Below are 121,896 nucleotides of genomic sequence, written 5' to 3'. Positions count from 1 at the left end.
TAATTTATTTTAAAACAATTTTTTTCATAAATTTGATAAAATTTATGAAAAAAAATTCAGATTAAATAGGTTTACTTGGATTTTTAGTGAAACCGATATGTTCTGCATTCTGTATATAACTTTATATGGATGGCCTAATACAACCTAGTTATTCAATTCATTATCACACAGATCACTACCATTTCAATTTTTACTGCCTTAGTTATTGTAGAGAAGACACATATTGATGCATACAAAAATGAAAACCAAGTACCTTCAAATGTTAAAATTTTTATTGAATACCTCACACAAAATTATACATCATTTATCTACCATTCCTTGTTCCTTCGTCTAAATTAATGCCAATAAATTCTGTAGTCAATATAATTTACTGAAAAATGACTTGTAAGTACATTTTAAGATGATAAATTCATTCTTTTAATAAAGAAAAGAAATAAACAACTACGAATAACATCAGTAAATTCAGTATTCATGACAATACTTTAAAAGTGTGCTTTCAAACTGTAATCAACAATAAATTTTAAAACATTGGAAGTATTTGTGGTAGTAACTCTTTGTTTAGAATTTTTTAACTGGAGATAATACTAAATGTATACATAAAAATATACTCTCAACAGTAAGAGGGTGTTAAGTTTACAAAGTTTACCATACTACAAACTTATAATTCTAATGATTCTTATTACTTGACTAATATATTGTAGTGACGGTCATCTTCTGCAATAACTGTTATTTCCGGCAAGCATTTTGTATTCTCCTCAGGAAAGAAGCAAATAAAGTCTTCTGTACCAAATGCTGAAGGTCGAACAACCCTAAGGGTGACATTAAGTGTATACCCTAAAAGATACATTTCCACCTGAAAATATCAATTATCAAAATTTACGTTATTAATATGCACAGCAATGACTGTCTGTAAATAGTCTACGTTTAAAAATTAATCTGCTCCTTACACTCTGGAATTTACAATTACAAACATTTCTTTTTAATAAGTGAAGTGTATGACAACAAAATGTGATATAAAATTTCAAAATAGAAATCTAAAAATCACATTCTACAATTGAGGATGTGCTTTAAAATCTTTTCTGATCTTTACCTGCATCAGAGGTGTTATTAAATGTAATTTTGAGGGCATCTAGTGATGAAAGTGTACATCTGATTTCTGTAATGTTTATATGCCCACACATTAGTGATATTTTAAAACATTTGCCTTCATCATTAATCTAAACTATCTCAAGTAGGTTATATGGAGTGGATCAAAACAAGATGTTTCATTCTGAATGCGTAAGTTTGAAGGGAGTGGGTGGGCGCTTCTAGAGTGCATTGGTAGAGATGTCAGGAGTGAGAAGACTAGGTGGTGTCTGGTTCAGACCAATTTGGCAGTAGCGATTGTGATGTAAGAGCAACAGATTCATCCTTCTACTGTGCAATGCATTATCACTAAATTTCTTGCTCATGAAGGCATAAAACCAGTGGAAATTTTGCGAAGATTGACTGCACAGTTTGGGGATTAAACATTGTCAAGGACTCGTGTGTTTGCCTGATATAAGGAATTTAGGAAGGATCTCAATGGGTTGAAAATGAGGAACATGATTGCCGTCCTCGAACTAGCATTACGGAGAATATTCACACGATTCGTGACCTTATTGAAGGCGATCAGTTTCCAAAATTGCATCACAGGTTGGAATAAGTTATGGAAGCTGTCAAACAATCATGACAAAAGGTCTAGGATTTTGTAAAGAGTGTGCCAGGTGGGTATCTCATCTTTTGACAGCAGAACACAAGGTGAGATGTTTGCAAGTCTGTCAGGGGCTTTCAGCACAGTTCGCAGAAGAAGGGAGGAATTTTTGAATCAAATCATCACCTGCAACAAAACTTGGGTCCATCATTAGACGCCTGAATCCAAACAAGCTACATGAAGTGGCAAAGGAAGGGAGAGGCAGCCAGCCCCTGTGAAAGCCAAGACTCAGCTTTCAGCTGGCAAGGTGCTTGCAACTGTTTTTTTTGACCAGCGAGTCATTTTACACATTGATTTCTTGCATGAGCGTTGCACAATAAATGCTGCTTATTACCGTGAGCTTTTGAATGAGGTAAAGGTTGCTTATTGTTACAAAAGACGTGACCAACCGATTCGAGATATTATTCTCCTCCATGACAATGTTCAGGCCTGTACTGCAGCTCTAACTTGCAGAAAATTAAAGGAAATGAAATGGACTCCACTTGACCATTCTCCCTATAGCACTGATCTACAGCCCAGTGATTTTCATCTCTTTGGGCTGCTTAAAGAAGCACTAGGAGGACAATGATTCCAAAATGATGCAGCAGTGGAGGACTTTGTGCACAATTGGCTACTGACACAACCCTCTTTATTTTATGATGTCGGGATAAAAAACCTCCCATATGCTGGGAAAAATGCATTTCTAAAGCAGATTATGTTGAAAAATGGTGTATGCATGGCTATTTGATTACACCAAATAAAACTGTTTAAAAAAAAGTCTCATTTACATTTGATATGCCCTTGTGTATATATATATATATATATATATATATATATATATATATATGATCAGAAAACTGTGTTTTTAGTTTTTCAAAGTTGCATACCTGTAAATTTATTCTAATTATAGCACTGTTATTTAACAGTTGGCAACACAAACTATCATTGATGGTTGCTATGGCAATAAAGTAATATATGTATAATGTTACATACATAAATACTTAATTTATATATGAGTTAACTTCTAAGTTTCTGAAAGAGGTGCCATCTTGTTACAATAGCACTTTCATAAATTGGAAAGATTCTAGAAATTACAATAGGAAGTCAGCATTGTATTTTTGCTTCCTATGCAATTGTTGGACTCATTCTGCTGTCAGGTAGGTAGCTTTCAGCTCAATCTTGTTTAAGACTTGTAATGTCTGTAGGATTTGTTTAAGAGTGGCATTCACATCGGTGGCATCCTGACTGAGGCAAGATGAAATATATCTTGAGACCTTAAAGATAACTTCTAGTAAAGCCCCTAAGAGCTACGTACAGAGGCAGAGGGAGTGGTGTGGTGATTGGATCTGTCACGAGGTGGGTGTCTTCTCCTTTGGGGTCCGGATGTTGAGAATAGACAGCATCAGAAATTTAAATACCAAGGGGAAGTTGCCACAGTACACTCCAAAATTATCTGAAAGTGCATTATGTTTCTTAAGACCTTGTCTCAAATATGTCATAAGTAAATCAGAAAGAAACACATAATAGTGTCAGGAGATCTTATCATAATGGCTGATTAACATAAACACTTTTTTGAATAATATAATTAATTATCAGAGACAGTTTTTTTTATACAATTCACACACACACACAATTTCAGTTTACCAAAATTAAAACCTATTATTTCCTCAAATTCAGAAATTTTGTTTGGACAAAAACAAAACAAAAGTTATGATGGAATTTTGATTTTATGAGTAATCATGAATTTATTCCAGACAGCTAAACAGTGTACAGTGAAGTGACTTTCACTATCTACAGAAAGCAGTCAAAAGAAAATGTCCAGAGAAATAGAAACCAAACAATCAGGTTCTTTTACATGACAATGTGACTGCATGTCAATCAATGCTGATCAAACAGTAGCTTGCACAATACAATGTGTGGTCTCTGGAGCAGCAATGATATTTTCCTGACTTTGCACCAACTAATCTTTGATTGTAGCTTTGTTTTAAACTGACTCTGAAAGAAAAGTGATACAAAAATGCCAAAATGGGAAGTAGTTGAAGCAGGTTCTAAAAATCGGTTCCAGAAATGTTCAAAATACTTTATGAATGTTGGGAAAAGTTTGTAGCAGCTGAAGGAAATTACTTAAAAGGCAAATGATCTAAAACTTTTCACTGTATATAATTTTTGTAAAATAAATGTTTTCTAGGAAGTTTTTGAAACTACTCTGTACATAAACACATACGAAGTGTGACTGGAAAGTTTTAAGACAGGTGTTGCCATTGCTCAAAAACATTGCAACATCTTTGTTCAGTAGAGAGTGGTATCCTGGTGAATGAAGTCATGTGTTTGGTTCTCAGTGGATTGCTGATTTTCCAAAATGGAAGAAAAAATGGATCAACAAATTTGTGTAAAATTTTGTTTGAAAACCAGGAAATCAGCTTCGGAGATTTATGAACTCTTAAAAACAGATTTCAGGGATAAATGTCTGAGCTGGTCAAATATTTTTATCTGGTTCAACAAATCAGTCGAAGATGACCACCGATCCGGCTGGCCTTTCACTTAAAAAACCTATGAAAACACTGTGAAAGTTCACGATTTAGTATGCTTTGACCATAGAATTACAATTAGGGAGATGGCTGATGAACTGAATTTAAGTTTCTACATGGTTCAGTTAATTTTAACTGAAGATTTGAACATGCATTTAGTGTCTGTGAAACTCATTCCAAAATTTCTGTCAGATTACCAGAAATAAAATTGACTTTAAGTGTCTCAAGTACTGATTAATTGGGCCAAAACTGTCACAAATTTGTTAAATAGGGTAATTGCAGTTGATGAATCATGAGTTTATGGGTATGACTTAAAAACAAAGGCACAATCATTGCAGTAGAAGGGTTCAAATTTGCCACAACCAAAAAAAGTGTGACACAGTAGGTTAAATGTGAAGACAAGGTGGTTTTCTTCAATTCTATGGGTATTGTGCATCATGAATTTGCCCCTAAGGGACAGAAAGTCAACCAGGAATACTATAAAAGTGTCCTCAGCATTGGGGCAAAAATGTGTGGAAGAAAAGGCCTGCACTCTGGCAAGACAAGAATTTGTTCCTCTAACATGTCAATGCACTGGTTCAGTGTCCATTCTTGACTGAAATTTTTGGCCAAATTCCAAATTTCTGTGCTTTCACAACCCTCCTATTCCCCAAATTTAGCTCCTGCCAACTTATTCCTGTTTCCTAAATTGAAATTTTTGCTAAATGGGAACCGATTTGACTAAACTGAAGACATCCAGGTAAATTTTGAGAAGGTTCTTAAGACCCTTAAGAAAGAAAATTTGCAGGAAATGCTTCTACAAGTGGAAACACTGTTGGGAGTCAAGTTCAGTCAGAAGGGGATTACTCTGAAGGAGATTCATCACAATAGCCTGTAAGTACTGCCATTTTGAAATTACAAGTCCTGCCTTAAAAACTTTCCAATCACATCTTGTACTTTATAAGCAATTTTATACTTGTAACATAAAATTACATACTTTCTCAAGCAATTTAATTTTCTTAAGACAGTAAGCTTAGTCTTCTAGTTCTTTGTTTTTCTCACATCTACCCATAAGGGTGTTAGATTTAATCTGAAGTGATGCAAATATTTTTCTTTCTGAATCATTTACCACTATAATAGGAAATCTCCTCAATATCATAATATCATGGATGTGACATAGAAGGGCCTGCCACCATTATGATTCCTAACTACTTCAATTAAGAAAGTTATGTAACTACCCAGATTTATGGATTCAAGAATCTATTAAAACCAGGATATAAAGAACTTAAAACCAAGATTTAGGAATCTTTTCTCTGGGTAAAAGAAAAAAAATGTTAAAGACATCTTTTTTTACCTAGTTTTTTAAAGTGAATTCATTAGTACCACATAATGTTTCTGTCTACAATAAATACATTATGAAAATGTAGTATGTAATCTTTGTAAGTAAAATAAAAACTGCCATCAATATTGACCACTGAGTTGCCAGTCCCAGCACTCTTAAATTGAGACCCCCTGAAGTTTTAGTTACCTAACCTTGCTCATAATAACAAAGGTTAACCCAATTTAAAATAATCAAAGGTACATGGTGTACTAAAAAGTGGTTTACGTTTACAACAATTTTGTAATAAGCTAAATTCATTATACTTAAATTTGACTGTGCACGTTAATTTTATACTTATGACTATAAACTATGTAATAAAACATAATAAATGTAATTTACATAAGTTACACAGAAGGTACAACATACCATTTCAAGTCCGCCAGTGTCACCAACTCTGCAAAGGTGATTGTTCATAAAATCACAAATGGTTACACAAGTGTCTCTAGCGAACAAAAGAACTGCAAATAATGGAACATTCTGGCCAATATTCATTGAATCAAATAGATGTATTGTCCGCTCTAACATCAACAGCTTCACTGCTTCATTCAGTTGCAAGTCAAGTACAGGATCAGCATTCAACCAGTTTTGAAGTGCTGATGGTTTATCTTCTACATCAGCCATTGCAGCCTGAAATTATTAAATAAAATTTCAGACTAAAAATTAAATCAAGAACATTTGATAAATTTGAAAAAAATACAGGTAAATGTAAAATAAAACATCCTGAAAACAATATATCATAAAATATAAAATATTGTTTTATTTTCTCCTTCTGAGATTCAATAACAGAATAGTTAATGATGGGTTCCAGCACCAGTTTTTCCATTTGTCTTCAACATCAATTTTCAGCATTTATCCTCAGCTATTTACTCAAAAGGTATCTTTCATTAATAATTGCTACTGGTATTTTTTGTAGAACTAAGAGATATATATTATGCTCTCTTTTGTTTCAAATAAGAGAAAAAGATAAACATTAAACAGAATGGTAAATAATCAGCAAGTTTGATTTCCTTCCAAAAAATTTCAACTGATTTAGGATGTTAAGTTGTATTAGTTATTTGTAAACAGAATTGGTTGGTGATGCCCATGTCTTTAAATGGAGCTGATTTGAAGCTTTTCTATCCATGTAGTCTGTAGTAGTGCTTTTAATTTTAAGAACATGTAATGCAAGTGATTTACAACATAAAAATTGCCCCATATAATCTTGCATATTTTTTTAATATGTCAGCACAGCCAGTGAATCTGGCAGGAATTTCAGGTGTCATTGCAGTTAAAAAAAGTTACTTTTGTTCCTGAAATATTTGAAGAGTTTAAACCTTATACTAATAAGGGAAAAAATAAAATTAACTATCCTTGTAATTTTTTCCATAATCAGTGAATTTTGAGAAGAGTGATGCGGACTGTACACTCATTTTTAGAAAAAAGGAGTGGGAAAAGAGTATTCAGCATATTGATAAACAATTTTTTAGTATTATTTAATACTTATGCACAAGAAAGAATTAATTTCTTAAAACTTTTCAAAAAAGCCAAACGATTAATTATCTATATAAATGATAAAGGTTCAACTTACCTATAGTTGGTAAGTTGAACTTTTATTATTTATATAAAATAGTAACGGTACCGTGCTAAGAAAATTTAATTAATTATCTTATTTCATGCAATTAAAGGCCTTTACTATGTATATTTACTTATATTATTGTACTGTTAACAATGTCACAGAAAAAAAGCTCAACACAATTATTTTGACTTTAAAAATATAAATAAGTAAGAAAAATTTCAGCATGTTTTAATTAGCACGAAAAACTGTTTTATCTCAGCATTGGCTATGAACCATTTAAACTGAACATACTATATGAATGTAATCCTGAATCAGTACGATAAAAACCTGTTGTTAAATCTACTTCTCCCTTTCTTTCACCCAGTTACAAGAGATTCTTTATACGCACTAAAATATATTCTACTTTTTCTTACTTACTTACTTACATCTTTATTAATAAAATAACTGTTAACATTGTCAAATAATATGCTGCCTTGGTTCAATACCTTGGTTAGGTTTAATTATTCTAAATATTTTATTATTCGCTGGTTCATTTAAATAAATAAAAGTCTTTATTTTGTTTGTAATATAGATTATTTCAGTTATACTTCGAAATTGTAAGTCATATAAATATCATTATTATATCAATTAAATATACATTCATTACAAACGCAAGTTCAGTCTTTGAAGGATAAAACTAGACTTACTAAAAACAGAGCATTGAACCAATTCATTTAATAAGAGTAACACAAAAAAGAAGAATTTATAATGAGTAAGAAAAAAGTGAAAATTTCTATTTTTACAAATAAAAAAGAAGGAAATGAAACCTGAGTCTTAACATAACTGCCCACCAAAAATCATACAATTTTTTTTTTGATTTTTGCAATTACAATAAGTTACATACATGACACAATCTATAATGTTGCATTTCAACAGAATAACAAAGTTTAATTATGAATAAATGAATAATAATAAATTCTTAATATTTATGTTTAGTTGCAATGGTATTTACATTCATTTGTGATATAATACAGGGTTATCATACAAGAATGGTGCGGTTTCAGTAATTCATAGGAAGATTGTAGGGAAATTTCTAGATGTTATATCGGTATCCCTGAAAGCCTCCAACCCAAAAGTTTGTTTATCAGCAGTTGTAACCACAACGTCAGTTCTTGTATTGTTGTTGTGGTGAGTTTAGCGAGTTACTATGTTCTTGGATAAAGACAAAGCAAAGTGTGTTTTATTGATGGCTGAATTAAAATCCGTAATTTTAGTTCAACATGCGTTTCGACGTGAATTCGGAAGAGATCCACCACACAAAAATAACATAACACGTTGGTTCAAACGATTCGAAGAAACCGGATCGGTTAAGAAACAGAAATCAACTGGCAGACCAAGTGTACCGACGAAACGGTTGAACTAATTAGACGATCGGCAATTAGAAGTCCTAGGAAGTCTATCCCCCGGCAAAGCGTCGAATTAGGTATTCCAAAATCAACAGTTCATAAAGTTTTACGTAAAAAACTGAAATTACACGCTTATAAAATCCAGATACTGCAGGAATTGAAACTCGGATGGAGTCGTGTATCTTGACATGTTAACCAATTATTGCTTTCCTCAGCCGGATGAACTCGAAAATATTCATCGACTTCATTTCCAACAAGACGGTGCTCCCCCGCACTTCAATGCATCGGCCACGGACGCTTTGAACGAAAAATTTGGAGATCGATGGATAGGCCGGCAAGGACCCATACTTTGGCCTCCAAGGAGTCCAGACCTGACACCTTGCGATTTTTTCTTGTAAGGGTACATCAAAAGCCTTGTTTATACACAAAAAATTCGCGACCTAAACCGCTTAAAAAAACAGGATTAATGAAGTAATGACAACCATTAACGAAGAAATGTTAACTAATGTTTGAAGAGAAGTTGAGTATCGTTTGGACATTTGTCGAGCGACTAAGGGCGCACATATTGAAATTTATTAATTATGTAAAAAAATGTTTGAGACGACAAATTTGAAAAATAAAAAACATAAACTGTAAGTAATTCTGTTTTTATTTAAACCATGTGCAAAACCGCACCATTCTTTTATGATAACCCTGTATTAATAGTTCTCATATAAATGTATAATAAATTAATTAAAAAGCTCTTAATAGTATTTTGAATAATAATAGTCAGCATATTGATTAAATAAATAATAATACAATTGAACATTTTAACTTATAATAGTTTGAAATGACATTCACATTAATCTTAAATAATAAATAAATCTAGGGAACCCTAATCCTCAACATCAATAAATTATTACTGGTGTCTTATTGCACCTAATATATAAATCAATACATAATCGTATAATGTATAATATAGATGTGAAATAATAATTAAATTAGTACAAATAGGTAAATTGGGTTATAAAAATTAATACAATATTTATGAGCATGTAAATAGTCATATTATAAGAAATCATTATATTATAAGAATCAAATGAAATTACAAGAACAACAGTATGAAAATAATTAAATCAATAAAAAATATCATTTAAATCAATCATTTGAGATTGGTAATAGGCATAATTTATGCACAGGTCTTCTTAATCGACCACTAACTATATGTAAATCAACAATCCTTACCAACTTGTCAGAGCCTGAGTAATCCTGGATGACAATTCCACGTGTCCAATGCATGGGTGAAGAATTTTTGTTAGTAACTAATACTAAATCTCTAGAATTAAATGAAAATGTCATTTATTGCATTGCTGTAAATAATGGAAATAGTACTTAGACAATCATCTCCAGAATGACTATAAATTTTTGGAATAATTGCCAATGGCCTAAGTGATTAATTTTAATTTTTTAGTAATTGGGTTCAGGCAAGGAAGTGAGTGGACATCCTATGAGAAAGTGTCCTGGAGATAAAGGTTCTAGATCTCTATGATCAGTTGAAGCAAAGATAGGATGGAAATTGAGACGGGCTTCAATTTGTGTTAAAACTGTATATAATTCCTCAAAATTAAGGATCGTTTGTCCAATTATATGACGCATATGAAATTCAACACTTTTGATTGTGCTTTCCCATAAACCACCAAAATGGGGTGAAGAGGGAGGAATAAATACCTTGGGAGGGAGGTTATACCTTGTGTAGTTGTGAATGCTTGATTTTAGTTTTTCTCAATTTAAAAATTGATACAAATTATAAAGTATATTTTTGACATAACAGAAATTGGAACCATTATCAGAAAAGACTTGAGTAGGAATACCCCTACATGATGTGAATCATTTAAATGCTGCAATAAATGACTGACGTCAGATCATAAACTAATTCTAAATGAATAGCTTTAGTAGTGAGACATATGAAAAGTGCTATGTAAGTTCTACTTAAGGTCTTAGACCTCTGCCCACCATGATGAAACATAATTGGACCGCCGTAGTCTACTGTGCATGTAGAGAGTAGTCGGGAAGGAATAACTCTGGAAGATGGTAACTGACCAACTTGCTATACTTGGCTTTTTGCATTATATTGAAAGCATATCGTATATTTACGAATGGTAGAAGAAATAATTTTCTTACCTTTATAATCCAATATTTCTGATGTAAAGAATGATGTGTTAATTGAACACTTGAATGCAAAAGATGCAAATACTCAGCATTAATAAATAGTTTGTAATATTTGCATTTAGATCTAAAATAAGAGGATGTTTACATGGTAATGTAATACAGAATATTGTAATCTGCCTCCTACATGAAGTAAGCCTAAATTATCCATAAATGGATGAAATAAGTCTGCTATGATTAGAAATAGCTTGATTGCTTTAAGATTATTTATTTTGTTACTAAATGCATGTGTTGTGATTGTTGAATAAAAAAATTAAGAGTATGATTTAATTCCTTTGTACTTATGGAACCAATGATTAATTTCACTTTAATTGATTTAGCATTATGAAAAAATCTAAAACAGAAACTAAATGTGCGAATTAAAGTGTGTAGTGAAGAAAATTGTTTTGTATAATCTCATACACAGTGGTTGTTACAACAAATGATGTAACTATATTTTTGTGTTTTTCTATTAACATACAGAATTCATATTATAGTTATTAAAAATAATATTATTATCTTTTGGCCAATGGAAAGAAGATTGTGAAAGCCATTGAGAATCATGCCACCAAAGTGACATGTCAAGTAATTTACTTGGTGTATAACCTGTAGAAGATACATCTGCTGGATTGTTAGAGGATTTGACATAATGCCAATTAGCATCTGAAGTATTTTTCTGAATCTCAGAAATTCTATTGCTGAAAAATACTTTTCAATTAGATGGTTGTCCATGAATGTAGTGCTATTGCAGAATCTGTCCATAAGTGTCTCATCAAAATGTATGTTTAAGGTAGTAACTACCTTTAATAATAAGTGACTTAGTGGTAAACAACCACAAAGTCCAAGTCTTGGTAGTGTAATTGGTTTTAAGGGTGCTAATTTTGATTTAGAACAAAGTAAATTAGAAGAAGTTGTACAGTTGGTATATACAGTTCACATGTAAATGCAACAGCCATAGCCTTTTATAGAGACATTGAAGAATCCATGTATTTGAATAGAATTAATTCTAGTATCAATGTTAGGATTGATGGAACTATTTATTTTAACTGATTCAATCAAATGCAACTGGTTGTAAAAATTGAGCCATTTTATTAATAACATGTTGGGTAATATTTCATCCCAATTAATTTTAAGTTGCCACAATAACATAAAATGTTTGTGAGAAAACTATAGGACCAATGAGTCCTAAAGGATGAAACACACCTGCTATAATGGACAAAATATTTGTTAGTGTTTTTTTGAATTATTAGAATGAGTAACTTGGAAAAGTAGCATGTCTGAAGAATTATTCCAAAGAGCTCCTTAAGTATGTAAATTCTGTTCTTGATTTGAAGGAATGGAAGAATTGTGTTCAGAAGAAGAAATGATACTATTATTGGAAAACCATTTATGGAGTGGAAAACCATATTGTTGTAATAATTTAGAAGTATCAATTTTCAACTGAATAACTTCATTTAAGTTATCTGAACCTGTTATGAGATCATCAACATAAAAATCATTTCGAATGGCCTTAGGGGCTTGTGGAAAATCATTCTCATTTTCATTAGCAATTTGAATTGGACATCTAGTGGTTAGATATGGTGCACAAGTGGTCCCATACATTATAGTTTGTAATGCAAAGTGTTTTATTTCTTGATCTGTAGAATCATGCCAAAGAATATGTTGTAAATTGGAATCATTACATTTAACTAATACCTGAATTATGAATTCTGAATCTAAGCAATATGGAAAATAGGTCTTGTACTACAGGTCTGTCTAATAAAAGTATCATTAAGGGATAGGCCATTACTGGTTTTGGCAGAATCATCAAAGACAACTCAAATTTTATTAGTTAGACTAGAAGGCTTGAATACTGGATGGTGAGTAAATAGGCATTGTTGATTAGTTTTCTTTCTAAAGATAAGAATCTAAGTTTAGCATTAACAAAAGAATTGCCTAATTGAATGTTATGATCTTTGCGTGGTAACGACACAACAAATTTGCCTTGATATTTTGAGCAGTGTTGGATTGAAAATGTTTTTCACATGTAGAGGTTTCATTAACTGAAGCATCAGTATTAATTTCTTCAATTTTCCAGATTTTATTGAGTACAGTTGAGAGGTTTTTGTGAGTGTTACGAGCAAGAAAAGATGCGACAGTATTGTTGCCCTTAATGTTATTAGGAAGGCGACCACTAAGTATATATCGTAATTTAGTTTTTGCTGAATAGTTGGATATCTGGGATTTCAAATGAATTTCCCAAGCAAGATAAGACTCTAATAGAATTGTTCTCCAATCAGTATGTTATCACTGTTATTTGTTATGTTGAATTTGGGATCTGCTAGAAATATATTACGAGAAAGATTAAGATTACAAATGTCAAATGTGGTTGATGGAAAGCTATCTGATACATCAGATAAAACAGCACATTGCACTTTGAATGAAAAGTTCTTATATCGACAGTGTAATGTAAATGTAACACTTTGGATTGAGATAATGAGTTATTTATGCCTGAAATGGGGATATCATTTTTAATAAGTTTTAAGTATTCATTTTTGGGCAAATTTATGAGAGGTTATCTCTAAAGTAAAGACCGTTTCATCGTAAAAAAATGTATTCTGAAAACTTTATAAATACAATTTATTTCTCTTAAACTATATACCTTATACTACAGGGTGAGCAACATAAAACTGAACCCATAACAGTTAACAGCTGTTGATTATTAAATGAATAATAGGTATTACCTTCAGGCTTAGTGCCAACTAAATTAGAATGATTAATTTAGTCCATATGAACGAATGTATTATGTTTTTTAGTACAAAACATATATAATTTTTTTGAGTAACCCTCATTAATAGAATGACCTTTATTTAAACAAATAAAAACAACAATTATTATGCCTCAAAAAGTCTCTGAATTCATCGATCAACAAATTAAAAAAATCTTTACATGTTGTAAATGATGGTTTGAATTACAAAATAAACAATGCTTAGACTTAAATTTTTAATAAAAACTGACATTATTTCCTCTAAATTGCTTGTTATAATTCAAGGTAAAGCGTTTGTTAAAAGCTTTGGTTGAATTGTTATGACGCTGTCCTTTTGTTTTGTTTTCTGTTTTCACTTTCGTGTTTAAGTGAATGCATTAATATTTTCAAGAAGTTGTCATCAAGCATCAATGAATTTGATAGTCTTTAAAGGTGGGAAACTTTTCATTTGACAACTTTTCCTTCCATAATCTTGAGGTATTGTAGTCCAATTTTGATGTTAGAAATTGGACAAAAATAAATTCATATGTGTTTACAGGAAGTGTATTATAGCTTTAAGCAAATTCACATATGAAGAAATTTCATTAATAAATTTGGATAAAGTATCTACAGATTCTCTTTTTATAGAATCTGACCTTAAAATGTGCTCAGCATTATAAAATACAATTATATATTTGTTATCAAGTTGTGTTTTTAGTAATTCTAGAGCAATAACAAAATTTTCATTTGTTATTGGCAGATTTATAATGATAGCTAAGGCTTCATCCTTCACAGAGGAATGTAAATACTGTAATTTTTAAATATCAGATAAATCATCTCTATTATGTACTAAATCAATAAATATATTGAAATAGTGCTGCCACTCTAACACATTACCTCTAAATAAAGGTATAATAATGGGTTTTAGTTGTGTTTGTTTAAATGTTGTATTTGAACTAAATTCCTGATTAGATGATTTTTTACTATTATTCATTAAATGCTGCAATTTGGACTCTGTAGTACACAAGTTGTAAGCTTCAGTTCTGTTATCTTTTATTAAATTGTAAACCTTTTAAAAAACATCAAATTTAATAATGCACAAAAAATTTATTACATGAAAAATATTACTAACAGCGATGAATGATACATATTACTTATAAAAATAAAGTAAATAATAATAAACACATTTGACTCAAAAGTCCCATAACTTGTCTACTTAGGTTTGTTTGTAGAACCGCTATTGCATAACTACTTGTACACATCAAAAATTAACAAAATATCTTACTAATAATATGATACTAAAGAATCGGTCAATCCAGGATTAGTTTTAATTATAATTTTACACATAATTTTGCTTTCTGATGGTGTCACAGGTCTAACCCCACCACTATTTCTCTGAATTGTCCAAGTCTGTGTGAGTATGTGTAATCATACAAACGTAACTCTCTTTGTATAGAAAACGTTAGTACATTTTTCCAGCATGATGTCATTTTTCATAAAATTTATTTTAAGAAGGAATTTAATAACAAATGAATCATGCTGCTATTAATTTAACTTTTATATTTTAACAAATATATCATCCATCGACGTATAAAAAATCCATATAACGAAATAGTTTAATATAAAATAAAATACAAATGAATTCACAAATTTACATAACCCAATTTAATTTAATTTTAAATTTAGGTCAGAATTTATAATCGTTACAAAGTCTTCTTAGACTTGTATACAATCTCAAGCCAAAACTTCATCAAAATATGCCGATTCAATTTCTGGTTGAATGGTGTCATATTTGCTTCGGAATTCAAGAAGATTACTTATCTTAATTTGTAAGGTGGGAATATCACCTTGTGAAGGATCATAATTCTGATTAAATGTGCCTATCCTTCTTCTTCTTTTTCCTGTTTAGCCTCCGGTAACTACCGTTTAGATAATTCTTCAGAGGATGAATGAGGATGATATGTATGAGTGTAAATGAAGTGTTAGTCTTGTACATTCTCAGTTCGACCATTCCTGAGATGTGTGGTTAATTGAAACCGAACCACCAAAGAACACCGGTATCCACGATCTAGTATTCAAATCCATGTAAAAATATCTGGCTTTACTAGGACTTGAACGCTGTAACTTTCGACTTCCAAATCAGCTGATTTGGGAAGACGCGTTAACCACTAGACCAACCCGGTGGGTTGAATGTGCCTATCCTGGTTATAGCAGCCTTTACTAACCTCTTTATCTAATTAATTGTTCCCTCTCCATAATAATAGTAATAACTTAAATTAACAATGTGAATTATTAATTAAGTTAATTAAATATGAAATTAATCAAATGTTATTACATAAATGATGAGTCAATGTAAATTAAATGTAATAATAAATTAAGAAAGATATTACATAAATGATGTAGATAAAATTGCTGTGAGCCCTTCTATTGTAGTAATTTGTTGAAATTTTGAACATTTCTTGAAAATTTTAGATTATATCAGTGATTCTAGAAGATCAAGATGATGATTCTTTAAAATTTTAGATTTTATCTGTAGTTCTGGAAGACCAAAAATTATGATTCTTCAAACTTTCAGATTTTATCCGCGGCCGGATGACCAAAAATGTTGAATAATATACCGCCTTAGTTCAATATCTCAGTTAGGTTTAATTATTCAAAATATTTTATTAGTCACTGGTTCATTCAAATAAATAAAAGTCTTTATTTCATTTATAATATAAATTATTTTTATTATAATCTTTGAGCTTGTAATTCATATAAATAACATTATTGTATTAATTAATTATACATTCATAATAAACACATGTTAAGTCTTTGAGGGATAGAAAAAGGCTGACTAACAACAGAGAATTAGACAAATCCATTTAATAAGAGTAAGAAAAAAGGGAGAATTTATAAAGAGTAAGAAAAAAGGGAGAATTTATAAAGAGTAAGAAAAAAGTGAAAATTTTTATTTTTACAAATAAAAAATGAGGAAATGAAACCAGAGTCTTAACAAACATAACATAATGGTGTTCTGGATACAGAAAATTGTTTTATTTTTAAACTACTATAACTCTTGAAGCCCTTGGAGTCAAGGTAGGAATTTTACATAATGGAAGTTTTTAATATTGGAATTTAAACAGATTATAAATTCTCAGAAATGACCTACCAGAAAAATGGACTAATGATTGGTTACTTTTTTTTTTATTACCAGTTATTAAATATTTTAATAACTTTTATAAAAAATATTTTACAATAATCTAATCAGAAAAGAACATGCATTAAATCAAGTCACGAATAAGATTTTTATAAATTTACAGTAATGAACTGCAAGATTCTAAAACTATGTTTCATTTTATAGTGTTGTAATTTTTTTTTACAGTAACAAAAGAGCTAGTTCTAAAAAAAAAATCATAAATAGAAATTTTATAAATAAGAGTAAAAAATCAAAAAAAATCACTAACACCGGAGAGTTAATTGCACTAACAATAGCCTTGGTGTGGATAGGTGGTAGAAAGCAGTGATAACCTCTTATGAGTAATTCAAAATGTTTCTAAGCAACATACAAATGTTCTGAAGTCATAAATATCAAAGGTTTTAAGTAGTACCAATCTATCCCCTGTTTATTTATTAATATGAATTGAGTAGTTTTCAATCACTTGTAAATACCATAAATGTTGTTTCACAGTTATTTTGGTTATTTGGCATGTTTTTTTATAAAATTTATAAGATTTTAGATTTAAACATAGACTAAATGTTAAACTTACAGTCTAAATAGTCACATATATTTTTATATATGTACATAAAAGAAAATAATTACCACTAGTTGATCAAATGCAACAAGACACATTCGAACACCTTCATTAATGTTATTTGAATAAGGTAGTCGAGAAAACTGCCAGGATTTCATGAGATGCTGAGAAGATCCCTGACACAAGATGTTATAGACTTGTTCAGCACTGGGGACTGCTATTCCATGAGTTAAGATTTGAAAAAGAGTTGCACGAATAGCACAGTAATTATCTCCTCGAACTCTGTGTAGATGTTTCAACCCAAGAGAATTTACAACTTCACTGTAACCCTATGAAAAATATTAATAAAAATAAATATAACAATTTAATCTATTTTACATGAAATAAAGTCACAACTAAACATACAACAAAATAAATATACAGTACAATATACTTGTCATACTGTGAAAGTCACAATGAATTTTTTTATAAGAAGAAAACTATATTATTTATAGTTATCTAAGTATAGCTAACTAAATTTCTATGGCATTCATCAGTGTAAATAATAAAGAATGAGGAAAGGGAAAGAAAGAGCATTACAGAGTAACTGTACTTATTGGGGTAAATTTTCTATACACAGTATGTTTTTATATTCGGTAAAAATTACTACTCAGCAATCCAACTGTAAATGTTAATAAACATTATTAACTTTTATGTAATAAACAATCTATTATTGCTGTTAATATTCTTTTGTTTTTTTAAATTTAACACTAATGAATAAAAAAATTACATTTATGAATAAAAAGTGGCTAATACGATTAGGTTCATCTAAACAAAGGATATAAGACAATTATTGACCAGTTCCTATGTGCATTGGAACCCTTTCTAGAAATTCATACAATACAATTATTTTTAGGGGTTTTTCTTTACGTTCATTAGGAAATTACACACAATTTTCTCTCATAAATCATTCATTATTATGATTATCAAATGCCCAGATCATTCAGTTCAATTTCAGCCAGCTTATAGCACATTAAATTATATTGCTGCATAGTGTAATGAATTCATTTATTGTGTAAAACTAAAAATATTAAAAATAATTTACAATTATTCTACTTCTGGAAATTTGAGTAAAATTATTCAGGGCAGTGAAAAATGTTTGTCATAATGGTATTTAAAGAATAATACAACTTGATAAAAACTAAAATTCAATAAATAAATAAAAAATAATAACAGTATAGAACAATTAAAAATATTTTAAACACAAATAAGATTTTAACAATATATTTGAATTTTTTTATTCTGCTGAAATATTAAAAAAGCCCAATCAAAAGTGACAATTATTATAATTTTTAGTATATAATACAGGATTATAAAATTCATAACTTATAATATTTGATACACATCTACAAATTTTTCCTATACTGAAAACTTTTAAATACAATTTTTTTCCTTACTCCCTTACGCCGGACCTGCAATTAAGCATAGAACAGTGTAGGGGGTGTCCTTTCTATTCTAAGAGCCCTTCCCAACTATCAGCAGTATGTCCGGCACGGCAGGTTGGGCTGCCGGTCGGATTTTTATTTTATATTATATTAGTAAGTAACCCATTTGAGTACTCCACTTTCTGTGTAGTTTTTTAGTAGTGATCCTATATGAAGCTATCCAGCTTCCAGTTGTCATTATTCAAAAACTACCACAAGGGTAGTATTATTATGTTATGTATAATGCGTCTTATCCATTCTCCCGTAGAAGCATTCCAGACTTCCTGCCAATCTCTCAAAAGGATTTGTCAAGTCTCGACTTTAGGCATTTTGTTATACACCCTGTACAGCACTTGAGCCCTCAGCAGAACAGGAGGGATGCCTGAAACCACTTCAGCAGCATTATGGGAAACAGTCCTGTATGCCACAATAATTTTGATGGCAATTCGCCGCCGAATAGACAACAGCCTATCAATGTTCCTTTTATTGGTAAATGCATCCATCCAGGCAGGGGCCGCATAGAAAATTATGGATAAAGCCACCTGCAGGATAAGTCGCCTCTTGGATGTCAGCGGTCCTTTATGGCTTCCCATAAGTTGACCTAACTTGGCAACAACATTCTCGGCAAGTTTGAATGTTCTTATCAGATGTATGTTGAAGAGCCGATTCTTCTCGATCAATACTCTGAGGTATTTAGCGCACCCAGACGTGTTAACTTCAACATCTCCAATAGTTACTCTCCTCTCTCGTATTCACCTCCTCCAGCGAGTGCAATGGCCTTGGAATTATGGGGGCCAATCTAAGACTTCTCAAATGTAGCCATTCACTGACTTTTTGCAGAGCGACATTCACCATATCCTCAACCTCTGCTTCAGTATAGCCGGCGACCAGGAGGGCCCCGGCATAGGCAACCAGTTTGACATCTCCATCAAATTCAAGATGCAACAGCTTGTCGAAGGCAAGGTTCCACAAGAGCAGGCCCAAGACCAACCCCTGTGGAACCCCACCAAACATATCAAAGGAGATCTCTCCATTCTCAGTCAGAGTCATCACCTTCTTTCGCCCAATCGAGGACATGCCTAATAGTATCCGTAGTCGACCACCCCCTAACAAAACTATACTGATTAGGGGAGAGGCCGCCTGATTCCTCCACCATCTTTCAAAGCCTGTCGACTATTAACCATTCCATTAGCTTGCAAATCGTGTTTTAACAGCGAAATGGGACGATAGGCAACGCTACCATCTTCCGTTACAGCTTTCTTAGGGGTTAAGACCAGCAGCGTCTCTTTCCACTGTGCAGGGAAACAGCAAGCTTGTAGTGCACAGTTTAACACGTCAAGGACTACCCAAGGGTGCCTTGAGACAAGCATCTTAATAATGGATCCCGGTACCATGTCCGGGCCCAGGTTCTTATCTGGATGTAGCCGCAAAGCGGCTCCTCGCATCTCATCAATGGTGAATCGGTGAGTATGGACCACACAAATCTGTCTCCAAGGCAACTTAACGACTGAAAAAAGATCAGAAATTGTATGGAGAGCGACATCTCTACTTAGTGAGGAAACAGGTTTCCAAACCTGCTCATAACAATTTTATATGCCCCACCCCACGGATTGATATCGAGGTCAGCCAACAATTTTAGCCAGGCCTCCTTTATGGCTGCATTCAAGGCACTTCTTGCATGCCGGTAATCCTGAAGGAGTTCCTCGACTATCCAGCCAACATGTCTATTGGCCCTCTGTAATTAACTCCTGGCCGTAAATGCAGCAGTCTGTTTCTCTGCAATGTTACGGGACCACTAATAAACTCATTGTCTACGAGAACCATCACATTGAAATTCTTCAATAACAGATTCCAATAGGCTCTCAGGTATAATTGGGTTGTTTGTTTGAAACTTTGCAGCAATCCTATTGATAACACAGGCGGCCCGAAGTTCATTAGGTTTCCAATGCTGAGGATGCACCATACATTCAGGCAACTCAGTTTGGAACTCTAAGATAATCGCTAGATGGTCTCTTGCAATTTCATCAGAAAGAAGTTTCCAGTCTCAAATCCTAGGTGCTATCTGCTTGGAGGTCGCCGAAGTTCCACAACCAACCCACTCCCCCTACCAACATAAGTAGGTAAAAAACGCTCATTATGAACAACAATCCCAAGTGCTGAGAACAATGCTGCCAGAATGTATCCTCTTGGGCTGGCAATCATTCCCCCAAGCTCCAGACATTGTGAGTTAAAATCACCAGATAATATAACTAGGTTTTCTGCATGTCGGATACAATCCTTCAGATCACCAAGAAAAGCTTGATACCGTTCATCACTGGGATTAGGTGAAACATACACAGATATAAAAGTGCAATCAGTAAGATCCACCGATACATATCCATCAGCTCTTGATACCTGGGAGACAGCATACCGACTCAAAACACTCGTTATGGCAGCATTGAGCAACAACCCAGGAGTGTGTGGCCACCCTTCTTCTGTTAGGTTCCGCAACAACCAGGAAATCGACATCATGCTCAATCACAACATGCCAGATGAGATCATGTCCTATGAAACACCTATTAGCATTAGCTTGCATTATTCGCATTACAAAGCCTGCTTACAGTCCTTGGACCCAGCCCAATGTCCAGCACCTCCACAAGCAGAGTAACTTGCAGGTTCCTGAGAATTTGCCATAAAGTGACTGTCCACCACACCTGAAGCAGCACTTCGACCGATCTGGGCTCCTACAGAATGTAGCCAAATGGCTGGTCTCCCAACACCAGTAACAGCAATCATCAGGCTCCCGAATGCTCACGCAACAGAGAATCCAACCAATGTGTATTTGCTGTTCTATCAGCTTCTTAGTCACCCGATAGCTACTGATTACTGTGGCTATCCTAGTGTCTCCAAAGGCGGACTGAACTGAGGACAATTTAAAATCCTCATTCTCACCAACAGCCTACTGCAATGCATCAGTAATCTCTTTCTCGGTTGTCTCCTGAAATATCCTTAATATTGACCACTGTCCAGTGACTTTCTCTTGATTTAAGGTCTGCCCGCAGTCCAACAACATTCGAACACAAAACGTTTCAAAATCTTTTAGCAGCTATTGCTCCTTCGACTCTAACATGAAGATCTTTGTTGGTTCCTTTCCTCGTGGAAAGTATTTCACCGACCTCGCTGAAGGGTACCGACTCCTTCATGGTCCTCAACAGATTTGCATAAATACGTCAATGTGCCTTAACTACAACTGTCCAACTATCAGAGATAGCAGGGGTAGTTCATACAAATGTCCTGCCTTCAACAGGTGCCGTATCACCAGAAATCAAATAAACCCTGATCTAACATCTCATGCTCAGTACAAATAAATCAGTAAATTCTGTACGTACTCACCAAGCTTACCATCAGGTAAAACAAACACCAGCAAGGACACCCGAAACACCTTCTTGATGGAACCCAAAATAGTTGTCAAGGCTCAGTCATCATCCAAAGATGAAATTGTAGTGCACCATAAAATACGCCATTTGAGTGGATGAATCATCTTCATCCAACACCATCGAGACCTCCTTCCTAACCTCACCAGCTCTAGCACTCGGCTGTCGAGCCATTTGGTCCGATCTACCTAGCACTGCCAACATACTTAAAGTAACATAAATCTCCTTCAGTTGGGAGAAATGTCAACATTTCAGCCTCCTGCATTATATCAGCAGGCCATCTTTTCTCGACTAATTTACATAATTCTTCATCCAAAATGGGTTCTACGAGAATATCAACTACATTACGTAAACTGTGTTCTCACGGTCTTTCTGTCTGTGTAGATGCCTCTGTAGAGGAGCCCAGCAGTGGAAAGGACATCTCATAAAGAGAGGTCACTACAGTCTCTAAGTTCAAGGCTTTCTCTAGTGCCCTGGTAGCACTCTCTTTAATTTCCTTCTTAGTATTGATGTTCTGCTGAATAAGCTTCTCCAGGACACGCAACTCCTCCAGTAGGTGATCCATCAGTAATGTTGCCATCACTACTGTCTGAGATAAGCTCAGCTTTTCTCTTAGTGATTCACGACCTTGCAAGTTGAGGTTTCGACAGTCTCCACAATCATCGTGTCTTTTGTATCACTAGAAGCACCAGGTACCAACAAACTAGGATGTCTGTGCTGCGGTCCCACCTGTGTACAGCGGGGCTTTTCCTCATGAGGATTCCTTTGGGCCATTTTGCACCAAAGAAGTACAATTAACTATACAAATCAATAGCTTAATGAGTAAAGCTATCGAAGAATAAATTGTAATTGATTAAATTCCAATACACTAATATAGTAGCTTTAGATATGAAGCTACAAGTCTATCAGAAACAAAAATAAAAATTAAATAAATATTTACCTCCATCACTAACACAGACACACAACAGTAGTCAAGGCTATTCACACAAAACAAAGTTTCTCCAATGTTATCAAGCATTGATAACTACAGCGACTATTGTTTATATGAAAAATAATTATTAGATAATCAATAAATCATTTCTATGCTTACAACAAGAGGCCTTCCAAATGAGCACAACAAGCAATAATAGCCCTTATTATTATGTAAAACAATAAAGCTATATAAAATATCAATCCATTAACCAAACTCATAAAAAATATTGTAATCCAATCCATAATCCAAACATCAATGTCCATATAACAGTCTGTATGTAAAACCAATAAAAACAATCCAAAAAAAGCACTAACAAGCAGGAGCAAAACTAGCACGACCGTACTTGATAAATCCACCAACTTGACTAAATACATTCTTCTTGAACTTAACAAAAAATACCTTTTAAGTTATTCTGTTTTAACCATAAAGCCATGTGTAAATAAATGTACAGTATAATCTTTTTAACTATTGCACACAAAATGATCATTTACTGACGGTTGCTGCTAATTTTTTTAAATTTCGCCATACATTTCAACTCCTGTGTATGTTTAGAAGCAAGTCATTATATGTAAGAAGCCTATTTGGAAAGTAACTTCGGATTCGTTATTACAGAAACACCAACTGATAAATAAACAATTTATTATACACATCTTATAGCTATTTTTCTACATATTTGCCATCCAAATTAAGGCATTTGTCAAATCTATAAATAAGTTCTTGAATACCCTTGTCATAAAACTCTGTCACTCGTGAATTAAGCTAGGTAGTAACACTGTTTTTCAACTCCTCATCATTTTCATAATGCTCAAAATTTGTGGAAGCCAAACCTTTGTTACTTATCAGTTATGATTTCAATCAGCACTATTCACAATATGCGAGGAAAGAATTTTGATAATTCTGATATTGCAAATTGACAATATTATCTAATTTTCACACTAACACTTGCAACAAGTTCATTTATGCCAATTAAGGTTGACCACTTCTTTCACTGTCGTGAGTGTTTGTTCGACCTTCCAGAAATATACTGCATCATAGTTTTACCAAATTGTCACTGTGATATTCCCTCCACATACTGCACAAAGTTCATGATGAATCTCAGCTGCTGACAAGTTTTTTACATGAAGGAAACTGATGACGGCATGCACTTCACAGTTGGCGGCATTTTCTATGACAGCAGCCATTTTGAACGAGAGTTTTACAGGAACAAACGAGCGATATTTCCATTAACACTACTAGAATTGCACTGAAATAGGCTATTCAGCTGTGCACAGGTAGGATTGCTATCCCCACTCCTTTATGCAATACCAAGGACCAGAAGTTAATTTCTGAATAGCCCTCATATTACATTGGAAATGGTAAAGATTTATAATTTGATTCATTTTTTATAAGAACAGATTTATCCTATCATCTTCTGGAAGTATTTTGAACTAATTTCTGAATGAACCTACTTACTTTTCTGTTCAAAATAATTTTTTAGAGATTCTTATGGGTCCTATTGAACAAATTGGTTGTGTAAATTTTTTTTATAATTTGTTATTAAAACCAATACTTGCAATTGTTTTCATTATCTTGCATAATTAATTGGAGCTAATGATCATTATTAATTCATTTTTTGGTTTGATTATTTTATTATAAAGGATTTTATGTGATTGTGTGTTAGATTTACTTAATCTTTTTCTTGTAAAATGAATTAATTACATTCACTACCTGCAACTGATAAAGTTTATTAGTCTGTTTTCATAAAAAAAATTTTCAGATCTAAAAAAATCCAAAATCTAGTGACTTTTTCTCTACGCTGAATTAAAACTGTCATCAAAAACACTAAACCATTTTCTGTCAAATATAAATTATAGTCAAACCACCCAAACTACAAATCTGATATTTAATGTGGATGTAGAAATACTTGCTACATATACAGGAAAATGTTGTGTTACAGCATTTCTGTGCTTTAAAGAAATAAAAATAAATAAAATATATATATATATATATATATATTGCACATTGTTTTTCTTTTTTTTGCTAAATGTTGTTTCTTGCAATATCTATACTGCTATAATTAAAAACTTAAAAATTCTATTTCTCTATCCTTTTTTTTAATAATTTCCCTTAAAAATTAAAATGCTTAACATTTTATTTACCTAAAAATAATAGTATTCAAGAAGAATTTCTAATTATAAAAGGTAAACACTAACAATTTGTTTTTACTTTTAATTTATCAGTAAAGCTCTTTATTGTGTGATTATTTGCACTTAACATTTATATAGAACGAATATATACAGTATGTTTTTTTTTTAAAAAGCCTACATAAGAATTTTATGTAATCTTCATACTTAACTGAAACAGTAATTAACACAGTACATACATTAATATAACTGCAGAGGATTTAATATAGTACCTTGTTCATGTAGAAGGTTTTTCTAGTTATTCAAAATTCAATCACTGAAACAAAATAACTAAAACAGTAAAACAGCAGATCACTTTTTGTAACCAGCTGCATCTAAATAATAATAAAATACAAGTATTTACTCTGCGAATAGTTTCTGCCCTTTTTGATGTTCCTTTCCATTCATGAGCAGCATACATCATGACATCTACTTTAGGTCCGATATTAACAATTTCATTATCAGTTGATGACACCTCACTTATACTGTAACTACTCCAGTTTCCACTCTCATAGCTAGGTGAACTGAAACATAATGAAACGTTTTATATATTGATTTATGTTGCTATTCATCCTCACAAACTCTAATTAAGGATAGGTCAAATTATACAAATATTTAGAGCTAATAAGATTTAACAATAGAAATACAATAATACTGTTGGGAATAGTAATACTGTTTCAATAGTGATCTATGAATTCTTTAACTGAATAAAATTGTTGCTTAATCTGGTAGAAATGCAGGTCTATTTAAACTTATTAAGATATCAGTCAATATGTTAATGTCCCTAGGTCAGTTGGAGATTAGTCTGGTACCCGTTTACATTAAGTTCTTTTCATAGTCAACCGATGCAACTCAGCACAGTCTGAAGTGCCATCAATTCTGATAACCATGAGATTTATCTTCTAAAGCAGTTATTTTAGTCCCTTTATCTCATGTCACTGATTTAATTATGGACAAGCTCAGAAATCTTAAAAAGCTTTTTCAATGAATCTGCCTTCACAATTCTTTCCCAGCTGAAATTAAGGATGTAGTATAATATTTTCTTTTGAATTACAAATATTTATTCCAGCTTACTGCTATGGCCATCCTAAAAATCATACATGGCAATAAAAGAGTATGAACAATTCAAGTGCCTATCTTTTGATTTAAAGAAATTAAAAATTTTATTAACAATAATAAACATGCTTTTTGACAACTCTTAATTTTCATTTCAAGAAATTTATATGTTTTTCAGGGAACTAGTTTAAAATCAATAGACACTGCAATAAAATGGGTCCATTTCATATTTCTTATATGTAGACCAAAACTACACTAATTTTACAGTAAATGAAGAAATCTAACCTCATTTCACTAGAGGCAAACCTCTGAGTGGCAAACCAATAAAACAGATACAAATCATTAAAAAAAGAAACCGTGTTATTTTAACTGATAAATCTAAGAAAATATAACTACAGGAAAAGGAAAGTGAAAATCTACAATAAATAGAACTGTCAAAAAAGAAAAAAAGAGGAAAACTTAAAAAAGAGGAAATGCAATTATTGCACTAGTGAAGCTAGCAAATATACAGATTGCTTGCTTGTTTTTTTTTTGTTTGACAACAATTTTTCATGTGGTGAAGTGTAATATCAGCAACAAATTGCAAAACTGCTCAAATGAGGTCTGACCTAAGAGTAGTCAAGTGTCACAAGTCATAACTGAAAATAATTTACAATTTTATGATTTTTGAATGAAAAACAAAATTATTTCTTATTATATTTATTTTTGTTCAAAAAATAAACGATGCACAAGTAAACATAAGTTTCTGGTTTGAATGCCATAGACAATTCATTTTCAATTGTTACATATTCTCGTACCAAATTCCCTGTAGTAGGTAGAAATTGGGAAAAATGTAATATAATTTAAAGATAAATTTAGAATATATTTTTGATAAATATTATTAATTATATTTATATAATTAAAGAAATTTTAATTGTAATAAATTTTCTTCAGTAGTGAAAAATATACAATATGCCTATCCATTTCCAGTCTCCCACAAATTAAAACTTTTTTTTATAAATTTAAAAGTAAATAACTATCTTTAAAGTATTTGGCAAATAGTTTCCAGATCTTTTTTATTATCATGAAAATCAAGCACCGTTTTTCCACCTGCAAAGCTAAATGTATACTTATTATAAATTGCACATTTTTTGTCTACATTCCATAAATATATTAAAAATAAGGAGGGGTCTACATACGTAAAATGTATAATCAGATAAATTTTTATAATTTAACTTCGTCTTCAGATTTTATAATCACTCAGTAAAAGGGGAAAAAATCAGAATATTAAAACAAACATAGGTCCTAGATAAGATGTTAAATTGTACCTTTCCAACCAGATGGTTTCACAACACGCGGATTGTCTCAGGAATATCACAGCCTGGAGATTGATGGTTTTAAAGTACAGATAAAATTAAAACAGCTGAATCCAAGTTAAATAAATGTTTAGCAGTTCTCATAAAACATCAATTTTAAAGTATGCTGAATGAAATTTTCATACATGTTATCCACAATAACAAATAATACTTATGTTAGTTATTGTTAATGGATAACCATGGCAGACAACCTCACAAATAAAAGTAAAACCCGTAGACTTGTAACTGTGTATACAAGGAGTGTACACAAAGTAAAATTTGTAAATAACGAATAAAAATCAAAAAGTATAATTCATTTTGCTTAAAGTCTACCAAATCCATTTGCATCACTGAGTGCACAAAAATTGAATTATGTAAATTTGTTCATATTTATATTAACTTATTTTTCATTATGGTTTAATGAACTCACTTTGCTTAAATGTTATGATTTGACTGGTCAATGAATTCAACTGATATCTATGTATACATAATAGATCAGATAGAGACGTTTCATAACACCTAAATGATCAACATATGATTATGAGCTTCTATCTATGATTCTATCATGAACATCTGGCTCCTGATACTGAACTGAACTTAACTTATAAACATGGCAGTGCTCAGTTCTGCTGGAACCACCCATTCGAGACTGGCTCTGTTTAAATGTAATTTAATGACACATAGGACTGGCCTATGTTGTTCATAGACCAGACACATACTGAATTTCTTTACAAATTCTTTAGGGGAAAAATGGAAGTGGAAAATACAGTAGGATTAGTTAGAATGAAGTAAGGATTACTGGAGAAATTAAACATCAAAATGGTGATAATAGCATACTTTTTTCTTCTCTTTTAATGTTGACTACAGATAAAAGCCCTGGACAGATCTTGAGATATTTACCATTTTATGTGCCTTCATGACAGGCAAGCACTTTTTGAAAATAAAATAAAAATCTGGTCATCTTCAAATAAAAAATAAGACTGCATCATCATCTGCCTATTTATGGCTGATTTGCCTTTGCAACAACTTTAGTCTCAAGTCCATTTAGATGTTCTTCAGACCCTAACAGGATCCCAGAAATTTACAAAAGGTAAATATTTGTCAGTTAATGAGTTTCATTTGTGATAATTTTATTTTACATAATTTCTTGCTGAAAAGAAGGATTCACTAAGTTTAGTAGCAATAGCTAGCTGAAAAGTTCTACAATCATGCCATCTTCACTCTAAATAATAAACAGCACTTCTTTCTAATCTGATTGCTTTAATACAATTGAACATATAAGTAAGTTGGATTTTATGGAGTAAGTGAAGAGCAAATGCAAAATGCCAACTGCAAATCTTTTGTTTCTATAGAGTGGTCTCAATATATCAATGAATTTATGACATAATGGTGCAGTTTCACCCTAATATAGACACTTATATACTGTGAATGTACAGCACATGGCAAAAGTAGGCCTTGTTCCATTAATCTCACAGTGCAAGAATTGATTGTTTTTTGTGATTAGCTATGTACAAAAGCAATGCTGTCAACTTTTTAACATGAATATTACTGCTTCAAAATTTACTTATGAGTTAATAAATTGTTTCAAAAGAGTATATTGTTCCTCTATTTTCTCCATGTTTATAAGTCTTTTGTCACCTCACAGCTGAGTTCATGAATATCAATTTACAAAAAATGTATATATAACCTATACAACCTATATATAATGTATATACAACCTATATATAACGTATACAAAAAATGTATAACTATCAAACCTGTGCTGTCATATGATTATAGTACTTCATTTGCTTCTTTTTTTTTTCAGTCACATTATAATTTTAACTGATTTTTTTTAATCATATTCTTTCAATTCCATCTACAAACAAATTCTTACGCTGAAAGACTGCTAATTCTTATACTGAAAGGTTTTTTGCTTAGTTTATTTTATTAGTTAATTGCTTTAATATTTTTCTGCTAACACTGCAGTGCTTGCATAGGTATAAATTTCATGCTCATGATGTTGACAGGAATAATTTGGTAGCGAGTATTTGAACCAAGGAGAGTGCCATCATTTCTAATTATCCTTTTAAATAGATGGGTATACTAAAGCAGTTTCTTAGTCCATCCAGAGTATTTGGCAATTACTTGTCCTTGTTTTTACTGAGAATCCTCACTCCACATGTTCTTTTGTTACTTTTTGTGCCCCTTGCTATTTTACTATTATTTTTTTTATGAGAGCACCTCTTTCTTATTGATAGAACATTTTTGCAGCAGAAGATGAAAAATTGCAGTCACACAAAGAATACTTTTATGATAAGAGAGAATTGTCACACCATATATATAGTCAATATATCTAACAGTTTTCAGATGATGAACTTGTATGGTAGTTTTGGCTCATTTAGAAAATAGTATTTTAGAACAAATCTGTGAGTCTTTCCATAATGATAAAAATACAATTGATAGGCCTCTCTTACATAGGTAGAGATGAAATAATATTATTTCTTTTTTTTTGGACGATGTAAAATTTTTTTGGTTTCATTTTAGATTCATATATGAAAATGTTGTTAAATGTTTGTCGAATAAACTGGGCATGAAGATATAATTACAAAGCTTCTTGAGCCTAAGAAAAGGCTAGAAATCTGATAACTGGAGAAGAAACCTTTAAAAAAAATTTTTTTGTAGGGCATGATTTGAAAAGAATCAAATGAACGTTTAAAATTTGAAATTTGTTGAAAAATTATGCTTTTAAGTCTACAAATGTTTGTGAAATAAATATTATGAAAATAAATGCTTTTACATGTTTGATCTTTATTGGTGAAAAAATCACTTAAATTGGCAAAATGTGTAAGTATAGAGGGATGAGGGGAAAGGGACAACTAAACAATATTGTAGTCATTAAAAAACTTGCATATACAGCAGAACTGTAGTAAAACTTTTGTTTTAAATTATATTTCATTTGATTAATTTATTAATAAAATAATGGTATTTGTTCTGTAACTTTTTCTAAAATATTAACTAGTGAAAAAATAAATATATCTATTATTAGCATAAGGCCTCACCATAGATAGGATTTATTTGCAACGGTGTAAAAACACAATATTTTACGTTACTGTATTTGTTTATTTTTAAATATTGTTACCATCCTCCTGTTTACTGAAATCACATTATATCAGCAATCAAAGTTAATCTTTGTAAATTAGTATAAAAAAATTATGATGTACTTGCTTAGTATATTTTTATTACTTTTAGTTTTGAATTATTAAGACTAACTTTACATATATTAAGGGAATTTTCACTTACCATAATTAATTGGATATTAAGTATAGTTACTGTAATGTTATATAAATGCAACTGAAAATAATATATTATAATACACAATGTTATATATAAAATAGAACCCTTCCACACCTAAGAAGTTCGTGCACTTTTAATTTGGTAGGTTAAATTTGCTTAACCCACCGGGTTGGTCTAGTGGTGAACACGTTTTTGCAAATCAGCTGATTTGGAAATTGAGAGTTCCAGCATTCAAGTCCTAATAAAGTCAGATATTTTCATACAAATTTGAATACTAGATTGTGGATACCGGTGTTCTTCGGTGATTGGGTTTCAATTAACCACACATCTCAGGAATGGTCAAACTGAGACTGTAAAAGACTACACTTCATTTACACTCATACATATCATTCTCATTCATCCTCTGAAGTATTACCTGAATGGTAATTCCCGGAGGCTGAACAGGAAAAGAAAGAAAAGGTTAAATTTGCTGTTTTGTGGAATGATAAATTGTAAATCTTGGGACATCTACAAATAATGTTGCATTTTGTAAAGAATACTCTTTTATTTTAATTAATAGTAATAAAACTGGAAATGTATTTGAATATCCGTCTACTAGTTCCTATTTCAGTAATTTCAAGTGTCATAATTTAGATAAACAATTCTTCATATTAGACTGTATTTTAATATATAACAAATGTGGAGTGATTACACTGGTCAACATGATATTTGTCTCAAGAGTACCAGTAGGGCACTTAATGCAGTTTTTTATCCTGCTTTCAAATATGTATTTAAAATTTTTCCATCTCCTACAGTTTTTTTTTGTTATTTTAATTTTTTTTAATATTTTAACTCCCTCTGTCAATCATGAGACCTTACTGATGGTGAAGGGGCTTGAGTGCTCAATGATACAGAATAGCTGGACTGAAGGTGCAACCATATCGAAGAGGTATCTGTTGAGAGCCAAACTAAGGAATGATTCCTGAAGGAGAGCAGCAGCTCTTTCAGTAGTTGTTAAGGGCATACGTCAGGAGGACTTAAACGACCATATCAAGATCACTCAATCTTCTGAGTACTTTGCATCTGAAAGCAATGGAAAACTACAGATACTTTTTTTCCAAGAAAATGTAACTCTCTGTAGTAACAAAGATGGAGGCGCCTTCCTTGGTAAAATATTCCGGAGGTAAACTACTCCCCTGTTAACATCTCTGGGTGGGAACTACTAAGGAAGGGGTCAACAGAAAATTAAAAAATAACATTCTACGAGTTGGAGCGTGGAATGCTATAAATCTTAAAAAGGTTGATAGGTTAGAAATTTAAAGAGGGAAATGGATAGATTGAATGTAGATGTAGTAAGAATTAGCCAGGTTCAGTGGGAAGAGGAAAACAACATTTGGTTAGGTGATTTTAGAATAATTAACTCAGCTTCAAATAAAGGGCAGGCAGGAGTAGGTTTCAAAATGAACAAGAAGATAGGGAAGAGAGTAGGTTATCTCAAACTGCATAGTGACAGAATCATTGTAATAAGGATAAAATCAAAACCTAAGCCAACAACAATTGTTAACGTCTATATCCCTACAAGTGCCCATGATTATGACGAGGAGGTAGAGTAAGTATACAAAGAAATTGACAAAGCAATTAAACACATAAAAGGGGATGAAAATTTAATGATAGTTGGCGATTGGAAAGCAAGCATTGGAAAAGGCAAGGAAGGAAATATTGTGGGTGAATATGGGCCGGGCATAAGGAATGAAAGAGGACTTTAGAGTCTGACTTATAGAGTTTTGCATGAAATATAATTTAGTAAATAGAAAAATAAACACATGGAAAAAACCAGGTGATACTGCAAGGTATCAGATAGATTATGTCATAACCCATCAGGTTGGTCTAGTGGTCTTCCCAAATCAGCTGATTTGGAAGTTGAGAGTTCCAGCATTCAAGTCCTAGTAAAGTCAGTTATTTTTACACGGATTTGAATACTAGATCATGGATACCGATGTTCTTTGGTGATTGGGTTTCAATTAACCACACATCTCAGGAATGGTCAAACTGAGACTGTAAAAGACTACACTTCATTTACACTCATACATATCATTCTCATTCATCCTCTGAAGTATTACCTGAATGGTAATTACTGGAGGCTAAACAGGAAAAAAGAAAAGATAGATTGTATCATGGTTAAGCAAAGATTTAGAAATCAACTCTTCGATTGCAAAGCTTACCCTGGAGCAGACATTGATAGTGACCATAATTTAGTGATAATGAAATGTAGAATGGGGTTTAAAAACCTGAAGGAAAGGTGTCAGATGAATTGGTGGAATTTAGAAAAGCTTGAGGAAGACGAGGTAAAGTAGATTTTTGAGGAGGACATCACAAGAGGTCTGAGTAAAAAAGATAAGGTAGAAATGTAGAAGAAGATGTGAGAATGTTAAAAAGGAAATTCTTAAATGAGCAGAAGCGAACTTAGGCGGAACAAAGGAAACTGGTAGGAAAACTTGGTTGTCAGAGGATATATTGCAGCTGATGGATGAATGTAGAAAATGTATGAATGCTAGGGATGAAGAAAGCAAAATGAACTATCAATAATTAAGATATACTATAAACAGAAAGTGCAAACTAGCAAATCAAGACTGGATTAAAGAAAAGTATCCAGAAGTGGAAAGAGAAACGATCACTGGTAAAATAGATGAAGCATACAGGAAAGTTAAGAAAAATTTTGTGGTACATAAATTAAAATCTAATAATGTGTTAAACAAAGATGGTACACCGATTTATAATATGAAAGGAAAGGTCGATAGGTGGGTGGAATATATTGAAGTTATATGGAGAAAATGAATTAGAAAATGGTGTTATAACGGAAGAAGAGGATGAAAGGGGAGAAACAATACCGAGATATGAATTTAGGAGAGGATTAAAAGATTTGAATGGCTGAAAGGCTCCTGGAATAGATAGAACACCTGCAGAATTCCTGTGCAGTACAGATGAGGAAGCAATAGATAGATTATACAAACCGGTGTGTAATATTTACGAAAAAGGGAAGTTCCGTCAGACTTCAAAAAGAGTGTTATAGTCATGATACCAAAGAAAGCAGGAGCAGATATATGTGAAGAATACAGAACAATTAGCTTAACTAGCCATGCATAAAAAACTAGAATTCTGTACAGAAGAATTGAGAGGAGAGTGGAAGAAGTGTTAGGAGAAGACCAGTTTGGTTTCAGAAAAAGTATAGGCATAAGGGAAGCAATTTTAGGTGACAGATTAATAGTAGAAGGAAGATTAAAGAAAAACAAAACAACATACTTGGCATTTATAGACCTAGAAAAGGCATTCGATAACGTAGACCGGAATTAAATGTTTAGCATTTTTACAAAAATAGGGTTGAAATACAGAGATAGAAGAATGATTGCTAACATTTATAGGAACCAAACAGCAACAGTGATAATTGAAGAACATAAGAAAGAAGCCGTAATAAGAAACGGAGTCCGACAAGGAAGTTCCCTATCCCCGTTAATTTTTAATCTTTATATAGAAATAGCAGTTAATGATGTTAAAGAACAATTTGCATACGGAGTAACAGTACAAGGTGAAAAGATAAAGATGCTACGATTTGCTGATGATATAGTAATTCTAGCAGAGAGTAAAAAGAATTTAGAAGGAACAATGAACGGCATGGATGAAGTCCTACACAAGAACCAACGCATGATAATAAACAAGAACAAAACGAAAGTAATGAAATGTAGTAGAAATAACGAAGATAAACAACTGAATATAAAAATAGGAAGAGAAAAGATTATGGAGGTAGAAGAATTTTGTTATTTGGGAAGTAGAATTACTAAAGATGGATGAAGCAGGAGCGATATAAAATGCCGAATAGCATAGGCAAAATGAGCCTTCATTCAGAAATATAATTTGTTTACATCAAAAATTAATTTAAACGTCAGGAAAAGATTTTTGAAAGTATATGTTTGGAGTATAGCTTTATATGGAAGTGAATGTTGGATGATCGAAGTACCCGAGAAGAAAAGATTAGAATCTTTTGAAATGTGGTGCTACAGGAGAATGTTAAAAATCAGATGGGTGGATAAAGTGACAAATAAAGATGTGTTGCAGCAAATTCATGAAGAAAGAAGCATTTGAAAAAATATAGTTAAAAGAAGTGAAAGACTTATAGGCCACATACTAAGGCATCCTGGAATAGTCGCTTTAATATTGGAGGGACAGGCAGAAGGAAAAAATTGTGCAGGCAGACAACTTTTGGAATATGTAAAACAAATTGTTAGGATGTAGGATGTAAGGGGGTATACCGAAATGAAATGACTAGCACTAGATAGGAAATCTTGGAGAGCTGCATCAAACCAATCAAATGACTGAAGAAAAAAAAAAAATATTTTAAAACATTTTTTGTCCATTTGTCAATTGTCAAGTAAATGCTCCTACAGCATTGTAAATATGATGGAACCAAATGAGCTAACTCAAAGAGTAGGATTGCTACTGTTGAGCAGGTTGATGTGTATAGACATGTACAAACGTGATCCAGTATAGCACACATTCATGAGAACAATGCCAGTTGTGAGACAGTAGTGAACTAGTAAATACGTCATTGTGAGTGCTTTGTGTGTCTGAATTATTGGGTATTACATATTTACAACTTTATTTCTTTTAATTAGTTGTTAGTTACAAAATGCTTAGAGTTTGTTTAGATCATCCTAACAATTTTTGTTATGTATGTGGTGCAGTGACGCTCAAGTCCCAAAGGCAAATCTTACTCCCTTAGTAAAAAAGTGTTATGAACTTTATTTTGGGAGCAAAGTCAAGGACCAAACAAGGGCCTGGGCCCCACATATCTGTTGTTTATCATGTTCTAGGCTTCTCACTGCATGGAAAAATGGCACACGCCACATGCCATTTGCTATCCCTGTGATTTGGAGGGAACCCAAAGATCACTGTGATTTGGAGGGAACCCAAAGATCACTCTTCTGACTGTTATTTCTGCTTAACAAACATTAAAGGGATTACATCAAAATCAAAACATACAGTGGTGTACCCTAACTTGCAATCTGCAATGAGACCAGTTCCACACTGCGAAGAATTGCCCATACCAAAGCCTCCAGAGCATGTGACATTAGATGAAGTGAGCTCAGAGTCTGATGGAAGTAAGGAAGAAAAAGAAACAGATTCTGGTGATACAACTTTTAAACAAAGCAGTTCATCTGAGCCTCATTTAGTGACTCAAAAAAATCTTAATGATCTTATATTACATTTAAATTTATCCATAAAACAGCCTGAAATGCTTGCTTCCCGGCTAAAAGGACGGAACGTTCTTCAAAAGAATACAAAGATATGTACTTATCATAATCGTCATTCTGAATTTAAAGACCATTTTTCTGAAGAAAATGGCTTAGTGTTTTGTAATGACATTTCTTCTGTTTCAGAGGCACTTTGTAATGAACATAACCCAACAGAATGGTGCTTGCTTATTTACTGTTGTTTTTTGTGTGAATGGGATAGTAGGAACAGAAAAGACCATTTCATTAGAAAAAATGGCCTAAATGCGAATCACTCATTCCTGAACAGAGAAATGTGAAACATGACCTATTGTGTAATAATAAAAATGTGTACCTACTTCCATTACATATCAAACTAGGATTAATGAAGAATTTCATCAAGGCCATGGACAATACTCCTGGTTTCATGCACTTAAAACAGAAGTTTCCTAAAATTAGTGATACAAAAATTAAAGAAGGAATATTTGTGGATCCACAAATATGATCACTAATGTATATGAAACGTTTGAGGAACTATTCAATCCACTGAAGAAAGCGGCTTGGCAAGCATTCAAAAATGTTACTCAGAGTTTTTTGGGAAATTGAAAGGCGGTGATATTGCCAACAATCTTATAACATCTTATAAAAATTTGCGTTGTAACATGTCCTTAAAAGTAAATTTCCTGCACTTGCAGCTAGATTTCTTCCCAGAAAATCTTGGCACAGTGAGAGATGATCACAAGAAGCACATCAGGAGATTTCAGCTATGGAAAAGAGGTATCAAGGCAAATGGAATCCTAATATGCTGACCGATTATTGTTGGACCATCAAGAGGGATGCTCCACAGATGAAATATAGCAGAAAATCGTCATTTCTTACTTTCTAGATGAATCAAATGTTTGAATATTGTGTAGTTAAGTATGCAGAAAGTATTAAAATGTTTGAAGTTATAAATATCTGTCTCTCAAAAACCTTGCGTGATGGGGAAAAACTGATATCATATTGAATTCAGGAGAAACAATACTATTAGAATCACATATTTTTCTTCCTGAGAAAAAAAACTCTTTTTGTTCCCCAGTGTTATTTACAATTTAGTCAAGAGAATATTCATCAATAATACATTATGTATACCTTTTTTTCTTTTACTTAAAAAATCTCTTTTTTCAGTTTACTACACAAAAATATAGGTAGAAATAATCTAGATTATACTATTATAAAGAGCAAAATATTCTAAAGAAAATAATACATTCCAATGTAAGTCAAATACAAATATAAATAAAAAATGTAATAAGTAGAATAATTAAGACTGCAAGATAAGCTAAGTTAAGCAATTTATTACTGACCTATCAACACACATTTCATCTTTAATAAAATCTGAACAACTCCAGCTTTCAGTCATCATTTGACTAGATTGTAGACTATCACAGTCCATTGTGGTTACACTACCACAGTTCATTCGATGAGAATTTAGCTTGATGTTTCTGTACAAAATAAAAATTACAAATCATAAAGAAAATAATAGTTGGAATTACATTATTTTTTTCAAAATCAATATTACTGTTACAAAAAATGAAACAATACAAAAATTATAGCAAATATTTTTTTGTCAGTCGGTTGCCTGATGTAATTTTTTTAAACTGTACCCTGCGAGTACTTTTCATTCTCTACACTTCCAAATGAAACCAAATTCTTTTTGTTTATGAGGTACTGTCATAAATTTTGAAATTTAATAACCCATTTATGAGGCACAGTTCAAAAGTACGGGCCAATCTGTAACAAAATGAGAACAGTTGAAAAAATGAAAAATTTATAAATGGTTTAAAATATGTACATATTTACTTTATTTTTTTACATAATCACCATTTCATTCCACTTTTGATCTTGTGAAACAAGCTCCTTCAAACCCATTGCATAAAATTCCGCTGCCTGGGGTTGTATCCACTTTTTCACTGATTTTTTTCAACTCTTCACTTTCCTTGAATCGTTGAGAAACAAGCCGGTTTTTGAAGTGTAGGAAGAGATGGTAGTCACTGGGTACAATATTAGGACTGTAAGGGGAATGATAAAAAAATCTCCCATTGAAATTTTTGAATTGTTTCTGTTGTGTATGCAGATGTGTGTTATTGTGAAGAACAATTCCTGATCTCGGCATTCCCCATTGTCAGTTTTTAATGACACGATGCAGTTTATAAAGTGTTTCACAATATACTTGTAATGTGATGTACGTTACAGTTTCCAAAAATCAATCAATAGCGCACCCTTTTAGTCCCAGAATACATTGGCCATGATTTTCCTTTGAGACTGCACTTGTTTGAATTTTTTTGGTTAGGTGAACCAGAATGACGCCACTGCATAGATTGTTGTTTCATCTGATGAATGAAATTCACGTTTTATTACAGTGACAACATTGGAAAAAATGCATCTCCCTTATGGTTAAAGCAATCGAGAAAAGCACGTGCAGATGTCATTCTGAGATATTTGTGAGCACTTGTTAACATTTTCGGTATCCACTGTACTCATAGTTTGACAGCTTAGAGTGACAGTCACAATTCTCAACAATTTTGTCTTTGAAACTTCTGGAAATTTTACTAATCGTAAAGTGACAATGTTCTATCACTTTTGCATTCATATATTCAACAAGATCGTCAGTCCAGACACTTCTCTGTTTGTTGTGAACATTTGAATGGCCTTCCTTAAACTCACAATAGCATTGCCTCATTTTTCCCTTCATGTACTGTGGTAGGCCCATATGTTTCACACAACTGATGGTGAATTTCAGCAGAATTATGTTCTCTTAGGTTTAGAAATCTAATCAATGACCAAACTTCACAACTGGCAGGATTTGTTATCACTGCACTCATTTTCCCCAACACACTGTCTCACAAAGGTAAACAACAATGAACTGATGGCAATGTGGTGGTTACCATGCCTTGTAATATTCTATATTCTCTTTCTTTAACATCAAATTTCAAAAGGCTTTCTTATCTGGCTTTCCTATCTGGCAAAGCAGTTACTTTGTGAAAATTTATTTCAGAAACATGAAACTGATCCTAAATAGTGCAAAGGTAAATATTGAAGGAATATTAATATTTTTATCTTTTTTTAAAATAAACTATTTGAAGCAAGTTCCATCTTTTGTATATATTTATAAATATAGCAAATATAAATTTAAGAGCTAGAAAGAAATTGTTAAAAATGGAGTGTAGCATCTCACAGATGTGAAACAAGGACAGTAAGAAAAGCCAGAAAAATCAATGAATTGATGGTAAAGAAGAATGCTGGAAATTAGATGAAAAGATAAATAGTTTGAGAAGAGGTTTTAAGAAAATTTGGAAAAGAGAAAAATCTCAAGAATCAAATAAAAAGAACAATGGTAGTAGGCCATGTAAGGCATACAAATAATTATCTAGTTGTAGAAGTGTTCAGGGTAAAAGAGTAAAACAAGAGAGAAATATTACAACATACAATAAGATTAAATATATATATATATGTATGTGTGTATATATTATATATATATATATATATATATATATATATATATATATATATATATATGTGTGTGTGTGTGTGTGTGAAAACTGACTCCCATTAACTAATCAAGAACAAATTTACTTGTTAAATATGGTTTCCCGGTTCATTTTTGTCTTTAACATGAATTTAAATTCAATCTCAGTTTATATAAAATATTAATATCAATTGATTATTTTACTACATTATAAATCATCTAGGAGAGATTCTTTTTGCCTTTTTCTTAATATTTCTTCTTAGAAAAAATCCACATAAAGACAAACCTGGGAAATATGGCAGAAGTTTGCTTTACTTACTGTGCTCCTGCAAATGCTTTTTGATTACAGAAAAACTGTATATGAAAACCAGGCACATAGTACATAGGAGTGAAGTTGAAAATAATAAAATGTACTTCCAACATCAGTCTGTTGAGACAAATTCTTGATAAGATTTTTAGAGCTTAACGTAATTTTCTGTTAAGTATCTGTAACCACTCTTATAATCAGATTAGAAGGCATGATGATGATTAGATAGTGAAAAAACACTTGGTTATCATTTTTAAATAAAATTCTGAATAGTACACTAGGCAAATATACTTAAATTGGGGAACTCATGAAAAATTAAATAAGCCTGCAACGGTTGTGTATTTTAGTTTTTGATAATTGATTCTTATGTATTTTTTAGTGTTGAATCCAAATAACCTCATTTTTTCCATCATGTCAGGATTTTTTGCAAATCACAAATTTCAAAATTTGTAAGAAGTTGAAAAATTGCAAAAATATGTACAATAAAACTGATATAAAAAGATTTTTTTAATAATAAATTAATATATTCAGTTTTTTGCTTATACTACGCATTCTTATAGCTATCCTAGCTGTTAGGCATTCTTATAGTTGAGTAGTCTGAAGAAGATGGTGGGGGGGGGGTCACTGACCCCTTAATTTCTAATGAAAATTGCCACAAAATAAGCCTAATTTCTATTATAGTGCATTTTTAAATTAATTTATTTTTTATATTTAATTAATTTTTATGAGGTACATCATGCCTTTGGAAACCACTCCTCTTCACCAACTCTTAATGACAAAGTATGTAAAATACTTACAATTTTATTCCATGTGTTGAAGTTTCTTTGGACAGCTCATACTCTGCTTCCTGCTTTTCCTATGTTCTCTATAGGGTTCATCTTGGTGTAACATCCAGCAATAGTCTGCCATCATCATAGTAATCCATTCTCTTTGATATCTCCTTTGGTTTCTTTCATGTCCTGTTGAAATTTCTCACCCATCTCTTTGCTAATGGCAACTAGATTTTTTCCAGGAAACTAGTCCACATGTGAATTTAGGAAGAGAACTTTCAAGTTCACAGAACAGCCTAAATTTTTGTACTTTTGCAGCATGTTCTCAATGATTGATTTGAAATTCAGATCCTTCTTATTGCTCAGAAACTTGGTTACTACTTCTTTAAACATTCCCTAGGCTTATTTTTCTGCAACTTCAATTTGTTTTTCAAAATATCATCTTTGAGAAGTCTTCTAATGTCAGGACCAGTAAACACCCTTTTTTAGTTTGGCAATCGGTAAGACTGGAAATCTGTCACAAATGTATTAAAAACATTTACCTTCTTTTGGTAAGGCTTTGACAAATTGCTTCATCAAGCCTAACTTGATATGCAGAGGTGGAAGGAGAACTTTATTTGGATCTATGAGAGCTTTTCGAAGCACATTTTTGGTACCAGGTTCTACTGAAGATCTTTTTGGCTAATCTTTCCTTATCCAATGATTTACTCCGTCTCTGCTATTCCATTCACACAAAAAACAAGGAAATTTTGTGTATCCTCCTTGCTGTCCTAGGAGCATCAATATTATTTTGAGATCGCTGCATGTAATCCAATCATCATTGTTGTATTTAATTTTATCAAGAAAGATTTACAAATTATTATAACCCTCTTTTAAATGGTCAGAATGTCTGATGGGTATTGATGGATACATATTCCTACTGTGAAGAAGGACAATGCTGAGGATTCTTTTGGACGAATCTATGAACAGTTTCCAATTGGTACTTTTGTATGGAATGTTAAATCGAGTCAAAAGTACCCGTACATCAGTGCAGAAGACTAATTCTCCTTCTTCCAAAAAATATGGAAGAAAATCCTTTTCTCTGTAACTGAATTAGGAAAATGAGGTGCCAGCTGCTAGCAGGTTCTTCTCCTTAAGCATCAAACCAAGCAATTCTGAATTTCCTTTGGTCAGATGTAAGTCTCGAACCAAATCATTTAGTTCAGACTGTGAATAAAGCTTTGGTGCACAGCTATCTGCAGGTTCAAACTCTTCGATGTTATCTGCACTTAAATCACTTGTGGACTGTCTATTTCAGGTAAATTTTCTGGTGGAATTGGCATTGGTATGTCTGGACCACGAGGAATCGGACATAAAGTGGATTTTTCCTGTTTAGCCTCCGGGAATTACTGTTCAGGTATTACTTCAGAGGATGAATGAGGATTATATGTATGAGTGTAAATGAAGTGTAGTTTTGTACAGTCTCAATTCGACCATTCCTGAGATGTGTGGTTAATTGAAACCTAACCACCAAAGAACGATACTGTATTCAAATCCATATAAAAGTAACTGCCTTTTACTAGGACTTGAACGCTGGAACTCTCAACTTCCAAATCAGCTGATTTGGGAAGATGTGTTCACCACTAGACCAACCTGGTGGGTTGGATGGCATATTTGGATAGAATATTCTTTTTTTATTCTTCAAATTGAAACTGAGAACACCAGTTGAACAAGAATCATTAGTGTGATATGTGGCTCTTGCCACACTATTGGAACTCCAAATTTGAGTGCTTTTTGCTCACCTTTGACTACCGTTTAAGTCCTTCTACATATGTGTAGCAAACGTTTTTGGGTGCCCAAGTTTTGTCTTAATCTCCTATTTTCACTCTAAGATACATGAAGTACACTTATTAAACAAAACTTGTTATATTTCTTATTTTGCCTTTCCATCATTAACTCACCACAAATATAACAAAAAGAATCTGCAGAATTTTTGCATCCTCTTGAAGCCATTTTGAAAATGGAAAGTTTGCTTTACGGACTGAAAATATATTTTCCACTGACAAAAATGTGTTTGATCACTGACGATGGAAAAAAACTTGATTTATGCATGCTGATGGTTGAAACAGCACTGATATTAGTTGCACGGTCCATGAGTGATGTAGATAGCTGTCAATAAACATGTTACATCTTGTTACAACCTGTCAGCCAAGCTCTGCCACTGTTTCGTCATCTTCAACCCAAACCCCCCTGCCTTCCTCTTCAGACCACTCAACTGTTTAGCTATAAGAATGAAAAGTATAAGTAAAAAAAGTGAATATATATATATATATATAAATTTATTATTAAAAAAAACGTTTTATGTCTATTTTATAGTATCACATTTTAACATTTTTTTTAAACTTTTTACAAATTTTGAAATTTGCAATAAATCATGATGTGATGGAAAAAACAAAGGTTATTTTCAAATTCAGCGCTAAAAAGTACATAGGAAACAATTATTAAAAGTTAAAAAACATTCCACAACCCAAATTTTTCAGGCTTGTGTAATGGATATTTCTCAAAATGAAAACAATATGAATAAGTGTTTTAACTAGTCCCCCTTTCATTAATAAAATAAAAAATTTTTGAACATTCAAGAAACACAATACATATATAGAATCAGCTGATAATTTACACTGCACTGATTAAATACTGTACACTGAGTTAAATTTATTCAAGGACAGCGCTACTGTTAACTGAAAATCTTAGCATAATTTGGATGGAAACTGAACCATTATTAGAATTAGTGCATTTTTATAAACATCATAATATAAACAACTGATATTTGAGGATAAAGATGTAGTTAATATGTTGATGTTAAAAAAATCAATGAAAAAAAAAACAAAATAGAATGCATAAAAATTAAATAAATGACTTGTGATAAAATGTTAATTTGTGCTAATGATATAAGGTATAGGTTTATATTATCGTAAATGGTTATTCACTAGCAAAGTGACCAGAATGTCAGTCTCTAAATAAAGAATTCAAGATTCTATTCCCAAGTATCAATCATAGTATCATCATAAAAAAAAATAAAATTTACTGTAACTGGATATCAGCTAGTAGCGACAGAATTAAACAATTAAAATTAAAATTATTTCTGAGTGTGTGAAGTATAAATGGTATAAATATCGTTACGAAAGATAAACATTAATTGGTAAAATTTAAGAAGCGATTAAAAAATTCTAAAGCTATATAAGCCAATAAAAAATGAATTAATTTTCTGTACCTGAAAGGTCTCTTAATAGGATATCTGCTTTTTTAAATCACGATTAATTAATACTTGTTAGAATCCAGTGTTTAATCTTCTCTCCATAAATTAAATGCAAAAATCATTGTAGGGAAGTCATCTCAGTCATACATTTTTTATATGGATTGATAATATAGTTACCATTAATATATAATTTATAGCAATGCATTTACTTAGCGCTTTACTACATTATTTGTCATTAGTTCATCGTATACTGTAATCCTTAGCCACAAATTTAACTAGTGCTAATATTTTAATGCAGTTGGTTATTCATTCTGCATCAAAGTTATTAAATGAATCACAATCTTAACCAATTACTCCACTAGAAAAACTGGACTTATTGTCACACAAGTCTATATGATACAAGTTGACATGTCTACATAGACTTGTGCTACAACAGGTCGGCAACCTGTTCAACCATAATCTGGATTTCTACATAAAGAATGAATTTTTTACTAATAAGGTAAGTCCCTTTAAAATTAAAAATTTATTTCCCAAGGACTACTACAAAATCTTATTTTCAGAATGATCCTCTGGAATTAAATTTCAATTGCATTACATAAATCCTAAATAATTTTTTTTGTACACTTACTTATAGAATTAATAAAATCAGAGAAAATTTCTTTTAACTAGTTTAAGAATTCCTAGTGAAATAAAAGATTTCACCTGTCTGAGGTGTCTTCCAGTTCATCCCACTCTAGGCTTGGTAAGTTTTCTTCTTCGGCAGATTGTGCTATTTTGTTGCAATCCTTTGACTCTTCAGTAGGTGTTGTTTGATAGTTTGCTAGTTCCAGAGAAATACTTTGGTTGATTGTTGTTAAACTGTACAATCCTAAAACAAGTGACATCGATACTAACAGTAATAGTTACACGAAGTTGGACAAAATCAAAATATTTCCTGTGCGCAGAAATTTATCAAAATGTAAAATAAAATTATAGAATATTTTTAGGAAACCATATGGTGTGATTTAACTTGGAATGTATTCAATATTGCCTAATGAAAATGAATAACAGTCAAAAAGGTTTCTAGTCTGATGCTTTAATATTATGTTATAATCTCAATTACCTACTCAACAAATTTACTACATTAGTATCTAACTCAATTTATTACCTTATTAAAGTTTTTCTTTTCGTTTAAGAAAACAAATAAAATGACACATATATAAAAATGTATTTAAAATAATAAATATACTACTATAGTAATGTATTTACGTGATATAATATAATATAGGTGTACATATAAATTTGACAACAACATATAATGAGATCTACCTACACCAGTAGTGTTACTTATTCCCATCAGGTAACATTTTCAGAGATTTCTGGTCATCAGAAATACCGAACTACTACAGATTAACCTAAGGTTTTAAAATTTAATTGTCCTTGTACAGAGATGATCTCCTCAACTTGCAATAAATGCTATTTCTGGTACAGTAAATGACAATTTTTTTTAATAAGGTCAAGAAGGTAAATCTGTAAAATATGAATGGATAGTCCCTTTAAGATTCTCAGGTAGTCCTCTCTTAATAAGTAATTTAGTTAAAGAACACTGACCTACGCTACACTCTAGAAATTTTTTTAACTAATATAAATTTTTAATAAGTAATTACAACTATCAAATAAAGCAAAATGTTTAAATTATAATCTCCATGCTCCTGTTGAGAGTTTGTTGTATTAGGTAGTATTCTGTTAACAGTGATTATCATTTTGTCATAACAGCTTATAATAAAATAGGAGAAAGAAACAATAAAATGATCTGAATACAAAACATTTAATATACTTCAAGAAAATGATTGCGATCCTTTGGTGAGGAAGGGAACTTCTTTTCTGATAGCCGATAGATACAGTAATTTATTTTTTAAAGAAAATAAAAAAAAGAGCAGTAGTAGTTAAAGACAAAAGATTTCAAAAAAATATGCAGACTAGTTAAAGAAGCCATGGAAGGTAAGAAAGAACAAAGATTTGAGGTATGGACACAAAGATATGAATATCTTTACTGAAATTAAGATTATACTAGTACAATTACACTGCGTGGAACACATCACAAGAAAAGATGGAAGCAGACAGAAGGAAGTTTGGAATGAAATAATATAGAAGATCAGTCTGTGTGGTAGACATAAAGCTTAAATGAGAAAAGAGGTACAAAAGGATATCAGGATGATGGGAGTACAGAAGGAATTAGTGGAAGATAGAAAAAGCTGTAATGGTTATAAGGACTGGATTTGGTTTGCCTAGCCACAACCATATGTAGTTTCTTTTTTTTTGATGTAAATATTGTATTTTTATTACATATAATCTTAAAATATTTATTAAAAATACAATTATAAAAACAGAACTTAATTAATATCATTACATTAAACAGTAAAGATCATTTTCATAATTTGTATAAAAAATTTTTACATTATTTAACAGACATATTTTGTTTTTTAAAAATGCATCTACAGTGTAAAGAATCATAAATTAAACAAAAAAAAAAAAAAAAACACTTTCCCAGTTTTACAAGAATTCTGAAGTAATCTGATTATGACTAACATGACAAAAATGTTCACATCACATGTATCTTTCTCCTATGTACACATGTACACATGTCCTATGTCCTATGTACACATGTATGTTTCTTTCTCCTATTTTATTATAAGCTGTTATGACAAAATGATAATCACTGTTAACAGAATACTACCTAATACAACAAACTCTCAACAGGAGCATGGAGATTATAATTTAAACATTTTGCTTTATTTGATAGTTGTAATTACTTATTAAAAATTTATATTAGTTAAAAAAATTTCTAGAGTGTAGCGTAGGTCAGTGTTCTTTAACTAAATTACTTATTAAGAGAGGACTACCTGAGTTTTTCACTAAAGAAGTTTTTTAAAAAGCCAAACATATCTGTGAGGTTGATGTTTATAAAAATACAGGTAACAACATAATTTAAAATATTTGTATTGTTTAATTTAATCTGAATTAATTTAAAGAATATAGTGTTTGGATAAAATTATTTAAAATTAAATAGTAAAAAAAAGTTAGTGAACAACCAGCTCAAATAATAGAGGTACGAGGATCATTCAAATTTAGACCAGAATTTTGCCGCATGGACTAAGGAAGAACAGTGAATGTGGTGCGGGCTGCAGGTAGTTAGTTGGATAAATGAAGAGGAGCAACTGGCCAGCCACGCCACTAGGTCACGTTCCTACGTCAGTAGCAGAATGTCAGAGCAGGAAGTACTATCGTCCATTGCACAACGAATTATAATCAAATTTGTTGCCAATGAAGGTGTCAAATCCTCTAAAATTTTGATGTGACTCCAGGCCACAATTTGGATATGCTACTCTGTCAAAAACTCAAGTGTTTGATTGGGCCAAAAAAATTTTAATTGGCTGTGATGCAGTGGAGAATGAAACTCATGAACATTATCCATAGACCACCATCAATAATGACAAAATTCAGGCTGTTCATGACCTTGTGGAAGGTGACCCCTGAATAACTATTGATGAAATTGCATCAGAGGAGGCACAATTGTTGGGAGTGTGCATACAATGTTGTCAGACACGTTTTGATATAGCTAAGTGTCGGTGAGGTGGTTCCACGTCTTCTTACTGAGGCACAGAGAAATGTCTGGAAAGTCATTTGTCAGTGGCTTCTGAATTGCTTTGAGGAAGGAGAGGCATTTTTGAACTGTACTGTGATCTGTGATGAAACATGGTTCCTCCACCCACCACTATACCTCAGAAGGAAAGAAAACAAGTATGAAGTGGTGGAAAAGTTTTGAGGGGGCACCAATCAAGGACAAGAAACAATTGTCAGCTGGAAAAGTTCTGGCAACTGTCATTCTGGGACTCAAAAAGTGTACTTCTAACTGATTTCCTGCATGAAGAAAAGTAAATGCAGCATAATAATAGTTGTTGTTGGATGACATCAGGGCTGCTTATCACAACAAATGATGTCAGCAACCAATTCATAACATCCTCCTTTCTACAACAATGCACAGCTACATACAGCAGCTCAAACTCCCGATAAACTCGCTAAAATTCATTGGGCACCTCATCAATACCTACCAGACTTATTACCATGTGATTTCCGTATGTTTGGTTTGTTAAAAGAAGCTTTAGGAAGGGAAAGATTTAAAGACAATGCTGCAGTCAAGCATTATGTGTGCAATTATTTGCTGTGGCAGCCATCTTGTTTTTTTTAAAGAGGGGATCAAGAAGTTACCTATGTGGCAGAGAAAATGTATTTCTGTTGAAGGAAACTATATAGAAACATAAGGTAATTTATTTATAATTTTATCTAATATCAATAAAGTTACTTAAACGAATTTCAGTATTTGAATCACCCTCATAGTAGTTAATAATTATTAAACAAATCAGTGTAATGTAGAACTAAAATTTAACTATTGGTATATCAAGAAGTATACCATTTGGAAAACTGAATAAAAGGTTTAAACAAAGCACTCGAAAATATTATCACACAAAAGAATATAGTGAAAGTCTACGATGGTAATAACATAGCGACAGGAAAACATTTTCATTTTACCTAGGTTCTGTTTTTATTATAAAACTTTATGCTCTAAATATTTATTTTGGATAATGTTCTGGAATGCATTTATTCTTACTTCACATTATTCTACTTTCGAGATTTGATCATTTCATCTTTATATTAAATCAACAAACTTTCAAAAATTTTATTTGCATGCCCATATTTTGATGAGATTTGTTATACAACTCACTTTTTAGAGTCAGACTAATTTGTTTAAATTTAAAAAAAATTCTTATTTACTAATATGGTTTTAAAGTACATAAAGATTACTGTTGCATGAATTTCTTACTTCTACCAATTGTCCCACATATGGTTTTTTAGCCCCAAAAATCAATCTTTAAAAATTCTTCTAATTTGGTGGCCACTTTTTTTCAAAGTGAAGAAACAGATCAATTTTTGTATACTACTGGCAGATAAGTTACCCGAAAAACTGACCTGGCCAGAAGTCCTTCATAACTTATTTTAAGCTATAAAAAATACATATATACATTTTTTATTCATTTACATTTATGACAAAATAAATTCAGAGAGCACAAAAGTAAGTTTCTTCTTTACTCTTTTGGTGATCACACTTCAAACTTGTAGTATTTAAGATAAGAATGCTAAAGCTTGTGAAATTTATAAGAAAAATGATTGTTTTTACATTCTGCCATTAAAAAACTGACTAATCTTAATGTAAATACAAAACATTTTATTTTTTAACAAATATTTTATTCTCTAAAGGATGGGTGCTAATTGTAAGCTAAATTTAATCAAAATAAAATTTAAAAAATCAATTCAAAAAATCAGAGTTATTGTAGTTGAGCAATCATCAGATTAAAAGGGATGCAGTTTGTTATCAAACAACTTATCAGCAACTGATATCATATATATTCATAGGATACCTTACTGAGATTTTGTAAGACTTATGACACAAACTGTCATTAAGAAAATATTTTCCAATGGGAAAGAGTAACTTCTTTTACAACCTGGATTTTATTGAGCAATAATTTATCAAGAAAAAAAATAAAACAACATTTTTGACTTCTAGCTACCATTTTTCACTATGGTAGACAAACAGACCAATCAATTAGAATGTTTAAAATATACTGCAAAGTGTACAGTTGGCGGGAAGTCCCGTTACATTAGTTATGAAATTAGGATAGGTGCAGCTTGTGTTCTAGATCTAAAACGTCTGTGTAGGTTCCACTACGTTCAAAGCACAGCTGTATGTGCCTCAATGTCCAGTTGTTCATCTGCAACAGCATATCAAGGGTTAATTTCAAATTCTGACCGAACAGCATCTTGGAGTTGCTTGTTGTTAACATATCTGCATTTTCGAGATCTCTTCTTTTACAAAATGCCAGATTGTACTATCAGGTGCGGTGAGGTCAGGGCTTCTTGCTGGCCAAGGCAATGTAGCTGGTAACTCTTCTGACCCATGTCCGATCCAGTGATTCAGAAAAATTTCATTGGGGTGTCTGCAGGCATTAAAAGCAAACTGTGCTGGAGCACTGTTTTGCTGAAACGTAATGATGTCAGCGATCCCTTTTGCCATTAATTCTGGAAGCAACCACTCATCGATCATTCTCAAATAACTGTGTTGATTAACTGCAGCACTGAAAAAGTAAGGACCAAGGAGATGTTCACCTTTCATTCCAGCCCAAATCATAACATGAGGTGAACAGTGTTCAATTTCCTCAAAAAAGTGAGGATTGTCTTTCACCCATAAAAAAAAAAAAAAAACATTTCAATCACGAGAACTTCAATAAATCGCACACTTGTCTGAGAACATTCTTTTTATTGTTTGCTCTCGAAAAGCATTCAAGCAACAACTGACACGCATTAACACGTCAATCAAGGTCATTTTCACTCAACTCATTAACTGTGGCTGGATGAAAACATTTAATTTTCAAGTCCTTCTGTAGATAGACCTGCATTGTCGATCTTAGAATGACTAACTCTGCAGAATGTTTGTGCGTTGATTTCATCAATGTTGGTTGAATCAGTTCCTCCTCAGCAGCACACGTCTCAGCTTGAGTGCTTGATCTCCCACTGCATGGTACATCAATAACATTTCCTGTTACAAAACCCTACTTCTCCCATATCAATAATGTTTCCCTACATCTGCATATACCTGTGAACTTTGAACTTGGTGGAACCCACACAGATATTTTAGATCCATAGAAGGTAAGCTGCATCTATCCTAATAATTTCATAACTAGCATAAAGGGACTTCCTGCCCACCTGTACAATGTATGGAATGTCAGTATAAAGGGTTAGTTATTATATTAAATACTCCAATTTAAGTGGATAATAAAGGACTTCATTTTTAAATGATAATGATCATAATCATTGTTTGACCAAGGGTAATGGATAAGAAGTAAAAGATCAAAAACCTTACCTTTAAAACATCTTTTTGCATTCTCAATTTGCTCAGTTTGTGGTTCTTCATTCAATTCACAAGCTTCCATAAGACTTGACAAACCAGGAAGATTCCGGCTTCCTTTGATGGTAACAAATTCCTCATCCATAGAAAGACAACTGCTTTTAATTTGATCTATTTCTTGTTGCAGTTGATCTAGTCTGGCAAATGTTGTATTATCTATGTCGAAACTTAATTCAGATATATTGTCAGATGAAGTCTCTTGTACGATACTGACAGATGATGAATCACAATCCAAACGATCTTTACCATTTAGGATGGGACTGGAATTTGTTGAAAGTACATGTCGTACAGGACTTGATTTCATTACACATGAATCTGTCTCTGATTTACATTTAAATGTTCTTTTCATAGGTACCTACAAGCATAAAAAGTGACCAATATTTATTTACTACTAGTAACAATAAATTTTCATTATTGATGAAATTAAAAAAAACTATGATTCATTTAAGAATATTATATATTAAATATGTTCAAATCAAATTTTTTCAATAAAAGATTCACTAAAAATAAAAGCAATATATTTTATTTATGTAGTGGAAGATGAAATTTTCATGTCATGAAATGACAAAAGAGAAAGTAATTGAGGATTCTACAACTTAGGCTGCAATGAAATTTCATAAACAAGTTTTTCATCTTTTAAAACAGTACTTGTAAAGTATTATTTTAATATTTTTATAAACATATATTATAATATTATTTATGTTTTATAAACATTTTTTATTTATATTAAACATTAAACACCACAAACAATTCAGTGCTACAGTTTTTGTATCACTTTATATTGAGTTTTCTTTAGGATAATCTAACTTTGGGTTTAAGTTAATTTATCTGAGTTAGAACTTCATACATTAAATATAGTACACAATGGCAGTGACAATACACTTTGATAAACAATATACAATTCAATATTACAAAAAAAGTACCATTATCATTACCTATATCACACTGATGAAAAGTATTCAATTCTAGATAGTTGTGAAAAATAATTAAGATTATTCCAAGCTTTTTACATATTTTAAAAGATAATAAAATAACAAACTGATTAAAATCAGAGACATAAGTTAAATATAAGGAAAGTTAGCTTAAACAAAAATTGATTAATGATTAATCATTTAACATAATTCTTCAATGAAAAAATTTTAAATTGAATGTTCTCACAAAGGAAGATGTGATTGTACTTAATGTTTAAACAGTTGAACTGAAAATGATTTTAAAAGGAGGGGCTGGTGTAAAAGGTTTCAAGACCTATAATGGTTATAATCTCTATTAGAATATTTATCATAAATTACCAAAATATTTTTAATAATTTATTTGAATTCATATAGACCACTTCTTTAACAAAATGGTAAAAATTAAAAAGATCTATACCAGAAGACATACTGCTTTTAAACCTACAGCATTTTTCTAATGGTGAGAAAAAAGAGATACTTAAGATGTAGAAGTTAAAAATATACTAATTAAAATAAAATTTCTTTCCAGGGAACTCATCTCATCTCCCCATTCATTCCAAGAGAATCTACCTCAGAAACTTAATCAATGTTTAAGATCAACATTTATCTCAATCTTACGTAATATCATATCAGATGAGAATACACACTGAATTTATACAGGCTCAATGTTGTGTTGCCTCAAGTCTACCTGTACTCTAACATTCTTATAGAATATTTAAATTCTATAAATTAAAAATTATATAACCTATCTCTATTATGTTCCACAGCCTAAATAATTGCAGGTGATCTGACATGATATAAAGTCTTCAAAGAAAATGGCACAGCAGTGCTCTAGAGCAAGATCATACAGCACAAATAAAAAGAAAAGTCAGAAGTGGAATAGTTACTAATTATATTATCTTCCTCAATCTTTTAAATACTATAGCACAACAACATGTCTAACCAATAGAATGGCAGTGACATTAAACTAGGTTTTGAAAGCTTATGAAATGCCCATAGAATGACGGCTATGGACCCAACAAAATATAAGAAGATGATGTTTACTGTCTTACACTACCACTAAACACTAAGGGAAAGGTTACTCATGTAGTGTACATTAAAATTAAAGAAGGAACAATTTGAAACAAAAGTAAATAAAAATTTAATGCGAATGATAATCTAAGTACTAAGAGGCCCAGCTTTATCTGACAAGCAAGCTCAGCCTTAGTTGGGCAGAGCCTCTCTACCGAACTAGATAAATACCACGAACTCAGCTACTCTAAAAAGCATCAGATGGTATAGATCCAGAGGACACCAGCAAAAACCTAGAGAACACTAAGAAGGAAAATGAATTTGAATAAAAAAAATTGAATTTACAATTAAGTAAGTGAAGAGGATCAAATTAAAATCGTGTGGAGCTTATCAATGGAAGATAATTAAAAAGCTTATTCTTGTTTAATTTTTATCAACCTTTTTTCAGAAACTATTGATTAGGTTAATGATAAAAATAAATCAAAAGAAATTTCCTAATTTGCTTCAGAAATCTTTTTAATTAAGATCTGGTCTTTCATAACTAAATAAAAAATTTCATTTTAAAAACCTACGAGGATATACTAAAAGCTTGCAAATATGAACTGTGTATGAATTAACAGCAGCTAATTCATACTCAATTGTTCAGTAATATTGTGGTATCCATATTCAATTCATATTCATAGTGTAGAAGTTTTACAAAACAATTTTTTATGATGTTTGTATTCAACAAAAATTTTTAATCCCTCGCCGGGTGTTTTTTTCATAGATTTGCTGATATATTTAATGTACTGTGATTAAAAATCAGGCACAACTTGTTATTTAAAATTCTTAAATGTCTACTGATATTGGTAGTATGCTCTCTTAAATTACATTGTGGAAAACTTTACATAAATTAGAACTGTTTCTGTTGTTTAATGAGTGCAGATCTGGGCAGTTCACCATGTCAATTCATATTTTAAGAGAATACTAAACAAATCATAAAACTGAATCCAACAACTGGCACTTACGATAATAATCTGAGAATTTTTCAAAACTACTGTTTAACACGCGTTTGTTATTAAATATTTAAAAATAAATAGTGGACTGCTGGCTACATAATTAATTTTCTATTAAACTTATTAAGTTCATATTATAATTGACATTATTATTATAGTTAATATAGTTTTACAATTGTTGGTGTACTTGTTACGCATATTTTTATTTAATTTTTTTCTCTTCACTAAGAATAACATAAATGTGTTGTTATTCTTAGTTTTTTTATATAGTATAAACTCTATAAATCTTTACAGAAAGGTAATAAGTACATCAATCTGATGATTTTTAATATAAAATTTTGTATTGTTCCAATTTTTTGTTTTTTATGTTTTGATTTTTTTCTTAAATGAAAGTTATAGTGTTTTTTGTGTAATTGATGATTTTACATGGTATGGTTGAAGAAATCATGGTTAAATTTCTTTACATGTTTCACATTATAATTAAACTGCAACATTAAGTGGCACTATTATTGGCTTGAAAATCATAAGAAGTACTAAATAGTAAAATTATAAAAGAAAAAATTCTATTTGCAGGTATTATGAACATCAACTCAAAGCCTATTTAAAGTATTGCACGGTAAACACAAAACATTGTTTACTGGTTTTTAGAAAACAATCATACAAATTTTATGATAAATTGTTGTTACCTTTGCAATAAAAATAATATAATATGTATGCGTTAAGTGATGTAAAATAAAAGTTTATAAACAATATTTATAATTACTTTTGTTTTACTGATTATAGGAATTATATTATAAACTCAATCTGAGCTGTATATATTCACTCAGCAACTGGCTCATGACAAAACATATCCCAACTGACAAGTCTCAAAGCTACCACTACCTAAATAATGATTGCTTCTTTACTAAAGAACCTTTGATGTAAACAAAATTTAGCCTAGCAGAACATTATCACACTCTGAAAATCATTTCACTTAAAATAATGCTATCATGAGGTAGATTGTTTTTAATTTTAATGCGCTGGTGTAAGAATCCAGCAATAGTTTCAAAGTAATATTTAGCAAGGAAATCACAAATTAATTTACACTAACAGACTAACCACTACACATTATTATTACTATTACAATGGTTAAATCATACATCACTTCCTAACATAATAAGAAAAATGCATATACAAAAATATTTTCTTATTGCTGAACTTATATGATGTTATATTAGTTAACATAAGTAACATAAAAATATATAGTATAAAATAATAATACTGAGTTATATTTCATTAAAATAATATTCTAGTTTGGCACTATATATATAATTTATCAATTTTAGGAACATGTCTATAGAAATTGGTTGGAAGACTATTGATGAGACAGGTTAGAGTATAAGGTTTGATAAAAAAGATACACAGAATTTTTAAATTTTCCGTGTTGTGTAGGTCCAATTTTTGTTTGTGTTGGTAAACTTGTCCCTAACATATATTTACATTGGTAGCCATATTAGATGCTTAGTTTATTGTTGGCTTTTGAAAAGGTTACACGTGTTTTTATATGATCAATGATTTTCAACTTGTGAAAAAAATTGAACAAAGAATTTCCATTAAATTTTGCTTAAGAATAGAATAAAGTGCAGCAACGCATTGGAAATGTTAAATGTTGCTTTTGGCAATTTTTTTATGAATAAAACAAGCATTTACAAGTGGTACACACATTTCTAAGAAGGCTGTGAAGATGATGAAGATAATGAGCACCCTGGATGTCCCAGCACATCAACAACCAATGACATTGAAAAAATGGTTATGGACAATCACCAAATCACTATCAGAGAGGTTGCTGATGATATTGGACTATCATTTGGCTCATGCCAAGCACTTTTTTCAGATGTTTAGACATGAAATGTGTGGTAGCAAAATCTGTTCCAAAATTATTGAATTTCAGCCAAAAGCAGTGCTAGATAAACATTGCTCAGGAGTTGTTGAATGAAGTGAACAGTGATCCAGAACTGCTCAAATGGGTCATAACTGGTAATGAAACATGGTTGTATGAGTATGATATCAAAACTAAGGCCCAATCAACCCAAGGGAAGCTTCCTGAAGAGCTGAGACTGAAAAAAGCTTGTCAAGTTTAATTGAATGTGAAGGCTCTGATGAAGTGTATTCTTCAATTTCAACGGCTTAGTTTATCTTGAGTTCTTGCCACCTCATACGGTCAATAAAGAGTGTTACCTGGAAGTTCTAAACTGTTTGCATGAAGCAATCCAAAGAAAACACCCAGATTTATGGTGAAACTATTCATGGCAATTGCAGTACGACAATGCACCAATGCACCTGCTCACACTTCACTGCTTGTTCGTGAATTTTTCGGCAAAATATATCTCAAAATACCATTTTAGCCCTTTTCCATAAAGGTATTTGATAGATTATCTGAAAAAATGAGTCCCCTGAAATTACTGTCTTCTACATTACTTAGGTTAACCAATGTTTTACACCATACTCCAAACAATATCAACAAACTGACTGGCCTCAGGTACAGCAGATGTGCCAGCTTCTGTAAGAGAAATTAATGAATGATTTTATTTTTAAGAAAGCCCTTACAATATTTTGAGATTGTTTGTATATAAAAAAAAGAAGATATTAACTTATATACAGCTTTAAATGATGGGGATTTGAAGCTCAGCAATTATGTATTCTTTCTGACACAAGTTCATTTATAAAACATTATCAAAGGAATTTAAATAGGTTTGATGATGATTATGATAATAATTTAAATAGATAAAAACAAAACTGTGCTCAATAAAATCAGTAAGTTTAATAAAACCAAAATATATATAAAACAAAAAAAGATAACAGCGTTTTGATACAAAGATAAATAAAAAAATACATCCGAGGCATAATAACATGCAGTTAAGTAATAGAAGTATGCAGATATATAGCAGAGGTCTGACTATCTGAATTGTAATTATGACATTATATACAGTGTTCAATATATAATGATAATCCTCCTTCTGAAGGATATATCTACATTTACAGGGAATGATAACCATTCATTACAGAACTATCTCTTTGCTCATGTCTTGTGTTTTGTTTAAAATACAAACTAAAGGACCAAGATAGAAAACAATTACACATACAAAGAGAATAATGATAAATGTATAAAAGCAAATATGGCTAAGAGCATGAAGGAAAAAATTCACTACATAAGTAAAATCCCTTAAGGATTTAAATTACCTGATTTGGCTTTACTGGATGAAAACAAAATTCTATTGTAAATGTTATATTTATATGGCTTGGCAATTAGTAAGCAAATTTCAACATGATTTCATAAAGACTAGGTAATTTAGTTTTTCATCAAAGTTGTACATGTCATATGATCAAACGATCACCTTGATTATACAACTTACTTTTATTCTGCATTTTCTAAAATATATCAATTGCATAACGTAAATGTTTAATCCTATAAACAAGTAAAAAAATTTAAGATTTATCTAACTGTGTGAACAGCTTAAATTTAAACATTGAATAAGGTCTCATTTAGTAACAATTCTTACTGGTTTCTAAAAAAAAATGAAGGTTTATCTAACTGTGTGAACAGTTTAAATTTATAAATTGAATAAGGTCTTGCTTACTAACAATTCTTATTGGCTTCTACTATTTTTAATTTTTGTCACCATCCTGATATGCTTTTATTATACAATGTTCTTATCATTGAGTTTCAGTCAGATAACAGATCTCTACTATATATAAAATAAATATAATTCATAAAAAAAGTCAGTTTTATTGAAATTAGAAAAAATACAGAACAACATCAATCCAACTTAAATCGTGAAAGCATTTAAATAAATATGTGTTAACTCAAAAATACTTAATCAAATTACTACAGGAACAATATAAATAAAACTGCATAATGAATAAACAATCAAAACAAAAATATATAAAGGAGTATTTAAGTGTATTTAAATAAAGCAATATTATATTAATATAAATACACAATGACTGTTAATTTAACATGTTAAATATATGTTTTAAATATTATATGTATTTAATACCTTGGCTAAGATCTACATATGTAATATTTGAAATTATAGCTCAGAAAGTGTTTCACATGTTTCAAATACAATTACTTCCTTCCAAAAAAATTACAATTAAAAAAAAAAAAAATTATGTCTTAATAGAATCATCACAGGTGCAGAGCAGTTTCCAACAGTGATTTGTGACTATAGCAGATCTAGCATCAAATGCTCTATGCCCATTCTGTTTTTTTTTTATTTTTATAGCAGCAAGAAGATAAGATAAAATTTGACTCCTTTTATAAAGTCAAATTTTATATGTAGTTTTCTTGTTAGGACCAAAGTTAATCAACGTGCATGCAGGGAGCACCACGTACTGTGATATATCTTCTCTGGCCAGAGATTAGGTAATACTCTCTATAAAGGATCAGATAAGAGTCTATTCAGTACCAGTCCTACTAATCAGCGAGGAGACAAGTCAGAAGAGTTACAGTACTGATATAGTCACAGTCTATTCCGGAAGAACTTAAGACATTGGAACTCTTTGATGGAAATCCTGTACACTATACTCACAGTCTACAAAAACCATGAAGGGAACATTATAATAAATCTTTGAGGAGAGACGACTCTAGATTTTCAGATTCTATCTAACCAGTAATGCACAACATCGAGCCTATTTGGAACATGATTTCTTTATTTCCTTTATAACCTAGTCTAATGAAATACAGACCAGAGACTGAAAAATTGAAAACGTAAAGGCCTAAACAAATTAATTATGCCGAGATGATCACCCACACATTTATTAAAAAAAAGAAGTTCTGTTATCATCAATTAAACAGCATCTGCATAGAAAATCATGAACAAACTGTACAATATGATTGGTTAACAGAACTTAAACACTTAAGTTTACACATATACAGTTTTATATATATATATATATATATATATATATATATATATTATTGTATTGTAAACTTCATAATAAAACAATACATTTAATAAATTTTAATAGAACAAGCCTAAAATTAAATGTAATTCCTAAATATGCTATGATAATATATAAAAAACATTCAATTTAATAAAAGTATATAAAAAACAAAAAAAATTCTGCATAAACATTTAAGATAAAACAGGGTTATTACAAAAGAAATTGCATAAATATTAAACTATATAATACACACCTTCAATTAGTGCAAATTTTAGGACAGCTGATTTTTTATTATGTACTTAATTTGATTAGAATTAATGTTGAAATTCATAAAAATAAATTAAAGGAATCTCAACATATTAAAATTGTTAATTTGATTAAAACAAGAAATAATTTTCTTTTTTTTTTTGAGGAGGGAGGTGGAATGGATTTATGCATAGAGTGTCTCCCGCTGATGGTATTATCCAATCACTATCGGCAAACTACCGACTAAAACCACACCCTTTCTACCAGGACTCGACCCGGAACCGTTTAACACATTACTTCCGGTCGAGTCCTCCTATACTAGCCTGATTGGGTGCTACTAATTTTCAGGACTATCCAGGTCAACCTTTTTGGCACTGAGAATGTTGCCGACGAATCGGGCTACACTTTCCCAGCTCCTCAGGTCACGGAGCATCATCGCAACCACGTTATGGGGACTCCGTCGATCTGCCGCCCACCGAGCACATTTGAAAAAGGTGTGCTCAGCGTCGTCCCGTACACCGGGCAATACAGACAGTCGCTTTCCCTATGACATGGAGGTAAGCGCGGAAGTACCCGTGACCCGTTAAAAATTGGGTCATGTAGTACTCCACTTCTCCATGCCGTCGCTCCGTCCACGGTCTGACCAGAGGGATAAGCCTTGCGGTCCATCGTCCTCTGGTCTCGTGGTCCCAGGTCTCTTGCCATGGGAGGAATGTGCAAGTGCGTTCCTCGTTGGCAATGGTCACCCGGTCTTCGCCTGCCCGTCGCCTCCTATAAATCACCTGCCGCTCCCTTGCTAAAGTAGCAATGGGTATGACGCCGGCGACCACAAGTACTGCAGGCACGGAGACCGTCCGATACGCGGAAGCGACTCGCAAGGCTGCGGTGCGTTGCACCTGCGCGAGCCGCTTCCGGTTTTTCGCTACTCTTAATGCCTGGGCCCACACTTCCGACCCGTATAACAGGATGAAATGCACCGTGGACATCAGCAATCGCCGTCTGCTGGCCTTCGGTCCGCCGATATTCGCCATAAGCCGGCTGAGAGCAGTTACGGCTCTCGCAGCTTTGTCGGCGGCTGTACGAAGCTGTTCAGCAAAGCTGAGTTTCCGGTCAATCATCATAACGAGGTATTTTGCGGCCGGCTTGGTCTCGACAACCTCTACCCCGACCCGCAGGGAGAGAAGGGTGTCGATACGCTTCTTCGTGAGAACTACGATCTCCGTTTTGGTGAGGGCTAGAGACAATCCATGGTCGTCCAGCCAACTCTGTGCATGGCTCGACTGAGCCTCACTTGGGCGCGCTCCACGTCGCGGTCTGCGACAAGTAGCGCACCGTCGTCAGCGTACCCAACCAAGGCAGATTCTTCAGGCATCTCCAGCCTCAGCAAGCCATCGTAGACGGCGTTCCAAACGTCGGGGCCGAGAATCGACCCCTGCGCCGCCCCTGACGTGATCGTAGTCCTACGCCAGCCTGCTGCAGTCTCGTAAATGAGACCGCGGTTCCTCAGGTACGCGTCTACCGTTCTGAGAAGGTATTGAGGCACATGGAACGAATGCTCCAGGGCCCGAATCATGTCGTTCCACCGTGCGGAGTTGAACGCGTTTTTTACGTCCAACGTAACGAGAAGGACCACACGTCGCGAAAAATGATTGTGGTCCTCTGCTCGACGTGTTCCGCTTTAACCTCGTCTAGCGGAGCTGGTGACCGCGAGTCCCCCAATCGCCGAGTTACTATCTTGTAACTCAGCCCCCAAGGGTCTGCATCCACGGTCTCCGTCAGTTCTCTCCAGCAGCGTGCCTTGCTCACGCTGATGGCTCGACGGAGCCGCTTCTTTGCCGTCCTACACTCGGCTGACCAGGCGTTCGCGTTTATGCGATTCCTCGCACGTTGCGCCACCCGTCTTAGTCGAAGACACTCTCGGCGCAACCCGCAATCTCCGGTGTCCACCAGTACACGGGTCGCTTCAGGTGCCTCGGCTCCCCGTGGGGCATGGAAGCGTCCCATGCAGAAGCGATTAGCCGCATGGTCGTAGCAACTACGGCTTCAGCGCCAGCGTCCCCCCCGTTGGTGAAGTTTTCAGGGGCTACCACCCCTGAGGAGATCTTTGAGGAGAATTCTTCTCCTGAGGAGATCTTTTCGCCTGCTGTGGGGGCCCCGGGCGCTCTCGTGTACCATCTAGGACTCTAAATGAGATATATTGGTGGTCGCTACCGGTATAATCCTCGAGGACTCTCCAGTCCTGAACGAGCGTGACCAGCTCTTCGGAGGCGACGGAAATATCAGGAATGGTTTCCAAATATCCTGGGCGGCGGAACGTCGTCGTGTTCCCTGTATTGAGAATCACGAGTCCAGTACGTGCCGCCATGTCCAGAATGTATTTCCCTCTGGAGTTGGTATGCGCCGTACCCCAGTCTACCGCCCTGGAGTTGAAGTCCCCAGCTACCACCAACTCATCAGCGGCGGCGAGGATAACATCCTCCAGCGCGTCAGCTTTCCGGCGAAAGTCCGCTATCGAATCATTTGGAGTGAGGTAACAGCTAAAAATCGTAACTTCACCGCAGCAGATCCAAACGAACCCCTCGCCTGCGCCGTGCCTCCGATCCGAACTTGAGCTCTGCTGCGATACGGAATCCATATCGCGGCAGTCCCGAGCGAGTCTCGGAACCATTGGGAGTCGTCACGGTCCCGGTACTGCTCGCTGATCAGAACCAAATCGGCCTCCCTGTCTCTGGCTAGCTGCAGCAGCAAGTCAACAGCTAGCCGGCTCCTGTTAAGGTTGGCCTGTATTATGTTCATGGGCCGTCCGGGAGACCTGACACTCCCTTGTTCCAGGTGCGTGAGCCAGCTGCGATGCGTTCACCCCTTTTTCTTGGCAGAGCATGCACCGAGGGGGGCGGAACACTCCTTAGCCTTGTGCTCTCCTAACCCGCACTTATGGCAGAGACGGCTTCTGTCAGGCCCCTTACATCCACGAGCCAGATGCCCATACCCATGGCACCTGAAACACCGTGAGACCTGTGCCCTGGGTCTGATTTGACAGTACAACCAGCCAATCCTTATCTTGGATTGGCTGAGTAGTCTGGAAGCAGCCTTCTCTCCAATCTCTATTAATGCTGCTTTCTGCCCCCTGGCATTAGCACTGGTAACACTAACTCGGCAGTCTCCTGTATCTCCGAGATCTCTTCTCAGTGCTGCTTTCACATCCTCCTTCTCTGTGACGCAGTCTAGATCTCGGATCTCCAGTGTCTCCCTCGGTTCCAGATTGTGGACTACGGCTCCTTCTCCGAGGACCGACTTCAGGACAGCGCAAAAGGTCTTTTTGTCTTTGGTAGAGCTGCCGAGTTCAATCAGAACATCTCCCGCCCTAGTTTTCCTTATTGCCGCTTCCTCTGCCTCAATCTCCTCTAGTTTCATCCCCTTCCGAATTTGACTGAGCGTTTCGGCATACGAATAATAATAATAATCACAGATGGATGGGACTTTTCGGCTACCTGCAGGATATGAACAATTAAATGATTAGGAAGTGGACACATACCATATTTAGAGCTGGCGATGTGGTGGCCAGGGTCAATGTTACTGCAGGTGTAACGGAGACCCTTCCGTTGTCCACATGCCCCCTGCGATGGCAAGCATGTAGCAATAGTGCCCATGTATATCGGTGCATGGGAGCTCTGAAAGCTTCGGTGAGTAGGAGCCTGGAGTCAGTGCAGAGATTGCGCATCCGCTCTCTGCCAGGACATATGCCGGTTCCACCGGAGTACCGGATCGGACCTCCAAGGTTAGTAGCCCGAGTGGGGGTGTACTCCGGCGGCTAGCCTTGCTACAGAAGGGATTATTATCAAATGAATACACTTGAACAACCAATCGTGGTAGAGGGTGCACGTTAACACCCTCGTTTAGAAACCTCCGATTCGCCACAAGCGAAGAGGAAAAAAGTAAGGAGAGTGATAAGATAAGAAGAGATGCTGATAAAATCAGTAAAGATTTAAGAAGAGCTGTGTTTGGAAATAATGTTCCCAAACCAAGATTTTTGGTCATTACGAAAGAGAATGGTAACTTCCAAAAGGTTAGTCCATTCTTAATCGCTAGAGAGATTGCTAATTGTGCTGGTGGTCTTGTCAAGGAAATCCGAAAGACTTTTAATGGATTGCATGTCGAAACGACATGCAAAGCCAGAAAGGCCAGGGTTGAAGATCGGTGAATTTGCGATTTCTGTCCAACCGCATAGCACACTTAACACATCCAGAGGAGTTGTTTGCCGTGATCTTCTTAACTGTACAGATGAAGAAATAGTACAGGAAATGTCTAGTCAGAAAGTGACACATTGTCGCAGACTCACTATGAGAAGAAATGGTGAGATTCTTCCTTCGGCCTCGCATGTTTTGACATTCAATAGGCCGAATCTTCCTGAAAAGGTACGAGCTGGTATCCATCGGCTTGATGTACGGGCATTCATTCCACAGCCGATGAGATGTTTTAAGTGTCAACGTTTCGGACATACTGCAGCTAGATGTGAGGCGCAGGAAATATGCATATGTGGGTGATCCATGTAAAGACCCTCCAATCTGCATTAACTGTAAAGGGCACCACAACCGTCGTTCAAGGAACTGCCCTATATATAAATTAGAAACGGCTATTCAGGAAGTCAAAACGCTTCAAAAAGTTAGTTACCTTGAAGCGAAGAAAATTGTCAACTCACGAACACCTCGACCATCGACTTCTTATGCAGAAGCGGCTGCTGCTCCTTCCACATCTAAAATGAATGTGGAGCAGTAGCTTAATACGATGGCACCGAGTCTTGCGACAATGATAGAAAGAATCATTGATTCCAAGATTGAGTCGACTCATCAGACAGAACAAAGTAAACATGAGAAGGCTCATTCCCGGACTGACGTCGTTGACATAAGACACGTACCAGCGCAACCGAAAAAAACCAGCAAAACCTGCGATTATAACGCCATCAATTGAAGTAATGAATAAAAATATTGATTTATCTGGCAAAGACAAAATGATCACTCCGTCGTCGAGTAAGAAGGATAAGGAAACCGTGACAAAAGTACAGGAAAAATCTGTGTTTACCGAAATGGAGGTGCAAGTCATTATTGAGAAAGCACCAGACACAGACGATATTAAAACTGTACCTATAGAGCCTCCAAAAGCTCAGAGAGCATCTATGTCAGCCGGCCCTAGCACAGCCTTAGAGATTGAATCCAGTTCATCAGCCGCCGAAAGTGCATAGCTTGCTAGTTTAGATTCCATAGCAACGATGCTTACAGCAACAACGAAGCTTTCATCACCGGATGTAAGCCGGCGAACGTCATTGGCATCAGAAAGAGAAGACGATGCCATGTCCGAGGCCTCAGACACACTGTCATCGGAAGTTGAAGCCGTTCGCAGAATGGAAAAACGGTGCAAGAAAGGATGGCCGAAAGGAAAGCCTAGGTGGTAAACTTTGGATTCGAAAGTTGTATTAGAAATTGAAATTGTGAACCTTTTTTTAATTTTTTTTTGAAGTGGGACGGGGCTAATGACGAAAGTAGTCGATGCCCCTAAAAACCTCAAAAAAAAAAAATAAATAAAAATAATAATTGTCCCGCAGCCAATGAGATGCTTCAAGTGCCAACGCTTTGGCCACACCGCTGTTAGATGTGAAAGACCGCAAATATGAATGTGCGGCGATGAGGTGCATGAGGGAGAGCCGTGTAAGGAGCCTCCTACATGCATCAACTGCACGGGACAGCATTCATGTAGATCCAGGAATTGTCCTGTCTACAAAGACGAGGTAGCTGTGCAGGAAGTTAAAACCCTGCAGAAAGTCAGCCACCTCGAAGCTAAAACGATAGTAAACGCCCGCAAACCTAGAGCAACAACAACTTATGCTCAGGCTGCGGCTGCTGTTCCTGTTCCAGTTACTGTCGATGAAAGTCAGCTAATCAGTAAACTTGCGCCCACTTTGGCTAACATGATTGAAAGAATTATTGAAAATAAAATGAAGCCTTTCAATAGTAAAGAACCTGTTAAGCCAAAGATATTAGTAGAGCCTCCTGAAGATAAATCTCCGAAAGTTGCTCTTGTTCAGAAGATGACGGACGCCAAGGCGGAAAGTCCGTGTTAGCGAGATCCTTGATGATAAGAAGAAAGTGATTGCTACAGAGTCTGTTCTGGAGGCTCCCAAGCCTCCTGCAACTGAGGTCGCCTTGAAGCCTCAAAGGCCACAAAAAATCACGCAGGGGGGCAAGTGTCCCCCCCTTCCACGGGCGGTGACTGGTGCGATCCCTGTGTCGGGGGTCGGCTAGGTTGCCGCCTCAATTGGTGCCTGAAACCGGCGCCGATCCATGTCCGTCGTCATCGGCGGCTTCCGGTCTCAGATTCGGAGACCGGAAGCTATACGGGCAACGACGTTCTCCGCGAACACGAAGCTGTTCGCAAAATGGGGAAAAAAAGGGTGGCCGAAAGGTAAACCTAGGCCATAATTTAATTTAAAATTAGCGAGTCGATTGTACAATGGAACATCCATTGTATATGTATCCATTGATTTGTATATGTGTGCAAGAAACACATTTCAGCCGAAATGAAAATTTTCAATTAAGAGAATATGATGTATTTCGGCGAGATCAACCGCCAAATATAAGAGTTAGAGGTGGAGTAGCCATATTAACATCTACTAGAGCTACCGCCGAAGCGGTTGATCTAAATACAAATCTACAAGTGGTCGCCATTAGAATGAAGCGTCTGCTTCAGGTCACAGCTTCAGATCACAGGTTTGCAGCATATACTTGCCGAATTTTGATTGGGAGGATGACATAGCGCGAGTAATTTCGGAGCTTCCCCCACCTGTTTTACTGGTGGGTGATTTTAATGCTCATAATTCTCTTTGGGGATCGGATCGAGTAGATCCCCGCGGAAGAGAATTGGAAAGGTTCCTGATGAATTCAGAACTTATTCTTTAAAACGACGGTTCAGGAACCTTTTTCAATGCCAGGGATGGCTCGATGACCTGTATAGATCTTGCTCTCATAAGCGGATCGATAGAACCGAGGTAAACCTTCCATGTTTTAGACGATTTGCATGGAAGTGATCATTTCCCGGTGCAAATTGTAACTGATGTTACAAGAACAATATATCCCATCCCTAAAAGATGGTTATTTGAAAAGGCAGACTGGACGAGCTTCACAGCTAGAACGATACTCCCGGAAACAACTGGAGTTATCGGAGACGATGTCGACGCCATAACAAATGCAATAATTGAGTCGGCATCGAGATATATTCCCAAAACATCTGGGAAACTTACGAAAAAACCCGTTCCATGGTGGAACGATGAAATAAGTGAAGCTATAAAAAGACAGAAAAGGGCGTATAACGCCTTTAAGAAGCGTCCTAGCATAGAAAATCTTGTTGCCTTTAAGAAATACAGGGCGTATGCAAAGCGTCTTATGATAGACTCGAAAAAACGATCCTGGCAGCAATACGTGTCATCCATTGACAGAACTACTACTGCATCAGACGTTTGCAGGAAAGTGAAGGCGATTTGTGGGCGTAAAAACTTTGCTCCCATAACTAGCCTTCAAGATGAAGATGAAATCAAGGACACCCCAAACGAAATCGCAGAGTTATTATCCAATCACTTCGAGAAGGCGAGAAAAACGGCTACCTACGAGGAAGATTTTCGGACGAAAAAAGCAGAACTTGAAGGACTACTAAATTTCAGAACTGAATATAATTACTCATATAATGTATCCTTTAAAATAGAAGAATTCGTGAAAGCGTTGGAGAAAGCAGGCAACACAGCTGCTGATCGGGATGAAATCCATTATAATATGATCAGGCAGCTGAATACCACTGCCAAACGCAGATTGCAAGAACTATATAATCAAATATGGTGGGATGGAATGTACCCGCAGCAGTGGAAAAAAGCACATGTTGTTCCAGTACCAAAGAAAAACAAAAATTTAACAGATCCCAATAGCTACCGTCCAATTTCTTTGACGTGTGCTATGGGAAAAATACTGGAAAAAATGATTAATAATCGACTCGTCTGGGTTTTAGAAAAAGAAAACCTGATATCACCATATCAAGCAGGTTTTCGACAATACCATTCTACTACCGATCAAATGATCAACTTAGAGAATATTATATATAACAGCTTTATTAAAAGGAAACATTGTGTCGGAGTCTTCTTCGATCTTCGAAAGGCTTTCGATATGACCTGGCGACATGGAGTAATGCTCCAGATACATGAATGGGGCATTCGTGGCAATTTGCCAGTTTTACTCAGCAACTATATGAACGACCGTACTTTCCAAGTACGTGTGAACAATGAATATTCATCTGAAAGAATCTTGGAAAATGGCATACCACAAGGTTCACCACTGAGCGGTGAAATACAAATTAAATGAAGTTGCGAGGAATAATGGATTCCAATTTTCACCAGAAAAAACGTGCTGTGTACACTTCTGTAGGAAGAAATTTCCTCACAAAAGTCCTACGTTGAAAATCGAAAATAATCCAATACAATACAAGGACAATGTGAGATTTTTAGGACTAGTATTGGGTAAATCCCTTACATGGGGATTACATATACAGGACTTGAGTGATAGATGCAAAAGAGTCCTAAACATTATAAAATGTTTATCGAATATTAATCGGGGCTCAGATAAAGAGATATTATTGAGACTATATAAAGGATTGATTCAATCGAACTCGACTACGGATGTATTGGTTAACTGGCATTTCTCCCACCACCACCCCATTCGGTCGCCCTAGAGCATAGACCAAATGTTCCGTGCCAAGAACGGCTACTGTGCCTCATAACGGTTTAGCGACCCAAATCCTAACAGCTCCTAATGAGCTACCTAACGTGCGTGAGCGAATCAAGCAGGGCGCCATACAGCACCCGCTGAAGTGTCCCAATCGCTCACTTGTCAACATAAACTAGATCGGGGAGGCGCACTCCTTGTAACAATTTAAAACTATAAGTCTATAAAATAAAAGACAGCAATTTTGGCTGCCACGCCTCGGTCGCTGTATGCCAGCTAGTACCTGTCCACCATTTAACAGCGCTTGGAGCTGATTTGGCTGATGGCCAGCCCTATTACCAAGGTAAATTGGTTTCCAGCAGCAAAGTTTTAGGAATCTAAATGCAATTACATTTAATCCCTTAAATTTACCGATGACGGTTGAACATAGCAACCTCATCGAGGAACTCCCAATATACAATATAATATACAATACTACGGATGTATTGTATATTCATCCGCTAGGAAGTCGCATTTAAGAAAGTTAGACGCAATTCATAACAGCGGAATAAGATATGCGACAGGCGCTTTCCGCACAAGTCCGGCGACTAGTCTAATGTCCGAAGCCGGAATAATGCCACTACATTATAGAAGAGAGATCTTTTTGCTAAGATATGCAGCAAATATATGGGCTTTTCCTGCCCGTATAAATAACAAACTTTTTAGCAACCATCTTTTGGCTGCATTATACGAACATCGTGCTACCTATTCCAGACCAACCGGAATTAGGTACCACGAATTAAGAAGAGAACACAAAATTGCTATTCCAGATACATTGGCAATTTCTACTAGAGAAATACCGCCATGGCTCTTGCCAGCGGTAAATACAAGGTTAGATCTCTCTCAGGAAGAAATAAAAAAGAAGCCAGCAGTGATCATCCAACAGGAATTTTTAGCAACCGTCAGTAGCTACGAAGAACATATTAGAATTTATACTGACGGTTCTAAAACCGAACATGGTGTAGGATGCTCCATATATGTAAATGGAGAGAAGCCCACTTTTGGAAACTGCCAGATATGGCCAGTGTCTATACGGCAGAACTTACTGCCATTCAGCAAGCTCTTCAGTACACAGAACACTACTGTGAAGACAAGAGTTCTAATATGTTCCGATTCTTTAAGTGCACTTGTTGGAATTCGGAACAAGAACATTATGGATGTCCTAATTGCAAACATCCTGTCCATTTTATACGTTCTAAAACAACGAGGACAGCGATGCGTATTTGTATGGACTCCGGGGCATGCTGGTATTGCAGGTAATGAAAGTGGAGGGTGGCAGAAGTTAAAATCTGTCTGACTAACTTAATAAGAAACAAGTGGAATACTGATTGGAGGAGTTTAACTCAATCAAAACTTCTCCGTATAAATGGAAAAGCGACATGAAGTTGACTCGCCGAGAACAAGTAGCTGTGACCAGACTTAGAATCGGTCACACGCGAATAACAAATTCATATTTGTTAACCAGCGAAGAGAGACCAATGTGCGGTGTTTGTAATAAAACACTTACAATAAAGCAATCTAATGGAAGACTGTACCATATATGAGGACCTCAGAAAGAGGTTCCGGCTAAGAAATGATATTGCTGCTGATTTAGATAATGGAAATGAAAAAAAGATAGTTGCTTATTTACACGCCAGTGGACTTCTTAAAAGTCTGTAAAAGGGCAAATTTAAAGCTGTGTTAAACCAACTCTAAGAGGTAGTTTTAAATATATATAAGGGAGTCTCGAAGCGTGGCACGTATAGTGATAGGAGGTAGCCTTCTTGCCTAGGCCACCCTGGCTCGCCTGCATACAAGGACAGGCAGTCGGGGTGTGTCCAGTGATGGCCCTCAAGGGTAGACTGAGGGCGTGAGGCTACGGGTAAGTGCAATGCATGCCTGTAGCCAAGTAGGTAAGGGCCGGGAAGGGTAGCCTCTTCGCCGAGGGGCTTTTTGGCCGTTCTGAACAGGTGGTCAGATTGCTCTTATGATGCTGAGAGGACCCCAATGGGTTACGTCCTACATGATTGTTTATAGGGGGAAGTCAACTGCCACGGCATCCTGAGGCGACTGATATGCTGCTTTACAGCAGTTCTGGTCGCCCCGAGGGTGCTTAAACAAATTAATAAACGAGAAAGGTAGAAGGAGATAATGGTATTGTAAAGGCATGTATTTTCCATTTATGTTTCTTTGTGATATTTTCTCATAATTTTAAAATTGGGGCCCTTTACACCCCATATGTGTTGTTTTTGTTTTAGATTAATGTTATGTGTACTTTGTGCTTTTTAAATAAAAATGTAAGGGCCCTTTACACTCTTACATATGACGATCCTGATGCTAATACTAATCTCTTTTTAAGAATGTGACGAGGGCTAATGACCTCAGCAGTCGATGCCTGTAAAATACAAAAAAAAAAAAAAAAAATAATAAAAATTTGGATTATGGTAGGTTACAAGGGATACTATGGTGAATAGTGGGGATGATATTTCATGCTTCATTGATATACTGGAAAATTCAAAATCATATACTAGTACTAATAATGAGATGATAAATTTGACAAATGTTAACCTTGATGATAATGGACAGTTAATTGTTGCTAATGCTTTTAAATTTAATCTAAATGATATTATCAAGAATATCATAGTTGATTCTGAAATAAATATTAATAAAATAAATCCTAATGATGAAGAACAACTATGTAATAGTATTAAAAGCAAAATTCATAAAATTAAAGGAAAAAAATTTGGTCCACAAATCACTTTTTAATAACAAAAAAGTAATTCACCATTTAAAGAATAAGTTAAATGATAATAATTACATTATATAAAAATCTGATAGAACTAATACATCTGTTATCATGTATATTGAAAAATATAATAATTTGATGAAATAATACATAACAGAAAATAATTTTAGAGAAATAAACAACCCTACTAGTAAATTTTTAAAAATAACAAAAAGTTTAATAGCAAAATACTGAAATATTTTTAATCATAATGACAATTTAAGATATCACACTAGAATATACCCTTTTGAACAAGTTACTCCAAGATTAACAGGACTTCCAAACATACATAAACCTGACATTCCTTTTATATCTGCTCCATCTTATATTATTTCCAAAACAATAGATAACATTACTAGGATAAAAATGAATTTAAATTATAATTACAATATAAAAAATGGATATGAATATGTTAATAAATTAAAAAACTTAATTGCAGATAATACTAGGATGGTAAGTTTTGATAAACGTAACATGTATCCTAGCATATCTACTGACAAAATAATTCACATAATAAAAAATAAATTAATATACAATCATGAATACCCTAAATTTATTAATAACATCATCACTATTAAAAGGAATATATGCCAACAAAATTACTTTAAATTTGATGACAAGTGTTATACACAGGAAAATACCTTGCTACCTTGCCAATGGGATTTCCTTTGCCAGCTATCACGTCTGAAATTTACTTACAAGATTTTGAAAATAAAATAGTTTGTCATTAATCATACACATAATGTCTTACTAGGACTTGTTATGTTGATGTTTTTGTTATTTATAATCCAGTTATATATAATGAACATATCACAGTTTTAAATAATCTCAATTCATATTACAAGGATTTAAAATTTACTTTTGAAATAGATATAAATAAACAATAAGTTAACTAGATGCTAGTATAATCAAATTATCACTTCAGTATATAGGAAACCCACTGCCAATAAAACTACAATCCATAGAAAATCAAATCATCCTTGGTCTCACAAAATTAACACACACACAAATTAATAGAGAGAGTGACTCTCTCTCTATTAATAGAGAGAGTGATCAATTACACACAAAATAATAAAAATAAATTAAACACACAAATTAATAATATAAAACAGACTGCAATTCATAATGGATATAGTGAATTATTAATTGATAATATATATAAAAAAAAAAAAAAATGTAAAAAATTAACAGCTAATAACTTTAGAGCTAATAAATAATACAGAGAAAATTGATACGGTTTATATATAATATTCACACACTGACAGCATTGTTGGAAATATAATTAAAGTTTTGAAAATAAATTTAAACCAGCATATAAAACAAATAACTATATAATAAAATGTTTAAAAAACAATAATAACACTAATTCATTTAATTTATACAATTTATGTGGGATTTATAAAATAAAATGTAATGATTTTGATGATATTTATATAGCTAAAACTAGTAAATCGTTTAAAGCCAGATTTCATGAGTATTTTAGACAATATAAAAATAAAAAGTTGGGTTTCTCTAACGTTGCTGACCCTCCTCATTAATAACAAAACTTTTATTTCTGATATTGACACTAATTTGGAAATTAAGAAAGGAGATTTTTTTGTCTTCAGGCATTTGACTGGTTTGATGCAGCTCTACAAGATTCCCTATCTAGTGGTAGTCATTTCATTTCGGTATACCCCCTTACATCCTAACAATTTGTTTTACATATTCCAAACGTTGTCTGCCTGCACAAATTTTTCCTTCTACCTATCCCTCCAATATTAAAGCGACTATTCCAGGATGCCTTAATATGTGAGCTATAAGTCTGTCTCTTCTTTTAACTATATTTTTCCAAATGCTACTTTCTTCATCGATTTGCCGCAACACCTCTTCATTTGTCACTTTATCAACCCATCTGATTTTTAACATTCTCCTATAGCAGCACATTTCAGAAGCTACTAATCTTTTCTTCTCAGGTACTCCGATCGTCCAAGTTTCACTTCCATATAAAGCTACGCTCTAAACATATACTTTCAAAAATCTTTTCCTGACGTTTAAATTAATTTTTGATGTAAACAAATTATATTTCTGACTGAAGGCTCTTTTCGCCTATGCTATTCGGCATTTTATATCACTTCTGCTTCATCCATCTTTAGGAATTCTACTTCTCAAACAAAATTCTTCAACATCAATCTTTTCTCTTCCTATTTTTACATTCAGTGGTCCATCTTTGTTATTTCTACTACTTTTCATTACTTTCGTTTTGTTCTTGCTTATTTTCATGCAGTAATTCTTGTGTACTTCGATTTATTCTGCTTCCTCTATAACTCCATTTTCTAATTCATTTGCTCCATATAACTCTTCAATATATTCCACGCACCTATGGACTTTACCTTTCGTATTATAAATTGGTTACCATCTTTGTTTAACACATTATTAGATTTTAATTTATGTGTTCCAAAATTTTCCTTCACTTTCCTGTACACTCCTATTTTACTAATGTTCATTTCTCTTTCCAGTTCTGAAACACTTTTCTTTAATCCACTCTTTTTTCGCTAGTTTGCACTTCCTGTTTATAGTATTTCTTAATTGTCGATTGTTCCTTTTATTTTCCTCATCACTAGCATTCTTATGTTTTCTATGTTCATCTATCAGCTGCAATATATTACCTGAAATCCAAGGTTTTCTACCAGTTCTCTTTGTTCTGCCTGAGTTCGCTTCTGCTGATTTAAGAATTTCCTTTTTAACATTCTCCCGTTTTTCTTCTACATTTTCTACCTTATCTTTTTACTCAGACCTCTTACGATGTCCTTCTCAAAAATCTTCTTTACCTCCTCTTCCTCAAGCTTCTCTGAATTCCACCGATTCATCTGGCACCTTTTCTTCAGGTTTTTAAACCCCAATCTACATTTCATTATCACTAAATTATGGTCGCTATCAATGTCTGCTCCAGGGTAAGCTATGCAGTCGACAAGTTGATTTCTAAATCTTTGCTTAACCATGATATAATCTATCTGATTCGCCTGGTTTATTCCATGTGTATATTCTTCTATTATGATTTTTAAACTGGGTGTTGGCAATTACTAAATTATACTTTGTGCAAAAGTATAAGTCGGTCCCCTCTTTCATTTCTTTTACCCAGCCCGTATTCACCCACTATATTTCCTTCCATACCTTTTCCAGTGCTTGCATTCCAATCTCACACTATTATTAAATTTTCATCCCTTTTTATGTGGTTACTTGCTTTGTCAATTTCTTCATGTACACACTCTACCTCATCATCGTCATGGGCGCTTGTAGGCATATAGACGTTAACAATCGTTGTCGGTTTAGGTTTTGATTTTATCCTTATTACAATGATTTTATCGCTACGCATTTTGATATACTCTACTCTCCTTCCTTATCTTATTGTTCATTACGAAACCTAGTCCTGCCTGCCCATTATTTGAAGCTGAGTTAATTATTATAAAATCACCTGACCAAACGTCATTTTCCTCTTCCCACCAAACCTCGCTAATTCCTACTACATCTACATTTATCCGATCCATTTCCCTCTTTAAATTTTCTAACCTACCAACCTTTTTTAGATTTCTAAAATTCCATGCTTTGACTCTTAGAATGTTATTTTTTAATTTTATGGTGACCCCTTCCTTAGTAGTCCCCAACCAGAGATCCGATCGGGGGACTAGTTACCTTTAAAATATTTTACCAAGGAAGGTGCCTCCATCTTTGTAATATGAAAATGCAGAGAGCTACATTTTTTGGAAAAAAAGCAGCTGTAGTTTTCCATTGCTTTCAGCTGCGCAGTACTCACAAGGATTGAATGATGTTGGTATGGCCGTTTAAGTCGTCCTGACCTACGCCCTTAACAACTACTGAAAGAGCTACTGCTCTCTTACAGGAATCATTCTTTAGTCTGGCTCTCAACAGATACTTCTCCGATATGGTTGCACCTTCGGTCCAGCTACTCTGTATCACTGAGCACTAAAACCCCCTCAGCATCGGCAAGGTCTCATGATTCATAGAGGAGGAAAGAAGATATAAAAAAATAATAAAAATCTACATATTTTGGAGAAATATTATATATATATATTAGGGAATTTAGCTTGATCAACTTATACAGTTTGAGGATGACACACTTATAAGACCTGGAATAGATGGCAGCACTTTTTCAGATACTATAGTACTGGCTGGCCAAACACATGTAGTATATTATATTTTATTTATAATACTTGATGTCATAAATTTTATACAAAATTTTTAATTTTACAATTTTTATTCTTCCTTTAATAAATTTTTAAATTTTATTTATTTAACTTCTATATTTTAATTTATTTTACTTTAATTTTTAATTTTGAGTTTAATATGTAATTTAACACTAAATATTTCACAAAAGAGAAAAAATCTACAACTGAAGATGCAGGTTGCCATGAAGCACTTTTGTGGAGTGTATAAAAAAATAAGGTGAGTGTCATTTTATTTTATTCAATTCTGTACTTGGGTGGATCAAGTTGAATCTATATATATATATATATATATATATATATATATATATATATATATTACTAATAAATAAATTTTGAATGGTAATGTATAAAGTCTCTTATTGTTTAGTATAAAAATCCTTAAACACACATCACATTAAACATGAAGAAAAATGTTTCTCTCCATATATATATAAATATATACACAGTAAAACTTCGCAATATCGGATATGGCTCAGGAACAACAATTTGTCCATTATTTAGAGGCTTCCATTATTCAGCAAAATGTGAATACAGTACTATGTTCGGTTATTGTACAGAAAAAACCACTTCAATTAAAACAACAATACTGCATATTTATTACATGCAAATTAAAACTAAAAAATAAGTAGTTACTAATTAAAACGACTGCAAAATTCTAAGTTTTTTTCCCATTGTTTTTCAGAAAAAAAAACACTGTCCTCTAGTTGCATAGATGAATTAAAATAAATAATACTGTACTACTGTAATCGACCAACAAAATAAGAAAATAAAATTACTGTATTATACTAAAATGGAATAAAAAACAACGTAAGCTACAAAAATATTAATCAAAGAAGCTACAGTTTACTAGAATATTAATCAAAATATGTTCAAAAAATAATGTAAAAATCAAATACAAATATGTACAACTTATTTATACGTAGATAGTTTAAAATAGCTGAGCTGTCTATTTTACTTTGAACTAGTCCTGGTACATCTTTTTTTCAATAAACAATTGCATTTCTAATATTAAAACAATGCCTTCTGATAATCCCTTTTGTAAAAAATATTGCTTTAATTTTCTAACCTCTTCTGTTGCTTACTTAACGTGATAGTAAATCTGGGTTCATCATTGTTGTTTGTTTTAGAAGTAAAGTCTGAGGCAGCACAAGATCACAGATGTCAGTTGATATGTCTTCTGTATTGAATATGTCATCAATATTTGGGTACACTTTGTAATTTCCAAATAGTTCAATAAGTTCTTGTAATTCATACTGTTCCACGGAATTTTCATTTATTTCAGTAAGATTTTCAATGTCAGAACTGAAGTTAGTTTGTGGAGATTTAATTGGCTTTTATGAAACAATTTCTCACTGCTTTTAGAAAGCTCATTAGCATCATTATTGACAATAAGTATTGTAACAACTTTTTTCTGTACTGAATTTTAAAGTTCTGAATGATCCTCAGATCAAGTGGTTGACATACTGCAGTAGTATTAGGGGGAAGAAATATCAATTTTACATTTTCTAAGTTAACGTTGTGGGATTTTGCATTGGAAAAGAAAAGTATGACTTTCCTATTCTATGATCAAAACTTAACAACCATCCATCATTATGTCTAGCCATCCAAAATTTTTTAATTTGAATACAGTTCAATTTCTAATGAATTTATGTTTATGCTCTTAAAACATCATGGCTTTGCAGATTATTAATGGTTTTTCAAATTCAGCTGACATATTTACAACCAACATAACAGTCAGTATTTATTTTGATTTCTTCCTCCTTGTACAGTTTTCCTCTTTCAAACACACTGTTTTACTGGGTAAAGCCTACAAAAAGACTAGTCTCATCATAATCAAAAATGTTAACTCGCATACATTTCATTTAAATTTTCCTTCCACTCAGACACCAAATTCTCATCTACAGCCCCAGCTTCACCATAAAAATTTTTAAATGAAACGTAATGTCTAATTCAGAATTTATTTAACCGACCCCTGAGGCTTTAAACTCATCATAACCTAGTTCTTTAACAATTTCTAGGGCTTTCTCACGTACCAAAGTTTCAGAAAACAGAATATTATGAGCGCAAGTCCTGCAAAACCACTCAGAAATCAAATAAAAAGCTGCTAGGCCTGGTGTTTAGGAAATGAATGTTTGCTTAAATGATTGTCATTTTCAGTCCATGACTTTAGGATATCAAGTTTGCTTTTGGAGATATCACCTTTTCTGAGTTTTCTCAACATCAAAACGTTTTGCCATATCACACACTCTCAGTTTTTCTTTTTTGTAGATATTTGTAATTGCTACTATTTCTTTTAATGTCAAGGGTTTACATTTTTGAGACATTTTAAGTTTCGGTAAAGATGGTTGTAACAATTTTTATAAAATATACAACACTGAACGTACAGTAAATTTAGGGTTTTGGTTTGCTTGACATTTTTCCTGACACCACCCCATTTGGTCGCCCTAAAGCATAAGACTGAATGTCTGTGCCACAAACAGCTACTGAGCCTCGAAACAGTTTAGCGACCAGTGTCCTAATTAGCACCTAGAACTAACCTAAAAGCGCGAGCGGAATATGCGTGGTACCATACACCACTCGCTTGTGTGTCCCACTGCCCACTTGTAATACATTTGCTAAAATGGGTAGGCGCACCCCGTCAACTACTAAAACATATATGACAATCAATAATTAAATTTATCTCATCTAAGACAGCAATTCGCTGCCACGCCTAGGCCTCTGAATGCCAGCAAGTACCTGTCCACCATTAAAGCGCTTCGAGCCTTAATCTGGCTGATAGCCAGCCATATTTCTCGGTTAGTTTCCTACAGCAGTGTGGTAGGAGTCTTTTCTCTTAGGTATACTACTGATTTCGGTTGAACAAAGCAACCGCATCAAGGAACTCCCACACGGTCCGACAATGTGGCTCTTGCCACATTGACTCCTTGCTTGTGAGTGGCCAATTTTCCCCTTGACCTCTAAGTTCCAGGTTGGCCTGAGTTCTGGCCCCTCCAAGAGCTGGGCAGTCAAACATCATGTGTTTGTTCGACTGGACCTCCCCACAGATGCACAGCTCATCAGCTGTCAGGTGGAACGGAAACAAATATTGGTTTAAATTTACATGGTTGGAGAACACTTGGGCTCCAATTGCTTTTAAAAACAAACGAGAAGCATACCATCCCCCAAATCCTGAAAAACACTATACAGATCTTCTCTTAGTCACAGCGTACCATTCTTGCATCGCGAGGCTGTAAAGCCTCCTCCACAGGTGGGAGATGGGCAACTGTTCAAAATTTACAACAGGTACATTGAGATCACCATTCCAGTCTGGTACAGGCCCAGCTCGAAACTGCATCCCAAATGCCTCAGTCTCCCTGCCTCTTCACAATTTCCACATGGCCGCCCGAACTACTTTCACCATTAAATTGATTGGGAGAGCCTTTTCCAATACAGTGGTAGCCTCGTAGGAGGATGTTTTAAAAATACCAGTGCATACAATTAAGGCTCTTTGCTGGGTACTTCTTAAATTTTGAATAAGTGCTCAATTTCTTTCCAACCTATGCGCCCAAATGGACGCCGCATAAGAGGTCATACTTTCAAAGACACCTCAGTACACAATGTACAAATGATGGCCTGACAGCCCATAAACCTTCCGAGGTGTGGTTGTGAATTACCACAAACTAACACGAGACAGTCATTGGTGAATGCCTGGGCCATGACCCCTTCCGGGAATGTCAGTCCCAAAAATCCCTCGAATACCAGGTTTCACAGCAAGGGACTGAGAACAGAGCCCCGTGGGCTTCCCCTGGTGACAGACTTTTCCACAACTAGGTGCGCATCTTTAAACAGAGCTGTGCAATCAGACAAGTAGTCACGTACTACAGCCTGCAGGGCTACAGGAACATTGCGACACTCCAACTCACAGAGGACAGAACTTCACTACAAGGAAGGAAATGATGCCTCTATGTTAATAAAAATTGCCCAAACTTATTCATAGTCAGCGCCTTTCACCTCGACAAGAGCATTTAAGATGCAATCCTTGGTGCCAACCCATTTCATGAAGCCATACTGGCCTCGATTTAGAAGTGAGTTCATATCAAAATTTTTCCAGAGCCGTTCCACAACCAGCCTTTCAAGCAACTTGCCAATTACTGGCAAGAGGCTGATGGGTCGATAACTGCTGACCTCACTCTGATCCTTTCCTGATTTTAAGAGCATCCTCGCCAAAGCCGCCTTCCAACAAGTCGGAAAGCAACCCCAGCTTAGGCACCCTGAGAACAGCCTGCCAAGCGGCTCTCTTATGACAGGCAGCAGATGGTAGAAAATATCCGGTTCGGGTTTGTCAATCCCCGGTGTCTTTCTCAGTGCCATTTGAGAAACCACTTGGTCTATATCTAAGGGTTCCACAACCTGTAAACCAGGGAATGGTGTCTTACCCACCCTAATACCGACTTCTGCTTCATCCTCTGAAGCGTATGGAAACAGAGTATCCAGGAATGCCTGGTATGCCGCCACTGATGTTAAAGTGTGGTCACAACCACCAATCCTGCATCGAACAGTAGTAAATTTAGGATATAGAAAATCCACTACAAGAAAAATACAGTATTATACCATAACAAAAATGTTATATGTGTTCAATATAGCAAGTGTCAGTATACACTTGCTGTGCAAGTGTATACTGACACTTGCTGATTTGTTTATAACAAATCATGCTAGATGATGAAATCATCATAACTGAAATCATTACATCAGCATCTAGGCGGGAAGTGATACAAATCACAGTAGATAAGTTAGTCTCACTGAGTATAAAATAGAAAGAAAAATTACAATTTTTATTCCTGCATTCTGTTTTTCAGAACTGATTGAACAATTAATACATGTAAATTCATTGTACACGTCCGTTATTGAGAATTATTTTATCAATTAATACCATTACAAAACTGCCAGAGAATTTAAAAGTGTTCAGTATTAAGAGGAATCCGTTATTGGGAAATGTCTGTTAAGGGAAGTTTCACTGTACGTACAATGGTGTCCCAAAATTCATGTAAGATTTGAATTTTGTGCCATTTGTGTGGTAAAGTGTTGCCAACGAAAAAAAAGACAGCATGGCAGCTGACAGTTAAGGGTTATTAAAAATGGAGTGCTACACAAAAGAACAATGCGTGCTCCTTGTTGAACAATATTTTTAAAATAATGAAGGTTTGGCAGCTACAGTTCAAAATTTTCATACAAAATACGGTCAGAATAGTATTTAACTTCATCAACTGTGAAGAGATTAATTAAACAATTTGGAGTTGAGAAAATCCACGAGTCATTGTTGAGAAAGAAATGCATCTACGTGTCACTGCTTGGTGCGGATTTTTGGCTGGAGGCATCATTGGACCACTCTTCTTCGAAAATGCGGCTGGTCAGGCAATAACAGTTAATGGTGCTTGCTATCATGACATGATAATGTGGTTTTTTGTGCTTAAATTGTAAGATATGGAAGTGGACAATATGTAGTTTCAACAAGACACTGCCACATGCCATACAACCCGAAAAACAATTCAATTACTGCACGAGTCATTTCCTGGTTGTGTAATTTCCTGTTTTGGTGATCAGAATTGGCCGCCCAGATCATGAGACTTATCGCTGTTGGATTTTTCTTTGGGGTTTTTTGGAGTCTAAGGTTTATGCCAACAAGTCCACGACCACCCAAGCCTTGAAGGAGGAAATTGAGCGCTGTATCAACAAAATTCAGGCACATTTCTGCAAAATGGTCATGAAAAATTTTGACAAAAGAGTGCGTATGTGCCAGCAAAGCTGTGGATACCATTTACCCAATATGCTATTACATTGATAACCCTATACTGTATATTTTATGAACCAATTTTACAATTTTTAATTAAAAACCTGTGTTTTTCACCAAAATTACTGGTTGTATGAATTTTGGACAGTCCCAAAATTTTATATATATATATATATATATATAATTAAGGTATATATAATTAGCTTTATATGTAAAGCTAACTAGAAATTTTAGGCAAAGTATAAACTAAAAAACTTATAAACAAAAAAGTGATAAATCATACATAAAACAGTTTTTTTTGTATCACAGGGCACATTAGAGTAAATAAAAATGCTACTTAATAACAGAATTTTTTTTTAAAGATATTTCTACTTAAAAATTTTAAACCTACACTCTTCAGTACCTGAAAAAAATAAATACAGTTTAATGCTATCTTTCAGTGAAATCATACAAATACACTTAACATTAATAAACAATTTAATAAATTAACAATAAATAATATAATCAGAGGCAGATTAGACTTCCCATTCATTTACTTTAATAATTTTGTTACTTTGGCCGCGCACGTGCGCGCGCACACACACACAAGCTAATATAGTACTATAAGCTAATTACAATAATATTTTAAGGTAGATATATGTATTAACATGCTATGTCTAACATGTAAGTTCTAGGTAATTAATTATGAGAATACAATGTGATTTAAATTAATGTAAATATCTTTATTTTTATTTTTGACAAGATTAAAAAAAAATCAGTTTCTAGTAACTCTATTTTTTAATGGCTGAGATCTGTTGTCACAGCCATTAAAACTTTAAAATCTAGTCTCAACATAGTAAACAGTTTACAGTACTCTTACATATAATAAGTAAAAAAAAATAATATTGAAACACTAAAAACATCAAAACAGCTTCCTAACAAACTATTAAACTTCATAAATAATAAAAACTGCACACACTTACATAACCTTTTAACATATTAACAACATTGTGCAAAGTGTTAGTGTGTCACATTAATTTAGATATAGATTTTTATCAACAGTCAAAACTAATATGTTGCTTTCATAAGAAAGAGTGACTAATAAAGGATTATATATAATATTAAAGACCATTCTAATATTTCAAAATAAAACAAAACTGGCCAAAACTCAAAACTTTATTAAATCGAGGTCAATTTTTGGCTGCATGTGCATGAACATAATATTACATAAAGGACTGAGATGGGGGTTATTATTCAATGATTATAAATCAATCCACTTTAGTAAGTTAACATCTTTCAAATTTGCCTTAATATAGAATTTCTTTCTTCATGAATATGTAGATATATATATATATATATATATATATATATATATATATATATATATATATTAACGACAACAGTATAACATTTTTTTACCAACAGTACAGAATACAATAACTCCTGTTACATTGTGCTTATTGTTTTTCCATTTTAAGAGCGCTTTTGAGGGTTTCCCTTATCGTCAGTTAATAACAACTTTTTAAAATCACACATTGAACTCAAAAACATTAAAATTGTCGCATATTACAAAAATATGTATTAATATTAAAGAGGAATATGGACAAATACAATAACAAAAAATGAATTGATTTTGATAATTTAATATATATATATTATATTCATCTGATCAACCTCAGAATTTCAATCTTAATGATTTTTAATTTCAATCTTAATGTGTAATTTACTATGCACGATTTGAAAAATTATATAGAGTAACTGATGATGAGAGGGACTCGCAAAAGCGCTCTTGCTTAATTATGGAATAAGGCAGGTGTCATCCTTTTTATTTTATTTTATTATTTTATACTTAGGTTGATCGGATTAATATAATTTGTATAGTGCAGAGGAATATGATTCTCAAAAGGATTGATTTTAGAAAAATAATATAGATATATATATTTGAAAATCTAAATAATTCATCAACATATTGACCACAGTGCTAATTAAATTCACAAAATAACAATTTAACCACCAAAACACAACAAAAGAAAAAAATAACAAACTACTACTGATAGTCAACTTTCATGGGATCACACATCTTCAGTCGGTACACACTTTTCTATATACACCAAACAATAAAAAGAAAAAAAACTTATAAATTTAGAAAACAGAAACACACTAACAACCATAAAATTTGTAATAACACAACTCCACAGCCATTACTGGAATGATGTAAATTTAAAACATTACAGATCTACATTCGTAATAATTTTGCCAAGTGCTACAACCCACTACATCTTTAATTAAAACATCATCTTCAAATACGATCTGGTGGTTCATCATTTCATACCGTTGCTTGAATTTATAAGTATAATATTTTTCAAGTATATTTTTATTGTTATTAAAGATTTCCAAAATTTCTAAATTATTTTTACAACCAGTAATACTATGCTTACATTGCAACAAATGGTCAGCTGCATTAGACATGCCTCTCTTTCTGTTTCTACAAGCATTGTAATGTTCCATAAACCTGTTTTTAAAAGATCTGTTAGTTTTACTGATATAAATTTTATTACATTTAATGTTATATATTCCCCTAAGTCCTCTCCATCATCTCTATTATTTTTCTTAAATATTTTATAATATGGTTATTTGGTTTGTATGTTTTTTTACATTTATTTTTACATGACTGCTCATAAAGGAGTGTAAGGTACTTAGGGTGTATGTATGTATGTATGTTCCACTGTAGCAGCTCAATATCTGAACCGATTCAGATGTATAACCATGCATTGGAATCCTTAAGTTACTAGGAATGTCATAGGCTACATAAATACGTATATGTATATAAATATATATTTTTTTTCTTTCTGTTATTTTCCATTTCGCATATACATTTGAAATATTCATTACAATTGTTAAATTTATTTAAAATGATCAGCTGTTCATTATTTATGGCTGGATTATATATGACCAAAATATCATCAACATATCTTATCCATAATAGTGCTTTATGTGTACTCAATAAACTATGAACTATAATACTTCAAAAAATCTCTTCTATTGTTTTATCAACTGGTATATTAAGGTACATTTTCATGATATCATAACTTACCATTTTAGTCTTAGAGTTAGCTGCTTAAATAGAATTTAACTTATTTACGACTTAGTAACATTTTTTACACGATGTTTATATTTAATATTCAATATTTATATTTAATATTTTTGTCCGATTTCAATAACATTAGATCATTATCATTTAGCTTATTGTTTTAGTTTGATAACCTCAAAATTTGTTATCATTTGTTTATTAATTATATTTTGTTTTTTTATATTATGGCTAATCGTATTTATTATTTGATTCTTATTCAAAATAACCATTCTTTCAATATTATATTCCATATGAATTGCAATATTTTTAATTATATTATAAATGTTACAATCATTTAAATTAAATTTGAAAGTCTTTGAAAATATAAATTTTTCATTATTATCAAAAAATATATTAGTAATGTTCTTAAAATTGTTATTCAATCCTGTTTCTTGTTTTTGATACCTATTAAAAATTACTGTTATGAGATTAGATTTATTATAATTTCTATGATATAAATTTTGTATTGCATTGTGATACTATGTTGTCATAATTCCTTAATTGATTTATTTTTTTTATCAAAAGTTTTATTTAATTTATCTTTATGTCTCTCTTTTTCAAAATCCGTTAATTCTCTTATGTACATATAAACTGTAAATTCCAATTTTTTTTCTCGTTATCGAATTGTGTGCCAACTGATCCTGGGAAAGTTGCCTATCGGTATTAGTTTTTATAGGTTTATCTGTTACTGTGTTTTGGTGGTTAAATTGTTATTTTTTTAATATTTACATATATATATATATATATATTTGTTTTTTTTTTTTAATTCAAATAATTGGTTAACATATTCACCACTGTGTTAATAACATTTAATATTATATGAAATATAAATCACCAAAATACAGTAATTAGGTAAGTTAAACTTGCCATATTAATTAGAAATTAATGCATATATAAAATTAACTTATCCAATTATTGCGTTTTGGTGATTTATACTTCATATAATATCAAATATATATATATATATATATATACTTTATCCAATTATTACTGACTTAATCTTAAACAGTACAGGAAGACATTCTATTCTGATGATACAATCATATTTCATATTGAAGAATTATTTTTTTAAAAATCTCAATCATCGATTCTTTCATGAAAAATTCTAAATTTTTAAAATTATGCCACAAAGAATGTAAAACAGTTACTTTGTCAAATGTTTACATGTAATTGTTGAAGTATAATTATAATACACATAAATATTTCACACATAGATCTTTTAAATGCTTAACTTTGATTCATGTATTACTAAAAATTTAGCAAATGTATTCTTTAACATAAAAAAACAATGTATCATTAAAGAACATGTTCTTTAAATTTTTACTGCTTATGTGAATTCATTAATCTTAATATTATAAATAAAAGGGATATTCATAACACAACGTTGAACAATATCACATACATAAACAAAAAAATAAATTTTAACCAAGTGAAAAGAAAAGGTAAAATTAAAGCACTTTACATGATACTATATAAAAGTCTAAGTGCATTTAAACACATCTTATATGACAAGAATATCAATGTTTGCATGCGTAAAATGAATAATTATAAAAAATAAAATTGCTACGTCAAATGAGTTGAAAATGTGTTGTAAAACATATTTGCTGAACAAAATATATAAAAATATGCTATTTGTTTTTAAATGTGAGGCAACAGCACAAATTGCACTTTTTAAAAATAATACTATCAAATTTATATTCCATAATTCTTAAATTAATAAAACAAACTGACTTATTAACAATAAAAAGCTTGTAAGAACTTTTTTTAATTTAAGAAGAAATTATTAAAACAGTTAAAAAGTTTTAGTGGAAAACATATTTAAAATAAAATATGGTAAATATGTAACATGTAAGTTATAATTCAGCATTTGAAAAATTTCGCCTTTTATTTTAAAATTTCAGGATTGTGTGAATTTAGAGTGGTCCAAATAGGGCAAAATTTTTGTTGATAAACGTGCACCCTCTGATTTAAAAGTACTCTCAAAAACAAAATTTTTGACGCGTTGATGAACCCTTTCCGTTTGAAAAAAGTCATCCCCCACTCCACTAGAATTTTAAAGGGGATTTAACATGGGTTTTAGGTTATTTTCAAGTCGTTACGATATAGCGCTTGCATGTTTCATCACAAAACTTCAAAAATAACGTATATAAGGGTTTTTGGGGTAAGAGAACACGAATTTGAAGTCAAACACTTATTTTGACACATTGTAACTGTCAAAATCGCTGTCAATCAATTGACAACTAGCGTTCTTATGAAGGAAAATCAATGTTTGACATTACAGACAACGTTAATAAGTGTTTTTGGGGTGGAGAACACGAATTTGAAGTCAAAAACTTATTTTGACACATTGTAACTGTCAAAATCGCTGTCAATCAATTGACAACTAGCGTTCTTATGAAGGAAAATCAATGTTTGACATTACAGACAACGTTAATAAGTGTTTTTGGTGTCGGAGAACACGAATTTGAAGTCAAAAACTTATTTTGACACATCACAACTGTCAAAATTGCTGTCAATCAATTGACAACTAGCGTTTTTATGAAAAAAAATCAATGCTCAACATTACAAAAATTCTCAATAAGGGTTTTTGGGGTCGGAGAACACGAATTTGAAGTAAAAAAACTCATTTTGGCACATTGTAACTGTCAAAATCGCTGTCAATCAATTGACATCTAGCGTTTTTATGTATAAAAATCAATGGTAGACATTACAAACAACGTTAATAAGGGTTTTCGAGGTCGGAGAACATGAATTTTAAGTTAAAAACTTATTTTGACAAGTTAAAACTGTCAAAATCGCTGCCAATTAATTGACAACTAGTTTTTTTATGTAGAAAAATCAATGTTAGACATTACAAACAATGTTAATTAGGGTTTTTGGGGTCTGAGAACACGAATTTGAAGTGAAAAAATTGTTTTGACACATTAAAACTGTTGAAGTCGTCAATTAAAAAAAATCTGAAGGATAGATTCAAAAAGATCAACTCTCATTTTATTTTAAAAATGTTATATTCATGTATATAATTATTCAAATAATGTTGTTAAAATTTTATGATTTCTATTTCTATTATTATATTACATTACATATGTAATGTAATTATATACATTTGGATGTTTTTTTGCGATGATCATTTACAATTTGTAGTATATATTGCAATTGACTTTCATCTTTAGTGAATTTACATCTAAATTCTTTCACCAACTTAACCATTCTTTCTGAGCAGTCATTGACGACCTTTAGATTTTTAACACAATTCAAAGCAGCCAAATAATCTTCGTTTTCGCTCCACTTACACGGATCAATTTCTAGAAAGCTAGTCGCAAGTTCAAATCGTTTAAAAAATTCAAGGACTCCGTGTTGACAAAAAAGTCGATTTTTTTGTTTAACAATTCGTTAATATTTTTAGTTTCGTAGCGTTTCGTGTGAGCAGGTTCGTTATCATAATCACAATCATCATCTGTCGCAGATAATAAATTTTCGTAAGTTTCACCCGAAATTGCTAGTTTTTCAACCATTTTCAGTTTTAATTCAGTTGAGATGTCTTCATCAAAAAGAGCTAGCGTACCTAGCCAAAATGAGTTTTTTTACTTCAAATTCGTGTTCTCCGACCCCAAAAACCCTAATTAACGTTGTTTGTAATGTCTAACATTGATTTTCCTTCATAAGAACGCTAGTTGTCAATTGATTGACAGCGATTTTGACAGTTACAATGTGTCAAAATAAGTTATTGACTTCAAATTCGTGTTCTCCGACTCCAAAAACCCTTATATACGTTATTTTTGAAGTTTTGTGATGAAACATGCAAGTGCTATATTGTAACGACTTGAAAATAACCTAAAACCCATGTTAAATCCCCTTTAAAATTCAAGCAGAGTGGGGGATGACTTTTTTCGAACGGAAAGGGTTCATCAACGCGTCAAAAATTTTGTTTTTGAGAGTACTTTTAAATCAGGGGGTGCACGTTTATCGACAAAAATTTTGCCCTATTTGGACCACTCTAGTGAATATATAATTTAATTTTCCAAACGTTCTATAATTTAACTTTTCTAAATATACTTTACTAACTTGAATCCTATTCTTTCAGAATTATAACATTAAAACAATCAAAGAAGTTTAATATTGTATGATTTATTACTGATATTTACCACTGATACTGATGCTGTAGCTATATCAGCTTCAGGTACTCCATGAACTCTATCTTCCTCAACAACAGCTGCACTGGTACTACCTGTTGAACTAGTTGGACCAAAGTAACAAGTCTGTAAGATAAAGATGAAGAATTTTTAACACTATTTTTACAAGAATGTTGGGATAATGAAATGTAGTAGATGAATATGACACAATCATACCCTACAGCACTAATTTGTTCCATGGCCGTTGACATATGCCAACAACATAAGCGGGCGTATTTAGTACGGTCTTCTAGCATATGAAGTTTTATAAAAATAGAAAAATTTATTTTAATTACTTTTACATTGTAATTTAATTAAGGAAAAAACACCAGTGGTCCAAAATTTAAAAATATAATTGTCTGTTTATTTTATTTAAAAAGCACTACAATATGATTTTTTTTTAATGAGTTTCTTATGGTTATTTCATTACAAAAGGTAAAATGATCTAAGGTGCTAAAAATTAAACTAATTGGCATCCTGCTCTGAAATAAACATGCATGTTTGCTGTTAATCAAGTTAATTTTTAAATAAATTGTGCATACAAGTCTATTTGAGATAATTTCTCTCTTAGGATCTCCTCACAGCATTTCAGTATCCATTTTATTCCTGCCTTTACTGTTGCCAATCACATCATCAAAATCAGTTTCTTTGAGAATTTTCATTCCTCCTTCAATAGCTTTAGTCAGTCGGTAAATCTGAAAAGGGTCATCATTTTTCTTGTGGTTAAAAAGTCAGCTCACTTACTTTTTCAAGGTTGCATTTCATACTAATTTCTTCATAAAGGGCCGTCATAATAGAAGAACAAGAGTATAATCACACTTTCAGCAGTGAACTCCAAATTAAATTTGTATCAAAGAGACAACTTCTTGTATAAACTGGCCAAGAGTGCAAGCTTCGACATTTAAGACATTTTAACATTTTTAAAAAATATCTTATTTTTTTGTAAGCAGAAAATTTGATCCATGACTTCCTTTTATCTTAACAGTAGCTAGAATTTTAAATGCCTTCCAGAACTCCTTCAATAGCACTGGTTTGCTTTGAATTCTGAATTTAATTTAGAAACAAACTTTAATAAGCTTTGATCATTTTTACAAATTTTCTGATCCATGGACTGAATTATGAAATTGACATTTTTGAAAGAAAACCACTTTCACTTATACATCAAAGTCAATGAGGAAGGCAGGAGGATGAATATGAGCAACAAACTAACTAATATTACTTTAAATCACTGCCCTGCAAGTTTGTTGTTGAATACACAGGATAACAGTAAATTTGTAAAGTTAAAAAAAACTGTTAATAATGTTGCTAACACCACTGTTAATATTGTGTAGGGTTGCAGCACCATTTACAAGTACTGAATTTAACATGAAAAAACAATGTGTGGTTTTTTAAAAAATGAATCTCACTATGATAATCCTAAGAAAACTTTTTGGAGGGTGAAAAATAACTATATCACCACTGTTCACAAAAAGAAATATAATAAAGAAAACACAAAAAATAACAAAGACAAAGTTTTGTTGCAAAATCTTATTTGTTTACAGGAAATTTAACAAAGTTATTATACATCAAACCTAAAAAATTGTGTTTTACATTAATTTTCTAAAGGGGTACATTTTATTCAATTTTACTGGTCTAATCTACCCCTTAATTTATGTTCATAAATTTTAAGGTTTTTTAAAACCTTATACCTTAATTTTACCGTTGGAGCAAAATTTTTTGTAACCTAACTTGAAAATGAAGTGTTTCTATGCCCATATTTACATGAATATTTTTTTATTTTCACTTGCAGAACATCTCTTGAAATTCTTACCATTTCTTTTCAAATACCCTTAATATTTCCATAACATATTACAAGGTGAAATTCAACGAATTTAATTTACACAAAACATACATTAAAAAAAAACAAAAAACAGCTACTGTATGGTAACAATACACAACCTAGTGACCAAGCATATAAAAGATCATAATGGCAGCAGCAGTGTAAGTTTGCTAGTGGCTTGGAAAAGGTTAAGGTGAGGCACACAATCAAGTTATAACAAGAAATTACCTTGGAATCCAAGAAGATAAAATTTTATTATACAGAAATTGCTGTGCTAATATAATAATAATAATAATAATAATAATAATAATAATAATAATAATGATTATTAGAGTAAACACCAACATACCTTGGAATAAAAATAAAACACAAACCTTGAATATTGATCCAAATTTTCCTTGTGATTCTGAGGAATGTCCATTTCTGTTGTTAATAGTTGTGTGATAAAGTTTTATCAACTTACAACACAACCAAGACCCAATACCAATCAAGAGAAATACACCACTAACTTTAACTGAAACATAAAATAAATAATTTGTTGGACAAATTTATGAACAAAAACCTTCAATAGTATTGTAATACTCCAAGTACCATGTATTTCAAAATGAATATCAAGGTTTTAAAGTCATGCAATATTATTAAGTTTTACTCACATTGATAAATTATACATGAAATGAAAGAGCAACTTGAAAAATTTTCCTATAAGTGTTCGAACAGTTTTCTTATAAGTTTTCAATCCGTGAACTATTTGTCAGACAATACACATCTAGCCAACAGCAGAATTCATCCCATACTTTAATCAGCACGTCTGGAGTAACTGATGCAACAGCTGCTTCGTCCTGTCTCAAGTTGGGTAAGTCAGCTGGTAACAAAGGCACACACACTTGATCCTTTATAAACCCCCAAAGAAAAAAAATCACTTGGGGTCAAATCGGGTGAACGTGGAGGCCTTGAAAAACAAGCCCTGTCATCTGGTTTCAGGTGATCAATCCAGTGCTCGGGGAGAATCTCGTCCAACCAATCACATACAGCGTTATGCCAGTGAGGAGGTGCACCATTTTGTTGCCCAATTAAGTTCTGAGGTTCGTATTGCAGTTGAGGAAAAAGCCAAATTTGTAGCATATCAAGATAGTTAATTCCAGACACACTTGCTTCTGTGAAAAAGAATGACCTGAAAACTTGCCATTGGGATACGGCACAAAAAATCCAATTTTGGGAAGTCTTGTTCACACTGCAATATTTCACGAGGTATGTCTGATCCCCAGATACAACATTCTGAGCGTTTACTTTTCCATTAATATGAAGTGTTGATTCATCTCTGAATATAACACAATAAAGAGTCTTCATTGTCATGGTGTATCATTTAATTTGTGAAGCACACCAACCATAATCTGTAGGCTTTAGAGCTTGTAACAGCTGTAAATGGTATGGACACAGCTGTACGTGTTTTCTTAAAACCCTCCACACAGAAGTCACTGGAATTGCTAATTCACGGCTAGCCTTCCTAACGGATTTCCTAGGATTACGCATAAAAGACTGTTTTACACATTCAACATTGTCTTCAGACACACTCGGTCGTCCTGTACTCTTCCTTTTACAAATACAGCTAGTGGTTTCAAATTGTTTATACCATCTACGAATGCTATTATCATTCACAGATCACCTTCAAATGGAACGCACGTTGAACAGTAATTACAGATTCACACTTTACAAACTGGAAAACACAGAATGCTTTCTTTGGGGGGGGGGGGCATCTTTGCTACTAGCACTTTCAAGCGGAAGGTCCAGGATACAATTTATGAGCTTGCGCATAGCTAAAACTGTTAGAGTTTCTCTTTCATTTCATGTAGTGAAACTTGAGAAACAATAAATAGCCTTACAACCCTGATATTCATTTTGAAACACCCAGTATTTTAAAATTTAACATACTGTGTTAGCCAATATGAATTACCTGAAATATTTATAACAATAGTAATAATTATAAACCAACAAATAGTTTCAATACAAAACAATCAATCAAATTATAATTATAGAAAGGTAAGGTAATCAAGTAAGCTGCTTAACCAAATTAAGTTTGGTAAATATCATCAAATCCCAAACAAAACAGCATTCTCAGCACTAAGATAAACATTTTTTAACCAAGAGAAGCCATTTCTGAACTCTTAGCCAAAATTAAAAGATCTCTACAGGTTTCCTGTAGTGGATGAGTATCATTACAAATTTTTCCTTAATGAATTTTCTACTAATCAGCTTATGGAAGAATTATATTGTACACATTGAACATAGAGATACAGGTGGCCAGGTATTTTAGATTTTATCCAAATTTAATCGATGAGATTTGCTTTTTTAGCATGCATCAAACATATACCTAATTAAATATTACTCCATATGAGTCTACTAGGGCAGTAGTGGGTTATATGTCAGTAATACAGTATTAATATTAAATTTTAATGAAATTTCAAACCTTTGAGTACAGACAAATTTCTGGAAGGACAACATTTTTTAATTGTTCCTTCCTTCCACCATCTCTGCTGTCTGTGACCTGCACTAGGAACTACAATATAATGTACTTCCTTCATCCTCACGGTTTTATTTTAATTCAATATCAGTAATGAACAGTTTAGCAACTCTACTATGAAATATTCACCAGTGTTGTAGTAAAAACTCTCAAACAACCACTGATGTGCATAAACAAACCCTGTTTAATTTTTAAATACAAAGTATACACCCTCATCAATTTCTACAATTACACAGAGCCCATCTTTTTATCATCACTGTTTATGTAGTATGCTATTAAATGACCAGGGGCAAAAATGGTCAAAGTCACAATGAGTTTTACCACATCCTCATTTTAACACAAACAATATTAAAGACAAAGCAATCAAGAATGAAAACAAATTTAATCAGTACATTGCCATACTGCTGTAAGACATCTGATAAAAGTAGCTAATAAATTGACTTAAATTTTCGCCAGTTTAATAAAATTACAATCTAATACCAACTAATAAATAGTTTAAAATTATAATAAAACAAAATAATATTAGTTTCATTCTTAAAACCTAATGGTTTCACAACATTGGAACATATCAAACTGAGTGGTGTAAGTATAAAATACCACCAGCCAAAGATATGTTTAATAAACACTGGTTGCTATATAACAGCAAAATTAATACATACTGGATGCGGTTTCAAGGTACATTTTGTATTCTGGATGCACTTTCACAGTTTGTTGTTAACAATTTTAGAAGTTTCTGACTACACTTTCAAGCAAGTGACATCACTTTTTAAAAAACTGTTAATAAGTAGAGTAAAAAATACCAAAATATAAAAAAATGAGTGGTGTATATATATTACAAATACAAACTCTCTTTTTACCATGAGAAACCACTAATAACTTAACTTACTTTTAAACTTACTAAATAAACTATTAAACTTACTGTTAACTTACTAATAACTTAACTTACTGTAAACCACTGTAACTTAACTTAGTAAAAATAAAAATTTCTATTTAAGTGTTTCAAATAATCTACAATTTAAATAAGTTTTAAAAGGAAATAAAGTTTTTGTCATGAAGCTTAAACAAGTCATAGAATGTTACCTCAAATCTGTTGCTACATTTAGGTGAAAATGGTCTCACAATGCTTTCAATTTAATAGACATTTGTGTTTTAAATTTACAACAGACATAATTTCTTAATATCTTTTGTATTTTGATAAAGGAACATTCAAAAATATTTCATAAATTCATTTGTTTTTTAAACAAATAGTAAGAAAAACAGTATGATAAGTATAAAAAAATTACCAAATGATTACAGTTTCAAATATATAGATTTCCTCATATATATATATATATATATATATATATATATATATATATATATATATATATATCACAAAATTACTGTAATATATATTTAGCTATATATAAACATTTGCAACAAGAGTACAGAAATACAAAAAAAAAAGGGCACAAAATAAATGAGATAGATTACCATATGTAAATAACAATACAGTTTTGTCATTTTTAATAATTAAAATATTAAACTCACAAATTCATTCTTCAAGCCGCACATTACACCTGTCTTTTATGGCTATGCTACTTAAAAGAAAAATCATTTCTTAATCTACCAATTACATATACAACCATAAACTGGTAAAAAAGATCTGACCTCAAAATATTTTTTTTAAGTTATGCCATCAAATTAATGTAACTTTTCTGAACTCACCAGAATCAATTCCAAGAGATGAACGATCGGTTGAAATGTGGCACACAAGGCCGATACTCTCAGAAAATTCAATCCATTCAACTTCTGTGTGATGATGGGGAATCAAGTTTGGCCACCAATCAACATCGACGCTAAACGTCCAGGACAGCAATTCAAATTGAGGTTGAGCAGCCAACTCATTCTGTCCCATCACAATAGGTTCTTCTTCCTCACACTTTCATTCTGTTTAAAAAAATTAAACTATATAAAAATGAACAATATTTAGAAAAATATTAACTAACATTAACTAAGTTATGTAAGCATTAGCTTGGTTTTGGAAGTCTTGACGAATCCAAAGTTACCTAGTTCCAGAAATTTTCTAATTGTACTGCACCTCCTATTAATCCTTAAATGAAGAACATAAAAGCTTCTGCCAAAACAGAGCATTATCTACATCGGCTACGTGAAAATTTTGTTCAATCAATTAATTGCTGATTTTACAGTTTCCTGTAGAATTAAAAATATTTACAAACATTGCTTATATCTAAATTTCAACCCGTGAAGTAAATTATATAAATTAATAGGTATGGTAATCAAGTGAGTCGCTTACCTAAGTATAGGAAACAGTAAATGCAAAATAGAGTAATATTATATCAAGATATCATTAATTTTACTAAAAGAAGTTATTAAAAAGTCCTAGTTTTTAGTTAAAATTAAAAAATATTTGCAAAATTTGAAAACAATACGTACATGACTTTAAATTTATGGAAGTTGTAATTTACAGAAAATCTTAATAAAAGAGATTGATAATTATCATCAGATAAAGTTATATTAAAAATGTTGCATTAATAAATTTAAAAGCAATAATGTTCATCTGGTAAAGTATATCTAAAATCTGGTTTTTGAACAATTCTAAAGTCTAATTTGCTTTTCCTCAAGAATACTTGAGAAATTCGATATTTCAATTTGTCGATTTTTTAATTGTTACACATGCCTATCTTCGAGGCGAAAAGAAACCAGTTTTTTTAATTGTTTTCAATTATCATTTAAAATAACTATGCCAATAAAAGCTATTTCTCATTGCATTACACAGTTAAAATGCTCCAAATGAAACAATTTTTGAATGTTTTCTTAGAATTTTATATAATATTTTGGTAGAATACAAAGAAAGGAAAACATGAAAGTGTTAAGAAAAAAAAATTATAAACAGGTTTAATATTCATCATTTTCTAGAAAAGAGCATAACTTCATATTGCTCTAAGACTGTAGAGAAAGAATGAGAATAGCCACAACACAAAAGAAAAAAAGTTCTTGTATTCAGATTAATTTGCATGCTAATGCAAATATATATAAATATACATTAAGTTAAACGTAATTTAAGTTTATTTTCCTCTTGATTGGATAGAATTATATATAATAATAATACATATTTTACTGAAAAATATTATTTTTAATAATCTTGGGTTAAGCAATCAACTATACAAACTTATAAATTAAATTCACTATGTTTCTCTTAGAATTCTCTAAGCTTCCTCAGGTGACAATACACATTCATACAAAATTCTCTTGCATAATAAGAAATTAACTGATCTACCCATCCTAGATAACAATATTTTGTCCCCACTCTTTTGTAAAAGACCTTCCTGCTCTCACCTGACTCATCTTATCTTATAATTATCTAAATTATATGTATTTGTTTATATAACCTGATTGCTATTTCCTGTGTACTGAACCTTTACAATGCACACATTTTTCTCAAAAATTACAAACATTAAACATTATTTTCCTTAAAACTAAATTTATAATATAAATATGATTTTTAAAAAAAATTAAATTAACATACATGTTCCTTAATCTGGCTATGTCCGTTCTGTTGTTGAGAGTGTTTTTATTTTTCTTGATGTATTTAATTTTTAGAGTGGTTCTTTTATATGTATTTTGTTCTTTGTCTAATATTTTGGTGCTGTTGAAATCAGATGAGTGTTTACGTTCTGTTGTATGTTTTGCGAAAAAACACACTACACTATTTCGGAGTAGGTAGAAGTAGAGTAGATTTTTCAATTGTCACACATGCTTATCTTTTACAATCAACAATTCAACAATTAAAGAAACCAGTTTCTTTAATTGTTTGCAATTATCATTTACAGTTACTATGCCGATAAAAGTAATTTTTATAAAAACTAAATTTATTACTCATGTAAGATACCAATAATAAATTGATAAGTGCTTTTAATTTGTGTGTATTGCATTAAAACAAAGATATAAAAATACTTTATTTAGTGGCAGTAATAATGCTTCTAATATTAGTTTTTTTTAATCTCTTCCAGTTAATATTCTATAAATTATTTCATGCATGTTTAGATATTTTATAATGGTTTTTTTACTGCCACTGGCAGTAAACTATTTACATAAACCCAAATTAGTTTGTTAATTAAAAGCTAGAAGTGCAGACTCTATAGGTAGCATTGATTGACTGCGCAAAGAACTTCAAAAACACATGACTCACTAAGCTTATTCATATCCCTAGATATGAATAAGCTTAGCGAGTCATCTGCTGATGAAAAGGTAGACCATTGTCTTGCTAGGATATTAACTATTGAGGAAGATTCAGATGAAGTTAACTCGTTTGTAAAAAAAAATGCATTAGCTTAAACATTTTTTAAATGTTTTTAGCAATCACTTTAATTTAATTAAGGCCATATTAGCAGAAAAGGATGTAATTATTTGCCATAGTTTTTGTTTCAAGAATTTCACTGTATTATTTTACCATTGAAGCAGAAATCAGGTTGAAATTTTCTGTTGGCTATAACTTGAAAACTAAGCTTTCTGGACTAAAGATTGGGTGTATTTATATTTCTTGTGGGACAATTATCTGTCTGTCTCTCCCTTCCTCCATATCACCCTCTCTCTCTCTCTCTCTCTCTCTCTCTCTCTCTATATATATATATATATATATATATATGAATTTGCAATATTATATACAGCTTTATGAACTCAAAGATTAATTAAATTGCATAAATAAGAATTTAATAAAAGAAATGGATCAGATAGTTGGTCTTTTTTTTGCATTACATTAAGCTCTGAACTTGGTACAATGAAGAAATACAAAGCATTCCACCATCAATGACTTGAAACTACCACTATGCTATAAAAATAAAGAAAAATCGCAGTGGGTCTTAAAGGTTTGGTGGCTGATAGATAAAGGTAAACAAAAAATTATGCCAATGTATTCTTCATTAGAAAGCTAAAAGGTTATTGTTAGGCTGATAGGAACATACTGTATTTGATTAATTTAAGCTATAAGCTTCCAAAATTATTAAAATACAATACACAAAGCTTAATTGTTGATCAGCTGTTTATTTATGAAAAAAAAATCCTCTAATGATTCAATTTTTATGTAAATCAACTTTAAGGATTGCTAACAATAAAATATATATTTTCATCATTATGGCATAAATTTCATAACAGCATTTACATTTTCATCACTGCATGGCATAAATATGCCTTCTTATGTGGTCGACTATAGGTTGGGTCATTGTGAAGAGTGAATTATAACTAATATATGAAAATCACTGATCTCTATATAAGTGGTTCGAATAACTGTGCCTAAGTGCACCTTTCATTATTCAGAACTTATGCTGTTGGATCATTAATATCTTTAAATAAAGCCCTTGTTAGTTTCATCAACATAGATCTCATTTATTTTTAAGTTATAACACATTTAGATACATTTTCACTTATTTAAATATTATATCATTAGTAAATTATCTTACATTGTTAAGTTTAAAATGGTGTACATGTGCAATATTAATGTTTAAAGACTATTATAATTAATGTATTTATATTTAGTTTAACATTTTAAGTTACATCTTTTTTTAACTGATTTAAACTAACAATACTAATAGAAAAGAAAAAAATATATAATATAAAACAGCTGTTGAACTCAATTAGGATAACAAATTTATATGCTTTACATAAGCAAGATGAAAAGAGTTAGATAGTTTATTCACCATTAATAAGGAGGCCATGAAACTGAACAAGGGAATCCCATGTATCGGAATTGGTAAAATTCAAAGCATAAGCTAGTGCCACTAAATGACTGGTAGAACTAAATAAAATGAAATGGCGCACACACAGAGATAAGTGTAAGAGTATTGATATTTTTATGGCTTTTGGGACTGGAAATTGATGGTTGGATTATTTTGGAAATATTACGTTTTTTTTTTTTGAGTTTTGGATGCTGGACTGATTTTTTATTTAAATTGTTAGATATCGACCTTATTGCTATAGGCAATAGGGTCTTTACTGTCTGTATCTAAGTGATTATGTTGGTACTTTATTGGTAATATATTGTATACTGATAGTGACCTATTATACCGATGGCTGATAACAAACTTGAATTATTAATTAATTTTAATTCAATTTCTTACCTTATCGGGTTTGATAAGGTAGGTTGCTGTAGCCTGACTCTAAAGCTATTGTCTAATTTACATTTCTAGTTTACTGAATCCTTTCTGTGTATAATTTAAGTATATACAGGTGTGCGTCAAGAGATCGGGTATGTCTGGCCTACTACTATGGAATCTCCAGATAAAGAGTCAGAGAATATGATGGAGCCTGAGTCCGGTCAGGCTACTACCAGTGTGACAATGGAGGCTGACCAGCCAGAATGCCTTCCCCCCTAGGCCTTCCATCCTACAGGCAGTAGGATGGAGATAAAAAGGCTGAAAACGAGGCAATCCTCTACGGAGGAGGAAGTTATTAGAGGTTCTTATTAGCAGATTCGAATGGTTGGCAAAAGACCTGAGAAAGAATATTAATAAGAACATAAAGAAGAGTATAAAAGAGCTAGAAACAGAACTTAGCATAGCGGTAAGAGATCTGAGGAGGATGGTCACCAGTACTTCTTTTACCATTGGCAAGAAACTGACTGCAAAGATTGTGTTGCAGACATGGTTTCCTACGGGCTGTCGCATTGAGGATACTCTGGATAACGGGATGGCGACAATGGTTTACTTTATCAAAAAAGGCTGGCCAAAGAAAGCCTTCAGAAATACCCATATTGGGATCATGGCAAAAATTAAGGGGACACTTAATAGGGTTGCAGTTGTTGATATGCACGCATTGACAGAACCTAGGTCAATGGACACACTGATTGCCAGTCACCCACAGGTGGCCTGACTCTTTTCTTTTTCCTGTTTAACCTCCGGTAACTACCGTTTAGATAATTCTTCAGAGGATGAAATGTATGAGTGTAAATGAAGTGTAGTCCTTGTACATCCTCAGTTCAACCACTCCTGAAATAAAAGCTGGGAATGTCATGTCAGCTGCTCTAGAGATGAGACTGATAAGGGAAGTTGGAGGTGGGGAGGCCCCGGTTTCCAACATGTTCCATGTGACTTACGTGGGCTCAGACGATGGTGGAGATCTTGTGCAGGCATCAGTGGTGGTTTTTACAAAAATTAGAGAAAACAGTGGAGGCCATTTGGGACCACTACAAGCGGAGATATATGGGAAGGATACAGCTACCTTGGTCCGGAAGATCCTTGAATGTGAAGGGAGAGCAAAGGGTGACCTTGGAAGAGGTCACGGCTCAGACTTTCGCCGATAAATGTCTCCTGTTAGTTCGTGGTAACTCACGATCGCAGGCAGTTTTGTCAACTGCATAGGGCTGGATGGACATTCAAAATTTAAAGATTTCTGTGCTCAAGACGAAGTACATGCTTCTCATGGGTGCAGACAAAGTATCGTACAGTCAGAACCCCCACATTAAGTATAAAGGCTGTGTAATCAGCCGAGTTAGAATTCATAAGTACCTAGGTGTTTTGTTTGATGAGAAGTTGCTGTTTAGCAACTACATTAAGCAAGTAGCGGCGGACGCCGTCTCAGTGATGCACAAACTTAGGAGGATTGCTCGAAAAGACTATGGGTTATCGGGCCGTCAAATGCACATGTCTTTGAAAGCATGACCCTTTACGCGGCGCCCGTTTGGGCCCATAAGTTGGACATGAATAGAGCACTTCTTCAAAATTGAAGGAGTGTCCAGCGCAGAGCCTTAATTGTATGCACTGGTGTTTTTAAAACAATCTCCTACGAGGCTACCATCGTATTGGGGAAGGCTCTCCCAATCGAGTTAGTGGTGAAAGTTCGGGCAGCCATGTGGAAAATACATGGCGGGAGGGAGGCCGAGGTATCTGGGATGCGGTTTCAGGCCGTGCCTGTACTGGAATGGAACGGTGATCTCAATGCACTGGTTCTAAATTTCGAACAGTTGCCCATCTCCCGCCTGAGTAGGGGGCTTTAAAGCCTCGCTACGGATGCATGGCAGCAAGAATGGTACGCCACGACTAAGGGAAGGTACGATTTATAAAGGACTTGGGGGGGGATGGTATGCCTCTCCTTTGTCTTTAAAGGCAACGGGTGCCCAGGTTCTCTCCAACCACACGAACTTGAACCAGTATTTGTTTCGGTTCTGCCTGGCAGTTGATGAGCTGTGCGCCTGCGGGGAGGTCCAGTCGAACACATGATGTTTGACTGCTCAGCTCTTGTGGGGGGGGGGGAGAACTCAGGCCACCCTGGAACTTAGAGGTAAAGGGGAAAAATGGCCAGTCATAAGCGGCGAATCAATGTGGCAAGAGCCGAGGTATTCCTTGATGCAGTTGCGTTGTTCAATCGGCATCAGTAGTTTTTCAGGGAAAAATGACTCCTACCGTGTTGCTGTGCGAAGCTACCCGAGAGTGATGGCAAGCCACCAGCCAATAAAGCTCCAAGCGCTTTAATATGGTGGACAGGTACTCGCTGGCATTCAGCGACCTAGGCGTGGCAGCGAATTGCTTGCTGTCTCGACGATGTAAATTAATTTATTGTGTCATATATATTTTATTAGTTGACGGGGTGCGCCTACCCTTTTTTTTTTTTTTTAGTAATATATGACATGTGAGCGGTGGGACACAAAAACACAAAGCGAGTGGTGTGTGGCACCACGCTTAGTTCGCTCACGCAATTAGGTTACTCCAGGAGCTAGTTAGGACTGGTCGCTTAACTGTTTCGAAGCAGTCGTTTGTGGCACAGACATTCGGTCTTATACTTTAGGGCGACCGAATGGGGTGGTGGCACGAGAAATGCCATGCATAACTATGCCCCAAGAGGGCCAATAGTGAGAATAACAAGGAGAACCGGGGGAGGACCCGGCGTACCCCAGGTTGTTGATGGAAACGATAAATTTCAGTTTAATATGAACCATGCGACACTGGCGCTTGACCTGCTGACAAGGTATGTCTTGGAGATGGGCATTGATATTGCGCTCATACGTTCCTCGCTCGCGGCTGGAGTGGATTATGTCTGAGGATCGGGCTACTTGTGCGGGTCGTTCTGAGACAGCGTGGTTTCGTCAAGGCGAAGATTGGAGGTATTTATTATCTTTCGCCTAACATGTCTGCGAAACGATACAGGGAAGTCTTAGCCTTGCTTACTAGAGACCTCAAAGCTCACCGACCGGCATTATTGACTGGGGATTTTAATGCCTGGTTGGTTACCTGGGGGGTCACCCAGGACCGACGTGAGGGGCAGATTGCTAGATCGTGAGAGGCCGTCGCACTTCTAGATTTAGAATGCCTCAACTTTGGAGGCGCACTAACGTTCAGAAGGGAGTTCACTGGGTCCATTATAGATTGTACTTTTGCTACGCGGATTCGGAACTGGCGGGTGAGTGAAGAATACTTAGCGAGTGATCACCAGGCCATCCTCATGAGTGTTACACGTGTAGGTTCTCCGGGGGCTGGGAGGCCGGTTCCCCGAGGGTGGAGTGCCAGGAGTACTCCACCAAAGGCAGTGGTTAAGCTCCATTATGGAAGAAATGAGGAGAGAATGGCAAACGCGCTGGGACAATAGTGATAAGAGGCCGATGGACACACCGCATAATTGGGGACCTCAGAAGTTGGTGCGAGAGGACCCGTGGCTCGCTGGATTGCTGTCTCACACAGTTTATAGCGGGCCATGGAGGGTTCAGAGAATACAATTTTAGGTTTAAGCTACTAGATCACTCCGCTAGTTGTCGGGTGTGTGTAGACGAGGAAAAGACAGCATATCACGTCTTCTTTCGCTGTCTCCGATTTGAGAATGCGAGGAGGGAAATATTGGACACCATAGATAAAACGAAAATGTTCCTCCCAAAGGAACTGCAGCAGATCATGTTGTAAATCACGGAAAACTGGACGACTGTAGCGAGGTTTGCTAGGAAGAACATGGATGAGCTGTACGTCTGGGAGGAATCATGCAGGGGTCGTCGGAGGGTGTGGGGGTGGACAGACACGCGCCTAAGAGCTTAGGGGGTTCCCCGTGCGTGTGGGGGTTGCCTGGGTGCGATGAGGTCGTGGGCACTCCGCTCCCGCGTCCGATGGTGACCCGTGAGGTAAGTATACTGTAGTCTTCGATTGTCGTAAGCCACCGGGTTGGTCTAGTGGTGAACGCGTCTTCCCGAATCAGCTGATTTGGAAGTCGAGAGTTCCAGGGTTCAAGTTCTAGTAAAGTCAGTTATTTTTACACGGACTTGAATACTAGATCGTGGATACCGGTGTTCTTTGGTGGTTGGGTTTCAATTAACCACACATCTCAGAAATGGTCGAACTGAAATTGTACAAGACTACACTTCATTTACACTCATACATATCATCCTCATTCATCCTCTGAAGTATTATCTAAACGCTAGTTACCGGAGGCTAAACAGGAAAAAGAAAAAAAAAAGTGTTCGATTGTCGTAAGGTGTTTATTTATGTGATTGGATGTGACTGGCTTTGATGTGATGTGTGGAGTTTGCGGCATGAGATATGTTTTCTGAGTGATGATTGGATGTTATTGACTGTGTGGTGAGATTTTAGTCTGATGTTTGGTATCTTGTGGATGTGAGGTCCGTGTCTGCTGACTGTGGTGTCTGAATGTGTGTGAGAGAGTATTCCCCCCAGATCTTGAAGTAATGCATACCGGCTGTACCAGAAAGGGTGGGTAGCTTGGGGTGGAAGTTTAGTTAGCAGTGTGCAGAAACACATATGCATTTAATACATCTTGTGGAACATATTAGCAAGCCTAACACTGCCCAGTTGCCTGTAAATGGGGTTCCTTCACCTCTTAAAAAAAATGGCTTACCATCATGATTATAGTCGCGTAAGTATACAATGGTTTTATTTAGTTCTAAGCATCTCATTCTGCGGCACTGGAGTATGCTTCAATATTGAATACTTAATTGTATTTTATGCCATAAGGATCCCCTCTCTTTTTTTCTGCTTAGCCTTCGGAACCACCGCAAGGTATTAATTCAGAGGATGAATGAGATTGATGTGTATGAATGTAAATGAAATGTAATCTTGCACAGTCTCAGGTCAACCGTTCCTCAGATGTGTGGTTAATTGAAAACCCAACCACCAAAGAACATTGGTATCCACGATCCAGTATTAAAATCCATATAAAAGTGAAGTTGAACCTTAAGACTCTTGAAATTAGCTGATTTGCAATGATGAGTTAACTACTAGACCAACCCGGTGGGTGCCACAAGGATCCCTTATCCAGTTATATAGAGATCAGTGGAGAAAGTACACAACAGTCAAGTGTTATATTTCTAGCTTCCTAAATATTTATATTCAGTGGTCAGAAAGTGAATAAATGATCAAGAAAAATTAGTAAAATATTTTAAAGAAAAATAAGTATAATGTTATGGTGGAATATTAACTGTATAGTAAGAATGTTTAATATCTAATGAATTAAGTAATGGGTAATGTATGCTTGGAGTTATTCAGTAACTCAAAGCTGAGAACAGCTTTCTACTTCTCCTAGGGCTTGGCATAGCAAAGACCGATAGCAGCATTAGATAATTAATCAACTTTCAGTTGAAGCTTTATATATACAATAACGATTAGCTACATTCACTAGTTACTTACTCATACATAAATGGATTCAGAACTGCAACCGCTCAAAGATAAAATCACTGAAAATTGAATAACACTAGTACTGCAATGTACACAGGTAAGGATACTGACTAAACAATGATGACTGATTAAAGATAACCTCTTCGATACTAAATTTAGGGTAAGTGGTAAAAGTAAACAGCAATTTAAGAAAATTTTGTTGAAAAGTTTAGTTCAAGAACATTTTACTCTTTCTACAATCTCCTCCATCTTAAAATGTGTTACGTACTGTGGTTTATTTAGCTAAGTATTATTCATATATCAGCATAATAAAATGTTGTTGCAGAATAATAAAATTAGTCCTAATTAGTTAAAATCATGCTTCCTGAAGATCTTTTCAACACTATAATCAAGTCTTGTCCTGGCTGCCATAACAGATGACACAAGTCTTACAAGTAGTTTGGAAACGTATTTAGTACATGGTCAAGTAGTATGCTTGTGTGTTATGTTTGTTCATTTGGTATGTTGTCAGATGCTCTTTAGCTTTCATATTGTTCAAATTTGTGAAATTAACTTTTATATGCAACTTATTTTTTGTATGTACCATTCCTACAAGATGATATGCAAAAATTGACTCTCATAGTTTGTCCTCACAATATATTGGTGGTAAGTTATATCTTTTAGCTTGTGGGAGAAGGTGCATCATCTCAAAGTAGTATTATGGTCAACGATCTATAAATGTAATTTATATTCTTGAATTCCTGTATTTATAAGTGTGTGTGTTTGTTTTTACAGTCTATGGTTTTTTTTTCCTGATACAACACTATCTACATCTCATTCCAGATCAGCATCAGACAATTAAAATTATTGCAAAAATTATGGTAAAAGAAAGTACTGACAAACTAAACTATCATGAAAATGTTAATTATTAAGATGTAAATACATAAGCCACTTTTTTCTTTTGAAAGGGCCACATTTATTTGAAATATAAGCTTGATAACAGTTATACACAAACGGTTTTTATTCTAAACTCTTTCAACGAATTTAAAAGAAAACATTAATTCTTGATATTAAGCATTGTATCTTTCATATAAAGTGAAAAATATTGTAGAATTACAAGATATACACTACAATTATTCACATGAAATACCGTTTCTGAAATACAATTTTTAACAAAACAAAGTAAACCACTTCTCACAATAATGTAGTTAAATCACGGACAATAAATTAACAAGCGCTAAAAAATTACATCCTATATCATTTTAATAAAGCAATTAATCAGTAGCATTACTTAGCAATAGCAATAAATTATAGAGAATGTACTTTTCATTTCTACTTAAAATTATAAATCAGACAGATACTTACAATTTCAAGAATCCAGCTTGAGTACAACCCCATCAATACTGGGTTAAACCAGCTGGGAATCCAAATACAGTAAGCGTACATCAGCTGTTTTAAGTTTTTATGTTAAAACATATGTGGTACTCTCGCGGATAAAACTGTGAACTTCCCTTATTAATTTCAGCGTAAAATTTTTATCGAGCTTCAAATTTACAGTAAAAATATCTTATAGAATATTTAACCCAACTTTCGTGATTGTCCTCTTCTATTCTTTTAATTATATAAAAATTTATATTTTCCTTACTTACTGTTAGATTCACGAATTAAATAAATATATTAATCGCTTGCGTTTATGCCTTTCCTTAACACTAATAATTTTTTTCTTTTGTAAAATGATACTAATAATGGTACTTGTATATTTAGAGCTTATTTCAAATGTGCTTACAGTTCTTTATTCTAAACGGCATGTGCTTTTTTATCAACACGGTTTGTTGAAACAAAATTAGCATATGAAGGCAATATAACAATATATTATTACATGCAGTGTGAACTGACGAAACCTATTTCTTTGGATTTTGTGCTGTAACTGGCTTGAGGTAGATTGCTCTTTAGATTACAGCAGAAATCAAGACTTTTGGTTCCATTTTCGGTGGTAGCGTGTGACGTGTTTTCATAGTGACTAATTACTGCTGAATCTATCTCTGTGTACGTCATTTCCAGTGCAAAGACTTGTGGGAAAATCCATATGCGAACGTAAGAAATAAGTGTATCTGCAGTTACGATGGAGGTTACTTACAAGTTTGCTATAATTATGATATTTACAGTTTTCCATGTTTTGAAATGATTTCCATGTAGGAACTTAAACTTCATTCAAACTTTCTTCAAATATACGATCATTCATTAGTTTTCTTATTTGTGGTCAAACAAATATGCCTTCCTTTATCATAGCATAATTTATGTTTGGGAACTTATCTTTCAGAAAGTAGAAACCAGTACCATTATAATTAACTGCCTTTAAAAAATCTTTCACCAAGCTTAATGTGCAGTGGTGGAAGATACTCTTTTTCAGATGTTACTAGTGCCTGACTGACATTCCTTTTTCCTGTAGTCAGTGCCTATCTTTGGCCTATGCATTTTTGTTTAATGATTTTTACTCTTACTGCTGTTTTATATGCAGAGAAGCAACAAAACTTAATATACCCATCCACAATCACTGACAGATATTCAAACAAATGCCATTTATATTTTTATGCAAAATACTTGTGTAATACAAGTTTCATATTGTCATAAACTCCAGCATGTGAATGGCATAAGCTAAAGGGATTGACGGGTATTTATTTCCAGCCTGAAGTAGAACTGCTTTCAAGAGTCTATAAAAAGTTGTAATTTTTAAGATGATGCATACATCTCAAACCTTCCAGTATAATGTCCACGTCATTGTAACAGACTAGGCTCTTATACTGAGGAAAGATCTCTAAACTCAGACTACCTGGCGCAAAAGACACTTTTTTAATATTTTGTTGTAAAAGATTGGATTTTTTTAATCTTGATGCCGATATTTCAGATTTATTTTTTGATAAATTTAGATCACAATTGAGGTCATTTAATTCTGATTGATTAATTAAGGTTCAATGAAAATATTTGACAGAAAATGTAATTCTCTAATTTCAGTGTTTGTGGTGTTAATGGAATTGGATGCTCTGGTCTGATTGGCATTGGCCTACCAACAAAGGGAATATCAAGATATTTCACATTACATCAAATTTGTGGGACTATAACATTCAAATGGCATGCAATACTCCAAGCAGTCAATAGTGTTGCACAAAACACAGCAAATATGAGGAGTTTGTTATTTGTTCTGATTGCTAATCTAAATCCAGAATACAGTTTATGTGACATTTATATCAATCAAGTTATGTTGTCTCTGAGATTTTAATATTACCTCACTCCAGATACAACAAAAGTTGTTTGAATGATTCATACAACTGCAAGGCATTCATTATTAATAATTTGGTATAAATATAAACATTTTATAAACACATCACAGTAATACTTGCATACATAAACCCACATTCTGTTGTAGAAAAAAAATATTAAAATGAAAACTAAAACCTAGAAGTAGCAGTGAACCCACCGGGTTGGTCTAGTGGTGAACGCGTCTTCCCAAATCAACTGATTTGGAGGTCGAGAGTTCCAGCGTTCAAGTCCTAGTAAAGCCAGCTATTTTTACACGGACTTGAATACTAGATCGTGGATACCGGTGTTCTTTGATGGTTGGGTTTCAATTAACCACACATCTCACGTATGGTCGAACTGAGAATGTACAAGACTACACTTCATTCACACTCATACATATCATCCTCATTCATCCTCTGAAGTATTATCTAAACAGTAGTTACCGGAGGCTAAACAGGAAAAAAAAAGAAAAGAAAGAAGTAGCAGTGAATTTTATATACTTGAGAACTTGCACTCTATGACAATAATAACTGAAAAGCAAGCTCTAGTCTGAATCATATTTTTTTGTTCAATTTACTTACCTACAGTTCTAACTTGCCAGTCTACAAAAATAAGAGGATAACCATATCATGACTCGCTGATGAAATGCTTACATAAGACGGAAAATAAATTATGAATCATACGTTTTGTTCCCTCCTCTATGAATCATGAGACCTTGCCGTTGGTGAGGGGGCTTGAGTGCTCAGGGATACAGAGTAGCTGGACCGAAGGTGCAACCATATCGGAGAGGTATCTGTTGAGAGCCAGACTAAGGAATGATTCCTGAAAGAGGGCAGCAGCTCTTTCAGTAGTTGTTAGGGGCGTGAGTCAGGACGACTTAAACGGCCGTATCAACATCACTCAGTCCTCTCTCCGGGTGGGGACTACTAAGGAAGGGGTCACCAGAAAATTAAAAAATAACATTCTACGAGTCGGAGCGTGGAATGTTAGAAGCTTAAAAAAGGTTGGTAGGCTAGAAAATTTAAAAAGGGAAATGGGTAGGACAAATGTGGATATAGTAGGAATTAGTGAGGGTCAGTGGGAAGAGGAAGGCGACTTTTGGTCAGGTGATTTTAGAGTAATTAACTCAGCGTCAAATAATGGGCAGGCAGGAGTAGGTTTCGTGATGAACAAGAAGATAGGGAGGAGAGTGGAGTATTTCAAAACGCATAGCGATAGAATCATTGTAATAAGGATAAAATCAAAACCTAAACCGACAACGATTGTTAACGTCTTGCGCCCATGATGATGATGATGAGGTAGAGTGTGTATACGAAGAGATTGATAAGCAATTAAACACGTAAAAGGAGATGAAAATTTAATAATAGTTGGAGATTGGAATGCAAGCATTGGAGAAAGCAAGGAAGGAAATAGAGTGCTGGGCAAAAGGAATGAAAGAGGGGACCGACTTATAGAGTTTTGCACGAAGTATAATTTAGTAATTGCCAACACCCAATTTAAAAATCATAATAGAAGAATATACACTTGGAAAAAGCCAGGCGATACTGCAAGGTATCAGATAGATTATATCATGGTTAAGCAAAGATTTAGAAATCAACTCGTTGACTGCAAAACTTACCCTGGAGCAGACATTGATAGCGACCATAATTTGGTGATAATGAAATGTAGATTGGGGTTTAAAAACCTGAAGAAAAGGTGTCAGATGAATCGGTGGAATTTAGAGAAGCTTGAGGAAGAGGAGGTAAAGAAGATTTTTGAGGAGGACATCGCAAGAGGTCTGAGTAAAAAAGATAAGGTAGAAAATGTAGAAGAAGAATGGGAGAATGTTAAAAAGGAAATTCTTAAATCAGCAGAAGCAAACTTAGGCGGAATAAAGAGAACTGGTAGAAAACCTTGGGTTTCAGACGATATATTGCAGCTGATGGATGAACGTAGAAAATATAAGAATGCTAGTGATGAAGAAAGTAAAAGGAACTATCGGCAATTAAGAAATGCTATAAACAGGAAGTGCAAACTGGTGAAAGAAGAGTGGATTAAAGAAAAGTGTTCAGAAGTGGAAAGAGAAATGAACATTGGTAAAATAGACGGAGCATACAGGAAAGTTAAGGAAAATTTTGGGGTACATAAATTAAAATGTAATAATGTGTTAAACAAAGATGGTACACCAATATATAATACGAAAGGTAAAGTCGATAGATGGGTGGAATATATTGAAGAGTTATACGGAGGAAATGAATTAGAAAATGGTGTTATAGAGGAAGAAGAGGAAGTTGAGGAGGATGAAATGGGAGAAACAATACTGAGATCTGAATTTAAGAGAGCATTAAAAGATTTAAATGGCAGAAAGGCTCCTGGAATAGACGGAATACCTGTAGAATTACTGCGCAGTGCAGGTGAGGAAGCGATTGATAGATTATACAAACTGGTGTGTAATATTTATGAAAATGGGGAATTTCCATCAGACTTCAAAAAAAGTGTTATAGTTATGATACCAAAGAAAGCAGGGGCAGATAAATGTGAAGAATACAGAACAATTAGTTTAACTAGTCGTGCATCAAAAATCTTAACTAGAATTTTATACAGAAGAATTGAGAGGAGAGTGGAAGAAGTGTTAGGAGAAGACCAATTTGGTTTCAGGAAAAGTATAGGGACAAGGGAAGCAATTTTAGGCCTCAGATTAATAGTAGAAGGAAGATTAAAGAAAAACAAACCAACATACTTGGCGTTTATAGACCTAGAAAAGGCTTTCGATAACGTAGACTGGAATAAAATGTTCAGCATTTTAAAAAAATTAGGGTTCAAATACAGAGATAGAAGAACAATTGCTAACATGTACAGGAACCAAACAGCAACAATAACAATTGAAGAACATAAGAAAGAAGCCCTAATAAGAAAGGGAGTCCGACAAGGATGTTCCCTATCGCCGTTACTTTTTAATATTTACATGGAACTAGCAGTTAATGATGTTAAAGAACAATTTAGATTCGGAGTAACAGTACAAGGTGAAAAGATAAAGATGCTACGATTTGCTGATGATATAGTAATTCTAGCCGAGAGTAAAAAGGATTTAGAAGAAACAATGAACGGCATAGATGAAGTCCTACGCAAAAACTATCGCATGAAAATAAACAAAACAAAACAAAAGTAATGAAATGTAGTAGAAATAACAAAGATGGACTACTGAATGTGAAAATAGGAGGAGAAAAGATTATGGAGGTAGAAGAATTTTGTTATTTGGGAAGTAAAATTACTAAAGATGGACGAAGCAGGAGCGATATAAAATGCCGAATAGCACAAGCTAAACTAGCCTTCAGTAAGAAATATAATTTGTTTACATCAAAAATGAATTTAAATGTCAGGAAAAGATTTTTGAAAGTGTATGTTTGGAGTGTCGCTTTATATGGAAGTGAAACTTGGACGATCGGAGTATCTGAGAAGAAAAGATTAGAAGCTTTTGAAATGTGGTGCTATAGGAGAATGTTAAAAATCAGATGGGTGGATAAAGTGACAAATGAAGAGGTATTGCGGCAAATAGATGAAGAAAGTAGCATTTGGAAAAATATAGTTAAAAGAAGAGACAGACTTATAGGCCACATACTAAGGCATCCTGGAATAGTCGCTTTAATATTGGAAGGACAGGTAGAAGGGAAAAATTGTGTAGGCAGGCCACGTTTGGAGTATGTAAAACAAATTGTTGGGGATGTAGGATGTAAAGGGTATACTGAAATGAAACGACTAGCACTATATAGGGAATCTTGGAGAGCTGCATCAAACCAGTCAAATGACTGAAGACAAAAAAAAAAAAAAAAAAAAAATGTTTTGTTCTTTTTAGTTAGTGTATAAAAGACAATAATGAATGTCTAATCCAAACTACACCAGTTTACTTGTCAATTTAGGTTTAATAAATAAACTACAGCTATTTACTTATATTATTTAAATTCATTAAAATCTAAGGATGTGGAATTTATTAATTGATGAAAAATAAGGATAGTTAATGAATACAATGAAAGCTGAAGCTGATAAAGAAATTCTAATCTCACATTTAGAAATCAACAACAAAAATATAGAAGATTCAGGAAAAGTTTAATGTTTAACAAACCTATTGCTTACCATTGTAATAATGGGAAAAATTGAATGCATGTAATTAAAATAAAGTTCTGCAGTTTTATTTCCAATCATGAGTATCATTGACAGCACAAGTTAAAATTTTCAGAACAGTGAAGAATTTACCCATGCGGCTTGAATGTAATTTGAAAAACTGAGGTAACTTTATCATAAATGCTAAGAGTGGGGATTTAAGGAGAAGCTAGACAAAGGAATTAGTCCCAGAAAAGTTTAGGGGTAGTGACCTTTTGTAATTGCTGAGGATGTTAACTAACTGCAAGTATATACAATCAATATAGAAACTGTAGAATAAAATATAGAAAGGAAATTTCATTATTATTATCATCATCATCATCTTTGCTGTTTTGGTATAACCAGTTTATACCAAAACCCTTAATTTTGGTACAATTTGTTTACAGTTTCAGTTCTGCACACTTTGAAGCAAAGGAAAACTAAGAACATATTTTCTGAGAAAAATATGACATTCCTTGTTACTTATATAATTCAAAACATCTCAATATTTTATACATTAAAAGTAAATGTTAATAACCTTTATTATTCAGTATGGTTGATTACTTTTTGGTAAAATAGTGTCCAACTGGATTTCTGGTGGGAACTAACCAAGAGGAAAATATCAGAAAAGTATAAAACCCATGAAGTGGTTATAAAACAAAGATCAGGTGGAACAGCAAAAATAATGAATAATAGTGTATTATTTAAAAGTATAAAATTCTTAAATAACAAACTGAACTAAATTTAATAAATAATGTTTGGGAAACTTGGGTCATAATATTTCATTTGGTTCTGCAGCTGCAGTGAGTGATACTATTGTTCTCATCCTGCTGTCAAACTGTTGTTATTGCTGATGATTTTTTTTTTTTAGTTAGGAAGGTGCGTGTTAAGAATGTGATAAAATGCATATTGGATCTGAATTATCTATCTTAATTTAGTATATCATTGGATGTTTACATATTTCATAATATTTAAGTGTGTAACAATTTTTTTTTGGTTAAATCATATGCAGTCATAGCACATATTTTTGTGAAGATCGTATATTAATCTTCTTTCTTTCCCTTTGTATTTTAATCTAAATTTCCTTAAAATCTAAAAGAATGTTTCCATTCTTCATTGTCAAATGCCATGTAGGTAAATTTATTCTTTTTAAGCGTGCTGGGGGGCAAAGATGCTCTCTTTAGTATCCATCATGTTTCTGAAACTGAACTTACCTTCATCTAGTACAGCACCTGTACCACATCCTATTCACATGTAAACTATCTGTGAGTATTTTTTAAGAATGAGATTTAAGTCTGATAGTGTGATAGTTCTCAACTTAAGTGTCTATTTATACATCTAATGACTTATCCCTACTGTATAATTTGTCTACGTATTCCTGCCTCTACTTAGCTCATGCTTGTCTTCCATTCACACCCATGAAATTTATTTTGGAATCATTTCTACAAAGTTTTCTGTTGGAAGCTGTGTCTATCTTTCAGTAATCATACTTTTGTATACTACATCTTCACAACAGAAATTTTAGTTTGCTATTAATTTTAATTCTAAAATGCCTATGCAGTTCCTTGACATCTTTTTTAGAATCTGTTTATTATCTATGCTCATCCATCAATTTTAATAATTTTTTATATTATTATTCATGATTTTCTATTATTACATTTTTACCAAAACTTTACTCTCTCGCCTTAATTATTTACCCATTCTCTTCAATGGAATCTATTTGTGCAAAACTTTATAGGTCTGAACATATAATTTGTTCAAACTCCATCTTCAGCTTATTCTCCTTAAATCTGTTTGAATCTCAACTGTTTTGCACTATTTCCTGAAGCTTTTTAAACTTACCTATAATCTCACAACTAAACTGTGGTCAGAATCATATCTGCTTCTTGATACAATTTAGCAGACTTCAAAATGTCTACCCAGTCTTTTTCTTTTCGATACCTTCTGGTATTTTGTAATCTCAATCATGGTATCTTTCTCTTTTCTGATGTTTAAATAAAAGTGTTTGTAGTTACTAGTTTATACTCTGCACGAGATTCTAAGAGGTAGTTAGTTACCTTTTCATCTTTCTGATCCAGTCCATTCACTGCAACTATTTTCCCTTCTTGTCCATCTTCACTATGACACTTAAGTTTCCATTATTGTCGTTGTTTGATACCTTACATATTTGATTGTAGTCCAACAGCTAGGGCCAAAAAAGTTGTTTGATCTATGTGGTGGACGAAATTTATTGGAAATCGATCTATTACTAAGGTATGTTACAGATCCGAGCGGACTGAAAGTTTTGTTGGTAGAGGGAACAGGTAAGATACGTGAAAGGTGTCATTTTTCCATGAAACCCTATCCATCAATGTGGTGCTTGAAAATTTGTACAGTGAAAGTTAACAATGTACTAAACCTAAGTTCGAAAGGGCTGACAGGTAGGTTGGGGCGAAGGGGTTGGCGGCAGGAGTAATTTGGCCAAAATTTCTGCAAAAAAATTTCATCGCGGATATGTCAGCCAATTTAACCATTTGCTCTTTAACATTTAACAATGCATGTTTAAAAATGGCTGACAGCTTGGTTGGTTCGTAAGGCAGGAAAACGGGGTTAAATTATCGCGCTCTCATATATGGACTATGCGCGTGGAGCTTGCAGATATGCACTGTATTTTGCAAATAACTTACGTAAATGCACTTTTTTATGTTTTATATGTTCATTAATGTTTAACAATTAAATTTTGCGAATAATTTACGTCTTAAACAATAGTTTAGAGCCTTATTTACATACTCATTTTACGAGAGAATACTCACCGTGTAAGGAAATATTATGTACGGTTTACTATTTATATATGAAAATAATATGTAATGAACTATTTAGTAAGCAACAATCCTTAACTTGAATAAATGAATTGACAAGCAAATGAACAGATTTTTGACAAAGTGGGAAATATTGGAACGATTAATTTTTATTGTCATATAGTATACAATTTTATTTAAAAAGTATGCTATAGCAAATTCATAGTTATATATATTTTTAATTACCATCCATCCTTGTCGCTTACAGAGTTATCATTATCATCGCTTAGAGTGTTACAATTCCTATTGCATAGACCTTCATTATCTTCATCGTTTTCACATGCAGAATAACTCATATTGTTATCAGATTCACTCTCTAGTACAATTTCCCGAACAGAATCTGGCAGCTGAGGACCTTCAAACTACTTTAATTTATAAAAATTTTCATCATTGAGTACCTATCCATTTTCTTTGGGATCAAGATCAGTTGAAATTTGTTTACGTGCGTTCAACCAAATATTCGTTTTGTGCTCTTAAAGGTGTTGATACAACTCAGAGTGACGAGGCGGCAAGATTCAAGTAAGTTGCATAAGACCAAATGTCTGTTCCACAAACGGCAACTGAGTCTCGAACAATTTAGCGATCAGTATTCTAACATAGCTCCTAGAGCTTATGTAACAGCGTGAGTGGACTAAGCGTAGTGTCATACACCATCGGCTTACGTGTACCAACCGTTCACTTGTCATATATTTGCCAAAATGGGTAGGTGAACTCCATCAACTACTAAAAATATATATGACATCCATAATAAAATTTATTTCGTATAGGCAGCAATTTGCTGTCACGCCTAGGTCGCTGAATGCCAGCAAGTACATGACCACCATTAATAATAATAATAATTTTTTTTTTTTTTTTTTTTGAGGAGGGAGGTGGAAATGCATTTACGCATGGAGTGTCGGGCTCCCACTGATGGTATTATCCAATCACTATCAGCAGACTACCGACTAAAACCACCCCCTTTCTACCAGGGCTCGACCCGGAACCGTATAACACATTACTTCCGGTCGAGTCCTCCTATACTAGCCAGTTAGGTGCTACCTAATTTCAGGACTATCCAGGACAACCTTTTTGGCCCTAAATATGTTGCCGACGAATCGGGCTACACTTTCCCAGCTGCTCAGGTCACTGAGCATCATCGCAACCACGTTGTGGGGACTCAGTTCTCCGTGATCCGCCTCTGGTGTCCCTCGATCTGCCGCCCACCGAGCACATTTGAAAAAGGTGTGCTCAGCGTCGTTCCGTACACTGGGACAATACAGGCAGTCGGGGGACGGCGCTTTCCCTATGACATGGAGGTAAGCGCGGAAGTACCCGTAACCCGTTAAAAATTGGGTCATATAGTACTCCACTTCTACATGCCGTCGATGCGTCCACGGTCTGACCAGAGGGATAAGCCTTCCGGTCCATCGTCCTCTGGTCTTGTGGTCCCAGGTCTCCTGCCATGCGAGGAACGTGCGAGTGCGTTCCTCGTTGGCAATGGTCACCCAGTCTTCGCCTGCCCGTCGCCTCCTGTAGATCGCTTGGCGCTCCCTTGCTAAAGTAGCAATGGGATTGACGCCGGCGACCAGAAGTACTGCAGGCTCGGAGACCGTCCGATACGCGGAAGCGACTCGCAAGGCTGCGGTGCGTTGCACCTGCGCGAGCCGCTTCCGGTTTCTCGCAACTCTTAATGCCTGGGCCCACACTTCCGACCCGTATAACAGGATGGAATGCACCGTGGACATCAGCAATCACCGTCTGCTGGCCTTCGGTACGCCGACTGAGAGCAGTTACGGCGCTCGCAGCTTTGTCGGCGGCTGTACGAAGCTGCTCAGCAAAGCTGAGTTTCCGGTCGATCATCATACCGAGGTACTTTGCGGCCGGCTTGGTCTCGACAACCTCTACCCCGACCCGCAGGGAGAGAAGGGTGTCGATACGTTTCTTCGTGAGAACTACGATCTCCGTTTTGCTGAGGGCTAGAGACAATCCATGATCGTCCAGCCAGGCACCGACTCTGTCCATGGCCCGACTGAGCCTCAGTTGGGCGCGCTCCACGTCGGGGTCTGCGAAAAGTAGTGCAACGTCGTCAGCGTACCCAACCAAGGCAGATTCTTCATGCATCTCCAGCCTCAGCAAGCCATCGTAGACGGCGTTCCAAAGGTCGGGGCCGAGAATCGACTTCTGCGTCGCCCCTGACGTGATCGTAGTCCTACGCCAGCCTGCTGCAGTCTCGTAAATGAGACCGCGGATCCTCAGGTATGCGTCTACCATTCTGAGGAGGTATTAAGGCACATGGAACGAATGCTCCCGGCCGGAATCATATCGCTCCACCGTGCGGAGTTGAACGCGTTTTTTACGTACAACGTAACGAGAAGGACCACACGTCGCGAAAAATGATTGTGGTCCTCTGCTCGCCGCACTGCCTCAACAACCTCCTGAATTGCGTCTAGGGTCGACCGACCCTGCCGGAAACCGTACGGGTTAGGTGACAGGCCACCATTCATCGTCGGCCTGATTCATCGCCGTAACCAGTCTTTTCTTTAACAGTTTCTCCAATACCTTCCCAGCTGTGTGAAGCATACACAATCGGCGGTAGGAGAACGGCGACTCTGGGTTTTCTTTTCCCTTGGGAATTAGCAAAAGACGCGCGGTCTTCCACCTGGCGCTAAAAGACCCAGCCCAGACATGCATTATACATGTGTAGTAGAAGACGAGGCCTGCAGCGCCCCACTAGTTTGAGTACCTCGGCCGGTATACCGTCGGGACCAGGGGCTTTTTTACATTTCAGCGACCGTAGGACTCCTTCCAATTCCTCCATCGAGAAGAGCGGGAAGTCGCCCACGTCACTGAAGTCCCGCTCGGCACGGACCGAGTGCACCGGGAACAACGTCTTAACGACTTGTTCCGCTTTAGCGTCGTCTAGTGGAGCTGGTGACCGCGAGATCCCCCAATCGCCGAGTTACTATCTTGTAACCTAGTCCCCAAGGGTCTGCATCCACGGTCTCCGTCAGTTCTCCCCTGCAGCGTGCCTTGCTCACGTTGATGGCTCGACGAAGCCGCTTCTTTGCCGTCCTACACTCGGCTGACCAGGCGTTCGCGTTTATGCGATTCCTCGCACGTTGCGCCACCCGTCTTAGTCGAAGACACTCTCGGCGCAACCCGCAATCTCCGGTGTCCACCAGTACACGGGTCGCTTGTGGTGCCTCTGCTCCCCGTGGGGCATGGAAGCGTCCCATGCAGAAGCGATTAGCCGCATGGTCGTAGCAACTACGGCTTCAGCGCCAGCGTCCCCCCCGTTGGTGAAGTTTTCAGGGGCTACCACCCCTGAGGAGATCTTTCTGTTGAATTTACTCTCGTCGATTCTGTTGACGTTATATCTTTTCACCAGCCGTGGGGACCCCGGGCGCTCTCGTGTACCATCTAGGACTCTAAATGAGATATATTGGTGGTCGCTACCGGTATAATCCTCGAGCACTCTCCAGTCCTGGACGAGCGTGACCAACTCTTCGGAGGCGAGGGAAATATCAGGGATGGTTTCCAAATATCCTGGGCGGCGGAACGTCGTCGTGTTCCCTGTATTGAGAATCACGAGTCCAGTACGTGCCGCCATGACCAGAATGTATTTCCCTCTGGAGTTGGTATGCGCCATACCCCCTTTTATTATGTAACTTTTATTGTTTTAATTGTAACAAGGGGTGCGCCTCCCCGATTTAGTTTTAATGTGACAAGTGAGCGGTAGGGACACATAGGCGGGTGCTGTATGGCGCCCAGCTTAACCGCTCACGCATGATAGGAGCTCATTAGGAGCAATTAGGAAACGAGGTCGCAAATCTGTTTCGAGGCACAGTAGCCGTTTATTGGCACAGTACATTTGGTCTATGCTCTAGGGCGACCGAATGGGGTGGTGGCGGGAGAAATGCCAGCTAACCAAATGCGCCATACCCCAGTCTACCGCCCTGGAGTTGAAGTCGCCAGCTGCCACCATCTCACCAGCGGCGGCGAGGATGACATCCTCCAGCGCGTCAACTTTCTGGCGAAAGTCCGCTATTGAATCATTTGGGGTGAGGTAACAGCTAAAAATCGTCACTTCACCGCAGCAGATCTAAACGAAACCCTCGCCTGCGCCGTGCCTCCGAACTTGGGCTCTGCTGCGATACGGAATCCATATCGCGGCAGTCCCGAGCGAGTCTCGGAACCATTGGGAGTCGTCACGGTCCCGGTACTGCTCGCTGATCAGCACCAAATCGGCCTCTGGCCGATTTGGTGCTCTGGCCGATCGGCTCTGGCTAGCTGCAGCAGCAAGTCATCAGCTAGCCGGCTCCTGTTAAGGTTGGCCTGTATTATATTCAACATTTTAACGGAGCCTTCTCTTCGCCTGCTCCAGGGCTGCCCGGAAGACCTGACACTCCCTTGTTCCAGGTACGTGAGCCAGCTGCGAAGCGTTCACCCCTTTTTCTTGGCAGAGCATGCAGCGAAGGGGGGCGGAACACTCCTTAGCCTTGTGCACTCCCTAACCCGCACTTATGGCAGAGCCGGCTTCTGTCAGGCCCCTTACATCCACGAGCCAGATGTCCATACCCATGGCACCTGAAACACCGTGGGACCTGTGCCAATAATAATAATAATTTTTTTTTTTTTTTGAGGAGGGAGGTGGAAATGCATTTACGCACGGAGTGTCGGGCTCCCGCTGATGGTATTATCCAATCACCATCAGCGGACTACCGACTAAAACCACCCCCCTTTCTACCAGGGCTCGACCCGGAACCGTTTATCACATTACTTCCGGTCGAGTCCTCCTATACTAGCCTGTTAGGTGCTACCTAATTTTCAGGACTGTCCAGGTCAACCTTTTTGGCCCTGAGTATGTTGCCGACGAATTGGGCTACGCTTTCCCAGCTGCCCAGGTCACGGAGCATCATCGCAACCACGTTGTGGGGACTCAGTGCTCCGTGATCCGCTTCTAATGTCCCTCGATCTGCCGCCCACCGAGCACATTTGAAAAAGGTGTGCTCAGCGTCGTCCCGTACACCGGGACAATACAGGCAGTCGGGGGACGGCGCTTTCCCTATGACATGGAGGTAAGCGCGGAAGTACCCGTGACCCGTTAAAAATTGGGTCATATAGTACTCCACTTCTCCATGCCGTCGCTCCGTCCACGGTCTGACCAGAGGAATAAGCCTTGCGGTCCATCGTCCTCTGGTCTCGTGGTCCCAGGTCTCTTGCCATGCGAGGAATGTGCGAGTACGTTCCTCGTTGGCAATGGTCACCCGGTCTCCGCCTGCCCGCCGCCTCCCGTAGATCGCCTGGCGCTCCCTTGCTAAAGTAGCAATGGGTATGACGCCGGCGACCACAAGTACTGCAGGCTCGGAGACCGTCCGATACGTGGAAGCGACTCGCAAGGCTGCGGTGCGTTGCACCTGCGCGAGCCGCTTCCGGTTTCTCGCAACTCTTAATGCCTGGGCCCACACTTCCGACCCGTATAGCAGGATGGAATGTACCGTGGACATCAGCAATCGCCGTCTGCTGGCCTTCGGTCCGCCGACATTCGCCATAAGCCGGCTGAGAGCAGTTACGGCTCTCGCAGCTTTGTCGGCGGCTGTACGAAGCTGCTCAGCAAAGCTGAGTTTCCGGTCAATCATCATACCGAGGTACTTTGCGGCCGGCTTGGTCTCGACAACCTCTACCCCGACCCACAGGGAGAGAAGGGTGTCGATACGTTTCTTCGTGAGAACTACGATCCCCGTTTTGCTGAGAGCTAGAGACAATCCATGATCGTCCAGCCAGGCACCGACTCTGTGCATGGCCCGACTGAGCCTCAGTTGGGCGCGGTCTGCGACAAGTAGTGCAACGTCGTCAGCGTACCCAACCAAGGCAGATTCTTCAGGCATCTCCAGCCTCAGCAAGCCATCGTAGACGGCGTTCCAAAGGTCGGGGCCGAGAATCGACCCCTGCGCCGCCCCCGACATGATCGTAGTCCTACGCCAGCCTGCTGCGGTCTCGTAAATGAGACCGCGGTTCCTCAGGTACGCGTCTACCATTCTGAGGAGGTATTGAGGCACATGGAACGAATGCTCCAGGGCCCGAATCATATCGCTCCATCGTGCGGATTTGAACGCGTTTTTTACGTCCAACGTAACGAGAAGGACCACACGTCGCGAAAAATGATTGTGGTCCTCTGGTCGCCGCACTGCCTCAACAACCTCCTGAATTGTGTCTAGGGTCGATCGACCCTGCCGGAAACCGTACTGGTTAGGTGACAGGCCACCTGCCTGATTCATCGCCGTAACCAGTCTTTTCTTTAACAGCTTCTCCAATACCTTCCCAGCTGTGTCAAGCATACACAATGGGCGGTAGGAGGACGGCGACTCTGGGTTTTCTTTTCCTTTGGGAATTAGCACAAGACGCGCGGTCTTCCACCTGGCGCTAAAAGACCCAGCCTTCAGACATGCATTATACATGTCTAGTAGAAGACGGGGCCTGCAGCGCCCCACTAGTTTGAGTACCTCGGCCGGTATACCGTCGGGACCAGGGGCTTTTTTACATTTCAGCGACCGTAGGACTCCTTCCAATTCCTCCATCGAGAAGAGCGGGAAGTCGCCCACGTCGCTGAAGTCCCGCTCGGCACGGACCGAGTGCACCGGGAACAATGTCTTAACGACTTGTTCCGCTTTAGCTTCGTCAGTGGAGCTGGTGACCGCGAGACCCCCAATCGCCGAGTTACTATCTTGTAACCTAGCCCCCAAGGGTCTGCATCCACGGTCTCCGTCAGTTCTTCTCCAGCAGAGTGCCTTGCTCCCGTTGATGGCTCGACGGAGCCGCTTCTTTGCCGTCTTATACTCGGCTGACCTGGCGTTCGCGTCTATGCGATTCCTCACACGTTGCGCCAATCGTCTTAGTCGAAGACACTCCCGGCGAAACCCCGCAATCTCCGGTGTCCACCAGTACACGGGTCGCTTCTGATGCCTCGGCCCCCCGTGGAGCATGGAGGCGTCGCATGCAGAAGCGATCAGCCGCATAGTCGCAGCAACTACGGCTTCAGCGCCAGCGTCCCCCCCGTTGGTGAAGTTTTCAGGGGCTACCACCCCTGAGGAGATCTTTGAGGAGAATTCTTCTCCTGAGGAGATCTTTTCGCCTGCTGTGGGGGCCCCGGGCGCTCTCGTGTACCATCTAGGACTCTAAATGAGATATATTGGTGGTCGCTACCGGTATAATCCTCGAGGACTCTCCAGTCCTGGACGAGCGTGACCAACTCTTCGGAGGCGAGGGAAATATCAGGAATGGTTTCCAAATATCCTGGGCGGCTGAACGTCGTCGAGTTCCCTGTATTGAGAATCACGAGTCCAGTACGTGCCGCCATGTCCAGAATGTATTTCCCTCTGGAGTTGGTATGCGCCATACCCCAGTCTACCGCCCTGGAGTTGAAGTCCCCAGCTACCACCATCTCACCAGCGGCAGCGAGGATGACATCCTCCAGCGCGTCAACTTTCCGGCGAAAGTCCGCTATCGAATCATTTGGGGTGTGGTAACAGCTAAAAATCGTCACCTCACCGCAGCAGATCCAAACGAAACCCTCGCCTGCGCCGTGCCTCCGAACTTGGGCTCTGCTGCGATACGGAATCCATATCGCGGCAGTCCCGAGCGAGTCTCGGAACCATTGGGAGTCGTCACGGTCCCGGTACTGCTCGCTGATCAGCACCAAATCGGCCTCCCTGTCTCTGGCTAGCTGCAGCAGCAAGTCATCAGCTAGCCGGCTCCTGTTAAGGTTGGCCTGTATTATGTTCAACATTTTAACGGAGCCTTCTCTTCGCCTGCTCCAGGGCTGCCCGGAAGACCTGACACTCCCTTGTTCCAGGTACGTGAGCCAGCTG

General features: G+C 34.6%; 1 protein-coding gene across 2 annotated transcripts; it reads right to left on the bottom strand.

The window, feature by feature from the left end:
* Positions 1-254: 254 nt before the first annotated feature.
* Positions 255-105,776, bottom strand: LOC142323197 (uncharacterized). 2 transcript variants are annotated; one of them, XM_075362527.1, is made up of 12 exons: positions 105,165-105,776; positions 93,925-94,146; positions 90,074-90,213; positions 87,854-87,967; positions 70,142-70,216; positions 50,875-51,274; positions 44,622-44,787; positions 37,446-37,583; positions 25,558-25,717; positions 17,251-17,511; positions 5,966-6,226; positions 255-853 (listed from the first exon to the last, which is right to left on the bottom strand). In XM_075362527.1, exons 2-12 carry the CDS (start codon positions 94,112-94,114, stop codon positions 680-682), a joined length of 2,079 nt encoding a protein of 692 aa, XP_075218642.1. In that variant the 5' UTR covers positions 94,115-94,146; positions 105,165-105,776; the 3' UTR covers positions 255-679. The 2 variants fall into 2 exon arrangements, with proteins under 2 accessions (XP_075218642.1, XP_075218643.1); XM_075362528.1 differs by lacking the exon at positions 70,142-70,216 and having other exon boundaries at positions 105,165-105,773.
* Between the last annotated feature and the right edge of the window lie 16,120 nt (positions 105,777-121,896).

The sequence above is a fragment of the Lycorma delicatula genome, chromosome 4 (assembly GCF_047948215.1).
Source record: "Lycorma delicatula isolate Av1 chromosome 4, ASM4794821v1, whole genome shotgun sequence".
NCBI classification, from domain to species: domain Eukaryota; kingdom Metazoa; phylum Arthropoda; class Insecta; order Hemiptera; family Fulgoridae; genus Lycorma; species Lycorma delicatula.
The sequence above is the reverse complement of the archived record's forward strand: the minus strand, read 5'-3'. Positions and strand labels throughout refer to the sequence as shown.

Bases quoted from the DNA above. Each gene is read 5' to 3' on its own strand.
- LOC142323197 (XM_075362527.1), bottom strand. From the start codon at position 94,114: ATGGGACAGAATGAGTTGGCTGCTCAACCTCAATTTGAATTGCTGTCC. The intron at 90,214-93,924 runs GTGAGTTCAGAA...TTTATGTTTCAG, and splicing joins ATCTCTTGGAATTGATTCTG to TTAAAGTTAGTGGTGTATTT. The intron at 87,968-90,073 runs GTTTGTGTTTTA...TTTATCTTACAG, and splicing joins AATTTGGATCAATATTCAAG to ACTTGTTACTTTGGTCCAAC.